At 45.4% G+C, this 143136-nt stretch overlaps 3 protein-coding genes and 1 long non-coding RNA gene across 10 annotated transcripts; 2 read left to right on the top strand and 2 right to left on the bottom strand.

Moving 5' to 3' along the window:
* Positions 1–31239: 31239 nt before the first annotated feature.
* SH3YL1 (SH3 and SYLF domain containing 1) lies at positions 31240–72683 on the bottom strand. Of its 3 annotated transcripts, XM_045447901.1 has the most exons (11): positions 72596–72683; positions 71896–72193; positions 58622–58732; positions 55406–55519; positions 53632–53696; positions 48700–48812; positions 47661–47789; positions 45433–45601; positions 44695–44773; positions 38519–38575; positions 31240–32097 (listed from the first exon to the last, which is right to left on the bottom strand). In XM_045447901.1, the coding sequence occupies exons 2-11, from the start codon at positions 72077–72079 to the stop codon at positions 31907–31909; spliced, it is 1212 nt and encodes a 403-aa protein (XP_045303857.1). In that variant the 5' UTR covers positions 72080–72193; positions 72596–72683; the 3' UTR covers positions 31240–31906. The 3 variants fall into 3 exon arrangements, with proteins under 3 accessions (XP_045303857.1, XP_045303856.1, XP_045303858.1); XM_045447900.1 differs by lacking the exon at positions 72596–72683 and having other exon boundaries at positions 71896–72354; XM_045447902.1 differs by lacking the exons at positions 71896–72193; positions 72596–72683 and adding an exon at positions 71386–71522.
* A 334-nt stretch (positions 72684–73017) lies between these two features.
* Positions 73018–88520, top strand: ACP1 (acid phosphatase 1). 3 transcript variants are annotated; one of them, XM_045447907.1, is made up of 6 exons: positions 73018–73159; positions 77304–77377; positions 77626–77739; positions 83627–83688; positions 85708–85813; positions 85989–86934. In XM_045447907.1, exons 1-6 carry the CDS (start codon positions 73117–73119, stop codon positions 86064–86066), a joined length of 477 nt encoding a protein of 158 aa, XP_045303863.1. In that variant the 5' UTR covers positions 73018–73116; the 3' UTR covers positions 86067–86934. The 3 variants fall into 3 exon arrangements, with proteins under 3 accessions (XP_045303863.1, XP_045303862.1, XP_045303864.1); XM_045447906.1 differs by lacking the exon at positions 77626–77739 and adding an exon at positions 77465–77578 and having other exon boundaries at positions 73021–73159; positions 85989–88520; XM_045447908.1 differs by lacking the exons at positions 85708–85813; positions 85989–86934 and having other exon boundaries at positions 73046–73159; positions 77465–77739; positions 83627–83673.
* On the bottom strand, positions 88283–97480 carry ALKAL2 (ALK and LTK ligand 2). 3 transcript variants are annotated; one of them, XM_045447904.1, is made up of 5 exons: positions 96293–97467; positions 94902–94955; positions 94740–94820; positions 91933–91998; positions 88283–88908 (listed from the first exon to the last, which is right to left on the bottom strand). In XM_045447904.1, exons 1-4 carry the CDS (start codon positions 96843–96845, stop codon positions 91934–91936), a joined length of 753 nt encoding a protein of 250 aa, XP_045303860.1. In that variant the 5' UTR covers positions 96846–97467; the 3' UTR covers positions 88283–88908; position 91933. The 3 variants fall into 3 exon arrangements, with proteins under 3 accessions (XP_045303860.1, XP_045303861.1, XP_045303859.1); XM_045447905.1 differs by lacking the exon at positions 94740–94820 and having other exon boundaries at positions 96293–97480; XM_045447903.1 differs by lacking the exons at positions 88283–88908; positions 91933–91998 and adding an exon at positions 92012–92353 and having other exon boundaries at positions 96293–97478.
* Positions 97481–115650: 18170 nt separating this feature from the next.
* On the top strand, positions 115651–120142 carry LOC123581706. The gene is made up of 2 exons (XR_006703953.1): positions 115651–115772; positions 117977–120142. It is a non-coding gene; the product is annotated as an uncharacterized LOC123581706 (long non-coding RNA).
* Positions 120143–143136: the final 22994 nt, after the last annotated feature.

The following is a 143136-nucleotide window of genomic DNA, read 5'->3' as shown; positions in this document are numbered from 1 at the left end:
AACTATACCTCAATCATCGTTTTTAATTAAAAAAAATTTCAAGAGGGTATCTGGGTGGCTCAGTCAGTTAAATGTCCGACTCTTGATCTAGGCTGAGGTTTTGATCTCAGGGTCATGGGTTCAAGCCCCACGCTGGGCTCTACACTGGGCATAAGGCCTACTTAAAAAATTTTAAAGAAATTACATTAAAAAAACAAGTGAGCTTTTATTTTTGATTAGATAAGAATATGTTACAGCATATGGAATTCTGTAGCCAACATACCAAAGATAACAAGATTTTGAAAACATTGCACTATTTTCTAGTCTACAGTAATAATAGCGACTAAGAAAAAAATCTCACTTGCATGAATAAGAAAAATTGTACAAGACAAAAGCATTAGTGTTATTTTATGAATAAATTATTAGCTTTCTGCCAGAAAATCAAAAAGTCTCTGAGAAACACATGGACATTGGCTGTTTCAACTACTTTGTTTATCGGAGTCATTTTTATGAACAAAAATACACCCACCTTTATATCCGCCCCTACCTAATTCTATCAGCAGCATTCCTCTGTGATTTTTTTGAAAGCCTATCTTACTGGAAATACATATGTGTCTGCTGACGTTGAACACATTTGTATGACTTTGTTAAATGGTTGGTTAATACTTATCAGAAGCTTTAAAATATAACCTCTGACTTAGAATTTCGGCATTTTCTCTGGCCGAGTGGGGTGCTACAAGAAAATCATAAACCCACAGTTGTACGTGACCTTGATGCACTGAACAGCAAAGCCTGTAAATAATCTGTATGTGTAACTATGAGAAATGATTTCAAAGTGGGAAAAAAGGGGGAACTACTAAGAATCTAAAAAAGCAACGTATAAAATACTGATGCACAATGTAATCTCAATCCCTTGTTATTTCCTATAAAGCCTTGGAAGAAACACTGTTTTTTTGTTAATACCGTTGCATACTTCCAAGTCTACCTATGAAAGCAACAGAGTCATGTGCTCATGCTACACGCTGCACAACACGTATGTGCTATAGAATGAATACGCGATGATAATACCGAGGTATCTTGGAGGCCAAATGAGAATGGCTCGTCCGGTATTTGCTTTAATAATTAAGGCACGTAAGAAGACGTGGCATTTGTGTTAAAAAGTTTTTTGGTAAACAATAGACTTAATTTGTTAAAGTGGGCACCAGGGAAAAATTTTAAAAAGCGTTTGTGTTTTCAGTTTTGGAGAATATTTGTGTGTGCCAAAACTCAAGAGCAATTACATACAGAGTTTATTTTTTCTAAGAATATTTATAGGTAGTCTAGAGAGAGATTTTATTTTTATAATCTTAGAATACAGTACACATGTCAAATGTAATGGAAATAATACTAAACCGGCTGTTTTACGAACAAATTGTATCTCCCCGTTGGCTCCAAACCATTTGCTGATAAGATTTTTTGGGTAAAAACAAAGCTTAAATTCCTCCACAGTATCAGAATTTTCCTTCCGAGCCATTTGTACCCAAAGTGTAGCCAACGGACAACCTTCAAAAGCATCCCTGGTGCTGCCTTGCTTCTGACTTTCTCGCACGAGGCCTCCCCTCCGAGTGGGGGTCGCTGGCCTCAGAAAGTCTCTATCGTGCTAGGCGACGTCCAGAGGAGCGATCGCAGTGACACCGCCCCTATCACAGGGCCACTGGCTCCTCGTGTGACTGGGTCAGTGACTCCCAGCCAGGGTGCGCTGCCCTCACTCCTGAGCCGGTGCCAGGGTCTGCAGACACGCTTTTCACGACGCGGCCTCCAGCGGGCAGAGGACAGACGTGCTGCAGGGCACAGCTTGCACGACGGAGAATTACTCAGTTCAAAATGCCAGCAGTGCTGAGGCTGAGAAACACCGAATTAAATGAAACCGCAAGATGAGGTTCCTCTCTCTCTTTTTACACGCGTGTGTACTCGTGAATACCAGATGACAGACTCTAGGCATATGCATCTAAGGTAAATGGGTTTTAATGGTCTTCAAAAATACTTTGCTTCAGCAGCAACAACAACAAGACAAATAACCTGGTTAAATATGAGCACAGGACTCGAATAGACATTTCTCCAAAGAAGATACACAGTGGCCAATAACTACAGGAAAGTGTGCTCAACATCACGAATCATTAGAGAAACGCAACTAAAACCCACATCGAGAGGTCATTTCCCACTCTTTAGGGTAATGACGATCAGAAGAATAGAAAAGAACAAATGGTGGCAAAGATGTGGAGAAATCAGAACCATTTACACCGCTGGTGGGATTGTAAATTACCCTGGCCACTGTGGAAAACAGTATGCAGGTTCCTCAGGTCATTAAAAATAGAAACACCACACGACCCAGCATCCCACTTCCAGGTTTATACCCAAAAGAACGCAAAGCAGGAGCCCCAAGACACTGCACTCCCATGCGGCCGAAGTCACAATAGCCAAGAGGCGGAAGCAAGTTCAAGGTCCACTGACAGAGGAATAGATAAAGAAGACGCAGTCTGAACATACAACGGACTATTGTTCAGCTTAAAAACGAAGAAGGAAGTTCTGACACATGGTACAACGTTGATAAACTTCAGGGATGGTCTGCGAAGTAAAATAAGCCCGTCACAAAAGGACAAATGCTGGTGATCCCATTCAGATGAGGAGTGTCAGGGAGTCAAACGTCACACAAACCCAGAGCAGAAAGGTGATTGCCCAGGGCCGGCGAGGAGAGGGCAGCTTAGTGTTTGGTGGACGCTGGGTTTCAGTTTTGTAAGACGAAACTCTAGGATGTGTTGCAGAACAGGGGAGGTGTACTTAGCATCCTCAACGGCGCACTTTTAAAAGTTTGAGGTGGTAAATTTCACATCGTGTGGTTCAATCACAATTAAAAATAAAATGTAAAGCTTTTAAAGAGTGCATGTGCTTACTTCACCATGGGGCATAATCTCCCAGACCAGCAGAACCTTCGCAATGGCAGGTCGAAGGCCAGCAGTGGGACCAAGGGTCCTCTGACATCCTCCCCACGACCTGGAGATTTGCTGTCATTGCCTGTATGGCCAGGTGGCAGCCAGTTTCTCTCCTCTATTCGCACCTGCTTCTATCTCCCTCCCCTCAAAACCCCATCCCTAACCGTCTGTAACTACCAGAACCAAGCTCCTTGAGCCGGTACAGAGAGCACCCAGCCCTGTGAGCCTCTCTGGAAGCAGGGCCACAGGCTGGAAGGACCAGCTCCCTTATCCAGAGAATTAAGTTGGAGAGAACGTAACTGTTGCAGTCATTGGTAGGGAATAAACAAAGGAAACGCGGCACCGCTTTCTCAGCAAGAGAACTGAGAAGGAAAGCAGAGGTATTTATTGAGTATCAATTATATACCTACGTTTTTTGGGTACTTCATACAAAAGTACACAGGTACTTCACACACCTGTGAAGAAACCTGGTGTTCAAAACCATCAAGAGTCTTTCCCGAGGCCTCCTTGCTGCCTCGCTGCTTCTTGGCCAGCCTCTCTGAATCCTGTGACTGGGCTTTTCCCACACCAAGGGCCTCAGGCTATTTGAACACTGTTAGCAATGTTTCCATTCTAACCAAATTGTTACAGATCTGGTATTCAGACCAGGGAGGGTGTCCTGGTGGTAACATTCTCCCACACACCATCATTACCATCAGATGTAAGTATGACACAGTGTGTCCATCCAGGAACCCCGCCCCGAGTTGTTTCCAAATTGGGCCCAATGTGAACAAAGCTGAGATAAGTATTTCTGTGCTCGCAGGCATACCCTACCTAGTATCAGATGACAGTCTTCCATCTTCCCAGGGAGATATCTAGGGGTCAACTGTTGGTCATTAGGTTGGTACGTTTCACTTTGAGAAATGGGGGTACAACTTCCTGAACTGGCTGCACTGTTCTCGCCAGCCCAGCGGTGCAGGAGAGTGGACAGCTCTGGTGTTCGCTGTGGACACCCGGTGGTCTTTCTGGAGAGAGAGCCCCCCCCAGGGGGGGGAGGGTTGGCGGGGTGCATGTCCTCAACTGCTAGGACCCCGGGGTCTTCATACTGTAGTCTGGCTCTCATGTAGCGACCTTCACTTCCTTGACCATATCACAAGCAGATCTCTCTGCCCCTCACCCCCCAGACTGTGTTCCATGGCAACACATCGACACACCAGCGTTTTCTGCCTCTGCAAAACGTTTAAAGCCTTCACCATACCTCCCAAGGCCTGGAGGCTCACACCTTCCTGGCTGCCTCCAGAAGCCCCTTTCAGGACACCGTCCTCCACCCAGAGCTCAGAGTGACTATAAATAGGCCACAGAGGCTCAGCTCTGCTACTCGGAATTATAAACAGTGCTCCCAGGGACATTATTTCCCTTCAGAAAACATCTGACTCCTAAAATTTTCTAGCTTTGGGGGAGGCAAAGAAAGAGAAGACTATTTTAGAAAGTATTTTTAACCTTCCAATTTTACACAGTCTTGGCCCTTCTGTGGCCCGTATAGACATTTTCCCATAACTAATAACATACCATGAGCCCGAGGAGAAGGTTGGTTTGAAAAAATCCCCAAGACTTAAAATGTATTTTCACTTACTAGCTCATAACCTATGTGTAACGAATAACAGAATCAGTAGAAATTAGTTCTTCGCTGGGACCCTGTGGGTATTTTGATTGGCTCTGGGTGCACAGCAGGAACAAAAGACAGGGCAGCATAGACAGTGACTCTCTCTCTGTCGGTTCAGAGACTGAAGATGGACAGAAGAGCAGCTCCTCGAGGGTCAGGAGCCTGGCACTCGTGTCCCAATGGATTCACGACGATCGGTTTTCAAAGGGAGAAGCCCGTGCAGTGTAGACACAGACACACACATGCCTGTGTAGATATTCACGGGACAGCACGGCTGTGACACCCTGCTGATTACGTGCACCTTTAACCAACTAGAGACAACATCTAATGCCGAAACGACAATGTAAAAAAGAACCAAACTCAAAATTCCTCTTTTGGCCGACCTTCTCTCTGCCCCAAACATTTGGTTGTATCTCCATGCCCGATCCGGTCCTTGTTCATATGTATAGATCATGTTTGCCTCACCTTAATCGTTACTTAGAGAAAATACTCTGACAGGGCAAGCCCTCACTCGATACTCCGTATAGGTGGTATGATGTGTTCCCACAATGTTAGCGCTTTGTTGGGATGATTGCTCAACGTTGCAAAGAGTGACTTTGCGCAATTCTCTTCACTCACTGCCATCACTGGACGCAGGTCGTAGTATGAGAATTCATACTGAAATGAGTACCTTTTATTACATTTCACTCTCCCTCTGGATTATTTCTCGGGGTTCACATCCCTATATTTAGCCAGGGGATATCGAGATGGTTATTAGCTTTTAGAAACTAATGCCCATTTGGGGCTTGAGGACTGGAACCACCCTCGTGCTGGGTGAGACAAACGTGGGGCTTCTCTGTCTCTCTCAGCAGCCCTTCTCTAACCCCTTCCCTCCTCTGCCCTGCGCTTGGGAGGCTGGCTTGTCTCCAGCCCCACAGCAGGCCTGGCACCTCACCCACACTTGCTCTTTGCACACCTCTAAGGTTCTCTGAGCAGAAGCTGGCCCCTGCAGGGGGGCTGCAGGGGGGCTTAGCAAATAGCCACGCACCAAACTTCACCTCCTAACTGGATCAGGTCACGTGACTACGCTGCACACCTCAGAGCGCCACATTTAACACCTAGACGCTTCCTGTTGGCTCAGGACTGGCGCTCCCGGCTGCGGGGACCCCAGCCTCACTGCCCTGCCAGGCCCCTCACCCTGGGGGCCTCCCCCGCCGCCCACCGGGGACTCAGTCTCAGACCGCCACTGGCAGCTGCGTCCACTTCCCTAAAACTGCCGTCCCGTCTCCACAGCGACCGACCGCTGCCCTTTTTTCTCAGCCCCCACATCTCACCAGACATGGTGCTGACTCTTTTTTGAGAGAACAGAAGTCAGGTAGCGAGGACAGCCCCCGCCTCGCGCGCTCCACACCTGCGCATCTTGCCTCCCGGGGCAGCAGCCGGACTGTCCAGACGAGCCGCCCCCCAGGACCCCCATCCCTCGATTATGCCCCCCGCCTGGCAGTCTCGACCCCTGCAGAAAGGCCTCCCGCTTCCGTGCCCACTGCTTTTGACTTCCCTTCGTCACCTTCAGAGCTGGCTCTTCCCTGCTTCCCCTGTGGGATCCCGCATCCTGCCCTCAACTCACCCTTGGGACAGCAGTTGGCAAGACTCTCAACGACTTCCACGCCAGTGACCTCCCCTCTGTCTTCGCTTTATTTGACACCCCGGTGGCAGCTGGTCACACCGCTGGTGCTCTCATTTTGACTATTTTTCTCTCCTAGATTTCGTTTCACCAAATCTTCCTGGCTTTTCCCTCCTCGGCTGACCACTCACACAGCGGTCCTGTGCTCAGTCCCGCACAGAGCCCTTCCCCAGGACCTGCCTCTCTCTCTTCTTCTGGACTTCACTTCGGGTCAGCGCAAGTGTCTTCCTGGCCTTTGGTTTGCAGACCCAGCTCTCCCCTCGAGATCCCCTTGCTAATGGGCACCCGGCCCTTCCCAGAGAGGGCTGCTCTCCAAGTCCCATATTTAAGCAAATGCGCCCCTTCTTCCTGCTGCTTGGGTCCTTACCCCTCCCTCACCCTTGCCTTCAGGGATCCGTCCACTGGGAGTTGGGGTTTCCACTGCAGCCTCTGCCCCGTCGCCCTTCCACGACCGCCACTCCCCAACCATTCTGCCAAGAATCGTGTAAAGTCCTGAAGCTCTGGACCTTGGCCTAAGTGACACTAAACCCAGGCCATATTTACAGCCTTTTGTCCCAAAGAGGACATGTGTTTGCTGTGCTTGGTCCCAGGCTTGCCCTTTAGAATGGGGCTTGGGGGCCACAGAGGCGAGTGAACTAAAACCACAGGGTGAAGCATCGTGGGATTTCTTCTCTTTCAGCCTGCTTCCCTCCACCAGAGACAGGTGTGCACTTCAGCAAGGCTGGTCTCCTTTCCAAGTGCTACAGTCGTCACCTTTCGAGGGCCTGAATTGACAAAAACTATCTCCACCTCCTGCCTCTATAATGAAATCCATACTTCTGGGCACCAAGATTTAGCACTCCCGTTTAGCCAGTTGAGACTTACCTGTTCTTGCAGATCAGACTTCCAAGGCTCACTGTATTTCCATATGCTAAGCCATAAAAAAAAATTAATGTTTATTTATTTTTGAGAGAGACAGAGGAACAGAGAGAGAGGGAGACACAGAATCGGAAGCAGGCTCTAGGTTCCGAGCTGTCAGCACAGAAGCCTGATGCGGGGCTCAAACTCACGAACCACGAGATCATGACCTGTGCCAAAGTCGGACGCTCAACCGACTGAGCCCCCAGGCGCCCTGATCATCCACACATTTTCAAATGATTTGTTGGCTTTATTTGTTTCCAGCGTCTTTGTGAGTTCTGTGCGGGAGGGTCCCTGGTCCACATACCTGCTGCCTTATAGACAGTGAGCCTCCATCACACATTCATTCCTCATTGTGGTTAAGGAATTTGTGTGATTGTCAACCAATTTAATCAAACAGAATGTCACAAATGTACAAAACAAAAGTAAAACAAACCCCAACGCAGGTAAGGACGGGCTTTGAGAAGCTTACTTCACAAAGAGGAGACTTTACAGCAAGAGGGAAGGTCCTCTGGACCGGAGACTTTGAACATCTCAGGTCAGGCACAGGAGGGCTCCTCCGCCCTGAGGAGGAAGGAACAGGCTGGGAAGAGCTGGGCGGGCCACGGACCATCGGGGCGGAGGGGGGGGTGGGCAGGAGGTCAGAGGGTATTGTGTCTCGAGGTCACCATTCCCCAGGGAAGTGGTCCCGGCGTTGTTCCTCTTCCCACACTCAAAGGAGGGCGGAAGGTCAGGGCCTGGGGGAAGGGAGAATCTCAGGCAAAGTCTGGCTCAACAAGCACTGGCTCTGCAGGTCAGCGGAGAGAAAGCAGTTCAGCCTAACGTTCATGGGACAAAGAACCAGGACCTGGGGGATGTGCATTTGTCCTTGTCGTGGGTGAACAAGGGCTGAGTCTCCCGTGAGAATGTGGGGAAGGAGTCCGACCAGGCAGCTCTTCCTTGGGATACGAGGCAGGTGCCTTATCTTTGCTCTTTTCCGGGAGCTTGGGCTGCAGCAAAGGCAACATGGTCAGCAGCAGAGAAATAACTTGTCCAGGGTAGATTTCTTTCTGGGCCCAAAGTCTGACTTTTGTGGACTTTTCTGTGCTACGGTTTTGTTGGTTCTTATTTCAAACCCCTTGTCACCAACCACAGTAGAATTGGCCCATGACCCGTCTGTAACCCACCTGGCAGGTGTGTGACCTCTGCATAGTCAGCTGTGCTCACTGAGGAGGTGGGTGGAGAGGGCATCTTCTTCAGTGGCTGCTTCTCGGGGTCTAAACTGAAAATGTATTTCATTTAGCAGAACACAGGCACCTTAGTGACACCATCATAATCTCCTAGGAAGCAGAAGTTAGGGATTTTAATCACTTTGTTTCTAGAATTATGTGGTTTGTGCCTGCAGACATATATCATGAACTCAATCTTTTCCAACTAAACTTGTAAAAGTCCTGTATTTAAGAAACCCTTCAAATATTGTTGAAAACGAAGGACCTGGTCCATGGGGCACCACCTAAGGGCTGCAGCCGCAGGTCTGGCCTGGGCAGTGGGCGTTGCTAGTTTCAGAAGAGGGTCCAGGCAAGAGTTCCTTTTTCAGTCCATCATACAAAACCAGGGAGAGGCAAACAACTCCCGTGACATTTGCTGTTACTTCTACGGGGTGAAAGACAACTGCTTTTAAAGACTTAAAATAAAAGGTTGTCTGTTAACACGTGCTCCAGGAAAGTTATTCTCTAGGTGTGTGGACCGATGTGCGGACTAAGTTAACTTTGTTGTAGGACTTACATAACACTAACCCGTCCACACTGCAATGCTCTGACCTTGTTTCTAAGGGGTCACCAGTACAATTTCATGAGAAGGTCTCTTTTTCAGGATTTACAGTATAATTATAATCTCCTTGGAGGTGCTAGGAGAGAAATTGCAGCTAGTTTGGCAAAGGTAAGCCAGAACAAAGCAAGAAGAAGCGATACCATGGTTAAGTTTATATTTACTCTTTGGGAAAAAATTAATTTGTACTTGAATTCTTATACTAGGTCTTAGCGTTACTAAGAAAATAAGACGTGATATAAAATGTTAGACCAAAAAAAGTCTCGTTGCACAACCTCAGCACCCTAACATACGAAATATTTCCACCTCCACGTTCCTTCCAGTGTCTGAAGATACACACAGCTTCCTCAGCCTTGGCCGCAGTGCACATGGGGTGTGGGTCCTCGACTTCACTTGAACAGTGTATCACAGGCACCCTTCCGTGCTGTTATTTTGCTGCTATAATCAAAATTCTAATGGCTGAGGAATATCTCAGTTTCTCAATACTGAAAAGTAAAATGTTAGTATGGCTGTGAACAAAATAACACTATCAGAATGGAAGAAATACAACCCTGAACTTTAGGTTTTGCAAAAGTTAAATGTTATTACATGTACAGCCAACATAGCTGTATTTTTCTAAGTTCACATGCTTTAAAATTCATTAACGGGGCTCCTGGTGGCTCAGTCGATTGAGTGTCCGACTTCGGCTCAGGTCATGATCTCGCGGTCCGTGAGTTCGAGCCCCGTGTCGGGCTCTGTGCTGACAGCTCAGAGCCTGGAGCCTGTTTCGGATTCTGTGTCTCCCTCTCTCTCTGCCCCTCCCCCACTTGTGCTCTGTCTCTCTGTCTCTCAAAAATAACCAAACATTAGGAAAAAATTTAAAAAATAAATAAAAAATAAAATTCATTAACTACATTAGAATAAAATCAGTTTGTCTCATTGCTTTGCTGCATCCTTAATTTCATGTCTGCAGCATAAACTCCCTGTTGCCTGGGTCCTACCAGGTTAGTACGTTAAACCGGAGATGTTAAACTCACTCCCCCCACCATTCTCAGGGTCCCCTGCATTCCTACCGTTTAAAGCTTATTTTAAACTTTATCCTTTCCCACATTCTTTGCTTTTTTTTCGATTACATGCATGTAATTAGGAAAATAAGTTCAGATGGAGGCTGTGTTTGCATGGACGGTACCTTGCAGGGCAGCTGAGGTCTGGAGAGGAAGGGATTCTTTCTCTGCATGTGCTTATTCTGGGAATAAAGCAAGATCATTTTAGAATAGTCAGGGAAATAAAAACCCAAAACACCAAGTAAAATTGAGCCTTGCCAGCCTGTTGGTTGTCTTTGAGGGGCTCAGAGATGCTCCATATGTTAATGTCTTTTTCAGCCTTAATTAAGTTGGTTGTTGACTTTTTTGCAAGGATGTGAGCAAGCTACCCAGTTGGTTCAGTTCAGTTGAGCAGGTTGCTGACCTGACGTGTGCACTGAGGAGAGAGTGGAGAATGGGCATAGCCTTGACACCAGGAGCCCAGTCCTGGGAGAGAGACAGACATAAGGAAGGCCGCCATCTGGCAGGTTTGCGCTTTGACTGTGGGAAACGCCTGGCCTCCAGGGGTCCAGGGCAGCAAGGAGAGGGTCTTTCATGGAAGCTAAGACCTAAGTGATTAAAAAAAGATGAGTTTCACTTTTATTTCATGGTACGGCATCACCAAGAGGTAGTTCCACCAAATATTGCCCCTAGCGCATTCTTGTCTATTTTTCTAGGCTTTGGTAAATTACAGGAAAGCAAGCAACTTCTGTTTTGCACCAGAGATACGGCTTCCAGTCATTTCCTCAGTAACCCTCACACCAACACACACTGGCAGGAATGCTCGTCTCTTCTATTCTCTGCCTCGAATGCTGTCTGGAATACAGTAGATGTTCAATAAGCACATGTCGACTGAACGATGGATGATCGAATCTGCATTTCACATAGCAGATTCCTGTATTAAATTCTCGGAGGAAGGGATCTTAAAACATAACGTAGGTATAAAATCTTCACATGGAACTACAAAACTTACCCAACACCCAGTTACTAACTGGCATTCACTCCTGCTCATCAGCTGGTACGTTGAGCTTAGAGAACAGCGCGACACAGCTTCCGTCCCCGCAGGGAGCGACTGCTGTCTGGTGGGAGACGCGAGGCGGAAGCCGGCACAGCAAATACAGGGCGCATTAGAGGTTAGCTAAGTTAGAGTGAGGTCCTCCAAGGACTGAGCTCACGGCCTGTCCTCATTAAACGTGCGACGGGAGCTGCAGTTAGAATGCTGGGTGCACGGTTTCCTGAAATAACAACTCTGTGTGACGTTCCAGGGGGTCCCCCTCCCATGTTCCGGGACGCTGGAAGGCAGAAAAGCTGAAGAAAACACTCCGTGTCCACTGGTGACTGGAGTCGAACAACCTGCTGTGTTGAAGCATGTTGGGCAAAGGTGATCACCGGCGCAAGCTGGACATTTTCTGTGACAAGGCAATAGCAATAATACTTCAGCAAAGCTTTTGAGCATTTCCTGTGTGCCCAGCACTCAGTGGGATTTTTTTATGTTCATTATCTCGTCTTGTACCTACTTTGCGGATGAGAAACCGGATTCAAAGGTGGCCAGTCGTCTAGATGAATCTTGGAGCTGGTAGGTGGCGGGGCCGGCATGCAACCCAGCACTCACGCTCCAGATGTGGGATTTGTCTGATGACAGTATGTCATATTGACTTACAATGTACGTGCATAGACTCCAGTCACTTGAAACGCAGGCCCGGGAAGGGATCTGGTAACCCGGCCCCTGGCGGGATATGGCTGATAATCTCTGCTGAGAAGAGCAGGTCCCGGGTGTCCCGGCTGACCCTTCTCTGCGGCCCCGCGTGGCTCTGGACAGCACAGCGGCCTGTCCTGCAGCTCTGGCTGTGCCCTGGCTGGTGGCTTGAGGTCAGGCGGTGTGTGAACACGGCTTCCTCACCAGCAGGAGTTGCACAACAGCACTGCACTCGTTCAGCTGTAAGCGCTAAGGAAGGGAACGGTTTTAAAAGTGCCTGGTAGGCCACGAAGCCCAAAACACGCGTCATACTTTTGATTTATGTGAAAGTGTAGACATTTTTACATGTGAAGGTAAAACATTGCATTTTTAGCTAATATAATCACAGGAGTTTTAAACTTTCGTTCGTTGTTTCACTTGGGTTATTTAATCCACTTTCTTCATGACACAAGTCCATTGACTTACTCTGTGACCAACAGGAAGTTTTGAGGCCTCCGACGAAGAGATCAGCCTATCAGCACGTACACTGGCCCCACAGAACTTACATGAGCGTGGGCCTTGACCAGCGAGGAATGCCAGCTTCTCATACGTGACTTCTCGTATGTGACTCCAGATGAAGTCTGGAGATTCGGACCGGCAGGATCCCCTGAGCAAGGAACAGTGCGTTCCCAGCATGGCTTGGACCAGGTCAAGAAAAGAAAGAAATCACTCAAGACCGACTTCCTTTTCCTTCAAACTTATGTCAAAGTCTAGGTAGATTTCCCAGAAATATTGTCTAATATTTGATGAGCCAACAGCCTAAGGGCTGCATATAACCTTCAGGTGGCCCTTGCGAAACCCAGAGAGAAGGGCCCCTTGCCTCCAGCAAAGTCTGCTGTCTCCACCTTCCATCCTTGGCTTGACGTGCCCGCAGAATGTATATCTGAAGAGAGGCAGCTTTGTTTTCACTGTTATGATAATAAAAACACAATTATGAAATAATGTAAATGTGCATATAAAACATAAAGAAAAGCCAAACACAACAGCGACCCAGCCAAGTACAGCATTTAGCCATGACCCCTAAGAATGACAGAGACTCAGGCCTGAAAGGCATATTCAAGCAGCTCTTAAACATGCAAACCTTTAAAAAAAAAACTGTAGGAAAAAAATTCTAATGCAATTTTGTGTTTTTTACTCTGAAATAGTTTTAGGCTTCTAGGAAATTTACAAAAACAATACATAGATATCCCGTATATCCACATTCCTCTCATGTTAGTATGTTATGTGACCATAGTACACTTATCTAAACTAGTAACTGAATTACAGACTTTAGATGGATTTCATATTTTTCTGTGGTTGTCATCACTGTTCCAAGATCCAGGTGTGGGTCCCACATGGCCTCTAGTTGCCGCCCCGCCCTGGTCTCTCCCTGTTAACCGTCCCTCGGTGTCTCCACGTCTTTCCTGGGAAGAGGGTGCCTATGGACACTGTCCCTCAATATCGTATCACTGAGGGTGTTAGCCCTGACCGCTTGCTAATGTACCATGTGCTGGGTTTCTCTACACTAAGGTTATATTTTCCCCCTTGTGATCAGGTATGTGGACTGACTAACCCATGGTGCACACATTCCTGCATTTAACTCTCCCTATGCATATTTAAAAGCCATGAATTCATATTGATGCCTCTGATTTGAATCCAAGACTTGGGTTTACTCTTGTCGTACCCTGGCCTGTACTTGTGACTTCTTTTTCTAAGGATGAGAATCATGACTCTCATATTCGCAGTGTATTTTCCTGCTTGTTCAACCTCCGTACGCACATAAAGTCGTTTCTTAATAGCTATCCAACACCATTAAACAGGAAATTTACCGACTAGAATGTAGTACTTGTGTTATATTCTATTTTTAAAATTTCTTTGTTACCTTTGCCCTCTCCGGCCAACTCCTTCTCCTCCCAACCCTTCGGCTCACATACACCATTCGCTCGTAAGACAGTGTGGCTTTCTGCTCATTTTACGTCACGTTCATGTTCTTTGGTACTGTTTAAAGTGAGGTTTTATTTGCGTGGTGGCTTTCCAAAGACCTCTGGGGAATGTGGTGCAAACCGCTCTGGAGAAGTGAGTGTTGGCACCTCTGCCGTCCCTCCGGGTCTCGTGTGATGCGGAGGCAGTTCCGAAAATACTCTGAGCAGAGACTAGACTCAGGCACAGAGTCTAACTCCAGACTGTCCCGAGTTGGACACGTCCCCCCTTTCCCTGGTTGCACCCCAGAAATACCTAAGTCACCACAGACATTTTAATCCGTGTGGTCTGTCTCTTTGGTCATGTACACACCCTCGTTCCCAGCTCCTGCAGAGACAGAAGGGACGGGCTTGCACAAGAGGAGAGAGGTGCACTTTGTGGGGGTGGATACACAGACTTTCGGCTCTGCAGGAATGCGTGGGGCTTATCAAGTCCCGTGTCAGTCCAAAGACCTCCCTTTGGCGGGTGGGGCTTGTCTGTTGTTCCCACCATTGATTGTCCGAGCCTCGGGCAGCTGGGGTGCAACCTTCTCAGACTGTTTTCAGTGTGGCTCTGGACTCCAGGTTCTTCTGTGGGCTCCAGTGGTGCAGGTTGGGGGGGCGGGGGCAGCAGGGGCTCGGGCTGGGGGGGAGGGGTGGCAGGGGCATCACTACATGCAAACCCAGAAATCCTCTGCTTTTACCAAGTTTCAGTGGTTTTCCTTGAATAAATTCTCCTCAGCTTGTCTTCTGCTTTTGGTTAATTTTCAGAGTTCAGAAATGATCGCTTGGGATCATCCTGTCAAGCGTCTTCATTGCTTTTTGGAGAGAAAATGATGCTGAGCGTCTTACTCTGCCCTTTTGCTAATCCCCACCCAACACAAAACCGTTTTCTTTCCTTTGCCTAAAATAGATATTTCACTGACGACTGACTGTGACCTGAGGGTTTGGAAATTCCTAAACCACCATGTTTGCTTTTTTAAACTATCCCTTTGCTGCGGCAATTTATTCAGTCTGGGGAGCGGGCTGTGGGGAGGGGAGAAAATTCTGGCTTATTTTTCCCCTGGTTGAATTAAATCATAATAGGTTTGGCCTTGTCCTCTAGTTTGGAAAGACATTCGAAGACTGAAATGTCACTTTAAATATTTGCGATCCCTGCCAAATTTGCTTAATCTAAGAATATGATAATCAAGACATTTATAGTGAAACCCAACATGCTAATGAAAATTTTGAGTAGACATAGGCCTAGGAAGGCCAATTGTTATTCTAATTTTCCGTAGTATTTATATTACAGGGTAGCATTGCACTTCTCAGATTGTGTTTATTTTATAAGCCTCCCAAATTTAACTTAAGTGAAATTAAATCAACCACGTCTTACTGACTGTGTGTAGCATTGTTTTGTGGCCTAGAGAAGATCCGTCAAACACTGAGCCTGACTTCCAGATTGATCTATGCAATCTATACAATCCATTTTTTGTGGAATCTCTGTAACTCTCTGTGGCACTAACAGCATCTTTCTCCTGTAATGCTAGCTTTAAGAATCACATGAATCACAAATATTTGCCATATTTTCTTAAAAGTGGGTGTCTAGATCTCCTAAGTACTATTTCTCAAACATCAATCATTTCAGAGGAGAATTTAATTTTTTTGGTTTTGATGTTAAGTCATTCTCCAAATACCAACTCATGTGTTTGAAAAATGACAATTATTTTACCTCTTCTCGTTATTAAATTCTCATTAGTTTATAATCAAAATCAAGAAAGTATTTTAAAACAATACTCCTATCTCCAAAAGCCTTCTAGAGCAATGGATTGTTCTCTTGCTGTATTCCTCTATTTCACACAGTCCAGAAAGAGGGCAGGAAAGACCTACTTTTCACTCACTACTGCCACCTGGTTCGAGAAAATATTTATGAAGTCCAAATTTGAAATATTTTATGTGACTTTCTATAAAGCGGATAACGTAGTCCTCTGCTCTTACCATAATTGGCAAACTCTTACGTTTACTCTCATTTTAAATATCCAGCCTACTTCCAGTGGCAAGGACATCTCTGTGTATCCAAAAGTTAGTGGATTTTTATAATTGTGAAACAGTATCTGTGATGAAAACTACTCACATCCAGAATTTGTCATTCACATCATGATACAGATCTCAGGGTGTGCATGGAAATGAAACTTAAATAATACAGTTTTTTATTTGGTTTTATTCCTACTACCCAAAATTTAGTACTGAAGTTTTGAAATATTTATATTCGTAAGCGCTCACGTCTATATTTTGTAGAGTCTGCACAACGTAGATTTTTACAAAAAGACTACCTTTTGCCTTATCCTCACTAATACAATTTATGAAACAATGCGCTTGACACAACATTTGTATATTTGTTCTATTTCAAATGAAAATACTGCCACCTTAACATTTGCACATGTCAGTCCAGACTTCCATATTGAAGGTAACTGAATAAGTGAGGATTCCCCCTCTCCCCGGGAGATCACTGAAAAGCCACAAGGGCAATGCATTTTTAAAACCTGATGAAAACTCCATTTTCAACAAACAAGGGGGCAGGCGTAATCTTCAGTCTCCATATGAATCCTAGGGAATGCCAGACAGAACTGAGGTCAGACACAGCACTGCGGGGAGAAGCCACAGTGAAGAGAGAGAACTTGGAGGCAGGTGTGGAGGAACCACCAGACCCACTTTTTGATGGCGAGGAGTGAAAGTTAGACAGGGGCCACTGGGGAGGCTTGCTGAGCACCGAACCCTTTACCAGCTCATTTCACATGGCAGAAATGATGGGTGTGCACAAGGGGTCAGAGACCAACCACATATGCAGAAAGCAGTGTCTTTCTGTGACAGAAGAAAAGAGTGAGTCTCTGCAGAGTACAAACCACGTAAGGAACAGCTCCTTTCACCTCACAGGAAACTCTCGAGAATACTGGCCTATGACATCCCACTCATTCAGTGATTAGGAACATAGAAGAAAATGGAAAACCATAACAAAGAAGGGAGGAAGGAAGGAAGGAAGGAAGGAAGGAAGGAAGGAAGGAAAGAAGGAGAGGAGGAAGGAAGGAAGGAAGGAAAGAAGGAAGGAAAGAAGGAAGGAAGGAAGGAGAAAGGAAGGAAGGAAGGAAGGAAGGAGGAAGGAAGGAAGGAAGGAAGGAAGGAAGGAGAGAAGGAAGGAAGGAGGAAGGAGGAAGGAAGGAAGGAAAGAAGGAGAGGAGGAAGGAAGGAAGGAAGGAAAGAAGGAAGGAAGGAGAAAGGAAGGAAGGAAGGAAGGAAGGAGGAAGGAAGGAAGGAAGGAAGGAAGGAAGGAGAGAAGGAAGGAAGGAGGGAAGGAAGGAAGGAAGGAGAAAGGAAGGAAGGAAGGAAGGAAGGAAGGAACAAAGGAAGGAAGCAGAGAAGGAAGGAAGGAAGAGAGGAAGGAAGGAAGGAAAGAAGGAAGGAGGGAGGGAGGGAGGAAGGAAGGAGGAAGGAAGAGAGGAAGGAGGAAGGAAGAGAGGAAGGAGGAAGGAAGAGAGGAAGGAGGAAGGAAGAGAGGAGGAAGGAAGGAGGAAGGAAGGGGGAACGGAGGGAGGAAACTGCAAAACTAAGTAGTATCCGAAATTGTTTCTGATAGGTTGGTATTGCAACTAAACATTTTATCAATCCCAAAAATCAAGGAAATAATTGCTATAGTAAAAGATGGTCATGAAGCAGAAAAGTGAAATCTTAAGTAAGAGATGGTGAGATACCAGAGAAGATGAAGCACGAATGGGTACAGAAATCAGAAAATAAGTAGAGGAAAAATAAGTTCACCTCCAAAATGGTAACAAACCCAGAGGCAGCATCACGGTGAGGCACCTCAGGAAACTTAAAGATGAAAACAAATGAAAAACATTTTAAAAGACTCCATTTCCAACAGTAAGTCACGCTCCAAACTCTTGGTGACCTCGTCAACCAGAAAATAGAGGAGAAGCAGGAGTGCTGTGGAGGCAATGGTGACGGGGCACAAAGGAGGAGTACAGGGTGAGGGATCCTCCTGGGTGGGCCACACAGGCCACCCGGGCCCAAGTCGGACTCCAGTGTGAGCGGTGAACAGCGAGCAAAACACGGGAGACACAGCCAGGCCTGTGGGGCAGGAGGCTTGCAGGAGACCCTGAATTACTCAGAACTCCGTGAAGTTCTGCATTCCCTGTAAGGATAAATGGGAAATTAGGTCTGTACACAGAAGAGAAAGGGCACTTTGGTCACACGGACAGGCGTGGGGTGTAGGCTTGTGGTACCTGTGTGGTCCAAACTCCTCAATGGGGCCGATCAGCGGGAAGTACTTCTGGGCCATGAAAGCCCCCAGGCCATTAGCAGAAACAAATTCTCTCTGGAGGTCTGCCACTTGAAGCCAAGACATAAATACAATTGCCAGGAATTTGATCCATTTCCTATTGAAAAACAAAACAAAACAAAACACACAAAAGCAGCACAGACACAAGGCATTACAAATAAGAAACAGCAAGGAATTGAACAAAGCAAAGACCCAGACTTGCAAGGACTTCGGGCATAGGAGTCATCAGACGTTAAGATATACAATAATCACGGTCACACAAATAAAGCAGAAGCAAGGATGAGATAAGAAAGAAAGGAAGCACATTTGGAAACCAAGCCAGTAAAACTTCAATAAATAAAAAGTGTGAGAGTTAAAATTTAAAACTTGATGGTGCATGAAGCAGCAGAGTGGCCACAACTGAAGATGAATCGGAAACAGAAGGATATGACTGAATAAATTACTCCAAGTACAGTCCGATGAGACCAAGGACGGAAAAATGAAGGAGTGTGAGAAGTATGGTCAAGCAAGGAGGTGGCATTTACTGCGAGCTCGAGGGGAAGAGACAGGGAGACAGGGAATGCACACAGGGGGTTTGCTCAGAGGATCTTCAGAGCTGTTGGAAAGGCAGCCCTTGGGTCTAGGGAGCCCAGTGAGTTCCTACTGTAACACAAGGAAAAGAATCAACACAGAAAACAAACAAGCAAACAAAAAAGCCACAAGAATTTTGCTCCTTCCGTTCTCGCTATGCACAAAAATGTTCGCAAGTGGATCATCGACCTAGATGTAAAATCCAAAACTATAAAATGCTGCAAGAAAGCATCAGAGAAACTCTCTGAGGCTGAGGTTAGGCAAAGACTTCTCAGATTCACAAAAGAAAAATCGATGGAGTGGACATATCATAAAAATTAAAACATCTGCTCTCTGAAATACACTGTGAAGAGAACGAAAGCGTAAGCCACAGACTGAGAGAAAATAATTGAAAATGTTATACCTGATTTTATCCAAAACATAGAAAGATGTTGCAGAACTCGATAACAATAGGCAAGCCAAAATAAAAAAGGGGGAAATTGAGTTGGAAAATTCACTGAAGCAGATAAATGACGGCAGACAAACACATGCAAGATGGTCGACTTGATGGGTCACTAGGGAAACAATGGGAGCGGAAGCAACGAGGTTGAAAGTACGTGGCACCAAACTGCAAGCCTCTGGGTGGTGGGAACTGTGACCCGCGTGGTGCGGGGGCCTCACCAGCTGCCCTGTGGCCACCTCTGTCCCTGGCCGCCGACTCAAGACAGATAATGGACGTGCCCGCGCAAAGCACCTGTACAAAAATGTCTATGGCACCGTCTGTTTGGTTCTGTTACAGCCCAAAACTGGGAAAGCATGTCCATGGCAAAAGGGTAAGAGTTTCGGGGCAACCACACAGCAGGGTACACGCAGCGCTCGCAGTGAAACAGCAGGAGCTACTGGTGGGTGAATCTGGAAAGAAATTATGCTGACTCTAGAGGCCAGACCCAACAGAGCTCATACTAAGGAGTCTGTTTATTAAAATTATAGAAAATGTGAAAGTTTTCCGTGGTGACAGAGAGCAGATGAGCGGTTGCCGGGGAAGAGGGTCAGAAAGGGCAGAGGAGAGACGACAAAACCCAGGAGAAAACTTGGGAGAAACTTGCGTCTATGTGAACAGTGTGTCCAGGGGCCAGACGCCCTCCACGGGCTATGCCTCGCGGCCTCACCGCTGCTCCACAGCCCTTGTCAGAAGCTGATACACGGTGGTTGTAGTTTTACATTTGTTTATTGTACGTATGTTTTATATTTGTTTATTTTATATTTGTTTTTATTTATTTATGTTATAGTTTCCATTTTAAACATTATTTAAATATTTGTATGTTCATTTATTGTGTATCTTTCCTGGGAAGAGTGAAGCTCCGTGAAGAAATTTCTTTGTCCACTTTGTATCCCCAGGGACCCAAAACAGTGCTTGACACGTGGTGGTTACTAAGTGCATGTGTGTTGATGATGGAGGGATGAATGCGTGAATGCCCCGTGACAGGAAGCTCTGTGCGTGCAGCCAGAGAGAATGCTCCAGGGTTTCTGATGCCATCAGTGACATGCCCGCCCTCTCTGGATTTCCTACCCCCACTTCTTGCCATTCAAGAAAAAGAAATTCTGATACATTGAATCCAATATTCCCATGTCTTCTGTTATTTGCTGTTACTTGCAGTGGTAAAATTATTTTTGTTTATTTTTGATTTTTTAGTGTTTATTTTTGAGAGAGAGAGAGAGAGAGTGCGCGCGCATTGAGCAGGGGAGGGGCAGAGAGAGGGAGACAGAGAATTCGAGGCAGGCTCCAGGCTCTGAGCTGTCAGCACAGAGCCCGACTCAGGGCTGGAATCCATGAACCTCGAGATCAGGACATGAGCCGAAGTCGGACACTCAACCGACTGAGCCACCAGGCGTCCCGCAAAATTATTTAAGCACGCATTTTCACCACTTTAGAAGGCGTTTCTTTGCAAGAGTGTGCTGGGTGTGCAACGACACGAGCGTCACAGGGCAGGCCTGTGCGGTCAGAAAGAGCACGGAGGCAAAGAAAATCTGCCAAAGCAGGACTGAGGCAGGAGAAAACTCTGGAAAAGGAGGCAGGAGGTGGGTTCTGAAGGCGGACAGCGCCTTTCCCCCAAAACCCGGTGTGGGGCGTGGCCTCTGAGGCTTGACTGAGCTGCGCGTCCTGTCTGCGCCTCACACGGCGTAGACCCCCAGACCGCCGGGGCAGAAGGACAGTGCTTGAACCTCCTTCCTCAGGGACGCGAGTTCGGAACCTCCTTCCTCACCGACGCGAGTTCAGAACCTTCTTTCTCACGGACCCATGTTCGGAACCCGCCCCTGCCCACCCTGCAGCAGCTCTTCCCAACCGCATATTTGGAGCCTTTTCCAAGACGCTGGGCCCTTGGTCCTGAGACAGGACCGAGGAGAGCCCCCCACCCTCCACCCCCCACCCTGCACCGCCTGCACAGCTGGCCTCCTGCTCCTGCCGGGGACGGGCCGTGGGTGCTCCCTGAGCCTGGGAAGCAGCTCTGCTGGGACGGGGCTCAGCGGCAGGTGCCGGACAGGTGCCGCCCCGCACAGGTAGGGGTGCGGGGAGAGGGGCTGCTGGCTCTGGAGGGGACAAGTGCCGCCCTCAGGGACAGCCAGGCCTGGGCCCTCCGTCCTCCACGCCAGGGGTCGGGGCCTGGCCGAGGGGAGGGATCGGGACTGGGCCTGGGGCCTGGGGCCTGGGGCCTGCTCTGGGGGCTAGGACCCAGGCGCCCGCAGCTTTTCCAAGGGGCGTCCGTCTGGGTGGTCAGGGAGGCCGGAAGGGCGGCCGGTGGCTGCGTCCTTACCAACCCGAGACCTCACAGACCCGGCCCCGCAGGTCACACACTGGGGACACCCTGCCGCCCCTGCAGCTCCGGGGCTGGTGAGGTCGCGTCCCCATCACCGTGCCCGCTCGTAGGGACCGGAGGCCCGGCCCCACACGTGGTCGTGGGCGGCTGGTCAGATTTCTGTCTTTAAATAACTCCTCTGTTAATACAAGACCGACTTCCAGCCGACACAGGGCAACAAACGGTCCAGGTCAAAGCCCTCAGCGGTTCTTTTTCTGTCACACGTGCTTTCTTCAAGGAAAGTGGAATCGTACTGTCACTGCCTTGTACTCTGATTTTTAAAATTCAGTATTGTGATGTTTTCCAAATTGTCGTTTATTCTCTCTCCCTCATTTTCACAGGTGAGGACTGCTCGGCTGCTCCTGCTGGTGGGCACCTGCCCACCTGGGTGGCCCTGACGCACAGCCGACGCCTGGCAGGGGCGGGGCTCAGGCTGGGGGCCTGATTCTGCCGTGTTTGTTCGCAGGCACCTGCCCCCTCAGGGCCCCTCCTCAGCAAACCCACCCATCCGCCAGCACACCGGCCCCCTCACCCTGCTAAGGGCTTTGGAGCCTGCGCTTGGAACCTTTCTCCTCGCCTGAGAAACGCCTTCACCCCACTGAGCCATCCCCTCTGGTCCAGAAACACCCTTGTCCTCTGACCTCTCCCTCTTGGTCTCCACTCCCTGTCCTGTAAGCTCTCCTCCAGGGCGTGTCAAGTGCTCTCCTGGCCTATTGTCTTGTCGGTGCTCACAACCTACACAGCAGTTATCCCCCAAATCTACCCCTAGCCCCCAGTTTCCCCCACCTCATTGGAGTCTCCTGTCCTCGCATCCCAGATGTAAAGAGGAGGGGTGGGGGGGTGTCCTGGCTCTGCCCGTGTCCCTCACCAGGCCTTCCCATCTGGAAGGGTCAGGCAGCAGCCAGGGCCAAGCCCAGAGGACATCCCACCTCCTCCCTCCATTCGGCCCACAGACCGTGGGGCCGGATCTCCTCCTCCGAGCCCCTGGGAAACCAGCTCTCTCCTCCTTCTACCTTGCCAGCCCCTCGGCCACACATCTGCCCTCTTGCACTTTTTTTTCCACGTAATAGCCAAAATGCTCTATTTGAACATTACATTGGGTCATTTTACACCTTGATTAAAATCCTCCCAGGCTTTCCTCTGATGAGAAGGCAGGAGGGTGGGACCAGCCCACGCCCTGTGGTCAGCGCTCTTTCTGTAACACGCTCCCATCCTGAGCCGCCCTGTGTGACGGTCACACGGGGCAGTCTGCTCCCCGTCCTCGTCCTGCTCGGGGGCTTGGTGTCCGCTGGTGGCTTCAGCTCAGGAGACCTTTCGTGTGCACCTCTCCAGCGCCAACCTCTCTTCCCTCTCTGTTTCTCACTTGAGTATCTTCACCTCACAGAGACCTCTTGACCCCCTGAATAGCACTCTTGCCCCATCCCAGAACTCAGTTTTTTCTTTGTAGCATCTATTACTATCTAAAATTGTTGTAGTTGTCCATCTTTTATCTCCTAGGAACTATGCTTCTGTCCGCTAGGATAACTCCATTCACTCCAGTATCCCCAGGACTCCAGCTATCAAGTTACAGAAGTGCTCAGAAAAGTTTTTCCGCAAACAAAGCGAGTCCTCCTTGGGATTTGTTTCCATTTGGCTTGTTGATGAGGGAAACTGCCAAAGAGCGGAGAAAACCCGACCACCCTGTTCACCATGAGAGCCCTCTCCTCTTGCGGCCGTAACCAACCAGAGTCTCCGGGCGGGTGCAGCTGCGGACACAGGTCCGGGGAGGAGCCTGCAGGAGAGAGCCCGGGAGGACTCAGGCTTGCAGAATTGTATCCTGAGGAGGTGTGACCAGAGAGGAAACAGCCCTGCCTGCATCTGTGGAAGCTGAGCCACCTCCTGCATACATATGGCAACACACAGAGTAAAATTGCTTCTTCCCTGTTTGATATACCTTCTCTGAACGATCAGTACAAGTGAATAGTTGAAAAAGTTGGTTAAGCCAGTGCGTTGGGAATTCTTCTGGTGGCAAAGAAATAGACTAATAATTGCTAATATTCTTTGAACTAATATCCATGAGCTCTTAACTTGCTGGGCACTAAGTGTTTTATGTGATCATCAATGATGAGGAAACTGAGTAAAATCTTCAAAATCACACAGTCTTGGAGCCTGGGTCCAGAACTTGCTTTTTCTTTCTTTTTTTTGGGGGGGGGGGGAGGGAGCATGAGCACAGGAGAGAAGGGCAGAGGGAGAGAGACAGAAAAAGAGAGAAAATCTTAAGCAGGCTCTGCACTGGGTGGGGAGCCCAACACGGGCTTGATCCCACAACCGACTGAGCCACCCAGGTGCTCCTAAAGCTTACAGTCGTAGCTACCAGTCCCTCTCTTGTTCTAGAAGAATCTCCACAGGACAGGCACCCACTGTATCACTTAGGAAGAAGACTGGACCACCCATCGTCACAGAAATGGCCAAAATCGCCACTCTGTTTGCTGAGTGCATTTCTCCCCAACCCCCGTGTAGTGATCAGTTGGCTAATAGATGGTTTCACTGGGAACCTCCAGTTGAAAATTCTTTATGTGTGTGACTAAAAACCAGACACTCATCACCATTTTCATCTTCTCTGTGCTCGTGGGAAATAGTCTTTCAAAGTGTTTCCCACACTTTTTCCCTACCTCGGACCCAACATTACATTGGTTGTAAAGTTGTACAGGTTGGACCTTCGAAGTGGTGACCCAGGGAGACGCCATGTGCGTGGGTTTGGATGGACAGAGGCCCAGGAGGAAGGAGCAGCACTTCCAATGCTTTCCTGCTCCCGCTCTTGTGGGGAGGGGTCCAGACTGTTCATGTTTGTCAGCTCTTTTAGCCCTCCCCAAGCCTGGCGAGGTGGCTATGATAACAATTTCCTGAGACTCACAAGTTCCGTGATCCAACCCCACGTGGAACTGGACATTCTTCCAAAATATATGCTTTTGTCTGTGTGCCCTTTAGGAGCTCTTGCTCATGAAAAAGATGAGAAAGATCCTGGCTCTCTCCCGGAAGCGATTATAGGCATCTCCGGGAGGCACCGGAGAACGTCAGTCTGTAACTTGTGCTTTTCCTGAACAGTTTAACATACATGACATAAATATGGTGATGCTTGATCTTGAGCACATGGGCTAATACTGCCCTATAAAAATGGAAATGATGTTTTTCTTCAACTATTAAAATTTTATTTATAAGTAGTTTAAATAATAAGATCGAATGGCTTGATTTCATTTTATTTTTTTAACTAACACTTTATTTTTAAGCAGTTTTAGGCTTACAGAAAAATTTAAGCTAATAGTTTCCAAATCCCCCTTCATCTCTCCCACCAGCTTTTCTTACTTTTTAAAAAAAAATTTTTAATGTTTATTTTTGAGAGAGAGAGACACAGAGCATGAGAAGAGGAGGGGCAGAGAGAGAGGGAGACACAGAGTTGTCAGCACAGAGCCTGACGCAGGGTTCGATCCCACGAACTGTGAGATCATGATCTGAGCTGAAGTCAGATGCTTAACCGACTGAGCCACGCAGGCGCCCCCCAACTTTCCCTGCTTTTAAAACCTTGCATCAGTGTGGTACATTTGTTACTATCTCATTTTATTTTAAGGAATGGGCTGGATTTTCTTTGTAGCCTGTAAAATTTGTTTATTTTTCTTTTTTTTGGGGGGGGGCAGGAAATGAGTTGTTATATCCAAGTAGGAGATACTGCAGACTGCATTACATTTTTATCATTACATTAGGGCAAATCTGATTGCAGGGGAGGTTCTGGAAGGTACGAGTTGCTTTTATTAAGGCACTACCTTCTGTTGGTAAGTGCAAGGTTTTTTTTTTTTTCTGTTTTTTTTTTTTTAAGTTTATTTATTTATTTTGAGAGAGAGAGCAAGCAGGGTAGGGTCAGAGTGAGAGGGGAAAGAGAGAATCCCAAGCAGCCTCTGCACTGTCAGGACAGAGGCTGATGTGGGGCTCAAACTCACGAACTAGGAGAGCGTCAAGAGTCAGATGCTGAACCAATTGAGGCACCCAAGGGCTGCAAGTGCGAGACTTTTCATTATACGTGAGGATTATTTCACTTTTAAAAATCCGTGTATTGCCTTTGCATGGAGAACAGTGTGCACCCATAATAGCTGAGTGACATGTCCAGTGTTCCAGGGAAGAATAGGAAATTAATACTCATTGAATACACACAAAGTGCCAGTCACTTGACCTCTTTGCTCATGAGCAACGCCATTCAATCCTGCAACACAGGTATTTTCAGGAGAGGCAGAATGAATTTCCAAACTGTCATAGTGAGTAATTTGCCAAACCCTATATGTGGTGGGCTAACTCCCCAGAGTCCACTATCTGCCCACAGAACCATGTCAAAGGAAGTGAGGGACCTGAACCAAGGCCAATATTCACACTTCAAACTCTTGGGAAGGGTAGCCATCTAGTAAATTCCATGACAGTCAGATATGAAACGTGCCCGGCTTTAGGCAGAGTGATCTGACCTTTGGGTGGAAAACACACCACTGACTGGAGCTCTCGTGCAGAGCAGAGGGTAGAACATCTGGTTCCTCATTTGACCCTGCCTGCTGTCTCTCTCCCACCCGATCGCTTGAGTCCGTCACTTTGTTGGAGATGTTTTCAGGAAATCCTATGGCCTCATTTTAACTTTCCTAGAAGCAGTAAGGCAAACCACATTTAAACAAAATTAAGTCGGTTCTACAAAAAGAATTGGCCTGTTGATACTGGAAACTTTTAGGAGGTTGTTGCCAAGATGTATTACAATCTTTGTAAATGTCTGCAGTTCTGACGGACAGCATGCAGTGCTGACTCTCAAATGTCCTAACCAGCTGAATGGGAACTTAGATTGTTTTAGTGATCAAATAAGTAGGAAATTGGGAATGCTGAAATGTAAGAGTGAGCATGTGGGAAACGTATGTTTTGTACCACAGATGGCAAAGGAAAATTCGCAAGGTGCTTAGTGTCTCTAGGTTGTTGTGGGTTGTCTTCGAAGTTTTTTTTAGTAGGTTCCACACCCTGTGTGGGGCTCAAACTCACAACCCTGAGATCAAGACCTGAGCTGAGATCAAGAGTCGGTTGCTTACCCGACTGAGCTACCCAGGCACCCCAAGTATTTTTAATAGTAATGGAAGCCCTTGGTATAGTTTCCAAATTGTGGGTAAAATCTAAAAAATGCTCAGGAGAATCTTGGATGAGAAAAATGTGTATCTTTTTACAAAAGCTGACCTTTAGTGAAGTCTAAAATGTAAAACATGTTCAGAGTTGGAGGATTTTGATTTAATTCTATTGAATGTAGACTATAGAAGCAGAAGAATGTGTTTTAGCTTCTAGGTCTTTGTAAGACCATGGAAACCTTGGCACGCTCCCATTCTCTCTGCTTTCTCTCTGTTTTCTACTCAGTGAGAAACAGAAGCTCATTCAACAACAGAGTGCTGTGCTGGGCCCTGGAAGCAGACAGCTAGACAAGACTCGGTCTCCCCGTCAGGGCTCTTTGCAGGAGCAGTGCAGGTGCTGTAACTAAGGTAGGTAGGTGACAAATTTAAATATCCACAGTAATGATCTTATAAAATTAACAAGAGATTTGCAAGTTACATGTGAGAGCACTTTGAAACATCCCTAAAATAACCACATTAGCCTGGAACGAATGGAGAGGCATCCTTTACCCTCACTTTGGGCAACTGAGCATCATAAGGGTACCAATTTTCCCCGTGTCGATGTGAGAATTTAACACAATGCCACTACAACAACATGTCCAGTCTTTTTTTTCTGAAGACAGTCAAATTGACCGTAAAGCTTGCACGTGGAAATAAACAATGAACAACAAAAACCAACTGTGAAAACCTGCAAAGAAAGCGGTGAGAAGTATCGCCAGCCGTGTCACATTTAAACCCTCGAATCTTGTCACCCAGTTGGTGTGCTGCAGGACATGAACACACAGACAGGTCTCGCCTGTGCTTTTGACGAATATTTGTTTCTGACCTTCAGAAGAGTGATTCTCTTTTTGCTGTGTCAAAATTACTATTAATTCTACTCTTGTCTTCTTGGTTTATTTTTCGATTCCAAGTTTTCCATTTAGTTTTCTCCTGTAGTGTCAAAGTGCTGAAATTCTGCACCTTATCTTTTTCTGTTGTTGTTGTAGTTTCAAGTTTTTATTTAAACTCTAGTTAGTTAACATATAGTGTAATATTGGGGCACCTAGGTGGCTCAGTCGGTTAAGACATATGAGGGCTGCAAATTGTAAGGAACTTTCATTTTACTTACATTTCTTTTGCCTTTGTTCTCCCCATCAAAGAATACAGTAATCAAACTGAGAAATTCAATAGAGGAGTTTCATAGCAGACTAGATAAAGCAGAAGTAAGAATCAGCAAATTCAAGAGCAGGGCGACAGAATTTCCAATCGGAAGAAGAAAAAGAAAAAGAATGAAAAAGAGTGAAGACAGATTAAGGATCTATGGGACACCATCAACTAGGCCAATGGATGAATTAGAGGGTTCCAGGAAGAAGAGAGAAGAAAAGGGACAGAATGCTTATTCAAACAATGGCGGCTGAAAACTTCCCTCACCCGAAGAAAGAAACACCTACACAGAGTTCCGAAGGCGACGCATCTAGAGTCCCACACTGAGACACTTTCTGATTAAATTGCCAGAAATTAAATGCAAGGACAGAATCTTAAAAGTAGTAAGAGAAAAGCAAACTGTTAGCTAGAAGGAAAACCCCTGATTATCAGTGAATTTTTTACCGGAAATGTTGTAGGCCAGAAGGGCATTTTCAGAGTGATATATTCAAGGTGCTGACAGGAAAAAAAAATCTGCTAACCTAGAATATAGTATCTGGCAAAGTTGTCCTTCGGAACTGAAGGAGAGAGAAAGAGCTTTCCAGAAAGACAAAAGCTGAAGGAATTAATCACCATTTAAACAGCCTAATAGGAAATATTAAAGGGAGTTCTTCATGGGGCGCCTGGGTGGCTCAGTCGGTTGAGCGGCCGACTTTGGGGTCATGATCTCGCGGTCCGTGAGTTCCAGCCCTGCGTCGGGCTCTGTGCTGACAGCTCAGAGCCTGGAGCCTGTTTCAGATTCTGTGTTTCCCTCTCTCTGACCCTCCCCTGTTCATGCTCTGTCTCTCCCTGTCTCAAAAATAAATAAAAGGTTAAAAAAAAATTTTTTTAAGGGAGCTCTTCAACGTGAAATGAAAGGGCACTAATTAATAACAGGAAAACATATGAAAGAATACAACTCACTGGTAAAGGTAAATATATAAATTCAGAATATTCTAATATTGTAATAGTGGTGGGGAAAGTCACAGAACTCTAGTACAAGCATTAAAGGACAAAAGTATTAATAACTATAAATACAATAATTTTTCATGGATACGCGATGTAAAAAGATGTAAATTGTGACATCAAAAACAAAATGCGGGGGGGGGGGGTTGTAAAAAAGCTTCTATATGCATTCAGAGTTCATTTGTTATCAGCTTGCAATGGGTGGTTGTGACGCTAAGAAGTTGTGTGTAAGCCTTGAGGTAAACCACAAGCAGAACCTATAGTAAATGCACAAAGACAAAGAGAAAGGACCCAAACATACTACCCATGAAGAAAACCATCATCTTTCTTTTTATAAGTTTATTTATTTATTTTGAGAGACAGAGACAGCGCCAGTGGGGTAGGTGCAGAGAGAGGGAGAGAGAGAATCCCAAGAAGGCTCCACACTATCAGTGGTAGAGCCCAATATGGGGCTTGAACTCAAGAAACGTAAGATCATGACCTGAGCTGAAACCAAGAGTCAGACACTCAACCGACTGAGCCACCCAGGAGCCCCAAAGAAAACCATCATCTTAAAGCAGAGGGCAAAAGAAGAGAAAGAAACAGAAGAACTACAAAACAGCCCCAAAATGATGAACAAAATGGTAATAGTACATCCATAACATTAAAACATTATTTCAAATGTGAATAGACTAAATTCATCAATCAAAAGACATAAGTGACTGAACAGACTTTAAAAAACGCACATGAGTGGGGTGCCTGGGTGGCTCAGTCGGTTGAACGTCCGACTTTAGCTCAGGTCATGATGTCACTGCCTGTGAATTCGAGCCCCATGTTGGACTCTGTGCTGACAACTCGGAGCCTGGAGCTTGCTTCAGATTCTGTGTCTCCCTCTCTCTCTGCCCCTCCCCTGTTCATACTCTATCTCTCTCTGTCTCTCAAAAATGAATAAATGTAGGGGCGCCTGGGTGGCTCAGTCGGTTAAGTGGCCAACTCCAGCTCAGGTCATGATCTCGCAGTCTGTGGGTTCAAGCCCTGAGTGCGGCTCTGTGCTGACAGCTCAGAGCCTGGAACCTGCTTCAGATTCTGTGTCTCCCTCTCTCTCTCTGCCCCTCCCCTGCTCAAGCTTTGCCTCTCTCACTCTCTCAAAAATTATCAAACAAAAATTTTTTTAAAAGGGTTTTATATAAAGCAGACATTGACAGACTTAAAGGGAGAAACAGACAGCAATACAGTCCGGATGGGTGGTGGTGGTGGAGACTTCAATCCCCCACTTCCAACAGCGGGTGGATTATCTAGACAGAAAACCGGGGAGGAAACCCTGGACCCAGGCTACACGTCAGACCGGGTGGACCCACAGACACATGCAGAACATTCCATCCTATGGCAGCAGGATACACACTGTGCTCACGTGTGCATGCAGCATTCTGCAGGACAGATCACACGTCAGGCCACGAAGCAAATCTTAATAAGTTTCAAAAGACTGAAATTATATCAAGCAACCTTTTCTGAATACAGTCACAAGAAATCACAAGAAAAAAAAACTTGGAAAATTCAAAACTATGTGGGGATTCGACAATATGCACACATGTAAGCAGCAACAGCTATCATCATACTCAACAGTGAAAATCCGAACGCTTTTCCTCTAGGATGAGGAACAGACAAGGATCCTCACTCTTGCCACTTCTGTTCTTGTTCACTTCTGTTCTGTTCCTAGTATAGGAAGTCCTAGAAGTGTAATTAGGAAAGAAAAAGAAACAAAGGGACATGAAGGGGAGTGAGAAATACAGGCTTCCAGTTAGGGAATGAATAAAAAGGCAGCCACATTAGAAAGGGCAAACCCAATTGTCACTGTTTACAGATGACATGTTATTACATATAGAAAACCTTAAGTGTCTATTGAGGGCTGAATGGATAAAGAAAATGTGAGACACACATATAGAACAAAATCCTGGAATTTGCGAAAATATGCATGGACCTTGAGGGCACTATACTAAGTGAAATAAATCAGTCAGAAAAAGACAAATACCGCATGATCTCACTTGTATGGAAATCTAAAAAAGCCAAACTCATAGAAACAGAGAGTAGAGAGGTGGCTACCAGGGGCTGGGAGATGGGGAAAATTAGGAGATATTGGTAAAGCATACAAACTCCCAGCTATGGGAGGAATGAGTTCCAGGGATCTAACGTACAGCATGTCGACCATGCTTGACAATACAGTATTATATTCATAAATAATCGGGATTTACTAAGAGAGTACAACTTCAGTGTTCTCACCAAACCAAACAAAGAAGGAACAAAACAACAACAAAAAAACTTGTGAAATGACGGCTGTGCCAATTAACTCATTGGTAACCCTTCCCTAGTGTATATGTATGTGTACGTATCATCACATTGTAGCCTTTAAATATTTTATAATTGTGTTTGTTGAGTATATATTAGTAAAGCCAAAAAGAAAACAAGTTAGGCAGCCAATCACACTGGTGGGTTTTATTTAAGCTTCAGGCAAACGTCAGGGCCTCTAACTTTACACAGAGATAGTAAAGAAACCAAAATCAAGTCATTAACTTACCATTTAAAAAACATTTATTTAGGAACAACTGGGCCATGTCAACATAAGTTGATTCTTCTTCCAGAAATGCACAAACATAACCTCACACAACGAAGAAAAGTTAACGTCATCTTTGTGGAATGCAGAATGGCTGAACTTCTTTGCAATAGGAGGTTTCTGCTTTCAATACACATTTATGCAATTTGTGAAGAGATAAAGATCATTTTTCAGGATTCATATATCTAGTTCATATCTACAACTAGAAGGATTACTTAATACCCTCGTTAAGCTAATTTCTTCTTCTCTGGTCACTCTGCAAATAGAAATAACATGAACTGGTATTCATGCTCCGACCTTTAAGATTCTCAAATTATAATGGCAATTACCATATACATAGCCGCTCATATGTTTATTGATGTTTGATAATTAACACAAAAGGGCTGTGACCTTGATGAATGGATGATATTAACTATGAAATAGTGTATTATAAAATTAGTACAAAGTATTTAAAGATATGTAAGTTAACCACTTATTGATAGAAAAAATCTTTTATATACTGGATAAAAGTTTATGGAATAAAGAGAAGTATTTTTAAAGTATATATTAAACATTGCTTAACTGGATAGTAAATCCTATCAGTGTGGAAATAAATGTTTTGTAATTCTCAAAGAAGAAAACAATATAAACTTTAATTCATGGTAACATAGTTGGCTGGAAAAATGCCAGTTTGACCTCGAAGCTTCCCTTCCCACCAATCAAAATGAGAATCTGTTTTTGATATAACCGTGATTCTGTCTCCAGCTTGAAAATTCAAATCCCCTGGCTGTTGTCCTTCAAAAGAATATAGTGCTGTCACTTCTATGGGTTGATTCAAATTGCCTAAAACAAACAAACAAAATTATTTAAATTATTCACATTTTTAATGGGAAACCCTGAGAAGAGCGTGTATCTAAGATATAAGTTAACTTTTTTTTAGGACTTGATGTTCTGGCAGAATTCACAGCATGTGGTCTGTATGATTTCCTTCTTTGAAAAGAGCAAATGTTTGGTAATAACATTTCCTAAATCCACACAATCAAACTGTATGTTATTATATAGTTAACTATGTATTTAGCAAATATCTGTGGTTATAATTGCTTGCATTTTGAATAACCTGTAAGGTAACACTACAAGCCGACTGTGGAATAACACGGGTTCGAACTGCACAGGTGCACAGACATGTGGATTTTTTGACAAACAGCATAGCCCTGTAAATGTATTTTCCTTGCTTTCTTAATAACATTCTCTTTTATCTAGCTTAGTTTATTATAAGAATACAACATAAGATACTTATAACATACAAAATATGTGTTAATCTACTACTTATGCTTTTGGTAAGGCTTCTGGCCGATGATAGGCTATTCATAGTTAAGTTTTGGGGAAGTCAAAAGTTTTATGTGGATTTTCAACTATATGGGCTTTGGTGCGCCTAACCCCCGACCCTCCATTTTTCAAAGGTCAACTGTATTTACATTTTTCCCCTTTTATTTATTTATTTTTTTATTTGGGCGGGGGGGGGGGGCTGCTGCAGACAGGGACAGAGGGAGAGGGAGAGGAAGAAAGAGAGAGAGAATCTCAAGCAGGGTTCAATCCCACAACCCTGGGATCATGACCTGAGGCAAAATCAAGAGTCAGATACTCAAGCAAAAGAGCCACCCAGATGCCCCACATTTCCCCCCCTTTTAACAGAGCAACCATTATGGCTTCCTTGAACTGTAGCTGTTAGACATCTATGCTCATGATTTGACTGGAAAACTATACTCCAGGACAGAGCTAGAGAGTATAATACTAAGCGAAATAAGTCAGAGAAAGACAAATACCATATGATCTCACTCATATGTGGAATTTAAGAAACAAAACAAATGTTCAACGAAAGAAAAAAGAGAGAGAGAGAGGGAGGGAGAACCAAGAAATAGACTCTTAACTCTACAGAACAAACTGACAGTCACCAGAGCAGATGTGGGTAGAGGGATGGGGGAAAAAAGGGGTCGAGATTAGACTTATCATGATGAAAATAAAACAAAATAAAATGTTAAAAAGAAAAATCATGCTGTGTAGCCTTGGTTTTGAGGGTTCCAGCTGACATGCAAATTTTGCTGATTCAGCACATTTCCCCATAGGCTTCACAGCTGTTTTCATTTCTGTGCTTACTATATCCTTTTTCTCAAAACAGAGATAAACTCAAACTAGCACAGCAAGAAGTGTGTCTGCACACGCACAAGAGCTTCGACACAATGTGTAGAATCTTTTGTATTAGGAAAAAATACCTTGAGAATTGAGGAGTTAATATGAGGAAAAGACATTAAATATTAGAAACTGTAGAGCATCATAAGAAATAAAAAGAAACATACTTTCTGGGTAGTCGTCTCCTTGGAATTTTTATATTTCTATTTCATGTATTTTGTGCACTTATTAGGCAATGAGATGCTTGTTAAGTGCATCTTAGTGCGGATACACTGAAAACATAAATAACCGAATTCTACAAACCAGTTCCTTATTTCAACCTATACTATTACAATAAAAAATAAACCCAATTTGGCCTGTCAGTAAGAAATAAAAGTAATCAGCACTTTAATGAAGCCACATTGGCTGAAACACTGAATTTGTAGCTCACGCAAGATGGGGCCACACTTCTTCCTGTAAAGCATGTGGCATGTGGTTCTTCGAGTTCTCCAGAGAAATAACCCTAATAACAACTAATATAATTACATTACAGATATTACTGGCATTAGTTCTGTCTATAATACAGACATGTTCTGCATATTTGTAGGTTCTTACTGTATTAACTTTTCGTCTGTCCACTTTAAGGAAGAAGTTAAAAGTATGTCACAGAAGAGTAAAATGGTGATATTTTACCTGCATATTCCTAAAGCCAGTGCGTGTGGCAGCCAACACACATTGGTCATTGCCGCCTACGTGACAAGTGACAAGTGACCGAGAGGCTGCATGGACGTGGGACACACAGCAAGTCCTCGTGTCAGGCCTCTGCGTCATTAGATCAGTGGAATGTAGGTTAACGTTGGAGAAAAAAATCATTCTGAAAATCAGTTTCTTATCAATAATTGTGTTTATCACCTCCATACATAAGGCTCAACCTCTATTAAGCAAACAATGAACGAAAACCCTCAAGTAATTCCTCCTTTCTCCTTGTCAGACACATCTGATAATACAAAGAAGCAAGCAAAAAGAGTGCTAGTAAACATCAGGAATGTTCTGGAAGTCATAGCCATCTTAGCAGCCATACAGGTGTGTGTTTGTAGCACTAGGTACAAAAAGTAGAAATGCATTAAAAGAGGATCATAGTGGTAACAGGCAACAGCCCTGAGTATATAATACGAGCGGCCTCCTGTTCACAGAGTCGGGCACTGTAACAGCACAAGACATGTGCCCCTCTAGGCCTCATCTCCAGCGAGGCAGCCACTTTGCAGAACATTAAACTGAGGTGGAAGGTGTTAGGCAATTTGTCCAGGGAGCTGTGATCTGAATCCCAGAAGTCTGTCCCCAGCTACTCATAAGCACCATTGACATCATACCCCAAGGTACTCAGCAGCCACAAAAGTATTAAATTGTTTTCAACAGACCGAACTTGGATTTATCAGGGCATTTTACTTTTGTTAGGCAAATTTTCAGGCAGAATTGGCATATTTTTCTGCATCACTGAGTTATCGGGACTCTCCAAATGATAAGAATGTTGGATGATGGTCCTGGGTAATCACTGATAACAGAACTGATTTTTACCAGTCTTAGGAAAATACTTCACGATGAATACTTAGAGGAAGAAAGATATTATGGACTAAATGAAAGAGAGGACGGCGGACTTAGTTCAGCCCCTGCCCTCTCACTCAGGTGTTGTCCACTTTCCTCTGGACTGCAGTTTCCAAAGGAACTAAAGACAAAGTGGTGGTGGAACAGGTGTAGAAGGGCAAGGCAGGTGGTTCTGAGATGCAGCGGAGAACAAGGCAGTGCTGTGGGGTTTGAGGAGGTTGGTACGTTGAGATTGCTGGCACATCTAGAGAAGAATGTGCCCCGGATAGGCAGACACGGTGTGCCCTAGGAGAGTCGGCAGTTCAAGCAGTTGCTGGGAAATTCCTCCACCTGCAAACAGAGGCTGGGCCAAGATGGCGGGTGGGGGGGGGGGGGCAGGTGCTCCCTGGAGGTGACTGTCCACAGGCCATTCAATGCTGTAACCTGTTAGTTTTTTCTTCAATCAACATGACTTAAAGTTCTTCTTTACTGATATATTAGGGATAATTTCCACGAGGAAAATTTTAATGCCCACAAAATAATTTATTTTAAAAATAGGCGGGCCTTTTCTCTGAAAGGAGGTATGTCCTTCCAGGAAGGGAGAGCCCTCTGGGGACCTTGGAAACAGACCCCACCAATTGCTAAAATGTCTGGAATTCACGGATGCATTTTCTTCTGAGTTATATGACTTCAAGTTTTATATTCCCGTGTTTAAAAAATATGGAGGCTTTTTGAAACAATTAGTCATTTTCATCATAATTCAAGTTTAATTCAAATACAGCTTATTTTTCTCTCCCCAATCAGGACTACGCTTAACAGGAAACAGATTACAATCAGCTTGAGTGATTGGCAGCTGCCCTGAGTCTCCTAATTAGCAAGACTGGGTCTACAGGACTTCACTAGTTACTCCCAGTGGCTTTCTGATGGGAGTCTGCATAATGTAACCCATATGCAGCCAATAAATACATCTGGCCCCAGACATAATTCAGGAGAGGAATCTCAGCCTTTGGAAGGTCCATTTCAAGGCAGGCAGAAGTAGGAGAACACATCTTTGGTTTTGTGACACATTTAATGTAGTGAGGAATGGCATGGCTGATTTAACTCTCACACCCACATTGCCTCAGGCCAGGTGTGGGGTCTGTCACTTTGGGGACCATGGTCTCTGGAGAAGAGTCAGAGTCAGTGGTGAGTGAGGCAGATAAGGCCACTAGGTGAGGTCACCGGACATGCAGTTCTCAAAAGGTAATGTCTGGGCATTTGTGGTTGTCACGACTCGGGGCGGGGGGGTGCTACTGGCATCCAGAGACTTAGTTCCGGGGCGCTCCTGGCCATCCACGCAGCACAGGGTGGCCCCTGCAATGGGTGTGCCCAGATTGTCATTGCAAACTACTGGGCGGATAGGAGGCAGGCAATGGATACTGACGTCGAAGGACACAGCCTGTTGCAGAGACTGTGGGCCTTCCCGGTTGTCTCTGTGACAGGCCCAAGCAGCACGTAGCCGGAGCCTCCAAAGGGTGCGACACAGAAGTACGTGCAGCTTGGAAACTACTGCTATGCCCAGCAGCCCATGCAGAACTACAGCTTGTCGGTGGGCATGGGTCAGGCTAAGAGGGGGCCTGGGTGTCCTGGTGAATGGGCTTGAACCTCAGCTCAGGCCTGTGCTTTGTGACTTTTCTCTCCAGGAATGCTCTGCCAGGATGTGAGAAGGTCCTTGGCAAGAGTTTAACTGGTTTCACAGCTGCTTCTTAAACACACAATAATGTGAAGTAAGTTTTATTTTAAAAATAGACTTTAAGCCTTCCCTTTTTTTTCTTCAAAATCTTTTATTTGGAGAAAGGACAAAATAAATTAATACTAACCTAGTGCCCACTGTTTGTACACCTTAACTCAAATATAAAAACAAAATCCCACCAACCAACCAACCAACCACGGGCCGGTAATGTTATCCTTGGATCACACAGCTAGTGATGAAAGTATTGAATTCAAGTCTGAGTCTCCTTCCAGAGCCCACTCAGGGTTTTGTTTCTTATAACTTGACACTTCCCTCCGTGCCTTTTGGGGGGTATTTCTAACATTCTCTAGGCACCTGGGCTATGGGCGTGAGCTCTAGAGATCCCTAGGAAAGGGCTGCAGTCCCCACTGTCACCTTACTAAGCACCCCTTGCTAAGTCTACAGCGTCTGTCATCCCTTGTCTCTCAGCGTCCCTGCTGGGCCCCCCTCCTCAAGCAACTCAGCTTGTCTGTTGACCTCAAATGTAAGAACCCCTTTAATTGCAGGATACCTAAGTATGGGTCTAATTCTAACAGTCTTTAAAAATAAAAGACCACAATATAAAGTCTTAGATGTTTATGCTACTTGGGCATAAACATTTATATGTTGACCCCTTTTGCTTCCGAAGGATGTGTCCAAAGGTCACATTTAACACTCTCGGTAATCTCTACCATGGCTGTAAATCACATTTTCAAGAACAAAATACATTTTTTAAAACCTGTCAGGGTTTTTTCACTATGCCTGAGACCACAGCACAGCACTCTCCCAAAGTCAAGCCCAGGCCATCAGACTGGCTCTGAACACAGGCCTCTGCATCCACTCCCTGAAGGGAATTACCTGGGAGAGGATGGCCAGAACTGGCCTCCAAACAACTGAAACCAGGCTGGAAGAAAGAGGAAAGTCAGAAAATCTAATCTAGCAGGAAAAGGTTGACTTCTGTTCAAGGAACTCTGCTTAAGAGACATTTTTGAAATATCTTTATAATTTTTTGTTAAATGGGTACTTAGTTACCTTGCCAATCTGTTTCCACCACACAGATAATGCCCAAGTAGTTTGCTTACCCAGGAGTCTATGGTTCTGTGATTCCAGTGTTACAAGATGATGTGAAAAATAGGCTACTTTACAGCTGGTTAACCTCTGCCTTCACTGTGTGTCCCGTTCACATTTCTAAATAATTGCTTACTTCTTTCAAAGAACATTTTCTAAAGATTAAAGTAAGACAGGTTGAGGGACTATTTTTATCACAGCAAATCCTAATGAGTTTTATGAAGTAGCTCCCAATAATGGCAAAATATCTGAACACGAAAAATTTTAAAAATCCTTAAAAATAGAAAAATACTCATGGGGCTAAAACCCAGAGCAAATGTGATGATGACGAAGCTGTAATTCACAATGAGCAAACTTTGTCTTTCTTTCCTGACAAGGTCTTACAAGATCCTGTAGTTCAGCCTCCGACAAGCCCGTGGGCCCTGGAGCCAGCTCCCCCCTGAGCCAGGTGCGTCATACCAGGTGACTGTCCCTCCTGGGTTCCCCACCACGCTGCTAATCTCAGATGACAAGCAAGTAAGCGAGCAAAGCCACAGCATTTTTTAAATGAGGTACTTTTCAGAATAACGTGCATATTCTATAAGTCAAAGAAGTGATGTACGCCTTCCTAGAGATTTTTACAACCTGCCAGATTAATTAGAAATTTTGTGATTATAAGATCAATATGAGTAATTTTTAACATGTAGATATTTTATTTACCAACTCTCTCCTGATAGCTGGAAAGTTCAGGGTACAGCTTATATTTGTTTCCATTACCTGCAAAAAAAAAAAAAATTAGAAAACTTATTCACATATATTAAAAAAGATAAATAACATAAAATATTAGCATATATAAAATAGCCAAGAATGCCTAATCTTGCCCTTGCAAAGCAAATACTTTAGTATATGTGCTGCTGACGCGAGCACAACAGAGCAAATACTTTAAATTGCTCAGTGATAGAACTCTCATTATTTTATCACCCTTTAAATCAAGAGGAGCCTGAATAAACCCAGGAAATACACTGAGCATAGGCAGAGAGTAAATACGTGATATGCACATGATCAGAAGCACTACAACTCACGACCTTGGACATATATGTTCATGGAAAATGCACACACATCTGTTTTCCAGAGCAATCATAAAATACCTGAATTCAAAAAAGTTTGTAATCCCCAAACCAGTGTTTTTAAACATTCTTGTTTGCTTGACTCCTCAAATAATTTTTAAGCAGCACGTATTCACTTGCATATTTTTAAATTAACACCTAAAATTGCTCAATATAAGCCTAAAAGTTCTAAAGGGCATGCTTTGTAGCATATTTCAATATCAATTATTTAAATTAAATAATTACATCTCTCCTTTTTGGGATAACAGAATATAAATATCACAGTAAAAATACACATCATTAATTCTGTATCTGTACTCACCATTGTGAGTTTAAAAAACAAAGTTTTTAAAAAATTTGATTTGAGACAGAGAGAGAGCAAGCATGAGTGGGGGAGGGGCAGAGAGAGAGGGAGAGAGAGAGTCCTAAGCAGGCTGTGTACTGTCAGCACAGAGCCCAACGTGGGGCTCGATCTCACAAAGCATGAGATCATGACCTGAGCCAAAATTAAGAATTCGGTGAAAAAAGCACCAAGTTTTTGCAGATATCAGAAATTATGTAATGCTCATTTTAACCTTTTAGTCATATTTCCATTCCCTTTGTCCCACAGATTTTAACTTTTTTTTTTTTTACATTTATTTCCTATTGAGAGGCAAGAGAGAGACAGAGCAGGAGCATGGGAGGGGCAGAGAGAGAGGGAGACACAGAATCGGAAGCAGGCTCCATGCTGTCAGCACAGAGCCTGACGCGGGGCTCGAACTCAAACTGTGAGACCATGACCTGAGCTGAAGTCGGAGGCTTAACCGACTGAGACACCCAGGCGCCCTGTCCCAAAGATTTTATACTAATATATTAATATTATATTTTATGGAACAGTTTCTACAACAAAAATTTGTACAGAAATTTATTTTTTAATTTTATTTGAAGTAAGCACAAGACTGTTAAATAATTTCTTACAGATTGAGTTATTATTGTAATCATTACTGGTACACGATTGACCAAAATCTTAAATATATTATAAATTTGTTAACTTACTAAACAGGAAAGTAAATTTTTATTTGAAACACAGCTCGATAGATGGATGAGACTTTAGCTCATTAAGCAGGATGACTATTTCTTATTTCTAGAATGACAGAGGTTCAACATCAAGTTGTATTTTAATATTCCTTTTTTTTTTTTTTTTTTTTTTTTAAATTTTTTTTTCAACATTTATTTATTTTTGGGACAGAGAGAGACAGAGCATGAACGGTGGGAGGGGCAGAGAGAGAGGGAGACACAGAATCAGAAACAGGCTCCAGGCTCCGAGCCATCAGCCCAGAGCCCGACGCGGGGCTCGAACTCACGGACCGCGAGATCGTGACCTGGCTGAAGTCGGACGCTTAACCGACTGCGCCACCCAGGCGCCCCTTAATATTCCTTTTTAAATGTATAGGTGCTATGAAGGCTGGTTCTTATAAAAACTAGAGAGGGCTAGAAGGATACATTTTACAGCAATGTAACAGAATTATTTGATGTTCCTTCTGAGAGAGAGGTCAAAAAATCACATGGTTATCTGTAATTAAAACATAATAATAAAATATTTATAAGACAATAAGATACTTTTATAACTTTCTGTTTTGGTGATAGATAGCTACGTGATTCTTAAAATAAGCAATATATAGTGATAATACTAATGACTGTTGTTACCTAAGCTAACACGACAATCCCATCGTCCCTGTTCAGTTTTGTGGGAAGCAGAGAAACGAAGAACCTCTGTCCAAACGACTAGACTTGCTATTCCTCAGTCACTCACTAACTACGTCAGTATCTGTATTTCAGATGACATCACCATTCCTACATTTTGGAGACAATGTGGCACGGTGTGATTTGGATGACTTGGGGGTTACTTTTCTTACTCGGGTGTGGAACAAAAACCCTCAGGAAGGCCAGGGGAGGATGGCCGGTACGTCCCGTTGTGAGTGGAAATGGCTTTCAGAAGGAGCATGTCTCGAGCGGGACAGTGTATCTCTCACACTGTTGCTCTCATACCCTAGGCAGTGTCGGGTACCCTGAGGATACAAGTACGACACGTAGGCTGCGGCCTAAGAAGCTTATGACATAAGAATATAGAAATAAACATTGGCAGCACGGGGAAGAGGGTATAAATATTCCAAAAGAATCTAATTTTAAAAACTGACTAGAAATAAGAGATTTTGGGTAGTGATCAGATATAGGACAAAATACATGCAAATTAGGACTTTCTCAACATAAAAATAAGCCCTCCAAAATAGAAATGGGAAAGTACATTCCATTCACCCAGCAAACCAAAATTATAAAGTACTTAGGAATAAATTTAACAAGAAAGCCACAGACACTATGAAATCTTAGGAATGACAGAAAAATGCCTCAGCAAATGGAAAGCATAAAATGGAAAGATTATCATAAACATGCCAAATTAGTTAATTTATATGTTATTGTGATTAATATCCCAAGTCATAGAATTACTCTAAGTTCATAGCATTATTTTTTGGAATGGCACATTGCATACTGCAGACCCCCTTATCCACAGTTTTCCTGTTTCACAATTGCCTGTGGTTAACCACAGCCCAGAAGTGGCTCATCCTCCTTCTGATTTACTGTCAGAAGGTCAGAAGAAGCCTAATGCCACCTCACAACTGTGTCAATCACCTCACTGCGTCTCATGTGGGCATCTCATCACCTCCCATCATCACAAGAAGGGGGAGAAAAGTACAAGATATTTTAAGAGACAGAGAAACCACATTCATAGGACTTTTACTATAGTACGTCATTGTAATTTTTCTATTTTATTATTGCTAATCTCTTACTGTGCCTAATTTATAAGGTAAACTTGATCACAGGTATGTATGTATAGGAAAAAAAACATAGTTTATATGAGGTTCAGTACTATCCATGGTTGCAGGCATCCACGGGGATCATGGAACTTAGCCCTCACGGATAAGGGGGGACTAACTCTGCATGAAAAACAAGACCAACAGACAAATGATTCATGTAGAAAAAAAAAACCGTAGCCCGAATGACAAAGTCCTCAATGTACAAAGTGCTTCTACAAATGGAAAAGGCAACAAATACTCCAATAGAAAAAAATCGACCAATGAAATGAAGAAAGTTTTCAGAAAAGATTAAAGACAAAACTCCAGCAATTATATCAAGAAACCTTCAAGTCACTAACTGACAGGGGCAACACAATCCAAATAAAAAGGAGATATAACCAACCCTAACACATGCAAATACTCTAACACTAACAGTGGTGAGGAACATACATGATGCAGAGAGCTACAAGGGGGAGAGTGCTTATGGTGGGCAGTATATGTATATGTAGTGGGCACTGTATATAGCGGGGAGAGTGCATGCTGGGAAGTGTATACAGTGGGGAATGTGCATGCTGGGAAGTGTATACAGTGGGGAGTGTGCATGCTGGGAAGTGTATACAGTGGGCAATGGCTGATGAGACTCTGTAGTAGTAAAAACTTAAAAAACAATCTACCTAATCTGTTGAAATGTAAAAAATATGTCCTTTGACTTACTATATCCATTCCAGGTAATTATCTCCAAAAATAAAGAAAGAAATAAATGAAAGTACCAATATGTAGACACACAAATTTACAAAGATGTAAATTGTGGAGATGGTTGGCATGGGAAAAAAACTGAAATAATGTTAATACCTATCAGTAGGAGAGCAGCTGAATAAATATGTTTTTTGCCCCATGGAATATTAAAAGGCCATTAAAAAGAATTAATTGGAGCTGCACCAGTTGATTCAGATGTTTCCATGAGGTGTTTTTCAGCAAAATAAATAAAACCCACAAGCAAGATAGAGTAAAACATGTATAATATGGCAGCATTTTTACGAGACAAAATATTCTTTCCATGTGTATATATGTTCTTATACATGTGCCTGTGAGTAGGACTACCAAAGAAAGATATATGTGGAGAGAAATACAGATGTCTACACCGCATGTTGTCAACATAGATTTCCTGAAATGAGTATGGGAGAGTGCACCATGTGAGTTAGGAGGTGAAATGAAGGAAAGGCAGCAACTCATAAAAGAAAAAGAAAATAATGCGTCAAAAACCATCTATTATGCATTTATATAAAATTATATATGTGAAGATATGTAATTAAGAATTAAGATTCTGTTTTTTAATAAAAAGCTTATTTTTTATAGGTCAGATTTAATTTTATTAAAAAAAATTTATTTGTTTTTGAGTGAGAGACAGCATGAGCGGGGGAGGGGCAGAGAGAAGGAGAGAGAATCTCAAGCAGGCTCCACGCTGTCAGTGCAGAGCCTGATGCAGGGCTTGAAGTCACCAATTGTGAGATCATGACCTGAGCCACAACCAAGAGTCAGATGTTTAACTGACTGAGCCACCCAGGTAGGTGCCCTGAGATTTAATTTTTTTAATGTTTAGTTATTTATTTTTGAGAGAGAGACAGAGAGAGAGCAAGAGAGAACAGGAGAGGGGCAGAGACAGAGGAGACAGACAGAATCCCAAGCAGGCTCCACGCTGTCAGTGCAGAGCCTGATGCAGGGCTTGCACCCAAGAACTGCAAGATCGTGACCTGGGCAGAAATCAAGTCAGAGGCTTAACTGACGGAGCCACCTAGGTGCCCTCATAAGATTTTTACACATGCATCTTACAGACATGTATTTTCCTAGTGAGGAAACTTCAGCAACATCATGTATTTTAAGACATAACTACAGAGGTCAAATTTTATGTAATCACTCAGCTTTAAAATAAAAATAGATTCCAGTGCCCACATCTTGTTACTCACTGGAAATATGAGTGTACGCAAATTAATCACCTGAACATGAATCAGAAATAGACCATCCCTATTGAAAGAAGAATACGGCATCCCAGGAGACAAAGGAACAGCCAGGTCACACAGTAAGAGTGGGTAATAAAGGACAGGTGTGGTTCCTGAGTGTCTTCCAGGGAGGGGACATGTAGGCAAGCTAAGGGCACAGCCAGGAGCCAGCATGAGGGCGGAGACTGCGTGTGGGTCCGCAGGTGAAGGGGCGGTGGATACAGAGCCTGAAGGAGGGGCCATCCTCCTGCCCTCTAGAGCCTTTGGCACTTCTACTCCTCCTCCCAGACCTTATCACATGCTTCCTTCTGGTGATGGCCGTTACTTCTCCCCATGGGACACCTCCTGTACTAGACTGAAAGTTCTTCAAGGACAGGACGTAAGGTAGATTCATCTTTGTACTCGCAAAAGCCACTGCACAGTGCTCGTGAATCATAGTGGGTCACTACATGAAACATCACCTCCTTTACCATATTGCTAGGTACTATTACCCTCTGTGCCCATAGAGCAGAATTCCAAGAGTGACTGTCATACAAACGATGAATGGAAAGAGGGATGGAGGCCAGAGCCTGGTGCTTTAAACATTTAGTCTAGTTTAAAACCAGCCTTATGAAATCCTGAGCTCCTAAGAATATATGGCTTAGATCAATATTCAGAATATAAATCTATGAGTATACAAGAAAAATGGCTTATTTTGTTCCTATTTCAAATCAGCAGGATAGCAGTCTTTGGAAGAAATGACAAAATAAATGAGAAAATTTTTAAAGATAAATCTTTGTAAATTAGAGAAAGCCTCTTCTGAACGAGAAGAAGCTTTCACAAGTTACAGTCATGAGAATACCTTTGTATTTAGAGGAGTCTGAGCATTTGTTTTTCTCTTCAACACATTTTAGTTCTATTTGATACTAAAGTTTAACAATTGTTAATTATAATTATATTTGAATTACGACAAAAATATTTACTTTGGGAGCCAGAGTTCAGCGGGACTTGTGCAGATGACTGCTGTGGTCTTGACAATGGTTTCGGAGGTAATTCTTTAGCCTGGGAGGGACAAAAAAATGCACATAATTTTAAAATACTTTATTACCATGGAGCATGTGAGGCTTTTTTCTTCTGGAGAATGTATGTGGCCTATTTTACCCCATGCACTTATTAACGAAGCACCCTACGTGAGCACAGGTAGTGTGCTTCGGGCCACACTCGGTTGAAACGGACACCACATGCAGGGGTTGACAGTGGGTGCCCTTCTGTACCTCGCCTCATCCAGGCACCGCTGACAACCTACGCGGGCACAGCCACCTGGTGACTGGCTCGGCAGCCCCTGGGAGGCCGTGACAACGTAGGCTTGCTGTGGCGGCTTTCGTGCCCTGTGATGGGGATCAAGCGACTCCGAAGGGTGTCGTGGAACTTGGTGCACACGATCGATGCTCGGAGGCCTGAGACCTGTGTGTCAGCAGCTACCGTTAGCACGGCTACTGGTACAAAGTCCTCTCCTCAGAGATGCAAGTATGGAAAACAACCTATGTTTCTCCTCGAGGTTTGTACAGACGACACATCAGAGGTGTATGACATTTTCACAAGGACTTTACGCAAATGAGAGTATAAGGGAAGAGGAGTCGGTTATCAGGAACCTGATATCAAGGGCAGAATATGCTATTTCCTGCGACTGCTAAGAGACACACAAAAAAACCACGCATTACAGCAGGCTTCCTCTGTTGCTTTGCTGCTTTTCTTGCGTTGATTCGCTGTCCTTCATTTTCATACTTTTCAGTAAAGGAATCAAGAATCTCATAGAGATCTCCCGCTTGAGCAGGCCGTGGCGTGTCTCCAAATAAAATGTCATAAGCTCGGATGTCTTGACAATAAAACCTAATAAGGAATATCAAATTAAGAACATTTATAGACATAGAGCTTTCCTAGAGCTAAAAGTAGGACACATACCTGTGTGTAGGGATATACTCACATCTAATACTTCATATATACTATTTTTCCAACACTAACTACAAGCTATAACCCGTTAAGCCCCTAAGTTCACTCCCCCAAGATCATCTGTAGAGCCAATCACCATAAATAGTCTGATACACACACTCTTTCTCCAATAATATAAAAATCAAATCACATATACAAACACATCTATATAAACACATGTATGCAAATCCATCTACGCTTATGCAAATATACCTACAAGCATATACATTTTTACAGGCTTTTATTTTTTAAGTTTCTTACAAAAATGGGGCCAACAAATACGGCTTTGTAATTTCTTTAAAACTGTTTATTTGCATCAAAACTATATAAAGATTTGCCTTACATGTTTGGAAGCCCTGCAATTAATTAAGAAGTATGTTTGTTTAGTTTATCCAGATTCACGTGAACTTTAGTGAGAAAGTCTTCTGAAGACCTGAAATCAGAAGTTTCTAAAAGAATGCTTCAAAAACGAGAAGTAGAAACATCTCTCTTGACTTTATAAGACACAGAGCTCTGCAAATCTTTATTTTTCCCCACTCCTCCTATTTTCCAGTTTCTGTGGCTTACACTGAATATTGTCACATGTGCTCATTAACTCTTTAAAAATTTGTTTTAATGTTTATTTCTTGAGAGACAGAGAGAGACAGAGTGCAAGTGGGGAAGGGACAGAGAGAGAGAGGGGGAGACACAGAATCCAAAGCAGACTCCAGGCTCTGAGCTGTCAGCGCGGAGCTCAAACCCACGGACCACGAGATCATGACCTGAGCCAAAGTTGGCTGTTCCGCTGAGCCAGCCAGGTGCCCCAGTGTGCTAACAAACTCTTGAGTGAGCAGTAAATTTTGTGCAGATTTTCCCTGGAAAGCAGGCAGATGAGGTTGGGGGGCAGGGGTTCCTCTGCTGTAACCAGACAGCACTGTCGGCTCCTGCCAAGCTCCCAGCTAGTGGGATCTCTGCCTGCCACGTTCTGAAGGAAGTTTCTCTTGTCAGTCAACCTTTTATCTTCCTCTGAGAAGCGGACATGTTTTAGTGGCGATGTAGAGAAGCAGTTTGGGGAAAACTTAGCCAGATGCCAGTTTAAAGTACAAGTACTTCTCCACCTGTCAAAATACTTCTAAATCCGTTTTTTAAAAATCAAAATTGATCTCCATTTTATGGAAAAACAACAAAGGCAGAGAGTTATAATAGACAGCCTCTCATAATGAGGAATATTTTGATTGACCTACAAGTTGTAACTTAGGTACTTTTACAGATGTTTGAAAAATATACTGAATATGATACAGCCAACTAATACAATATTATGCAGCCATTAACTTACACTTATGATTCTTGCAATGCTGGATGGAAAAAAGGAGTTGCAATTCTATCTATTATGATTACAATCATATGTGGCAAAACAAGGGAAGTTATGCTTAGGAAAACATTGTCGGGCAATAAAGCAAACTGAGCAGGGTTAATCTCAAAGGGGTAGAATGGGATTTTTTTCCTTCCTTATAATTTAGTGGGTGTGTTTTCTAGATTTTGTCTAAGTACATATTGCTTTATATTGAATCTTTAAATGAAGAAATAGTTAGAGTCAAATGTTGCATATTCTTAAAATATGTTCTTTTTTTTTTTTTTTTAATTTTTTTCAACGTTTATTTATTTTTGGGACAGAGAGAGACAGAGCATGAACGGGGGAGGGGCAGAGAGAGAGGGAGACACAGAATCGGAAACAGGCTCCAGGCTCTGAGCCATCAGCCCAGAGCCTGATGCGGGGCTCGAACTCCCGGACCGGGAGATCGTGACCTGGCTGAAGTCGGACGCTTAACCGACTGCGCCACCCAGGCGCCCCTTAAAATATGTTCTTAAAAAAAGAATATACGAAATTACTCTGTAAACTCCAAAGAACTATGTGAATCCATGACGTACTATTTTTCCCACCACACTTTCCTCAAACTAAAATTATTTGGCTTGCACTTACTTTCGATTAGTTTCCTTCCTTTCAATCAAACAACTGCCTTCTAGAGATACGCCAGCAAAGAGTCCTCTAGATTTGCAGTACGTGAAGACAGCAGCGGAGCTCCGTAGGGCAACATTTCCTTCCAAATTCCTGTCAAATACAAGGCTTTGCAGGAGAGAACCAGACTGGCAAGAGGATCGGTCCTAAAGACGACTATCTGAACAGCACTGCACTTCTCCCTCCAAAGAGGGACATCGTTCTAATCTCAGGCCACTTGTTTTCATTCATTACTTCCTATTGGCCTGAGCTAGATGTGTTTAGAGTGGTCTAGAGCAAGGACAGGGCAGGGGAAGGACTTGTTATTTAAAACCATTACAAAATGATGTGATAATACAGAGGACCGCCTTGTACCCAATTCATGGAAAGCTGATAATTACCGACCTTGTCTTCCTTTCTTAACACAGCAACGTACATTTCAAGAGTCCTAAAGACTGTGGGTTCTTTTTACACTGACTATTTTCATGGAATTTAGACACGTTTTCAGAGGATTATACTGTGTTAGCTTTTGTAAACAGTCTGAGCTTTCAGAATTTCTAAATTGCTCAGTTGACCCCAGAATAGTTGTTTGTTAACCGAGAGGGAAAATGCAGCATATATACTGGAAACATCACGCCAGTGAGACACTTTCATTTTAAGTTTTCACTAGTTTGAAGACAAGTTTTGTTTTCTTTCTTGATCAATACTGTCTTTTATCAGTTAATTCAATTTGACCTGGCTCCTTCAAAGCTGAAAGGTACATTTTATGTTCAATTCCAGTAGATACGATGGCCTTCATTTCTGAAATATTTAGTTTCCTTTTGTGTGTTCTAGTTTTAAATTTTCTCATTTTATCACACTGCCTATGTTTTCTATTTCTTCTAAAGAGCCTCAAACCCTCTGGGACATATGTAAATCATGAATCGGTTTCATTTCAATTCAAAGTTCCTCCTAATGCAAAACTGTGTAGTTTTTAAGCCATTACTCTCCAACAGCTGTTCAGAAACTATGTCGTAGTACTCACCTTCCCAGGGGCCCAACTGCCACAGTAAAATTCCCTCCAAGTGTCAGGTTACCGCCTTTTGCAAAAGCTTCTACTGCTCTGTCATAATTCAAAATTATTACCAAATCTGATACCTGAAAATAAAAAAAGCCCATTCATTTAAGAATAATTGTCTAAATATCATTTAAAATACATGTTGATTAGAACTCAAATATACACCATATCATGCAGCGAGAATTTCAATGTAGACAATGAAAGAATATGAAGGAAGGGTCATTGTTGTTTTGAGCTGAGGATTCACACAAGGGACATTTGCACAGGTCAGTGTGGCAGACACCCCCGACCATGTGCTGTGGGGCTCCATACAAACCTCCCCGGTCCACCCGACAAGCTGGTAATGCGGGTGACGACAAAGGTCTAGTAAGGTTAAGAGGACTGTCACAGTGATAGCCAGAACACATCAAACATAGGTAGATCAGAAAGATCGAAAGTACTCTTTTAAACTAAACACATCAAGAAAGCCAAGCAAAGACCACACAGCTAACAGTGAGGGCAGAAGGTCAAGGGTTCTCAATGACGTTTGCACCCTAAAATCCCTGGCAAGGCCACGTGCCTACCACCAGTAAACTGCACGTCCACTTTCTTTTTGGCCTCAGAATTCGAAATGCCAGAAGGAAACTAGCGAACCATTAGTTAGTGCCTCCTACTAAGTTAGTTCTCTAAGGGCAAAAATTAGAACGTGAGACGGCTCAAGACATGCCAACAAGGACGGCATTTGGTTTTCAAGTTTGCTGGAGCTGTATGCAAGCCCCATGAGAGCCCAGAAATACCGAGAGCCCTCAGGGGACACAGCCCTTGGGGGACACAGCCTTCCAGGGACAAAGCCTCTGGGAGAACAGCCCCCTGGGGGACACAGCCCTCTGGGGACACAGCCCTCTGGGGACACAGCCCTGGGGGGGACACAGCCCTCCAGGAACATAGCTCGGGGGGGGGGGACACAGCCCTCAGGGGACACAGCTCTCTGGGGACACAGCCCTCAGGGGACAAAGCCCTCTGGGACACAGCCCTCAGCCTCAACATTCAAACCGAGTGTTGACATTCTGCATGCCAAGACACCTTCCACCCCTTACACCACTGGGGCCTTCTCTGCACATTGACTTTAGTGGGCTCAGAAGTTGAGCCTAGCCTCTAACAGTAATTTTTCCTTAGCTTACACCTGGACACCCTCCTCATTATTAAAGTAAAAGAGCTCATCCAAACTCTCTCTGGAAAAGCTAAATCATTTCTCTCAAATCACACTATTGGGTGAAAGCAAGACTGATCAGAGTTGGCCCATGGTGAACTCTGGCCTTTGCTATAACAAACAGTTGAGTGATCCATATATGGGTGTTTTCAGAGCTTTGGGCTTTGTTACGACTGTCCTGAAAAGAAAATGCTAATAGTCTTTAAACCAAGTCTTTGCATTATCTTTCCTTAGACCATTGACTTTCAGATCGTTTTTGTTTTTAATGAATTGTGTGTGAATTATAAAACATTGGAAATTCTCTGTAGTTTACATAATTGAATCAGTACTATAATCTTAGTGTTAACTAATGTCTGAGCTAAGGAAGGCCGCCAGATCCTGTCAGAAGATGACCTAGTCCCTAACTTCATATACCTTCAGAACCTTAACCTGGTCTGGATTCCAAAACAGAGCATAAATCTAAAGTTCCTGCAGATCACATTCATATTTCACATGTCCTAAAGATGTTATCACCTACAGGAGGCAGCATGGTGGGCTGAGAGATCACAGAGTGTCCTGGATGCAAGAGATCTGCTTTGGCTCCCCCTGCTGTGGTTGGTGCTGTTGGCTCCCTCAGCCCTGCACCAGAGGCACACCACCTGCTGCCCGCGGACGGAGAGAGTGGTGGTGCCCAGACGCCACCCCGCTTGCCTCGAGGCTTAACAAGGCTGTTATGTGATTTGCCTTCTCCTGTTGTCAGACCAGGTTGAGTTTACCTGGGACCATCCCTTGCTCCAACTCTACTCTTTCTCTGTCCTGCTTGCTTAGTCTCTTACGGTTGCAGCCCTGAGAAATCACATGTACCCTAAGCCCTGTCTCAGGCTCTATATCTAGTGAACCCAACCAAGGACAACCATACCCTAGCTGTGTGATCTTAGGCAAGATGCTTAATGTCTCCGTATATTGAATATACTCACGTGTGCCCTGCCTACCTGGCCTAAAATCCATGGGAAATTATGTAGACGGAAGTCACAGTCAGGAACAGACAGGGTGCTACAAGTGACGAGACCCAGGGCTGACTTCCCACCTGATTATCCATGGAACCAAGAACACATAGTCCTTCTACCTATGGACAGAGGCTTGAACACCAGGACCGCTAAGGAACGCGGCACCCAATGCCACAAACAGCCTGCTGAGTGGTTTCAGGGCCAGAACCCTCCATTGGAATGGCCCGTCCGTCACTGTCTGGCTACCTCCTACTGGGGAACTCACATCACCCAGTTCTTTCATGTGCGAAATGACAGCGGTGATCACCGTTCTCCATGGCTATGGGATGGAACTGATTCTATAAGAATATATGCAAAAGTTTTACAAAAATGTTAACTGCTATTGTTCGTCCGTTCTAAAACAGAATGGCAGATAATTACATTATTCAACAAATATTTACTAGCGTAAATTGATTATGTGAGTGCTCTCTGTGTCCTTGAAAGCTTAAGATAAAGAAATTGAGACTCACTCTGGGTTTCTACTTTGTGCTCGATACTTGGCCAGTCTGAGGACTAGGCATGAAGAGAGAACATCTATGCCCTCAAGGTACTCACAATCTACATTAAGGTCCAGATAAGAAAACCAACAGGCTAACACCTGTGTGGAACATTCTGTCAAGTTGGGAACCTACTGCTGGAAAGAAGAATGCCGGAAGAGGAACCTGAATCAGCCCTAGGTGGTTGGGGACTAATTTCTCTCCAAACTGAGGGTGTCTATCTGGCTCGCCATTGGCCACAGGTCTGCTGCCCTTTTACTGGAAGCCAGGGCCGCTGCTGACAAGAACGGTCCTGCTTCACAAGAGCTGCTGTATCAAGGGAGCCTCTGCTTCCTCGCTCACTTGAAGTGGGCCGGAGAGCTCTGTGAGAGCAGCAGCAGAAAACTCGTGCTCATGATAAAGTCTGAGAACGCTCTGTGGAGAAGCACAAGACTTCTTGCCAACGTTGAAAAGGAACTGACTGCTTGCGCATTATGATTACCCTCTGGGACATATCTGTGGGCCTCAGGGAGGCAAAGTCAGGTTGTGTTTCAAAAGTATAAAGCCAGTCTTTCTAACCCCTAGGCAATTCCTCTAATCTCTACTTGAAATAGGCATTTTAAAAAGCTAATGATTTTCCTCCATGTGTGCTAGTTAAATGAAAGTCCAGGGTTAATTTCTTCTATATGCCATGAGGGTAAGATCAAAAGTTTCTATAAATCACAAGCACAAGTAAGTATTGCAAAGGTAAAGAGGACATTCACAATAAAAATTATAATAGTTTACGCCACTCTAAATGCACTCACTTAATAAGCCAGGAGGGAAGGCTGCTGTTGCCTCTATCTTGCAAGTGAAAAATCGCAGATCCCGGGAGAAGAGGGCCACTCAGAGCACAGGGCTGCAGGTGCTCCCGGGTCTGGTACGGTCTCTGCTCTTACAGCCCAACCGCTACCCCACACTGCCTTTGGAAGATAATCGAGTATATCTCTATAAAATGTTGACTTTGAATCTTTCTGTTTCACGTGCTAATGATAGGATTACGCGTTACTACACTTATTTTCAAGGCTGTTAACATGCCCAAACCCGGATATTCCAAGGAGCCATCACGGGGAGTCTCATTTTCACATTTTCAGTTTTTCATATGCTAAACTTCCTGCAGTCCCCTTACTTCATCTCCCATCGGCTTGGAAACAAATGCTGTTTGAGGCCCAGAGCACCACCCAGCTTCCAGTGGAGGGAGAGGGGTGACGAGGTGGGGGGGGCAAGGGGGGCACGCACACCACCAGCTGAGCATCATCCATGCAGAGAGCACCGCCTGTCGGCAAGGAGGTGCAGGCAGGGATGAAAATGTACTGCCCACACAGGGCGATGCTTTGTATGGCTTTGGTCTGGTCGAATATCCAACAAAAAGGCAGTTACGATAGGGAAAGCTAAAATACATATCTCTTTTTATAATACAGATTAATGGAACAGGGAGTAAAGAAGGTCACATAAAGGTGAAATAAGAGTGGTGGAAAGGCCCGTGTCTAACGAGACCAAGGGAATTTAAAACTGTGGCCACAGAGAAAATGCATAAAAAGATGCCTTAGGACAAAACTGACCAGAACTTGGGAAGAAAGTGATTTGAGAATATTAGGAGATTCGATTTGCCCATGACTTAGCAATACCGCAATGGATGAAAGATTAGCATCTTGCAGAAGGTAATCTCTAAGTAACAGACCTCTGCAAACAGGTGTGCTCAGGGCCTGCCTGAGAGGCCATGGTCATCAGGAACCAAGTCACAACATGAAACCATGCAAAGGCAGTCTTTACTCCAAGCATCTGAAGCAATCTGAAGATATAACACAACTGGATTTTGCCACCCGTGAAGATACACTGTATTAAGCCAGGTAAGCCCAGGATCTAAGCGCTGGCTTGTTCGACAACCCGCTGCAGAGGTTAGCAGCTTTGCAATGAGCAAGTCACAAGTGGCCAAGTACAGTTCATCCGCTTTGAGACATTCCTGCTCCCCAGACATACTAAAGATGGACCCAGCAAAATGCCACTCTCGATGAAAGATACCGGTAAACATTAGAATGTTATCAGTGGGGATTCATCCAGAAAGGGAAGTACATGGAATAAAATATATTCCATCGATGGTGAAATGAGAACAGTAGATACTCTCTCAAGCTTCACGTAGTAAGTCGCAGTTGTGTTTTCACACACTTACCTCAATTCCTATTTCAAACCCTCCACCAAGCCCAGCTATGCCGATGGCTGACGGTGCAGACCACTCTAACAAACACAAAGAAGCAAACGTTACTCTAACATTAAAACTGCTTGGCACACACATATGGGAAGGAAAATGCTAAAATGTGAACAAATAGCATTTCTTTTAAAATAATGAGACTTTGGTATTTCCCCCTGTGTTTTAAAATGTTCTTTAATAAGCCTATATAATTTTAAGTTAAAAATATTTGAAAGGTATTAGATATTGAGTCCCACAGACTCACAAATTCATGCCCCCTGATCTTTCTCTACAAACGTGCATAACACCAAACTACTGAATCCTCACCTACGAAACATATCTAATTTTAACTATCAACATTTGCATAACGTTTTACAAAATAATTGAGCTGTAATTCTAGTTTTTAGTTAGAGTTCTATCATAGATATAACAGAGCGAAAGGATTCAAAAAAGTTTATTATAATCACTTCTAAGGGTGACACAATAATACACCGTTTCTATTGTAAATCTCTGAGGGCAAAAACTGGTCTTTTTTTTGCGTAGTAGCACAAGAAATAGGCTATCTGTTCACGATTATTAAGATTTTAACAAGATAAATTTCCTTACATTTTAAAACTTAGTACAATAATTCCATTTGAATTAGGGAGAAAATTAATCTGATGGGGGGAGGGTGGGAGAGTCGAGATAAAGTCCTTTCTGCAGATGCTTATTAGTTTCCTAACCTAATTTGTGTTCTAGGTAACAGGATATTGCTTGAATATATTTAGAACTAATCTACCCAGGCTTAGGGGAGTTTGTATTACAGAAATTAGCGTCATATAACCCCAAAGTTGTTTTCCATTTCCTATGTTAGGAGCTGTCGCTGTTTGAAGACTGCCCATCTGGCCAGGATCTGGGGAATTTGCTGCTTCTCTTTTGTTTTTGTTTTGTTTTTTAATGTTATTTATTTTTGAGAGAGAGGGAGAGAGAGCATGAGAAGGGGAGGGGCATAGAGAGGGAGACACAGAATCGGAAGCAGGCTCCAGGCTCTGAGCTGACAGCACAGAGCCTGACATGGGGCTCGAACTCAAGAGCTGTGAGATCATGACCTGAGCTGAAGTCAGACACTCAGCTGACTGAGCCACCCAGGTGCCCCAGGGAATCTGCTATTTCATTTGGGCAGCTTTTAAATTACGTTCTGTGAGGGGCGCCTGGGTGGCTCAGTCGGTTAAGCGTCCGACTTCGGCTCAGGTCATGATCTCGTGGTTCGTGAGTTCAAGCCCCGCGTCGGGCTCTGTGCTGACAGCTCAGAGCCTGGAGCCTGTTTCAGATTCTGTGTCTCCCTCTCTCTCTCTCTGACCCTCCCCCGTTCATTCTCTGTCTCAAAAATAAACGTTAAAAAAAAATTTAAATTACCCTCTGTGGACTCAAAAGTGAGAAATCCAGGGGAAATAAGAACAGCAGAAAAGCCCAGGAGAAAAGTCCTCCCGAGACTCTGAGACCCCAGAGGTTGACAGATCTCCACCTTCACAGAGAGCTACCTGTCACCACTGTGGGAACATCTCACAGACTTTGAGCCCACAGAAGGGAAGTGCCTTTGAATGTGCTTCTACTTGGGCTGGTTGCACTGCTGGGAAGTCTGCCCGTGAAAACGTGGGTAGTGCTTGAGAAGAGAACTTGGTGGTTTCTGATTCTTAGCCAAGGGCTGAACAAAGAAGGATGAAGAACCCTACCACGCTCCTGCGAGTTGTGTTCAAAGCGAAAACAGTCAACTTACTTCCATCGGGAAGACGCGCCAGCACGACCCCACTGCCTCCTCTAGCAGTTACTAGAAATCCAGCCTTTATCACAGACAATATCGCAAGGCCCTTGGCTTTAGCAATTACATGGGCTGCAAAATTAAAGATAACAAGCAGGTGAGCATTTTTAATGGACTTTCCTGGATAGCTGTTCAGGGGTTGAGCAGATTCAGTACACACAGCAGTCTCCTTGGCAGGACCCAGGGCTCTCAGTATGAGCCTTAGTGGGACACGTGCGCTGCAAAAAACTCAGTTACGCAGCACGTGCACCTGGGCCTCCCTGCCCCACCTCCTTCCTTGTATGTTTCCAATGCTACACCTAACGTCACAAGCGCTCAAACATCCTGCAACCGCTGTGATAAATGAGATATACAGATGAGATTTTTCAGTGACATCTACCAGCAGGACAAATAATTTGGAGATTTCAATTAATTGAGAACATAACTCATAATATAAAGATCCACACTGTACTAAGTACTAAGGAGAAACTTGCTGCAAGCTGTGGAACTTTGATCTGAAACCCATACAGTTAGTTCGCCTTTTACTAATATGAAAATCTGGATTCAAACACAGAAAAACCAAGTGATTTTGCCACTTTAAAAGACTTTTAACTTTGTAAAATGATCTATTTGAGTATTCGAGTAACACATAACTACTAGTGTACTGAGAATACAACTCAATTTAGAAACCACTGGTTTCTTCACATTTCAGGGAGGTTCATCACATAAAACGAGTTATTAATATATGTGCCTAGTAAACACTGTGCCTCCCTTTTCTGTGGATTTATTCACAAAACAGCATATCCTCCAAATAACAAGGGGAGCCTCAACATTTGAAATTACCCTTGGACCCCAACGTCCCTTTTTTTTTTTTTTTTTAACAGAGCAATATTGGTTTCAGGAGGAGAATTTAGTTATTCATCAGTTACATACAACACCCAGTGCTCATCCCAGGCATCCAGTGCCTCCTTTTTGTATTTCAAAACGTTAAAAGTTGGGGCGCCTGGGTGGCGCAGTCGGTTGAGCGTCCGACTTCAGCCAGGTCACGATCTCGCGGTCCGGGAGTTCGAGCCCCGCGTCAGGCTCTGGGCTGATGGCTCAGAGCCTGGAGCCTGTTTCCGATTCTGTGTCTCCCTCTCTCTCTGCCCCTCCCCGTTCATCCTCTGTCTCTCTCTGTCCCAAAAATAAACGTTGAAAAAAAAAAAAAAAAATTTAAAAAAAAAAAAAAAAAAAAAAAAAAAAAAAAAACGTTAAAAGTATATTGCAATGCGGTTGAAAGCTGTATTGTATATCACATAGGTTTATTTTTACAACCCCACTTTGGTAGAACATCTTCGTCCACACCTCGACTCCACTCTCAATGTGTGTATGGTCAGGATTGCCTCTATTTAGATAGAGCAAAAGCAGATGAACATATTTTAAGTATCAGGTTTGTTTTTATAGATTTTCTACCCAAATTCAGGAACACTAAAATACCAGTAATGCCTAACTGATTTGCCAAGTAGCTTTTCATGGATGGCAGAGATGCACTGAGTACAGATTCACCTTCTAAATGTCCTTGTACGGATCTCAGGCCCCTCACACCCGAGTGTGACCTCGTACCGCTAAGGTCTACAGTCTAGATGTTTTGTTTTAAATTGTTTTTTGTAGATTTTATCCTCCACTATATAATAGATCACCCTAGTGTTAATTTAAACATAATGCCCCCCCCCCATCCTAGGGAAGGCTCTAGGAAAGGAGAGGCTTGGCTCTCTGGCAGCCCCTGGGGCCCTCTCCTCCCCACCACACACAGCCTGCACACCTGGGAGTCAGCTCTTACCCAGGCTGCCACGTAAACTGGTTTTCACTTTCCCAGCTACACTCACTGAAAGGGAGTCAGGTGGTCTTTGCAGGCAGAAGAAAGTCATGATGGAATTTTACTGCACAGAATCCATGAGAGGTAATCCATACTCAGATGTTTCTGTGTTAGGAAATCCAGTTTTTCCATAAATCGGGCTAGCGGGCCACATACGCAGATGCTGATATATATCAAGAAATGTCTTCTATCTCCCGCTTCAGAATACTGCTACTGAAAATTCAGTTTTTCTGATTGAATTTTCTTCAAGTCCTAAAGTAGTCCTTCTCAAACCTGTGTGTACATATAGATCACTGGAGATCTTGTAAAAAATGCAGATTCTGACTCACTAGGTCTAAGTGGGGCCTTGAGGTCCTGCGGTTCTAACGCGCCCCCAGGTGATTCCCAGCGGCACTTTGAGTAACCAGGCTCCAAGAAGCACTGTTTTCCTATGATGGAAGTGGTGGCTGGGCCAAAATAACAATAATAATAATAATAATAATAATAATAATAATAATAATAATAATAATATTGTTATTATTATTATAACAAATTTAAAAGTTTTTAATATTTAAAGTTCTGCTAAATAACTTTAAACATCTGACTTAAGAAGTTAGAGTAGTTAAAAAAATCAAGTAGTCTTTGTCATGCTGGATCAGAGTCCTGGTGGTTAAGAGGGAAATTAGTCTGCAGCACTGCCCAAGGTAGTCGGCATGTGAACCTTCTTTGCCTCGTGGCAAAGACGAGTAGTCCACGAAACACCCTGTAGAGATAAGTGCTAGTGGCAATGGACAGGTAGTGGCTCCCAAAAGGTCATCTCTAGACTCAGGTCTTATGTGGTCAGCCTCGCATTAGAATCACATGGGAAGCATTGTTAAAAATGCGCATTCCTGCCACACTGCTCCCAGGGTCTGATTCAGCAGGTTTGCAGGAACTTTAAGCACTGTATTTTAATGAGCCAAGGAATATGATATGTAGCTGTGTTGGGAATTATTGATTAATGTCTTGTTAAACCACTATAAAGTGTAAATATCTTATCTAGAAAGAGAAAAACCAAAATTAAAATTTATTTATGAGATTAGCTAGTGAGTTTGCAAGATAAACTTACAAGGCCTCAGAAACTGAGGACAAGAACAGGTGAGTTGGGGGAAAACCAAAGTGGACACCATGAAGGGGAGGCAGGAGAGGCCGCCTCCACAAAGGCAGAAGGCAAAGGGAGGTGTGGGGGTCCCCCAGAGGAGGGAAACACTACTCTGTGGGCTTGCTGCTCTTAGGGGGTCCACTGCCTGGGGTCAGGAAGTGCACCAAGTAACTTAAACAACAAAACAACTTTAGAAATGAATGGTATATATTTTATTTACCAGGAATGATCTTATCAGGTCCATTTCTGGAAGTTATTTCTGTGAATTCTCTTAGAATTTTAGCCGCCTTTTTTGCTTCCGATTTCAGATTGGAAGGTATGGGATTATTCACTGAAAGATTAAAAAAAGATTTTAATGAAAAAATCTAATACATACAAGTTAGAAAATTATTTTTTTTTTTTTCAACGTTTATTTATTTTTGGGACAGAGAGAGACAGAGCATGAACGGGGGAGGGGCAGAGAGAGAGGGAGACACAGAATCGGAAACAGGCTCCAGGCTCTGAGCCATCAGCCCAGAGCCCGACGCGGGGCTCGAACTCACGGACCGCGAGATCGTGACCTGGCTGAAGTCAGACGCTTAACCGACTGCGCCACCCAGGCGCCCCTAGAAAATTATTATAATTTCATTTTTTCTCATGCACAATTGAGCATTAATAAATTGTATCCTTCCAGACAAATAAAATGAATTGGAAATCCTGAAATTATTGTCTCATCTCTATTTTCCTGATAAATTAAATTCATTCTGAGATTGGGAAACCCTAAACTCTCAAAATCCCAGAAATTATAAAATCATGGGATTCTAAAGGATCTTAAACAAAATACGGTCCAATCTCTCAATTATACACCTTCTCTGTGTAATTCTTAATTTACCCCAATGCTAATTTAAAAATATTAAAATTTAAAGAATTAACAAAAGATGTAATTTATAACTGCACATAATAAAAAATATATAATTTATTGCAACTGTCCAAAATAAAAAATATGAACTTTACTGTATCTGGATACTTTTGTCAAAAATGTTGAACTGTCTGTATAGATTGTCCTTATTAGTAAAATCCTAAGAGACTCAGGAACTGAGTGGTTACTCCAATGTGTTTGTACAGCATTCTACCTGTCAGGCTTTCCTGGGTGTTCATAAACTCATGCAAGCAAGCATGTACTTGTTCCAACAAGTGTGCAGATAATCCTCCCAGACCTGAAGTATGTGGGGATAGACCATCTCTTTATCACAGGGAAAGGAATCAGAAGAGCCAAAGAAGCCAAGAGGCTTCAATGTAAAGTCTGCTATTCAGGCCATCGGATGAAATTTTCATTTCAGAGATTGTTTTCAGCTCTGAAAGTTCCATTTGGTTGTTTTTATTCTTTCCATTTCTGTTCTCATGATGTTTATGTTGTTCTTTAAATACTTGAGCATATTTTAAAAGGTGCTTTTTTTATCCTTATCTGATAATTGCATCATCTCTGGCCTTTCCAGATCTGTTTTTGACAGATTTTTCTCTTGCTATGGGTTAGATTTTCCTGTTTTCTATTTCTGGTAAAATTTGATGGTTGCTAGATATTGTGAATATCACCACATTGAATGTCTGGATTTTGTTGTCTTCCTTAAACAGAGTTGATGCCCTTAGCAGCAGGCCATGCAGGGACTGACCTGCATGTCAATCTTTCCAAGGCCTGCTTCTGTGTTTTGCTTTGGTGTGTGTACAGTTGTTTCGATGTGAGCCTTCCGAGTGTGGTGTGATTCTTTGGGCTCGCTCCCCAGTGTGCTCAGGGCTTAATGAGCAGACGGTGGGAACTGCTATCCCACAACCCTCACTGAACTGAAAACAGTTCACCTCACAGCTTCCTGGTAGCTGTTCTTGGCGCCATCTTGAAAGTTTTACGCGTAAACGTAGGGTTTGGGACTCGCCAAGGGTTCATGGGTCCTCCAGCAGATCTCTCGGGCCCACTCCCCTCCGTGAGGCTGCCTTGCCAGTTCAGACGCATGGCTTCCCCAAACTCCGTTGTCTCCTCCGTTCAGCAAGAGAACAGAAAGTGCAGGAAAAGGGGCAATCGCGGGGTTCCCCTCCTCTCTGGGATCTTGGGCACAGTCACCCATCACCCAATATGTGAAAGCAGACACTCGGTGTGTTTGCCTAATTTCTGGGGTTTACAGTCAGTGGCAGTGCCAGCACCACTCTCTCTGGCATGAAGCTCTCAGTGTACTTTAATTTGTTCTTTTGAGGTGAGTGATGTTACACATCTTTCCATTTCCATCAAGTCTTCTCCATAGTGTCCTGTTGGGGGGTATTTCTCTGTTTCTTATTCATTTATAAAGTAAAGGAATTAACCTTTTTCTGGAACATGAGTTACAAATATTGATTCGCTGTTTGGCACTGTCTTTGGAATTTTCTTATGTTTTTCTACTTTTTGTCTTAATGAAATCAAATTCATCTTCTAAGTTTTACAAGTATCTTTAATTAAATGAAACGCTCGATTTCATATGGAAAAAATAAGCAAGAAAGTATAGGGAAAGTATTTAAAAGAAGAATAATGAGGGGACGAGCTCTGCCAAAGGCACAACATATCATAAAGCATTGGGGCGCCTGGGTGGCTCAGTCGGTTGGGCGTCCGACTTTGGCTCAGGTCATGATCTCACAGTTCGTGAGTTCAATCCCCACATCAGGCTCTGTGCGGACAGCTCAGAGCCTGGAACCTACTTCGGATTCTGTGTCTCCCTCTCTCTCTCTGTCCCTCCCCCACTCGCACTCTGCCTCTCTCTCTCAAAAATAAACAAACGTTAAAAATAAATTAAAAATAAAATAAAATAAAGTGTCAATAATTTACTTGATAGTAGATGCAAATATAGGCAGAAAAACCAATTTTACAAAATAGAAAATTCAGAAATTGACCGAAATATATAAAATACCTTGATGTATAATAAAGATAACATCTTAAATCAATGTAGAAAAGCTGTGTTACACAATAAATAGTGATCTTTTGCTGGGGGGGGGGGAGGGGGGAAGCAATGAAAATTCATCCACAGCTTCATGCTACATGGGGATAAACTCCAAATTCATCAACAGTTTGAAATGCCAGAAATCAAACCATAACAGAACCAGAAATTATGGGAGAATTACTTTTCAAATTCATAGTACAAAAGGCCCAACCAAGTATGACAAAAAACTTCTATATTTTTATATGATCAGAAATTATGGCATAAACACATTGTAAACATAATGGAAAAAGTATATATATGCAAATGTTGGGGGAAAAGCCACCCCTGCTGTTAATATCCCCCAATACTACTGTCTGCATTTCAGTGTATGCTTCAATTGATTCCTGTTGCCAAATATGTAGATTATTTCCATTTTTAGCTTTTAGAGATACCACTGTTGGATGACAGTTATCTTAGGGTAGAGTCTTAGGGGTTGGGAATCGATGAATAAAAACAACCCATAATTTGTTAGCTTATATTACTTTATAAATTGCCTCTGAAAAATACCACCCAGGTTTAGATCACTGGGTATTACCATAAAAAAACGTCCACTGTCATGGGGGACACTGGTAAAGGCAAAGGCCATACACCAGAAAAACAGGGTGACAAATTTCATTTGAATTTATCTGAATGCCAGTGAATTTTTCTTTGTTTACATGTCCTGTTTTGCACATTTTCTGTTCATATTCTTTGCCTGTTTTTCTGGCATCATATTCTTTATAATTGTGCTCACGCCGCAAATCTGTATCTCTGCTTGCTTTTTAAAACAATTATTATTTTTCAGCATTTGTTTTTATTTATATGGGAACATGTCTCTGGGCTTTCTACTGTTATCATCTTTTTAACTATTATTGTGACTAAAGGCTTTAATTTAAAAAAAAGAACTATACAGGCACAGCTTATATTTTATACTAAATATTTGACCCATCTCAAAGTTATATTGGTATAGAATATGAAGAACCTAATATTTTTTAATTATTCATTTATTGATTTTATTTTTTAAGTGTTTTTTTTAATTTATTTTGAGACAGAGAGGGTGCAGAGAGAAAGGGAGAGAGAATCCCAAGCAGGCTTCATGCTGCCAGTGCAGAGACCAATGCAGGGCTCAATCTCACAAACCACAAGAGCATGACCTAAGCCACAGTCAGATGCTTAACCAACTGAGCCACCCAGGCACCCCAACATTTGGCCCTTTAAAGTACATGTTATGGAGGTGGTTCTATAAGCCATGACTTCATGCGACACAATAATGACATACGATTGTTTTTTGATATTTATTCCACAGTGATCAAGAAAATACATATATGGTAAAGGGCATTTCCAACTTTCCAAATTTCCAGTACAGTATTGATGCAATTGATAGCTTTTAAAAGCCATGATTGGTGAGCATATACTGAGATAGGAGTGACTTCATTTCCATTTTGGTTGCTAAGGAGAAGGTACGTGAGTCAGCAAACAGGAGTATAACTACGAAATTGACTAATACAACTTCCTCTGTTCATAAGGTACATGCATTGACTGTAATTTGCATTATAACTAGACGAAGTATTTGAGCTCCTAATTTCTGCTGGTATCTAAGATGAGGCCTCACAACCTTACTCTTCATGGGTTGAATGAATTGCATACAGAGGGTTTGGCTTTATTGGTTTTGTGTTTGGACAGCTAGTTGCCCACACACGTGTGCTTCCTGTGTTACAGGGAGCACTGTCCCCGAGAGGCAGGTGCCCAGAGAAGGTGACGTGTGTCACTTCTATCCCACGACAGCTGAGACGTATTGCTTTCTCCACCCTCTCTTTCCCATCACTGGCTGGCTGAAGAGGACTTTGATGGCACAGCCACAGGGGGAAGGATGGGTCCCCTGGGTCCCCTGGGTCACCAGCTGGGTCACCGCCTGGGGAAAGCTGTCCGCCACCTGGAACATCCACACTAGACTATTACGTGCTGGAGAAGTGGCTCTTACTGTGTTAGGTAATTGAGATATGGAGGCTTTTTATTGCAGCTAATATTACCCAATTATTACATTTTAAAAATTAATTCTAAATTTTGAAGAAGAAAGATGGGGGAGAAGTATTTGTAATTTTCATTTTCTAACTTAGGACTAGATTTGACTTGTTTTATATACGTATATTCTAATCACTTGGGTAGTTCGGAGAGGTGGAAACATGAATAAAAATGCTATCAAATACCATACTATATGTTAACATTCTTACTTCTTTGATTAAATAGTATTTATAATACACTATTTGCAAGTCCTTCTAAAAAAAGCAAAGCAGTGTTTTGCTTTTTCATGAAATGTTAAAACCTTTAAAAAGATGCGTCTTCTCGGGGCACCTGAGTGGCTCAGTCGCTTAGGGCGTCCAACTCTTGACCAGCTCAGGTCATGCTCTCATGGTCCTGAGATCAACCCCCCAAGCTGGGCTTAGGATCTCTCTCTCACCCCCTATCCCCCACTCGAGAGCATGCACGTTCTTTCTCAAACAAAAAAGATCTATCTTCTCTATGCCAACAACACCCATCAGTGTACATCTTGGAACAATTCAAGGTGCTAGGGTCCTATCCTGTGCTTCCGTCACTTGCCTAGCTCTGCTGTCTTTCACAGCTATAACACCCCCGCCCTGCTCACCTAGAGCAGGTGCAGAGCCTGGGTCCAAGCAGGAGGTGGAATGCGCAGAGCTAGTTGAGAGGGAGGTCGGCTGTGAGAATTCTCCATTCTGGATGGCACCCTAGGCTGAGACAGCCCTCACTAAGGACCAGTTTGGAAGAGGTGCGCACCTCTTTGGAGAGGATGTGGTGCCTGCAGGTGGCAGAGGGGCCATGTTCCCCCAGGCTGGGCCTGTTCGGGGGCTGCTGGGCCACCCTCTGGGGTACAAGCAGTCAGCAGCTGGTGGCACGGGCCAGCCGTGGGAGTCTGGCTGCCAGAAAGAGCTGAGGAGATCTGGTTTCTGAGTGGAGGGCCAAGGGGGGAGTATCTGGCCAGGCCCAGGCTTCCTGGTCCTAGAGGGGTCCTCTCCTGGGCCTGTGGGAGGGCGGGTAGGATCCACCCGGGTCCTCTTGGCACATGGCTGACGCCTGCCTGTCCCTCCTGTCACATTCCTCCTACACCCTGTACTGAGGAAGCTCATTACTGTGCCCGCTTTAAAGGCGTAATACTTTAAGGAGCTCTGTTAAGGATCCCAGAGCCCACACTGAAGGACACCCTGGGAGGTAAGGGGCAGTAAATTGATGAGGGACCCCGCAGGGGTTGGCAACCCATGGCCCTGGGCCAAGTCCAGCCACCACCTGTTCACCTATGGCCCAGGAGTTAAGAACAGTGTTTACATTTTTAATATTGTGTGTGTGTGTGTGTGTGTGTGTGTGTTTGTGTGTGTGTGTGTGTGTGTGTGTGTGTGTGAGAGAGAGAGAGAGAGAGAGAGAGAGAGAGAGAGCACTCACGCATGTGTGAGCACAAGTTGGGTAAGGACGGAGAGAGCGGGAGAGAGAATCTTGAGCAGGTTCAAGGCCCAGTAAGGGGCCAGACACAGGGCTCCACCTCTCAACTGTGAGATCATGACCTGAGCTGAAATCAGGAGTCGGACATTTAACCGACCGAGCCACCCAGGCACTGCCAGTGTTTACATTTTTAAAGGCTGAAAAAATTAAAACACAATAATAATATTATGTGTGAAAACACATTTTCAAAGATGTTACAGGTAAAATTACATCATAGTCAGCATAACAGTTGAACATTTGTGATTTATTTTCATGATAAGTAACACTAACTTCGAATCTCAAGTAGCAAAATGTTCTCCCATAAAGAGAATCACATTTGTCTCATCACAAGATTTGTATTACAAAAAAAAAAAAAAAAAAAAAAAAAAAAACTTCTCAATTATTCTATTTCAGTTTTCATCAATTAAAAAATTGTGGTAGTTTGTTTTCTCTCTTATATGAGTGTCTACATATGTCCTCAATTTTGTTTCTTGGCCCACAAAGCCTAATAACATGTGCTATGTGGCCCCTTAAGGAAAAACAGTGCCAACCTCTGACCTCTTGAAATACAACTCATTCTTCAAGACCAAGTTTAAAACGCTGCTTCTAAGTGAAACCATTCTGCATACCCCTTCGAATGACTAACCCGTCACCAGGCTGATCTTGTGGGCATGCCATTTGAGCAGGGTTACAGTGCTTCTCTGGATCAGCAGGGTAGCCTCCTATCTCCTGCTGTCCTGGAGGGACTGTCCCTTCCTGAGGCGGCAGGCAGAGCCTCTCCACTGTGGCTCACACAAACCAGTCCACGAGCTGAAGAGCACAGGAACACACCTGCCCCCACATCTGGTTCAGTGGCCTCACAAGGACCCAGCAGCCACCAAGGCTGTTAGCGCTGCCTTGATCCCCTGACGCCAAGACCCTCTTGTCCCCCTGGCCCCATCCTTTTCCATTTACACTCAGATCTCAGGTCCTGTAACTGTAAGCACCACTTATCTCTGACAATCGCCAGGTTTTATCTACTCTTTAACCTTCCCCTAAATTCCAGACTCACAATATCAATTACTTTCTCCATCTTGGCATGAAGTGTCAAGTAAGCAGTTCAAATTATACAAAGCTGCCTGTGATGCCCTCCCTTCTCCTCACCTTCTCCCTGAGCCTTCTCTCCAGGCAGGCTTTATCCCTCCGGGAGCTCACACTCAAAACCTGGCCTAACTGTGACTTCTCTGTCACTCTCACAGCCACACCAATCCGTTGGCACACGCTATCAGAATATAAACCTTCAACATATGCTCAAGATCTGATTATATCTCACTCCTCCCTACCAGCAGCCTGGCCCAAAGAATATAAATTCTTGTGTCTATTCAAAGTCTCCTGGTTGCTTTCTCTGTTCCTAGTCTTGAGCCCCTATGGTAATTTCTGCAAAAAAAATGTTCCGTCTAAGTAATAGCTAAGATAGCAGTCCCCCACTGCTTACACCGCTCAAAGTTTTCCCATCATATTTAGCCTGCACCATGGCCTATATCACTGCTTTGTCTGTTAACCATATATATCTGTCTGCATCCATATCTATTCTATTTATCTGTCAATAAATTATATCTATCTGTCTGTATCTACCATCTGTTTGTCTGTCTGTCTGCCTACCTACCTACACACCCACCTATCTATCTGATCTTTCCTGTACATATCCTTCACTACAATGTGAGCCCCATGGGGTAAGCACATTGACTATTTTATTTTTTTTTATTTTTTTTTTTTTAATTTTTTTTTCCACGTTTTTATTTATTTTTGGGACAGAGAGAGACAGAGCATGAACGGGGGAGGGGCAGAGAGAGAGGGAGACACAGAATCGGAAACAGGCTCCAGGCTCTGAGCCCTCAGCCCAGAGCCTGACGCGGGGCTCGAACTCACGGACCGCGAGATCGTGACCTGGCTGAAGTCGGACGCTTAACCGACTGCGCCACCCAGGCGCCCCTTGACTATTTTATTTTATTAACTGTAATATCTCCAGCACATGCCACAATGACATATAGTTAAGTGCCCAATAAATATGTGTTAAATGATAAAGTATTTGTGTGGCTTTTGGGAACTGAAGGTCAAATCCCTGTGAGGACTAGACACAGTTCACTTGCATACAAAATACAATGGGTTTAGAGGAAAATGTGCTAAGTAATAGCAAAATTTCCCTGCCTCTCAACCTCTGTAGCATTTCCCAGACCTTATGAGAGAGGGGGCCAGAGGGAAGCAAGGGACAGGTTGATGGTGTAGCACCCTAAAGCAGTCCTCTCCAGGTCCGTCCTCTCCAGGTCCTCTAAAGAACGGGGGGATGAGAAAAGAGAAGGAAACCCAAGGAGGGCTGACGCCACGAGACCAGTGGGCAGAGTGCCCCAGCTCTGTGCATGCGCAGGGCCGATGTGGCTCCCGCACCAAGGTCCTGCTGACCCAGAAGGCGTGGGCGGGCAGTTCTGCTCCCAGGAGGAAACTGGGCAATGCCCCAGCAGACTGGACTGTCAGAGCCTTTCGAATGCAGCAAGGGCCAGCGTAGCAGCATCTTCAGGATTAGTAGTAACTGAACACCAAAAGCTAAATGAGTGGGCAGTGGTAGCCCAGACCTGGGGCCTCTCTAAAACGTGACTGCCACCAGAGAGAACGAAGACAGCCACGCCTGCTAGAAAATGAAGGCTCGTGATACATGTTCCCATTTCGGCCCTCGAGTTTGTGATTCGAGGCTTACGCCCACCCAACTGGTTTTCTTCCCACTTCATGTTCTCACCTTTTCATTTTTCCACCACTAAACTACAATCCTTCCAGGGCAGAAGCAGCATATGTCACTGACCTCTGCACCCTACAGTGCCTTGTTCATGTGTCTCGATTCTCCATACAACTTACTGAAATCCATCGGTAACCTGTGGCAGAAATGTGTTCCTTCTGCTGCTGAACATCTGTGTCTCTGATTTCAGAACCGTCACGGTTTGTCTGTTTCACTGATCCTGCACTGAGCAGGTGACCCAAGTCTGAAAGTCAGAACAAACCTCCTGCCACATCAGAGCTTCACACCAAAGCTGATCTGCTATCTGCATCTCACCAAGTGCTCGTGCGCAGCTGCAGAACTCCGCTCTCCCAGGCGCTTCCACGTGGACCTGCTACAACATTGTATCCCCACAAGGGGGGAGCCTGAGAGCAAAGCCGCACAGAAGGGCACTTGACCAGAGTTGCACATAGAATCTGGGCTCTGCTGGCCCTGCTGGAGCCTAGGACTGGGCAACAGCTAAGGCCACAGCAGCTCTGGACTGTTCAGTCACATGGACCAGTATGTTTTCCTTTTCTGCTAACGCCAATTTGGATCAGATTTTCTGACACGTGCAACTAAAACATAGGAAATAGTACATAAATCTTACCCCCAGAAGACTTTCTGCTGTGAACCCTATCAAGCAAGCAGAATTAAACCAGTCAAATAAGCAAATTCCACAGTTGAGAGCTGCTATTGCAAACATCCTGCTGTGAGCAAAGGTCGCAGCCTTTTTTGTAAACACGGGAAGGGGGCTATCAGACTTGGGAATTCAGATGCAGTGTGGTCTGTGAGCCCTCGTAGCCGTGAACCAGGGGTTGACAGGCCTGGTCTTGGTCAGGATGCCTTCGTGTTCGGCTGAACTATGGAAGACAATGGCTAATTTGCTTTAATAGCACAGATCCTATTAAATTGCTGATAAAATCATATTGCTTAGTCATAGTTAAATATAGTGAATTTCTCTGTCAGAGCCAACAAATAATAATAACAACTTAGGTATAAATCTTAGTGTCTGTCCTCAGCATCAACTCATGGCTCACCCACTTTTCCTCTGCTGTGCCATAAGGTATAGAGAGAGCATGGTCTGGTCAGAATGTTGGCCTTATTATGCCACTAAAGGTATAACGATACAGGTCATTCGTTGCTAAAGAAGCCTTTCGACTGGACATGCACGGAAGTCTTGTCTCCTGAATCCCAAGCCAAAGCAAACTCTCCATGAATATTTGAGTTTCCTCCTAAGAGTGACTGGCTGCCACACCTCAAGCTAAGAAATTTAGGTTAAAATGTTCTTGAAAAAGTGATTAAGGGGCACCTGGGTGGCTTGTTGGTTAAACGTCTGACTCTTGATTTCAGCTCAGGTGACGACCTCACAGTTCATGGGTTCAAGCCCCGAGTCGGGCTCCACACTGACCGCACAGTGTCTGCTTGGGATCTTCTCTCTCCCTCTCCCTGTCTCTGTCTCTGTTTCTCTCTCTGCCCCTCCTGTGCACATGCTCTTTCTAAATAAATAAGCTTTAAAAAAAAGTGATTAAAATATTTGAAAATGTCTATACTAAGATAATTTTTTTTTTTAATTAAGAGTTTCTAAGATACTGGGGAGAAAATGTTTACTTTGGAAACTTCAAAAGCTTGAAACAAGCTTAAGCTGTGGAAATAATTTCCATATTGATCATGGGCCATAAACTAGGGGCTGGATCCCTGCAAAACAGAATCCTGAGACCCCTGCTTAGAGTAACTTATAAACTGACCACTTTCAAGCATTTCCACCCCCGCCCTGGACTCAGGACCAGGGTTTCCCAACTTTCCTTCATATCAGCCAGCGTCCACTAAAATATTTTCCCCAGTGGACTCTGGACTATGAGAGAGGTACCTATAGGAAAAGTTTACAAGTTTAGAAATGGTTTTCCAAATGTCCATTAATTAGATATTAACCAAATTATTAAGCCTTATAACTAACATGAAATAAAGGTTAATTCACTGAATTGATAAAACCGCAACCAAAATCAAAGTAAGTAGAAAGCTGCAAAGGAAATATATAGAATAAATTGATTAAATCTTTGCCAAAAAAAAAAAAAAAAAAAACCTTCACGCAACCAAGTAATTTTTTAAAGGGCTTTGACATAATGACCTGAGCTTGGAAGCTTTGTTAGAACACTGTGGTCTTGAAAGCCACCGCCAGACAACTAAGGCCGGTCATTGTTTCTTCAACTGATTCTTATCTTTCTGTGGCCTTGGTTTAACTTCTTCCTTTGACTCAAGGGACAAAACTTGTCAGTTCCAGAAATCAAAACCGGTCTCTCTGCTCACATCAGCAGGCTTGCAGTCCAAACTTTAAACCAAATTGAGCATTTGAACCCCGAACATTAGTGTACCCTAAGCTTCCTTTCTCCTCCCCTAACCACAGGCTGCAGATGGGAGACAAAGGGTAGGGAGCGGTGAGCACTTAACCTTCAGCTTTAGGAAACCCTTGATGTACACTCACTTTTATCTTTTCTCAAACTAAAAATGATCCTCATCCAGAGCAGGACTACACATGCCACTCTGGTCTGATCATTTGGTGAAAAAAAAATGGACTCTTCCCAAAATAGAAAATTCAGCGTGCTTAGGTTTTAAGTTGCATACGACGATGTCAAACAAGGCAATATGCAGAAGGACTTCTGTGACCAGCAGTCATTCCAGCAACACAGCCAGCCCTATTTCCCTTGGACCCATACCAGCTTTCCTTTTGAAGCCCCGCATCCTATTTCCAAAGAGTGAGAGCTCTCCTGAGAGTAAATGCTTCCTAAGTGGAATAAAAGCATCACATCACTCTTGATGAGGAAAGATTATTATTTTTTAATCTTACAAAAGATGAGGTTAGTATTTTCTCATTTTACAGAAACTTTTGTTTAATTAGAATGTCGGTAGGGGCGCCTGGGTGGCTAGGTCAGCTAAGCCTCCAGCTCTTGGTTTCTGCTCAAGTCATGATCTCATGGTTCATGAGTTTGAGCCCAGCATCAGGCGGTTCGGGTCCTGCTTGGGATTCTCTCTCTCTCCCTCTCTCTCTCTGTCCCTCCTCCACTGGTGCACATACACACACGCTCTCTATCTCTCAAAATAAATAAACTTAAAAAAATAAATAGGACGTTAGTAAACCAAACAACCAATTCTCCTTAATTTAAACAAGATCAACAGGATGGAAGCTATAACTTATTTGATTATTCTAACCTTCAACATAGTAATTTGCGGACACCTCAGAAGTAAGGCACTTCACAGGTGTTCCAAGAGCAGGCCCACACAAGGAAGGAACGGGCACCCGGAGACCTGTGATTTCTCCATTGTGCATGTAATGCATATCTTCTAACTTATTATTAACTAGGCATCTCCCACATCTCAATAAAAACATTCCTGAGAACAAGAATGCAGGACGCGCATGTTCTGTAAGCAGAACAAAACCTGAAAACCTTCTCTCCTACCAGTAGAACTGTCTGGGCCCATCAGATTACTCCCTGGGGGCAAGGGGCCCAGGTCTGTGTCATTCTTTCCAACTCAGCCCTTCTGGCAGCAGTGACAACACTGAAACATTTGTTGAAGTGAAACAGGTATGTTTCAGGCCAGCAGGTACATGTCATTTCCCTGTGGTCACCTACCCGACCAGTGCACTGTCACACTTGTTTAAATAGGAAAGCCCACCGCGGCAGGGAGCCCCGCAGACGTCCGGTGCCCCCAGAGCTAGGGAGCTATCCACCGCCTCTCTGCGGTAAGAGATCCCCTTACCACAGGAGGTGCCCCAAACGGCTTGGCTTGGCTGATCGCAGGGAGGGCCAAGTGGTCGCATGCAGGGCCCGGAACCTCACAGGGGACCCAGGGCGCCCTGCTGACTTCCTGCCCCCGCCAGTCAAGCTCACCTCACACCCACAGCACCGCAGGGCTCTGGAGAGTCGCTTATTGAAACAAATTGGGACGAAAACGAGTAATAAGTCCTTTTCAAACATTAATTACAAATGACACAAAATGAATTGCAGTAGCCAAAATTAAAACTTAGCAAGAGCTTTTCTGTGTACGGAAACACCTGTGGACGAGTCTACAGAATTGGTTAATTTTTGACAGTTTGCGGAATGACCTGTTGATAACACGCAACAGCAAAATCCCGGGACGCCCTCCTTTCTCCCGCCCTCTTCCCCAACCTTTGACCCTCTGCAGCCAAACTTTCTAAAGGGGAGAGGTGGGGGGGGGGGGCCCCGACTCTAGGTGCGGCTCGGCGGCGTCACCCACACCTGTACTCACTTGTGACCCCAGAGCCTGGTCCTCCGGCGCCCCTCGAGCGGCCGACACCTCCCCAGGAAGAGGAAGAGCGCCCTTGGCTCGGCCCCGCCTCCCGGGGCGGGGACCGCCTGGCCAGGTGCACACCTGACACAGGTAAGGGGCAGGTGAACACTCCACTTTTGCCAGGACGAAGCACCCGCCACATACACCCCCGACGAAAGCACGGCGCGGTCACGGGATTTCTGACTTCACCGCGTCCCTCCCAGGGCGGCTTCTAAGGCGTCCAGTCTTTTACAGTTGGGTCCCCCAGCCCAGGGCCCTGTCGCCAGGCAGACGGTTGTGTGTGACCTGAGCACTGGGGGGTCAGGGCGAGGCAGGTGTCTCGGGGGCCCGGGGAGTGCTCCGTGGTCCCGAGCGGACTCCGCTCAACCCCTGATCGCGGCCCTTGCGTTCGGGCCGCGCGGCCCAGGTCGGGGGGGGGGGGGGGGCCCAAGTCTGGGAGTGGGCAGGTCTGGGGGCAGGCCCAGGTCTGGGGGACCCAGGTCTGAGGGGAGGCCCAGGTCTGGGGGGGGCAGGTCTGGGGCGGTGGAGCCGGGTCTGGGGGGCGGCCCAGGTCTTGGGGGAAGCCCAGGTCTGGGGGGGGGCCAGGTCTTGGGGGTCCAGGTCTGGGGCGGTGGAACCAGGTCTGGGGAGGGAGCCCAGGTCTGGGGGGGTCGTTCACCTGAAGCCAAGGAGGGAGAGGCCTGACCCGCCCCGCGGGGACCCTTACACTCCGCAGACCCTCGGGCACCCGCTCAGGACCCCTCTAGCATTGGTCAGTCGTCCGCCCACCCTCACCATGCGCTCCGGGCGCCCTCCCCCACCCTGAGATGATCCGTGCGCAGAACCCGGGACCTCAATCAGCCCCCATTGGGACCCTCCCCCTTCCAGGTGACTCACGGCCCCGCCCCCCCCCACTCCGCCCCTCCGCTCGACGCCCGTCCTCCTCCCTGAGGCCCCTCCTCCGCCTCCTGACCTCCCCCCCGGGCCCCGCCCCCACGCCGCCCCCTCACCGCGGAACCTCTTCCGTCCTCCAGTGACGCTCCGCCCTCCGCCCCCGTACTGCGCAGGCGCACGGCCCGGACCCTTGCCCAGGGAGGCAGGACTGCGCAGGCGCGGAGGGCGGGACGCTCGAGGTGCGCCTGCGTTGCGCGGGAGAAGTCGCTACGCGCTCAGTGGGCGCCTGGGTGTGAGCGCGGGAAGATGGCCGAGCCGGTGTCCAAGTCTGTGCTGTTCGTGTGTCTGGGTGAGCCGACGTGATCTAGCCCCATTCTGGCTTTCCCGAAGGGTCGGGGTGGGTCTCGTGCCGTTTGGGGTTCGTCGCTGGGCCAGGGACGGCGATCGGGAGGAGGGCGGGGAGGGTGGGATGGAGCGCCCCGGGGCTGTTTCTCCGCGCCGCGCACCTGCTGGGCCCGCTCTCCTAGCCGGGTCCCCTCCCGTGCCCAGCCCACTCTCCAAGCGAGGTCCTTTCTCTGCCATGACCCCTCTCACCTGCCCGGCCCACTCTGCAAGCCTGGGTCAGGGATGGCCTCATCTATAAGGTGACATTTGGGCAAAGACTTGGAAGAGGTGAGAGCACAAGCCTTGGATCTTTGGAAAAGTGTCCTGGGCCCAGGAGAAAGTGGGTGGACAGTTTTGCGGCGAGAGTGCTGGTCCCGTTCATATTGGCAGGGAAACACTGGCCTGGAGATCCAGGAGCCTTTCAGCCAGACCTTCCTCTGTACCTGAAGGCTCTTGAAGGTGATTTGAATGCCACCGTGAATACAGAACTAGAACCATTCTGGATGCGTAGGAAAGCGAATTCCTTACATAAAATGAGTGCTCGGGGGCAGGAGTCTGTGAACCCCTTATGTGAAGAGCCAGAAAGTAAATATTTGGTACTTTTCACAAGCAGACCTAGACAATACATAAGCAATAACATTTGGCTGTGTTCCAGTATAACTTTATGGACACTGCAGTTTGAATTCCATGTAATTTTCTCATGTCACAAGGTATTATTCTACTTTTGAGTTTTTTTAACTGTTTAAAAAGGTAAAAATTATTCTTGGCTCCGGGAGCCATACATAATAAAGGTGATGAGCAATGAATCCTAGTTTTTAGATGCTGTTTTAGGGCCTACACAGGACAGATCTGGTGAGGCCTGTGAGGACGTGGGCTTACTCCGAAGGACACAGGCCACTGGAGGATTAAGCCATTGAGCAGAGGGACACTTAGAAAGAAGTGTTCAGCTGCTGTGTTGAGATTACACTGGAGAGGGGTGAGACCAGGGGTGCAGAGGGGCATGTGCTGGACCACAGAGGGCCTCACTGGTGGGGGCGGGGGAGGGGTCAAGTTCTGGGCAGACTTGAGGGCCTGATGAAGGCCTTTTCCCATGATGGCCTGTACTTAGAGCAATAAGAATGGTATGTTTTTGAAATGTAAAAAATGTATTCCTTCAAAGCATTTAATTGTAAGGCTCTTTTCACACTGAAGGGTAGAGAGAACTGTCAGATGTTTTCATTGGTAAGGCTAATGGCAAGAAAGAACTGCAGTGCTTAGTTTGGAAAGATGATTGAACGTTCCGTGTTTTGTGCGGTAGAGATGGTGCCTTACTGTCGAAGGCACTGGTGTTCGTGCCACAGCCAGTGTGGTTGGAAATGATAACATTAGTGGTGCCAGATTACCTCTTTCAAACAATTAGTTGACATTTATTGATACTTCATTTGTGCTGTAAGCTGTGGGGGGGTGTGGCTCAAGGTAAGAGACACAGCCCCTACCCTTGGAGAATTTCATTTTTTTCTTTTGTGAGTCTCAGTCCTTGAAATAAAGGTGTGCAGTACAAGTATGAATTATCTGCCTAATTTGGGAAAAAAAAAAAAAAAAACCAACAAAACTTGAGACTTCACAGATCTTTTTTCCAAAGAAATCTGAAGATGACATTTTAAGTTTTTAGAACTTTTCCATAGATGAAACCTGCATTACTGTGTTTTACTCATGAGCTCTGTTTTTAAATAATTGGTGATATCAACTTTTGAAATAAAGAGAGCAAGTTACAGGGAAGCAGGATTCTGCTGATTTTATAAGTAGTATGACTCCTAATTTTTGTAGTAGTAATTTTTTCCCATCTATACTTATTCATACCTTGCTGTAAATAGAACTCTCTGGGAAAAAAAAAGTAATTTTGGGTGAATATGCCTTAACTTTAAGGCAGTAAATAACCCTAGGTTTTGTCTTGTGGGGAAACTAAGCTGTTTAATAATTATTTGTAAAGGGGTGAGACTAGTCTTCATTATGTCTTTAGATGTGAGATTGTAAGCATCTATTCTAGAGTTTCAAAATAACAAGGGTTGTCTTAAATTGAGTCAAGTGGTTGCTCTTTAGAAGAATTCCCAGGGTACATGGGGACAAGTAAAACAATTACACATCTATCAGAGCCTTACAATAATTAACATAGTGGGGATGATACTTGTTTTAAAAACTCTACAAAATTCAGAACGTGTAAAGGAAAACTTCACAGTACAAACTAGCTTACAGAGGACATTGGGGATCAATTCCTGTCTTCCCCTTCATGGTTGAGTGGTTGACAGATTTTTTTCACTGCTGTGGAAACCACAATCTTTATGGGGAAAAATATTATAAGTACATTATTAGATTGAAGACTAATGTGGAAACTGAAGAAGATTGTAGTAAAGTCAGTGTCGGTTTCACGTAATGGGGAATTAGTTGGGCCTCACAACACTTTACAAGATCCAATTCCACATGCTTAACACAAACCCCAAGATTCTAATATGCGTCAAGTGGTGTGTGTTTTGTTTACCCAGTTCCTGTCTAGTCCTCGTGTCTTCGTGCTGGCCTCTGTGGGCTGAGTGTCTGGCAGTTGTCTGCCTGACTGTGAGAAGAGCCTTTGTCCTCAGGCCCTGCACAGCGCTGGGCTCCTGTGTGGGACACGTGCAGAGTATGTTTGTTGGACATTCCTTCCCACTGGACCTGCTGGGCCCACCTCCCGGGCACAGTTAAGGTCCTTGTAAGCAGGCCTTCCAGCACACATTCACTGCTCTCTTATTCATACAACCCTTAACTTAAGTGCCCAGAAAGGTCCTTCTCCTCCCTTCCAATCTTCCTTTTTTTTTTTTTTCCTGGTAAAAAATTTCTTACTATCTTGTTTATGCTTTTAGAATCTTTAATTTCCTGTGCTTCTGTGGTATACCGCTTGTCTGTCCACATTTGTTTTCTTGTTTTTGCTCTAGCTAACTCTGAGTTTTCTGTAACACATTACTTGGCACATGTAGAAGTATTTTGAGAGTAGATTTTATGTCTTTTATCTTTTCCCCCAGTGTAGTAAGGAATCAGGCCCTCCCTGGCCTTTGTCCCGGGTCCTGGGTGCTGACGTACAACCTCTTGGAATTCCCTACGGTAACAGTGTTTTGTTACTCCAGGAGGTCCCTGTGCAGTTTATACTGAGAGGGGAAGTCTGGTTGGGGGTGTGAGCACTTGTGGGGGGCGGCCAGAGAATGAGTTCAGCTTCAGGCCCATGGTTTCATCAGTCACGACTACTTAATGACACTCAGTGAGCCCTTGGCACTGGAGCTCTGGTGAGCTAAGCCCCAGTGCCCTGGGTATTGTCCCACACAGATGACGAGAAAGTGACACGTGCCCGAGGACCAGAAAGCTTCACATGTGAAACTCCTCCAGAATCTGCCCTCTGCTTTCTAACTCTGGCTGGTTCTGCCTTGAATCTTTTTGTTATAAACCTATAATCCCAAGTCTAGCATTTTCCTGAGTTTTTCGTGTTCTTCTAGAGAATTATTGCACTAGTGGGGACCCTGAGTCTGTAGCTGGCTGCTCTGAAGCGAGGGTGGCCCTGGGGGTCCCTGAGCTTGCAGCCGATGTCGGAAGTTCCGAGCAGACTTGCTGGCCTGGAGGGCAGCGGCCTTGCTTCAGCCGGCCGGCTCCATGGCACTGGGGCAGGCCCTGCAACAGACCGCGCAGTGAAATCTTGTGCTGAACTACCGTTATGGCTGAATCCATTTGTTTGTGTATCTTAGGAAACAGGATCCCTCCTTATGTGCGATATACTTGGATATCCGTATCTTTAATGCTACTGTATTTCATTTTAAAGTAGGCTCCTTGCAACCCACTTCATTGGTTTCACGACTCACTTCTGGGCTACTGATAGCAACCTGGAAAACGATGATTTGGGCGGCAATTGTTTTTCTGACATCTTGGCTATTTGTACTTTGAGCACGTGGACAGATGGAGAGTGACCGGCTGTTCCCCAGAGGTCCTGCCATTCAGCGGTCTCTCCTGGGGGCGGTGCCGTTGCTGGGTGTCGGGGTGAAGTGCTTGCGGGGATCCAGCATCTGCCCTTGCATCAGACCTGATGCCCGCTTTCTGCGCTCCCTCTTTTCAAGGTAACATCTGCCGATCACCCATTGCAGAAGCAGTTTTCAGAAAGCTTGTAACTGAGCAAAATCTTTCAGATAACGTAAGTACCATTCTCTGTCTTAAAGAGGCCAACCCGAATGCCTTTGGGGCAGAAAATTGTGAAAAAAACTCTTTTTTTCTCCTGCAGTGGAGGATAGACAGTGCAGCGACATCCACATATGAAATAGGGAACCCTCCTGACTATCGAGGGCAGAACTGCATGAGGAAGCATGGTATTCCCATGACTCACGTTGCCCGGCAGGTACCGTATCGGAACTTGAAAGTGCACATGTGTGTTCTGTGTTGCAGTGGGTCATTGACAGCGGCGCTGTTTCTGACTGGAACGTGGGCCGGTCACCAGATCCAAGAGCTGTGAGCTGCCTCAGAAATCATGGCATTAGCACAGCCCATAAAGCACGACAGGTAGCAGAGCTCTCATTTAATTTCTATTACTGGTGTCCCGTGACTTGTGAAGTTGTGAGAGGCTTAACCACACTGGCGTGTGAATGAGCAGTTATTTGAGGCCCGTTTAAGTAGCCAGTGTGTCCTTCTTGTTTCGCTGCTGACTCCACAGTTCTGAAAGATGTGCGTGATCTTGGAATTTACTTAGTGAAATACACGTATCATCACGCAATTGATACTGGAGAGAGCCCTCCCTAAGGGCCGGAGTTAGAATCTCCTTTTTATTTTCTGAGATCTTCCTGGTGACTAGTCTGGTTACATTCCAAGTTTGTTGCTAGAATAAAGTACTAGAACATATACAACAATGTATTTTCTACTGTGAAGTGTCTTAGAAATGTGGGGTGGTACTGATCCCAGCCGTTGGACTCCTGGGTTCAGAGTCTGGAGTGCTGGGCAGTAAACCCTTCTGTGTCCGCTCAGACGGTGTGGAAGCCAGTAAAGGCTGTGGTACATTCGAAATACGGCCAGTGTGACAGAGGAAGTGGAGTTTACGTGTTAACTTATTTGAGTAGCCCCCTGGAACTGGTAAGCGGCTAGCTGAGCTGCACAGTTCTGGACTCCTGCATAACCACAGGGGAGACTGTGAGGGTCCCATGCCACAGCATCAGTGAGCCGTCAGGGCTCAGGGCAGGCTCGTGGTGCTCCCTCGCTAGCAGGCTGCTGCAGGTGTGTGCTCCGGAACCTTCCACAACCACAAGGACTAGTTGCTAAAGAGATCTGCTTCATTTCTGGTACAAAATGCTTCATACATTGTTACGTGGAGAAGCTACTTTATCACTATGATTATTTTATGGAGAATTAATTGGATTTTTAAAACATCTGGCTAAATCTTCTAACTTCTTTTTGTATCCAGCCTAACAAAATGTACAGGCTGTGTACACAGCCTTTAAAATGAGAAGCCACTAAATGTTTTGAAAATCACTTGTCAAACATACGTATTTAGAAGTATGGCTGGCAGTGCGAGAGCCATAATTTAGTCTTTGCGTTTGGAGGAGAACCTTGTATAAGACAGGACAAAGACTCTTTAATCATTGTTATACTAAATCATGTCTTTACTTAAAGCTTTTCAAATTGCTTTGCCATACAGCATTGTATTTTTAATTTTGATCATCTCAATTTTTGTCCTCTCCATTACCTTGTTAGGGAAGGGAGTCTTTGGTAAACCCATTTTGCAGATAAAGAAACTGAGTTCTGGAGAGAAAATACTTATCCAAGGTCACCCAGCTTCAGAGTGGTAGAACAGGAATTTGATCTTTGGCTTATTTGTTTGTTTTAATAAAAACATACAGAGGTGTGAGCCAGAAAATTCGCAAAAGTGCCGTAGAAACACTTCTGGTGCATTAGTGATGTCTCAGAAGCCAGGGGTATGCACGTTATTTTGGCTTAGATAAGTTTACTCTGGAATCTGTGAACTGCTCATTTCTGGCTGTTAGCTGATTGTGTGTTTAACAGTTTACTATTTAAGTTATTAACTTCCTTAAGGGCCTGACGTTTTCTTAAATGGAATTTTCATTGGACAGGAAACATTTTTTTTTAATGTTTTTCATTTTTTGAGACAGAGAGAGAGCATGAGCAGGGGAGGGGCAGAGAGAGCAAGGGAGACACAGAATCTGAAGCAGGCTCCCAGCCATCAGCACAGAGCCCTACCTGGGGCTCGAACTCGTCAACTGCGAGATCGTGACCTGAGCCGAAGTCGGATGCTCAACCGACTGAACCACCCAGGCGCCCCAGGAAAACATTTTTTGTATCACATGTCCTTCTAATCTCCAGGGTTGACAGAACCTGCTGATTTCAAAGTCCTTCATAATTATGGGCCGTCACACTTTCATGTTTTCTGTTTTTAAGACTGGATTATTTTTTGTGGACGAGTATATAATTTGGGGTACAAATGAAGAATTTAAGTACACATGTCTTAAAAAACAAAGCTAGAAACTTTAAATTTTGAAAGGAGAATTGTAATTGCTGGTTTTAGGAATAATATTCACACATCATCTGTTGTTTGTTTGTTTGTTTGTTTTGCTTTTTTATTTTTCCCTGGTGCTTTTAAGAAAATTTTCTCAAGGATGATTTTTTTTTTTTTTTTTTTTTCCTGGTTGGTAACACCGGTAAGATTTGCTTTGCAAATTAGCATCCCCTCAGGTCTTTGTTACCTTTTAGCTCTTGTGATTGTTTACAGGCTTTCTTTTAGCGGTTGTCACTATCTGTGTGAGAACTATTCTGTCATATTGCTTCAAATTTTAGTTTTCCCAATATTTTCCACCTGGGTTTAATAAATGTATTAGGGTGCTTCGTTTGTCTTTGAGTGTGTGAACGCACATCTGGTTAGTCTGTGGGGACGTTTGGTTTGTTAGACGTGTTTCTCAGCAGAGCCCTGACCGTGCGTGGCCGTCCGTGGTCCTCGGGGCCTGGGCCGCTCCCCCCACTGCAGAGGTCACCGCTCAGATTCTTGCCACCTTTTATGTCTGTGGCCGTGGGACCTGTAGCGTGCGCTCTTTCTGTGGGCCTTCCTCTCTGGGAGGTTCTCCGGTCGTCCCCTGCTCTCGCTTCGGGGCCGTTGACAGTCGCGCCGCAGTCGTGTCCGTCCCACCGCGGATGGGCGCTCGCGGCGTTTCTAGGTCGGCGATGCCACGGTGAGCGCCTACAGGGTTCTGCTGGGGAAGGCCTGGGTGGGGGGCACACCCAGCAGCACACACGTCCCGGTTGTGTAGCCTCCTGAGACGGGCCAGGCGATGTTCCTTCCTTCTCTGCTCTCCTAAGTTGGTCAAATATTGATAGTATTTCTGCTTTAATGGTTTGGCTGGATTCATCGAATCAGTTGTCTCTGTTTTTTGAAATTGCTCTATTTTCCTCTGCTGTCTTTAGGTTTTTCCTTATGGATTCTTTGTTTCCAGCACTTTTACTATGGTAAGCCGAAGTATGCTTCCTGAATTTGCCTCGTGGTGGTTTCTGTTAGTTTTGGAAAATTCTTGTTACTTTCTTTTTACATTTTCTTCTCGGCTTTCTCTTCAGAGATTCAGCTTACGTGTATTTTGAACATAAGTTTCTTACGTCATCTTCTCTGTTTTCTACCCTTCTCATAGGCTGGTCGTGGCTCTGTGAGGCCTGGGCTGTGATGGACTGTCGGTCCCCCTGTGAGGCTGGGCTCTGAGGGACTGGTCCCCTCCTCTGTGGAACCTTCCAGGAGTGTACCGAGGGCCCCTCTTTGGCAGCTGCCACCTCCCTGAGTAGCTGCAGCCTCCCCCTGGGGCTTCTTAGCTTTTTGCCGTGAGTCGTTTAAGAATGCGGCAAATGGTTTGAGAAGAAAGCGTCTGAGCGTCAGGTTCGCTGCTCTCTGGGGTCTTTGTCTCGTCAGCCCTTCTGTCCAGTTTTTCTCTGCTCCCTGGTCCTTGGAGCTTCTCTTTTCCAGCAGTGGCCCTTTGCCCAGGCTTCTCCGCATCTAGAGTATGTTCTCCACCTTGGCGGTACTGACAGCTGTGGTCTGGGATGTTCAGCAGCGTCCTTGGTCTCTGCCCACTAGATACTGGAGCACCCCTTTCCTCTCCATCATAACAATCATTGCCATCTGCCCCCCTCTTTGAGAATCCCTGCCCTCAAATTCTCAAAGTGTCCATGAGGTCAAAATGGTACATGCGTAGGGGCGCCTGGGTGGCTCAGGCGCTTAAGTGTCTGTCTCTTGATTTCTGTTCCGGTCACCATCTCACGGTTTGTGAGTTCAAGCCCCATATCGGGCTCCACATTGACAGTGTGGAGCCTGCTTCAGATTCTCTGTCCCCCTCTCTCTCTTCCCCTCCCCTACTCGTGCTGTCTCTGTCTCTCTCAAAATAAATAAGTAAACTTAAAAAAAAATGGACATGCTAAGGAGTCCCTTCAAGGTGTCAGACTGACCAGTAGACTTGAACAAAGTAATAAAAATTTACTGATATGTTTCCATGTTCTATATTGCAAGTAACCTTTAAGAAACTACCACCACTGAGTTTTAGTATCACAGAGCATCCACAGTTATCTATAGTGGCCGTGAAAATATTCCCTTTATGTTGTGTGAGGCTGGGTTCACTGTGCACTCGCACTCAGCATGTTGCACATCAGGTAACAGACACGCAGAGGAGAACCTGTCTGTCCTCCAGGAAGCAGACATTACAGAGATTTGCAGAAATACAGAATAGGCCACTCTTCACCATTTTCATTTTTTAATAGTGGTATTAAATATTTAATATTCAGTGGTAAATATTGCCACGCATAACCCATGGCGGGGACTCCTTTTGGGGTTCTGGCCTCTCAAAACCTCGTCACAGGAGCATACAAATGGCTTTTTTTTTTTTAATTTTTTTTTTTAACGTTTATTTATTTTTGAGACAGAGAGAGAGCATAAACAGGGGAGGGCAGAGAGAGAGGGAGACACAGAACCTGAAACAGGCTCCAGGCTCTGAGCTGTCAGCACAAAGCCCGACGCGGGGCTCGAACTCACGGACCGTGAGATCATGACCTGAGCCGAAGTCGGACGCTTAACTGATCAAGCCACCCAGGCGCCCCCAAATGGCTTTTTATAAGATATTAATTATAGGTATTCTTATTCTTTCTCAAGTATTTTAATATCTAAACATGTATGCATTTTATAGGTAGATGTCAGTTCTAAGACTGTCTTATCTACACTTGCAATAATTCTAAAATTAAAAGTAATGTTAATATTTGATCCTAAATTAAATTTCTCATAAAACCGTTTTGTGAAAATAGCGTGTAGTATTTGTTCTAATAGAACTTGAAATAACATAGTACCTTGGGAATGTTAACAACTTGTAATCCTCAGCACTTGAGTAGCACACTGTATCAGAAACTAATCAAGTGCATACTAACAGCCAAAACTTACATTTTTAACAGAATAAGGAGCATATTTATTATTCGTTCACTACACTGGCTGTTAAATAGCATCATTGCTCTGTTTAACCAGGGTTTTGCTATCTTATCTTTGAGTTTCCTGGTACTCCTGTATTTTAGAGGATTTTTTTTAGAGAGGAAGATTATTATTGAGAAATTACATTCTTAGAAATTATTTTCACCTTCATTTTGTGACCTGTTTATGTTCCTTTCTTTCTTATTGCATCATTATTTATAATAGTTAAAAATCTTAAAATAATTTTCCCATTTACATCGTAGTGGGCTTCCGTTGATAGAGTGTGATGTTGGAAAACTTGTAAGTTTTCAGGTTAGAATCAGTAAAAGTACCGAGTGGCATCCTCTCTTGTGTCTTGCTCAGATCGTGGGTTCTCACGGGAGAGCCGAGTCCTACATACAGTTACTCACAGATTTCCTTCTTAGGGACTCTTCTCTGAACACGTTACTTAACGTATATCTTCCTCCCTCCCCCAGAACTCTCTGCCTGGCCTGGCCTGGCCTGGCCTGGCCTGGTTTCTATCTCCTCTGGCGTGTTACCTGCCCTGCACAGGGCCCCACAGGGACAGCCATCCATCTCTGTAGTTTGGTGTTTGTCACTGGGGCCTAGGATATTGCGTTCCTGCACAAGGAAAAATAGAGTAAAACACTGAGGGGGGTTGGACGTAGGACATTTTAATATGTGAAGTGAATTAGACTTTGTCACTAAGAAATCACAGATGAAGTATAAACTTTGTTTACATATTATACTATGTTACTATTATTCCAAGGAACTTAATAGTATAAAATTTCTTTGCGATACAATATTACAAAATAGGTTAACTCTAACTTTAAAGTACCCTAAATTATTTAACTTAATTGGGTACCAAATTCAAACACAGCAAAATTTTTTTGTACTGCTGTGGGTCCTCTAGACTTGATTGTTATAAACACTGTTTTTTGACTTCTTATTTAATTTTAGGTTACCAAGGAAGACTTTGCCACGTTTGATTATATACTTTGTATGGATGAAAGCAATCTAAGGTAATCTCATGTTTTAAGGGTATTTTTATTCAACTGTCGATTTAATAATAGGTCAGATAATTTGTCTAAAGTGACTTTTTTTAGTAAAGTTTTCATAGAAGTGATGGTCACGATATATACAGTTACCTGTTTACAATAGTAAGAGACCAGAAGGTAACTGAGAATTGTCTCCCCTAGGAGGGTTTACCAAGAGACACGCCCTCAGATAAGGGACAGCCTGGTCCTCGTCAGGCATTGCTGGTTTTGCCAGAGGGTGGGGTAAAGCTGTCACCGCTGTAGTGATTCCTGGGCCACGGGTGTTTCACTGTGTTTCTCCTCTTAACCTCCCCATACCTGCTGTCCCCCATCCTGCAGCAAGGAAGACTGAGGAAACTCAGCAACAAGGAAACTTTTCACTCTGTTTAAATTGTTGATCGCCTTAACTGATTGAAAAGCAGAAGCAGACAGGCTGGGGTATTAGGTAACAGTGGCCAACTGATGTGGTGCGTCGTGGGCCCTGCACAGCGTCGTTCCGCGTCGAATCGGAGAGGCACCGAGAGGGTGGGTCCCGGGTTCACAGCTGGCGCAGGCCGAGCTGGGGGGGTTTGAACTCAGCTTCCCTCAGCAGAGCCTGTTGTGGGTCTCACGTGAGCCGCAGTCCCCACGGTGCCCCCCAGGGGACATGCATGCATTTGGGCAGCAAGGAATTCGGTGTTTCTTGAGATGTGTGCGCCTGGCACAGTGCCAGGTGCTGGGGAACGCTGAGGAGAAAACGTTCCTGCCACCTGCCCCCGGGGCCGCAGGGTCTAGTGTGGGCTGCGTGTGCTAACACAGAATTACACCTAACAGACAACATGATACAATGTGGTCGTGCCCAAAATAAGTGAATACAATGCACATTAGAAATTTGAAGCCACTGCAGGTTAGATGAGCCAAGAGAGTATGAAGAACTCCCAGTTGTAAGCCCAGGGCACTGCGTCCCTCGTCACACAGCCAGCTTTACTGACCTCGTGTTCATACGCTGAGAACCAAGACCGCAGCCGCCTGCTGCCGTCAGCACTCGCCAGCACACGGAAGGGCCGGGACGTGGCCTCAGTGTGGCCTCGGGGACCTGCTGCCTTAAGTCCGTGCGAATTCACAGGTATTCCACGTGTGGCGGACAGATAGGATTCACAGCCTTACTGTTGTCTCCGTGAATCAGGAGCATCACTGAGATACACGGTTTCTATTTTTGTTTTCCGGCGAGTCGTTCTCATTTTTCTCACTTGACACAGTACTGACCGTATCAGCGGTGTCCGGCCGAAACTTCCTGCGGCCTGTCTCCTGGCACAGTCCCGGGGGTCGGTGGGCACCCAGTGCAGGGGCGGAGCTGGCGGAGCCCACGCTTCAGGCCAGCTCGCTCGCTTGCTGTAGGGGTCTGCCTCCCCCTCGCTGGCACGGGGTCTGACTCATCCTAGGTGCTCAGTGGGGGTTGCTGACTAAACGGAGGAACGATCGAGATGCAGCCTGGAAAGTCGCCGCTGTTCTTGCCGCGGTGGGAGCGGAGGAGGCGGTGGCAGGAGAGCTGTGTCTGCAGCTTGGGCAGAGGCTGGAGGGGTAAACGCAGGAGCAGGGGCTAGACAGGGAGACCCGGTGCGTGTGTCGGGACACCTGAGGTGGGATCTGCGGCCCTTGGGCACTTGGTTCACGTGGCTCTTGGAGGCCCGTTCTGCCATCCTTGTTTAGTCTCTGAAGTAGGAGCTTTTTGATTTAATCGTTCCAACGTGTGTTTCACAGGGCATATGTGGTTATGGCCCGGCTCGCAGCGCATATCGCGCGTCAAGTGTTCGTGAGAATGTGCTGCTATTGCGAACCTCTCGCCGGAGTCAGAAACCCTGGCATATGGAGGGTCACCCGGGTCGACCGAGGGTTTGGTTTCCTTTCTAAATCAGGTCACTCTTGCTGGGGTTTGATACGGATGTTTCATAAAACCCTAGCAGATGTCCCTGTTTAACTTGAAACCATAGATCAGAAAACTAAGTTCATGTTTCAATTTTACAGAGACTTGAATAGAAAGAGTAATCAAATTAAAAACTGCAAAGCTAAAATTGAACTCCTCGGGAGCTATGATCCACAGAAACAGCTTATTATTGAAGACCCCTATTATGTAAGTACACCTCTCCTTCCCTTGTGACGCTGCTGTGTGGCGGTGGCACAGAGACGAGCCCCTGTGCACGCCCTGCCCTCCCGTGCCCTGCCCTGCCGTGTGCCGCACCAGGTGAGGCTCTCCTAAGGGCGTTTTGTCATGCGGCCTTCACTTCTTCCTCCCCCTGTGCTTCCAGGGGAACGAGTCCGACTTTGAGACCGTCTACCAGCAGTGTGTGAGGTGCTGCAGAGCTTTCCTGGAGAAGGCCTGCTGATGTCGCACCCGGGCCCCCGGCCCCCGGCGAGCCCCACGGGAGCCACAGTGAGGCCGCAGCTGCTTCTTCGGTTGGCCCTGTTTCTTAAATGCTTGTAGATGGAATTCAGTTACCGTATTTGGCAAATAAATAGAAATGTTTCATCCAGTTTGTGGGGTACACAAAGCGTTCCTGACGAGTTGAACTCCCACTTTGCCCCGGCTACAAAAATCGTGGGACACGACCCCCGGAGCCCAGAGACCTCCAGCATCCCCTTCAGGCCGTGTGGGCACACGAGCTCTGCCTCTTCCTCCCTGAGTTTGCGGACCACCGACGGGGACGATGCCCTCCGCTGTCTCGTGACCCCTTCTCGCCAGGGGCCCCATCCAGCCCAGCGGGCCATCCGTGGGAGCTCACCCCAGCTCCCAGTGCACACCGTTGACGTAGAAAGTGGGAAAGAGAGTTAGGTGTCCATCTTTAGAACATTCAGTGCTTGCTAGTTTTTGTCTGTCTGTCTGTCTGTCTGTCCGGTTTATTTCACAGGGAAGTCAGCCTCTTTCCATTTGAACCATTTTGCCTCTGGAAATTTAATTCCATCCAGAAGGAAAGACACTGTGTGCTGGTTTTGCTTTTAAATGCTATGTGACCCAAATGTCAAATGTAGATGAGCTCAGGTGGGGAAAAAATTATTAAAAAGTTGGGAAAAGTTCTTTTATGTTGGAATGCTTAAACATGGATACATTAAGTATTCTTTCTTTGTTGTTTGATTTATAGACAAATACAGGTAACTTCTGTGCACTTTGAGGTAACTAATCTAAAATTCATATGGATTTGTGGCAGAAAAGATTGTTTTCAAAATAAACTGGGGAGATTATAAAAATACAACTAAGATAGAAGTCTGTCTGCTTTTTTATTGATAAGTGAAGAATTAGAAAACAGTGCTTTTCTTGTCCCTTTCAGATGGTCTGTGATGCTATCTATGCGTGTTTATCTTCAGTGTTAGGAAGTAAAATGACAAAAATAAGTATATTGCTTCCACTTTTGATAAAGTGTTTGTGAAAGAAATAGGAGGCCCCTGCAGCCATAAATGTCCTTGCCTGACCCCACCACCTGTGGAGTGAGACCGTCTGCTCCTTGGAGCCCTCCTGGGTGGCATGGCTAGATGGGTGACAGCTTGCTCTACAGCCGGCCTCTACCCTGATTCGTAGCTGGTGGTCCGGAGTCCTGGGAGAAACACCACTCACCGATCGGTCTTCACCCAAAGTCTGAGTGGATCACTGCTCAGCAGTAGAACGAGTGTAGAGGAACAGCTGCCCCATCAGGGTGCCCTGAGGGGCCAGGGGCGGAGCGGGGGGGGGGGGGGGGGGGGCATTTAGATCTGGAGTCTCCTCCCACCTGGAGGATGTGCAGGCCGCCTCTCCCACCACCCTGGCAGGACGTGTGTCCGCCTCCCTGTGGAGTCACCCGAAGAGAGTCCTACCTGAAAACTTTTCCTCAGACAAGTAGGAACCTCTCAAGGTTAAATGTATTGAGAAATTGGTGATGATACCCTAAAAAGTAAAGAATTGAGATGGAAAGATCAAGTAATTCACCACCATTAGAAAATAGGAATAAGAAAGAGCACTTCAGAGTTACACTCTGCCCTCATCAGTCAGTAGTTGCTGAATCATCTCAAAGTAATTTCATACTCTGTGCCTTCGTGATCATGAATGAATCCCTATAAGTTTGTTTCTTTACCGCTTGAATACGTATCTTAAATATGAACCTCAGACACATCCCACAGCTCATGTCTACTTTGTCCTTACGGCTGTATCCAGGCGAGAAGTCATGTGAACAGAGAAACTCCTGCTGATTTCAGTTGTGTTAAATTGGATGCGATCATTTGTTCAAAATAGATCACCTGTAAAAATCTAGAGCCACTTGGAAGTCTTACCTCTTAGTGTTTTCATGATTACCATGTCACGCGGGAAATGCATTCTTATTTAAATATTTATTCAATACTCATCACCATATCAGGCTCTATCGTAAGACGTGCCACAGTTCCATAGTAGCATCTCCTTAAAAAAAAGTCAATTTAATTGTCCCTTCCAAGAATCCATAGCCTTCCCACTTCATGTATTCATGGCTTTTGTATTCCATGACATTCTTGCCAGTGTTGCAATCTCTTCATAGGTCTGTAAATCGTGAATTCCCACCAGTGAACTCATCAGAGGTAAAGAGTCACTTTTAAGACTTCATTATAATAAACACTGTTTATTACTGGTTTCAGCATTTACAGTATTTACATATTGCACAATATCTGGATGCTATCTTACACTTATTGCACAAAGGACAAATGAAATGAGCCCGGGTGTGTTCACGGATTTACACTCCACTGTCTCCAAAACGTGACACGTTTTTTTTGTGGGTTTTCATGCAATTCCAAATAATACTCTGGGAATTTAATTGTAAAAGTAATAAAAATATTAAATCATACCATATGCTGTATGAAAATATAGTTTCGGATTCTGTTTATGTTTCTAAAGAAATATTCTTTGAGATTTCACCTAATTAGGAAAAGGAAATCGCTTTCTCTGTCACTTTGTAGCCCTGCTCATCAAACGTGGATCCTTCCTTCTTTTTCTCCAAAATCACAAGTGGCCAGTATTAACGTCAGGTACGCTGATTTGCTGAATACCTATCTGCCAACAGTGTCGACATACACAACTCAAGCTAAAGGAATTATGGAAGAGTCTGTCTGCAAAAATAAATCTCTTGTTCACAAGGGGATGTGTTCGTGAAGGTAGTAGGTTCTGTCCCCTGTTGGTTCCCAAGGCACTTCTCATGGTTCGTGGGCTGCCGTCCCTCTGCCCTCTGCTCACGGCTGAAAAACATAGGGTTTCATATATAACCATCCACATTTAGCGCTTCTAGAAGACCTAGATGTTGAATTATGTAACATAATGTGTTTATAAACACGAGGGATCAAGGGCTGCACGTATGTATGTTTCGCTGTTCCAAAAAGCATAGTCCGTTTGCTGTGGAAAATTACCGGGTCCTCCAGTTGTTACATGCTCACTGTGCTAAGGGGTGAAAACCTCCCTAAATATGACCAAACGCTTGTTAAAGTCTGAAGACAGTCCTTACTCCTGATGTGTGTGTGTTGTCAAGTCCTCGGTGACTGGGGCCACCACACCGATTGACAGTTGGTGGCAGTCCTGAGACACGGTCGATTGGCCTTCACACTTCCATCTTCGTGAGCATTTGCAAAACCGATAACCAAGAATAAACTCTTTATTCTAGCACTCCATGCAGTATACCCGAACCACTGGTGTATCAGTCGTTAATTTAAAAAATAATGGTAAGCTTCAGGGTTACTGAAAGTAGGCTGCATTTTGTAGACTGAACTAGCTCCTTGTTGCTCAAAACTACATTTCTTTGGAAACACTCCAGAGCTCAGGGTTCTAGCTTCCCTGAGCTGCAGCACCAGGTGATGAAGTGTGTGTGGGAGGGTCTCGAGTGGGTCTCTGTGAGGCAGAGTGGCTGGGAGCCTGTGGTTTCCCTTTGGCTGGAGGGGATCAGTTAGTTAATGAGCCTCAGAAAGAAGGAGGCAAGGGGGTTTGTGCTCAGCTCACAAACGTGAAGAGCCCCTGTGCTCGGACCCCGTACACACTGGCTGCTTCCAGGCTCAGCCTCCGAGAAGACAAGGCTTCGGTCTGGAGCCGGACCAGGAACCCTGTTCTGCAGCCGTGTCTGTCCCGTGCAGCTGCCAGGGCAGCAGAAGACAGGTGTTTGAGCCCCGCTTCCTCCACACCAGAGCAGCTGTGTTGACCAGGAGTGTATGTCCTGCGAGTGCCCTCCTGTGTCTCACTGATGTCCTCACCCAACCCGCAGGGCCCTGCCTGTCTACGTTGTTGTGACCAACGTTGTTCTTGCAGGTTAAAACTTCTGGAGTTAGCAGAAATTAATCTTTAAAAAATATTAGGAAGTTATTATAGTTAGCAGAAATGTCTGTGTTTTTCCAACTTTACCCATTTCTTGACCAAAATGAACACAGTTACAGCCGTGACAAGTGCGACAGTGGGCGCAGTGGCCTTTGGGCCTCACACCTGTGGGCACACACCATCCTCGTCTCCCTTGTCCCACCATCCAGCTGGACCCTGACTCGGTGGGTCAGGGTGGGGAAGTGCACCAACTATCAGCACCTTTCCTGAGACCACATCTCCTCCCCCCAGGACTCCCTCCCTTTTCGGTGTTGCCACGAGTATCCAAAGCCCTGACGTGCCCATCCCGGGACGGATGCACGGGTCGAACCACGCTCGGTTCTAGTTCCACACCCACGTCATTCCTTACGTCGCGACAGTCATTCTTGCTCTAGTAAGGACACCCTGCTGCCCCTCCAGGAGCAACCCACTGTGGCGGGGGCACAGTTAATGGGTGTAGAGACCGGGAGCATGTTCCTGATTAGATGGCCACAGGGCATTTTGTCTCCCTGCCCCTAAGTGAATGGAAGTTGTTTTCCGAGGACGTGCCTGGCTCATCTCTGCAAACACTGGTGGTCTCACTATGAAGCAAGGCCTAATACGAACAACATCCTCTTCCCGAGCATATCGCCTGCAGAGACAGGAGAGTCCATCCACTGCTTTCAAAAAGAAGCCTTTTCTGTGTGCCTTGTGGGCAGTGGAAGAAACCAGATAGGACTCAGATGGAAGTGAAGGTGAGGTCAAGTTAGGGCACGACATTTCTCAGCTCTGGCATTCAAAACCACGCTTCTCCTTCTCCCCAAGTGCAGAGTGCCACACAAGTGTCAGTGAACCGGCACAAAACGTGGCCTCGTAATCCCCCGCTCAACCCCACGCTCCACCCAACCCCCATGTTGCTCCTCTCGTTACCGTGGGCGTTTGGCGGGGACCACGTGGTGCTGGGGACGGGGCTGACTGCGCCTGCCTGGCCAGTCCCGGCTCCCAGGTTTGGCTCAGCCACTCCACACTGTCTGGACGTTAACTTATCACCACCGGCTTTTCCACAGCGAGCGTCAGGACTTCTCTCCCCTCACACGAGACAAATGAGGGTAACCCTGGACAAACACAGTATCCTACCCCCTTTTTATTAATGCTTCTGGACAGCAGATAAATTGTCTGGGAACAGCCATGTGAGGACCAGAAGCATGTCTGGTGCGGGTAGACTTGGCTTCCGAAATGCCCAGCACCCACAAGACACACGGTGAATGTAAGATTCTGCAACTGAAACCCACGGTATCTGCATCAGGAAAATAAGCCCTTTCAGCCATCTGTGTGGCCGACCGCTGGTGTTACAGGTCGCACACCAGCCCTCGAGAGGCCAAGGTAAAAAATTTAGTTCATAAGCTCTTGATGTGCATTTATATTTTTACCGTTGGAGCCTATGAAAGAAACATATGAAGAGAATAGTTATTCTTGGCTATTCCTTATAAGCTAACTGGCATGATGATAGACTCCAACTCAAACATTTGCCAGATAATGTCTATAAAAGTTGCATGGATATGGTTAGTCATACACTCATTTATGAGTGTAAGTGAATGAGCGAAAGCCGAAAAGTGAACAGGCGTGATTTTAGATGTGCCTCCTGTTTTATGCACTAACGTGCTGAAACTAGTCCACTAATGGGTTTTGTTTCCAGTTAAGCACTCTGCCAACGGAGCCCTCACGGGAAAAATTCACAACAGCTGCCTGGGGTACCGTGTGCAGGTGGCGGGGGTACCTTACACTGATGGCCGTTATTTGGAGATATTCTGAGTGTCACTGGACTCAAAGTAAGGCTACTTAGGCCAAAGGGGGGGGGGGTGTTTCTAAACACCCATGAATTTCTCACATCGCAAACCAGACTCCGGTCCTTGGTGTGTGTGCCAGTGAGTCTGTGGTCGGCTTACCTTATCCCTCCAAGCACACGGGACTGACAGCCAGCCGGGTAAGAAGCCTGGCACATCTTTTATAGTCTGTAGTGAAAATAAATCACAGACCCTTGTCAGTTACGTCAACAACCCTTAGAGCATTTTTTTTTAACAAGAATATCAGCTGCTAAAGCCATTTCTTTAAATATTTTGAATTCCCTGGAAGTGATACGGAGACTGTCATGTGAAATCATGGGCTCTAAGTCATTGATTTCATCTTTTATGGTATTTCAGGGGCTTTAGCATCACAGGGCAGGAGATGAATGGAACGGGAAGCCATGTGGGAGGCCAGATGCAGAGTCTTCTGCCCATTTTCTTCCCGCGGTGGCTCCCAAGCTCCTCAAAATGGCTTTGGTTTTGTGCAGCTTCCTTCCAGGGCATGTGCAGGCTGGGTCCCCACCTGGGTTCATCATACACAAAACCCTCTTACTTAAAGACAGTGGGTCAAAACTCAAGTAACAGAGCAGAAAGACCTGGGCTGGATAACAGAAGGAAGCAGTGAGCTAATTTCTGAGTACAGGCTGATTTTCCATAATATCTCACTTAATTTCCTATTAAATTATTCCATAGGTGCTACCTCAGAAGGACCAAGTGAGGTTTAGTGACCATGGCCGTAAAGGGCTTTCCTCAGCTTGAAGTTCTGTGGAAAAGCTACAGCAGTTTATAAATTACTTCTCAAGAGTCTCAAAATCCTACTTAGAAATGGAGGAATTCATACTCTTAACTGAAATTCTGATAAACAAGTAAATTGACAACAATAAATTTACACAACGTGTTGGACAAGCGGTTAACCTACCCCTAAAAATATGGCTCGTAAATATTTAGAGGACATGATAGTTTGTGCTCAAAGGGGGAAAAAAAGAAAGGTCTAACAGCTGGAGGCTGGGGCCTCTGGGTCCCTGGCATTTTTTTCCTCTTCCCTCGCACACCAAGTCATCTCCGGTGCAGTATTCCCAAATACAGCACACGTGCACGCAGTGTTGTGTGCGCTCGACGTAGGCTCCCGTTTGCAGCACATCTAGAGGCCATGAGGGTGACCACCACCCCCGCCTCCCACCAACCCACATGTTCTCCAACCCTAAAATAATCTGGGGGTCCTATGAGGGTGCAGTCTGGAGAAACTTCATGCTCTGCTCTTCCAAAGCGCCCCCGCCCCCTTGGGACCACACTTTGAGTAAGAAGGCTCTGGTTCCTTTCAGTCCTGACCTCCCAGGGTTCGTTTCTCCAGCTCTGTGTGGGCAGAGAGAGGTGCAAGGCACATGGCACAAGCAGCTGCTCGCCCAGTGCACGCGTCTGTGGGCTTCGCGCCTCCCGCCCCCGCCTCCCAGAGGAGCTGTGATGAACCCTGACGGCCACCTCGCAGAACGGATGAGTTGCTCTGAGCCAAAGGAGGCAGTGGGTGTGGACACACGCTGTGTCCTCAGGCCAAGCAGTGGCGTCTCTGTGTCAGGGCGCAAGCAACCGAAGCAGGTCGTCTGCTTGTGCGTCCGTAAATGAAAGAAAGATCAGGAGTGACCGCCCCAGAGGCCATCTGCAAATTTAGAACCTGTGACCCTGTGATTTTAAGATGGGATTTAATAGAAAAATATACACACATTTAAACAATAAAAACGAGAAGGTTTTCTGGTCCCCGGAATACTTAACTACTCTCAAGCGGAAGGTGATGCCGTTTCAGAGGAAGGAACTGGGAAAAGAACACGTGCCAGCTGCAAATGGCCTGGACGACGGGTGGGCGGAGACAGAGCCGGAAAGTAAGTCAGAGCTGCGTGCCCACGTGCTGCTTGCCTCGGCTGAGCCCGTGAGGCCCCGGGCGCCACCCGCCGCCTCAACAGGGAGCCTCCCGCATCAGGTGATGCTCCTGGTCTTACTGGCCGCGTCACGCGTGCCTAGACGGGCACCTCCACGCTGGCAGCTCTGTTGTTGGGGCAAACACTGCTGCCTAAGCAGAAAAAAACTTCCACTGCCTGTAAAGTGGCTTAAGTGTTTACATTTTGTCTTTTGAAGGCAGGGCGGGAAAGTCTGGTCGGACAGTCTCCGAAAGCAGCCAGTAAGACACCTGGTGTCTGCACGCTTCCCTCCCGGGAGCCTTACATGAAATCAAGGTGCAGTCCCTGCAAACGAAGATGTCACTAGCTCCTAAGTCACTTGTCATCACTCTATGTTTTGTGAGGAGCACTAGCAGCCACTTTGGGAGAAATAGAATACATTTTGTTACAGACGAATGATCAGAAAGCTATGGCTGAGCACTAGATTGGGGCGCGAACTCTGCATTTGTGGGTTAGCGACAGGCCAGCCAGAAGAGCAGAAGTTTGAAACAGCGATGAAGTCCTTCCTTAGACAATGAGGTTATAATCCCTAACGGAAACAAGGAAGTCTCTGGTCAGGGTAGGGGGCCGCACACACATTCTTTATGCCCCAGGGCACAGAACTACACTCTAGTCATCTGAGCAACTCGTTCTTAGCGCTCGTTTGTCATACTGAGTAGACACAAACACAGACATCATGCCAGAATTCATATACAAAACAAGAATGTGAATGGAAGAGCTCAGCCGGTTCCAAGAGGTGATTAATTCCAGCGAATGTAAATAATTTTCCATTTGGCACTAGCTGCTACAGAACGCAGTTACCTTCTTCTATGGTCTGCTCGCCCTAACTCCACAGTTGGTAGGGGGAAATACATTCACACACAGGAGATTTAGAAGGAGGGGACTGTATAGACAGAAGGACATGAGAATCGTATCTACATGTGCTGGTTTTCCCAAAGCCGTCCGGATGCTGTCACTTACATGCAGGGACGGTGCAGTCTCTGGTGTTGTGGTACAGTCTGTGAAAGTGTTTGCTGCACTTTGGACTGAAATAAAGAGGACCTGGAACATGGAAGGAGAAGCATGTCATGAGGCTCGCAGGGCGCCAGGGATGGGGCACAGGGGAGAGGTGAGGACACTTACCTGTGAGATGTTTTAGGAACTTGTCCTTCATTCTCAGATCTCGAGGGACGATTTCTGTTTGAAGGGAAAGGAGGTAATTATTGCATCGCTTGAGAGAAGCATTTTTGTCACGTGATCTAAGCGAAAGTTGAGGAAAGTTGCTGGAAAGTGCAGGTTACCCTGCACTAGAGAAAGCCGATCGGAGCCCCCTTGATTGCTGTGTGAAGACTTGTAATCAGGGACATGTTTTTCTCCAGATAAACTAGTAACTGTTCACAAAGCTTCAATATTATTTGTCTGGTCTCTGCCCTGATGGAAAAGACAGTGACCGCAAAGTTACAGGGTGAAGAAATGTGTGTGGGTGGCGGTTAGTTTCCCGCAGCAAATCGCTTTAGACATTCTCATTTTGGAGAGCTTGGGAATCAAATCCCACGAGCTCTCAAAGTTCTAAAACGAAAACCCAGTCCTTCAAACAGCAACCAAAAACAATGTCATGAAACTTCTCTTTTTCTAGCTATCTATTTAGGAAAAGGACTAAATGCTTTCAAAACCACCTGTTGCCAAGGCCGGTGTACATGCGTGGAAATAGCCATTTACTCGGTTTATAAGATAAAAGATAAAGTTCCGGGGGAAAGACAGCTGTCAGTTTTCACTGGGGGAACAGGCGGTGCCCCATTGACACTCCTTCTGATTCCAGGCTTGGTTTCTGCTGTTTCACTCGTCCGCTCTGGGTGGTAACTTCTGCTAGGAGGGCGTGCGGTTGCACTTTGTCTTCTCACAGATACTCCCGGTCGGGGGAACGCTCCCTGCGGACCCTGCCCACTTGGTCTGAACGTCAGCCTCTATCAAACTGACCTTATCACACTTGACCTAATTGTGTCATGAAAGCATTAAAACCTCGCAAGCTCTCTTTGGAAATTTCCCACGGGGCAGGCACTCTGGGGAGGCTGTGCCTCTGGCGGGGGTGCGGGGGGGCCGCTCTGCAGCACTTCTGCCTCCGTTGAAAGCGCTCTGCTGAAAGTATTTCCATTTCCGAAGTGACACATGACAGTTCTGTGCCAAGCTCGACCCGGGCAACAGGTCCCGCGCCTGGAGCGGAGCGGAGCAGGGCTGTCGGTCACCCAAGTCCCGTTTGCTTCTCTTTATGAAAACACATTGTCTGGTTGTTTTCCCCCAAACAACAGAAATGGGTTTCTCCTGTTAAAATACACGTTTTCTCCAGGACCGTATTTCCCAGCAAACACGACTCAGTGTCTCCGGAGACGCGGCGGACCCGCACACGTGCGGAAGGTCCCCACCCCCACCCGGGGCTCCCGGGACCCCCCCCCCAGACCCCGCCCCGGATCCCCCCGGGCCCCGCCCCGGACCCCCGGGCCCTCGGGGCCCCGCGCACACCCCGGGAGCGCACTCACCCACTCGCTGCTCCTCGGGGTCCAGCGCGGAGTCCGAGGCCTCCCTGCGGCCCGCGAGCTGCAGCCTCTTGGCCTCGCCCGCCTGGCCCTTCCGGAGCTCCTGCAGGATCTCCGCGATGAGCCGCAGCAGGGTCTGTCCGTCGGCCGCCTCCCGGGGCGCAGCGACCCCGGGCCCCGCCGCCCCCAGCACCAGCAGCAGCCCCAGGAGCAGGGGGCGTCCCGGCCCGCGCATCGTGCGCTCGCTCGGCCGCAGGGAGATCGGCGCGCTGCAGGGGCAGGGCTTGGGGGGCGGGGGCGGGAAAGAAAGTCGGCGGGGGTTTGGGGGGGGGCAGGCGGAGCCCGAGGCCGCGGCCCCCCCGGGACCCCGAGCGGATGGGAGCCCGCGGCGGCGGCTGGGACGCAGTGTCCCCGGGACCCGCGGAGGCCCCGGCGCTGAGATGCCGGGAGCTGAGACTCGGGGCGCCGCCCCCGCCCCCCGCCCCGGGTCCTGCCCCCGCCCTCCCAACTTTCGGGAGAAATGGCATCTCCGCTTGCACTTGGCTGCGGGAGACATCGGCGCAACTTTCTTAACCTCTGAGACCGTGGGGAGACCGGGGCGGGGGGAGACCCCGGAGGGCTCGGCCCGCAGGGAGCGAGGGGGACCCCGGGAGGGCTCGGCCCACGAGGAGACGAAGGGACCCCGGGAAGGCCCGGCCCGCGGGGAGCGAGGGGGACCTCGGGAGGGTTCGGCCCACGGGAGACGGGGGTACCTCAGGAGGGCCTGGCCCGAGGGGATCGAGGGGGACCCCGGGAGGGTTCGGCCCACGGGAGACGGGGGGACCCCGGGAAGGCCCGGCCCGCGGGGAGCGAGGGGTCCCCGGGAGGGCCCGGCCCACGGGAGACGGGAGGACCCCGGGAGGACCCCGGCCCGCGGAGAGTGAGGGGTGATCCTGGGAGGACTCGGCCCGTGGACTGGGGTCCTCCCGCCGGGGCAACGCCGCGCCCTCCGGCGAGTGGGGGCCGCGCCCGAGTTCCCAGCGGCGCCTTTGTGTGGCGTCGCCCCCTCCTCCCGGCCGGACGTCCCCGAACCCCGACGAGGAGTCCCCGACAGGGACCCCCGCTCCAGCCGCCCGCAGGGTCGGGTTCGGGAAACCCCCGGCCCACACCTGCCGGCGCCGCCCGGGAGTCCACCTGCGCGTCGGAGCACGGCCGGATTACCTGTCCCCGCGTCTGTCCCCGCGACTGTCCCGGCGTCTGTCCCCGCGCCTGTCCCCGCGTCTGTCCCCGCGTGTGTCCCCGCGCCCCGCTACTCCATGCCCCGCGCAGACCTGGCAGGCGGAGCGCACAGACGCGCGGGGCGCAGACGCGGTGGCTCGGCCGCCCCGGGCGCTGGACCCGCCGCCTCTTATCCCCGCGCCGACGTCAGGCGGGTCCCCGAGGGCTCCGCGCGGGTCTTTAATTAGAAGCCGCTCGAGTGTTCGAACCCCCGTGCGGATCTTCGTCAGATACCCCCCTCCCGCCCGCCCCCCCTCCTCCCTGCCGCCCCCTCCTGTCTCCCCCCGCCGTCCGGGCCCCCCCCCCCAGGCCCCTCTCCTCCCCTCTCCCTCCACCCGGCACTCTCTCCCCGCCTCTCCCCTCTCCCCCGCCCCTCCCTCGCCCCTCCCCCGCCCCTCGGCCCCCCTCCCTCCCCAGTCTGTTCCCCTCCGTTCCTGTCACTTGTCACAGGATGAGAAGAAACGCCTTTACCAGGAACTCGGCTCTGTTTTTGTCTAAATGTGGATCTTGGGCTTAAAACACGAGCTGCCTGATCGCCTCACATTTAATAAGTCGATTAGCGTCTGCCCTCTTTGGGGGCTCCGCTCTCGGGACCCCGCAGGCCTGCGCCGTCCCAGGCGGGGCAGCCCCGGGGGCAAGGAACCTCGGGGTGCACCTGGCGGGACGCGCGGGGCCCCCTCCCCGCCTCGCACCTGCCGGGACCCTCCCTCGGGGGACCGCGCCGCGCGCCCCCTCCCTCGCGCACGCCCGCAGGAGGCCCCGGGGCACCGCCCCCCCCCCCCAGGCCAGGTCCTTCCGAAAGTTCGGGTTCTTTGGGGACAGGCAGGCGCTTTGGGGAGGCTTCAACAATGTAATATTTTTCTTGTAAAATGTATTATCAATCAATTGCGCGCTTTCCCATTTTATTGGCGCTTTCTGGGCAAGAGCTGGACGCCCTCCAAGTCGGCGATGCGACCGGGAAGGTGTTCTCTGCACGAACCCGAAGGCAGGGCGCTCAGGGACTAAGGGCCCCCACCACCCGCGGGGCCGCGCCCTGGGACGCTGCGCACAGATGCCGCGGGGGAGAGGGAGGGGGGGGGCGGAGGGGCACGGGGGGCGGACCCCTGGCCGGCCTGGGGGGTCGCGGGGGCGGGCCCCCCAGAACTCTGCCCGCGTCCGGGTCTCCCGGCACGTCTCTCTGTCTCTCTGTGTCCATGTCTCTCTGTGTCTCTGCTCTCTCTGGCTCTCTGTCTGTCTCTGTCTCTGTGTCACTATCTCCCTGTCTCTGTCTGTCTCCGTGTGTCTCTGTCTCTATCTCTCCGTCTGTCTCTGTCTCTGTCTCCCTTCACTAGTTCTGTTTCCTCCGGAACACAAGTGAGCCCCGGGTAAATAGAATAGACGCAGAAGATACTAAAATGTGATCATCTAAACCCCACCCCCCACCCGCATCTCTTGGGGGGATGTGTTTATATTCTCTCTTTAAAAGGAAATAGGGTGTTGTTTTTTTGGCAAGCACTATGACTAAAATGTGAACGTTTCTTTTAAGATATACGAGAGAGAGAGAGAGAGAGAGAACTCATACCAAACAGTTCTTAGGCAGATAAAATGGGATTTTGTTTCCTTGTTGCCTTTCCCTTGGAGTGGGGGTGACTCTCTTGCAGGAGCGCCGCCTAGTGACAAAAATTCCCTCTGTGGGCACTCAGCACTGGCCCGGGGTGCAGGAGCCCAGACCCGCCTAACAGCAGGAGCGCGTGAAGCCTCTGTTGTAAAATATTTTGGTGTAAAACTGCTTTTGGAAAAAAAAAAAAAAAAATGCTATGGTAAAAAAAACCAAGAAATTAGCTCAGTCACATATTATTTTAAATTTATACAGCGTCTTTCCTTTTAAATACTATTTTACAAAATCAGGTGAAATCGATGAAGAGAATTAAAAGGTACAAGTTCCTGTTATAAAATAAATAAGTTCTGGGGATGAAAGGGTACAGCACAGGAAATGCTGCCAATCATATTGTAATAATTTTATATTGTGATGGTGGCTACACTTATCAAGGTGAACATTTTCTAATGTATGTCATTGTTAAATCACTGTGCTGTGCACCTGAAACTAATATTATATGTCGACTACACTTCTAGAAATAAAAAATACTTTTAAAATTAATTTTTAAAATTAAGATTTTTCTAAATAATTCCTGTTAGGATTATTTCCCCCTCCCCAACCGACCATCCAACCAAGGAGGCCTTGCTAGCAATTAATATTATCCTTTTTTCTTTGTGGTTTGCAATGGGACAAATGGATTTCCTGAATGACTCAATTCTACTGCCCAACTGTATGCACCAACACTTCAGCCCATCTCAGTACATACTTACGTGCATAAACCACAGCAGGAGGACTGGTGCCTGGTTGGTGTTTAGTTTCATGAGATCTGGCAATTAAGAATCAGACAATCATGTTTTCATTCATTCATTTTTGCAAAGCTCTGAAATGACTCCAGGAACCACTGATTTTGTATAAATCACTTCTACAGACTTTCTCAACTTAATAAAAAAGTGCACTGATTTGTAAGGTCTACTGAACTGTTCGATTTATGGTATTGTCAGTAAGAACTCCTTGGAGTTCACTCACCAGAATTATGGGTATTATAGCCATTATTAACACATTCTGATTGGCTAAATTAATTGTGCTGTTTAAGGCAAAATACATGTAAACTGATTTACACGAAAATGCTAAGCTGTGAGGTTCCTGGGTGGCTCAGTTGGTTGAGCTCAGGTTATGATCTCCTGGTTCCTGAGTTTGAGCCCCACTTCGGCTCTCTGAGGTCAGCACAGAACCTGCTTCAGATCCTCTGTACCCCACCTCTGCCCCTCCCTCACTTGTGCACATCCACTTTCTCTCTCAACAATAAAATAAAAACATCAAAATTACAAAAAAAAAAAAAAGAAGAAGAAAATATGAAGTTGTATTTGAAAAATGGCTTAGTCTCTCTGCTTCTTTCCTGTAAAATGAAGTGGTTGGACTGGATGGTCTCTGAAGTCTGAAGCTGTAAAATTCTATGATTGTTACCAAAAATAGTCTGAAAACAAAAAATTCAGTGTTCCTACAAAGAGTTAAAGACAATTCACTGAAATATTCACTATGAGTTTTATCATTTGCTTCTGTGCAAGAGTAGGTGATATATTCATATTAAATAATTTAATTCCCTACTTCAGCAGGTGAACAACTTTCCATCACGCAGGAGCCAAAAGACAAGACAGCAACGCTGTATTTTAAGCATCATTGGCAAAGTAACTCTTGCTACATTTGATTTAGTTTTGTTTCCTTTTTGACAAAAGTATGTTGGATCGTAGAAAGAAAACTAACAAGAGAGGGAAGAGTTGTGTTTAACCTACTTTTATTGTAGATCTATGTTGTGAGAGGGGCAAGTTACATTTTCAGTTTATAAACAGTAAAAAGCTCCAATGTTTCAACACAATGACTTTTCTCTCTTCCTGAAAAGGCATAAAATTTATTTGAGATGACTGTTAACTGCCTTCAAAACTGATAAAATAGATATATATTAACCACATGTTTTTAAATGAACTATTACATGAATTGAACTATTATGTTGATCATTTAACAATCTAACTAAGATCTTATTAGATAGAAAAACAGGGGCGCCTGGGTGGCGCAGTCGGTTAAGCGTCTGACTTCAGCCAGGTCACGATCTCGCGGTCCGTGAGTTCGAGCCCCGCGTCAGGCTCTGGGCTGATGGCTCAGAGCCTGGAGCCTGTTTCCGATTCTGTGTCTCCCTCTCTCTCTGCCCCTCCCCCGTTCATGCTCTGTCTCTCTCTGTCCCAAAAATAAATAATAAAAAACGTTGAAAAAAAAATAATAAAAAAAGGAAAACAATTATCTTTAATAAAGGCTAACTTTATGTGCTATAAAGAAATGTAACTTAATGCTTAACTGTCATGTGTTCTATTATTGCTGCTATAGAATACATTATTAGTGTGCTAGGAATGTGCTAGAAAGCATATGAAGCATTTCAGAAGACAAGATCTCTAACAGGACCTATCCTTCTGGTGCAAGTGTAACCAGTGTCATCTCTAGTCAGTTATGGTGTGTGCGTGCTCTCTAGCAATTTATTCTGGATGAATGGAATTCAGCCCTTTACTAAATTCTTTCCCTCGTACCTAGAGGAAGCACACCCCCCCCCTTTTCATTTTCCGATGCACGTTTTTGCGTCTGCAAAGCCACACTGCAGTGCAAGTCCACAAGAGATGAGCCAAAGGTCTTGTATGAAGGCTTGGGGTGCTCTATAACTTGACTGGCTTCCTCTTGCTCAGTTTTCTTGTCCCATGGCCAAGAGGAAGAGACTATTAGCGGGGAGGCTTTAAGGGAGCACGGCCTTGACTGTTCCTGGAGCTGGTTTCGTCACGAAACCCAGCTAGAGAAGAGGTGTTAAAGCTTAGTGACACTTACCTGCCATTTGAGGCTCCAATATCACACCTTCTGGTGGCAACAACAGGAGTACATTTAAATGTCCACACCCTACACCAGCATGGGAAAACAGAGCATCCTATTTGGTAACAGCCCTTCTCAAATTCATGACCACATGGCCTCTGGGAATATACGACCAAAATGGAGTCCTATATGCCGAGGAACACACCAATGTACCCACATTCCATATATTTTTTCTCTGTGCATCTAATATCCTGATCAAAAGTGACATATGTAATGACTGGTGTCATGTAGGCACTCTCAAAGTGCCATAAAAGTGCTGTATTCCAAAGATATTCTCAAAGCAAGTCATAGTTGTTTGGGGGTGAAAAAACTACTCTATCAACCAATTCATACATTTTACTGGCTTCATGAAATAAAACTTAATTTCCCTTAAGTTAGTGGTGGGGAGGGGTCTATTTGTGCTGTCGCTCAGGCTCTGCCCTTTCTAAGAGCCTGGAGGTCCCCCATGGGTCCTCTGCAGCTGGCATGGGGGGGAAGGTTATTTAAATTAAATTAAATTAAATTAAATTAAATTAAATTAAATTAAAATTATTTAAGGCCTGGAGGCCAAGGCTGGGGATGGTCCGTGTCACCCAGACCTGTGCTCCCCTGGTCAGCATCCAGCCAAGTGCCCCTCAGCAAGCACGTTCTATCACAACAGGTAGGTTGGAATCGGTGTGAGTAAGAAAAATATGCTTTTCCACAGACCTGGCGATCAGAGCAGTGAGATCTCAGAGCACTGGTAAGGGTTCACACCAGTGAGTGTGGATTCTCACCAGTGTGAGGGCTCCCACCAGTGAAAGGGGTTATACCAGTGTGAGGGCTCAGAACAGCATGTGGGGGCTCACACCAGTGGGGGGGGGGGCTACTGCTGGAATGTGAGGCAGAACACAACCTGTTTCTGGGTGAAGTGATATATGTTTGGCTGGTTAGGGATGTGAACTCGTAAGAACCTCTGACGATCATGGAAACATTGGACTCTTTTTGCCACTGTCGCCGTGCGATCCAGTAGGCAAAGTGGATTCAGGACACTCAGCAGCCCTCAGACACAGGTGAAGCTCTGTTTCTGACAGAACTTCGAGTTTCAACGGACGTCAAACAGAAGCAGCTGTATTCTCTGCCAAGCAGGGTGCTGAGAACCCTCGATTCGCTCACACATTCAGCTGCCGCTGGTTTGCATTCCTAGATGTGCAGGCTGTAGAGGGAGAATCTGTGTCTTCTAAGACTCCATGTCATCGGGGTACAAACGTGTGGGTGCTGCTGCCTCTCGGTGAGCCCAGGGTGGAGGGCAGTGCGGATGGGAAGGGGACCGGCAGGCATACGTGGCACATTTCCAACACCCGGGTGTCAGACAGGAGTGAAGACAGAGAGGTCTTCCTAAGTCCTTGGAACTTCTGCCGTCACGTGGATCCGAAATCTTGGTACCTGGTGTGCTGTGGCCCCACTCAGCTCGCGTTCGGGTGTTCAGAAAAGACCCTGTTCTCCTCTGTATGAACAAACGACCTCAGTCAGATGGTAGTTACAGTACCTGTGATGGATCCTTTTCGAAGGCTTTAAGATCCAAAGGGTCGAAAGGCCAACAGGTTTCCCCCCCCATCCTTAGTGGACGCCTGGTTCATGAGTTGGGCGTGATGCGCTTTCACTGGCGTCCTGACTTTCTTGTTAAGTTTTACTGAGAAGCCGAATGCTGTGATAATGACTCTTGCTGCTATGTATGCAACACGATGTATTATACTGTTGTCATTTCGCACGTAACTGTTAGTACCTGTTTATCAAAGCGCCCATTAAACAGAGTAGGGTAAGAAGGGCCTATTCTAATAGTGTTCTAGCAAAAATTTAAACACTATCTTGTACAACAGGATTTTGGCAGATGGCAATGGGTGATTATTTTCTCCCCACAGAGTGGGAACATTTGAGTTTGACAAGAGATCCCATCTTTAAAAAGGGCACTTTATTTTCGGGTCTTTAAATTGCTTTGACTTTGCTAAGATCAAAACCTTGCACATTTTAATAATTGCTATTGTATCTCATTTATATTATAAAATAAAAGCTGAATGTATATATAGCAGAAAGTAAATGTAATTGTCATTATTTAGAATCTTTGATATCTGACTTTCTTCGGATGGGGCCCTCACTAAATGTTATCAAATGTTATCAATAACCATAATGTTCCTGAAGATATAACCGATCCAATGAAGGTCTAGGTTGACACAGCCACTCCTGGGCTCGATTGCTGTCATTTTAAAGGCATTTCTAGTTGGAGTGTTAGCAGTACACAGTTTCAAGGGATCTCTTTTGCTAAAACTAGCATACAGATGCTGAAGTAGTGGGCAGGCCTTAGACCTCATGACTGCTGTTACCGCTGTTTCATTGTCAGCACACTGAAATCAGACTGATGGAATACAGTGGGTACAAAATAAGCCAATCCCAAAGCCTTGCCTGGGTCCCGCTGTTTTCTAGGATAATCTGCATGTACAAGAAGTAAAAGAGCTCTTTACAGTTTTGACTTTTATTTGAACCTTTACGTTAGCAGCTTTGTCAAAGAACAGTCCCACATGTAGGTTTTGGTGATTATAATTCCCTCCATCTTTTAAAATGCATTTAATTTTGAGACACTGATATATGCTATGGTAATATCTACTCTGCAAAAGGCAAAAACATTTAGATGAAAAGTGAAAAATGGAGTCAATCACTCAGATGCTTCCAAATGTTTGGCATCTGCAGAAATTCCATCTGAATGTCTGGTTCAATTTTTTATAAAGTGTTTTTGTGGGGCTGACCCTGAGAATATGCTTGTAATTGCTAATGTATATTCCTGAGAATATGGGTGAAATTTAAGTTGACTTGAATCTTAACTATGCTGAGGATGTTTGTCATTTAAAGAATCTGTGGCTAATTTTTAAAGCAAATAAACACTTCATAAGGAAAATCACTGTTCATTTTTTTTGGTAAATTTAAATTTATGTCACTGTAGAAATGGATTTTTAAAACACTTGTGGATGCTTTAGAATTATTTTGATAACGTCTTGACATTTCAATAGTAGTTATTTAAAAGCTAGTTTTTAAGCTATAATAAGCTGTATAAGAACATTGTGATATTTGCAGATGAACAAGGATGTTGTGTTCACTGCTGTGGAATTCTGCATTTTCGAGCCTCCTCACCACAAGCAGACTCTAGCTAGACTTGACTAGGACAGTGAGGGTAAGGGGTTTGGGAAAAATATGTAAAAGTCTACTGTACCTCCTTTCTGTTGCTCGAGAAAGATGCACCCGTACCATCATCATCATCACCATCATTTTCTGTAACATCCTCTCTGGAGGAGGGACCCCGTCCACATCATGCACACATTGTCTATGTATACGCTGCCCTTTGCAGAAACTGTTGACTTGTATCAGTCAGATCAAATCAACGAGTCTCAAAGAGACCTAAGCCAACACACACATACCCTGATTCAGTTTACGTTCCGCATGTGACTTAGAGGCTGTTCAGTTCTTGAGACCCCTCTCCTGCGGCTGCTGCTGACGCCAGTCGGGACCTTGCTTCCTCGCACTCCTGGACCAGCTTGGCATCCTCTGGGAAACCTCCCAACCCCACCCACCTAGAGAGTCTGAGTCTGTGTTTTAGTAACATCTCATTCACATGAAAGGTTAGAAGCACCAATTTACCTTGTTTTCAGGACATTAGACCATGTTAAATATTGTCTGTCGATTTCTAGGTGTGCAAAAGATCCTCACCAACTCTCCTCCCTTCTGTTCAAGGCAAACGTAGTGTTTCTTTGTCTTTTCTCCTCCGTTGGTGCCACCGGAAATTCCACAACACGTGCGCCTTGATCTTACATTCGGTACAGATCACACCCGACCTTCCACCCTGTCCCTCTCCTCCCCTCTTCAGCGTCCAGGCCTCCACTTTTTACTTTCAAAGTTGGCAACTCATACGTTCTGATCAAACCGCCAATGAGTCTATCGTGTCTGGCTCGAGCTGACCCAAAAGTTGACAGTGAACGATTTAGCAATGATTTTTGTAGTAAGTTATAGAAAACTCAAAAGCAGCGTGAAAGTGCACATGTGAAACACATATACACACATGCATACACTTCCACACCTATGTTTACATACGATTACAGACACACCCACTTCCACACCCACAGATGTTAGGTTAGCAGCTTCTGGCCTTAGTCAGTGGCTCAAGGGTGTCATTCCCTTGGGCATTTCATCATGGCCACAAGCTGGCTGCCTCAGACTGACGGTGTTTTCTTGTTTTCTCCCCGTTCTCAGGTAGAGAATCATCTCAAGCGAGATCTGATATGGGGTACTGGTGAGTGTCTGTAGCATGTGGCCAGCCCCCTCTGTAGACTGGGAGCTCACTGTGTGCTTTCGCACTTCCTGCCCCTGCCCCCAGTGCGTATTGGATACGTTTCCAGGGCAGTTTTGCCCTTTAAGCTAAAAGGTTAGTGGCTTGGTGGAGCCCCACGGTCTTCAGGAGGACTTTGAACTGAAAGCAACATGCAGGTGAGAATTTGGTAAAGGTTTTAGAGAGCAATGCTCATGAGGGCCAGTTGGTCAGTCAATAGGGGGCAGTATGCTGGAGATGGCTATTTACTTACTCTCTTATTTACCATTAGAATAGGAGGGGAGGGGTACCTGGGTGGCTCAGACTTTGGCTCAGGTCATGATCTCAGGGTTCATGGGTTCGAGCCCTGCATCAGCTCTGTGCTGACAGCTCGGAGCCTGGAGCCTGCTTCGGATTCTGTGTCTCCCTCTCTCTCTGCCCCTCCTCCCACACGTGCACATGCTCTTTCTTTCTCTCAAAAACAAACAGATAAACATTTTTTTAAAAGTATTAAAAAAAAGAATAAGGAGGGGACAGTTTGATGACATGATTATTTACCAAGTTATGGACAGGCTATAGGGAAATCACAGGGTGATTGCGGTACCCAGGGCCTTCTCCCACCCCTACACCCCAAAGGCTGAGGGTGACAACAATGAGAAGGGTATGAACTTAGGTGAGAGGCAAATCAGCCCGAGGGGACTTCAAGGGGAGGGAGCAGGGGGACAGTAACCTACCCGAATTTTCCTCCTCCTCCGTCTGATGTCCTACTGGGCTTCCCGATGGCTGGACGGCACCAGAGGCTGGAAGGAAGGGACCATAAGGTGAATTATGTTCGATCCACTGGAGCAGACATGGGGAAAGTATGCAGAGCCTATCAGAAGGCCAAAGAGAAGCTGTTTTCTACCCGCAGGACACATCTCCTGTGCATCTTCAGTAAATGACACTGAGATGTGAGGGAGGTGGTGCCTTGTGGATCAGCCACACACATGGGTTCTTATGCTCCAAGCAAAGCCATGTTGACGCCGTTAAGGCAAAAGTGAAACCTGGAATGTGTGAAGCAGAAAAGTAGCAGGACCTTGGTGGTGGTGTGGGCTTGCCGTCTGAGTGGTGGCACAGCCGTGGCCAGCCTGTGTACGCAAAAATACTTCCCCACCTCTCCACTGGCCTTCCTGGTCCCTTCATTCAAACTTGGCCTTACCAGAGATTACTTTAATGCATCAGTGAACCAACCTGCCAGCCAATCAATTGGGGTGATTGGGGGCTGCTACTGTGGATGTGAATCTAGGTTATTCCGCCCACAGATCACAGCTTACTCTTGTCTTTTTACGTCTTTCATCAAGAACTGAGGCACCTCCATTTTACAGAAACCGGGGTTTTTGTGCTTGACGTGTCTTTGTGTGAAAACCTCCATTTATCACTCGTGGTTTTGAGTTAACTGATCATCATAGGGCACTGCATGCAGCTGGTGCCCGTGTCTCGAGGGCCCCAAGGAACCACATGATTTCCAGGGAAGTCTGCATCTTCTGGTATTAGGGCCCCAATCCCCCTCGCTTAAGTTAGAACAACTCTGCTTTCATTTTCAAATTGGGCTTCTGCTTGATTTTACGTTTAGCAAAAAAATGTAGAAGTTTCACTGCTTAATAAAAGTTGAAAATTACTGACCTCTTCTCATGCTGTCCCCTTTGCAGGGTTTCTTTAGACAGGTTAAGTCTCTTAAGATCACACAGCTTATCAAGTAGCAGAATCAAGCCAAGATTCAGGCTTTTGATGTGTCGTCCAGAGCCTCCTCCACTAGGCTCCACAGTTTCTTATGCTAATTTTTAAAGATAACCACATCAATAGACTTATTTTATAAAAAAACAAAAACAAAAACAAAAACAAGAGTTGGGTATCTGAGTGGTTAACAGCATTCCTGGGGAACAACTGGGTAAAGACAGAGGAGGGGCTGTGCCGTCCACAGGACCACTAAGGCAAAGGTCAAAGCTGAAGCCACCCCGGTTGAGCCACTGCTGGGGCCTGAGCAGGGCCGTCCGAGACCCAGCGTCTGGGAAGTGAAGGAGGCTGGTCAGGAGCAAGGTCACCCAAGGCCTCAGGGCCTACTGGTGTCACTGACGCTCAGTGAAGTGAATGAATCTTTGGGCTGAGGTTGCCTGGGAAATCTCAGTGCCCATTGGTGGCCAACAAAATTCATCTGTCTTACACGTATTGACCATTTTATTTTAGTTTATTTCTTAATGTAACTGGCGAAAAATGCATTGGTCCTGTGTGGCCCAGTCTTACCCAGACAGAGTGATACGTGATCAGGTGAGAGTCTGTCCAGTGAACTGTCAAGATAAATTCACTCGCCAAGTGTACCAACCGCAACGTTACCTGTTTTTATGCGGGTACACTGATCCTTAGATTCCCTCCGTTGCTATGGTAACCACTCTGTTAATTTATCCTCCCTTTAAATGGAGCTTTAATTAGCATTCAGTTTCAGTCTTTCTGCCGGCCAGGAGGCTTCAGTCTGGGCTTTTATCACCAGGCATTCCTCTGTTTAGCATTTTTCCTCCTGATTCTTTTTTTTTTTTCAAGATAAACATTTATTTTACAGTATGAATGGCTAACATCCACTAATATCCGTCTAAAAGTACAATATGATATAGTATCTGTTTTTGCTCTTCACTGTGAAAAAAACACAGTTTGTGTTTATATAGAATAAATCAGGAGCCCCTCCCTGTTCCACTTGGCCTCCGAAATAGTTTGGAGAGCCCCCGATTGTTTTGACACACTTCATATAAACTGAGAGGCAGACACAGCTCTCTTGCTCTCTGTCCCTGGCTCTCTCTGCTGCTGTCTCTAGTATAGATTCTTGAATCTTTATACATTTTTAAATAAAACACAGCTCCTTTATTTTGCCTAAGGGTTTCTCCTGAAAATTTCTTGCTTATCCAGAGATCGGTATATTTCCTTGGCAGGCGGTCACTCAGAGTCTGGTTGAAATCCATGTTGAATGAGATTGGCCATTTAATTGAAGAATATGTCTCCGATGTACAAGATTTTCCTCTACTAGAGGCTAAAACATCTCTTTAAATAATTCCATAACAGTTTCAAAATAATAAAATGAAACGTGCATTAAATTAATTACTTTATACTAATAGTTGATTTGATATAATTCCATGGGTTTGGCGAAGTGAATTGATTCCTTTGAAAAACACGATGATGTTCAAGGGTCTAGTAGGCTTTGCTTCACATCTCAATTTATTTCAGACAGTCAATAGTTACAGGAAGCAGTTTGGTCTCAACAGAAACGTCAGCCTTCTTCCCCCAAATGATGAGAGAAGAGAATGTTTTCCTTAAAGTGGATTAGAACCTGCCAGTGTTAGTCTTAAGACTTGACCTGCTAGGTACACATCAGCAGTATCCATATCAGTTCAACTATGGAAACCTTGAGCCTGTGATGTAACATCTCTGTCTAGAGAACGGGTTGCATTACTGTATCTGAGTACCACGTATTTAAACTAGATCTCTGCCTTCCTGCGTCCACAGCACCGTGTGGCCACACTGACCGGGGTAGTCTCTGTGCCATGGCTTGTGTACTTTTTATGTGTGTGTGTATTCCTTTTTAAAATTTATTTAAATTCTAGTTAGTTAACATATAGTGTAGTATTGGTTTCGGGAGTAGAATGTAGTGATCCATCACTTACATATAACACCCAGCGCTCATCCCAGCAAGTGCCCTCCTAATGCCCATCACCCATCCAGCCCATCCCCCAGCCTCCTCCCCTCCAGCAGCCCTCAGTTTGTTTTCTGTATTTAAGCGTCTCTTATGGGGGCGCCTGAGTGGCTTGATCGGTCAAGCATCCAACTTCAGCTCAGGTCACGATCTTGCGGTTTGTGAGTTTGAGCCCTGCAACGGGCTCTGTGCTGACAGCTCAGGACCCGGAGCCTGCCTTGGGTTCTGTGTCTCCCTCTCTTTCTCTGTCTCTGCTCGTCCCCTGCTTGTGCTCTCTCTCTCTCAGAAAAGAATAAACATTAAAAAAATAAATTAAAAAAAGAGCCTCTTATGGACTACCTCTCTGTTTTTATCATATAGTATTTTTCTTGAGAGAGAGAGAAATCAGGGAAGGGGCAGAGAGAGAGGGAGAGAGAGAATCGCAAGCAGGCTCCACACTCAGCACAGGGCCTGATGAGGGGCTCGATCTCATGACCATGAGATCATGACCTGAGTTGAAATCAACAGTCAGAGGCATAACCAACCAGAGGCCACCAGTCACCCCATGATACTTTTAATCCAATGCTCATAGTTATTAAAGACCTAATATTATTGCAAACATGAAAGTAAATATGCCTCTAAAAAGATATTTTAATTTTTTTTAAGTAGGCTTCACGCCCAGCACCAAGCCCAACCCAGGGCTTGAACTCACGACCCTGATATCAAGCCCTGAGCTGAGATCAAGAGTCAGATGCTTACCAACTGAGCCACCCAGACATCCCCTCTAAAAACATATTTTTAAAAATTCTTGACATTTTTATTAAAGTTCTAACCACCCCAAAGTGTTCAGCTTTAAATTCTTTTTAATGTTTACTTATTTTTGAGAGAGAGAGAGCGCGCACGAGCACGAGCAGGGGAGGGGCAGAGAGAGAGGGAGACACAGATTTCGAAGCAGGCTCCAGGCTCTGAGCTGTCACCCCAGAGCCCCACAGGGGCTCGAACCCACAGACCGCGAGATCATGACCTGAGCCCAAGTTGGATGCTTAACTGACTGAGCCACCCAGGCGCCCCCAAAGTGTTCAGCTTTGTTTCCTTCAGTCCCACTGAGGGGACGGCCAGTCTTGCTGGGAAACAGATACCTCTTGCCATACCTTAGCAATAAATAGTTACTATAAGTTACTGGGATGATTTTTTTCCCTTAGATTTCCCAGTACACATGTAATATTATGGCCAGTGGCCGGCTGTTTGATGATACATTCTGGCTGTGAATATGGATGGAATCTACCGGAGAACCAGGTGCCTTGTAAGAAAGCAGCGATCGCGATAACCATTTTGAACACGTGTCAATAGCGTGAAGTGCCTCATGATCTCTGCAAAGTGAGGAAAACGTCACTGCGGTGATTTTAGATCCTGTGGCAGACATTCACTGCTTGCGGTTGTGAGGCGTCTTACAACCCTCCCTCTGTCTCCTGTGTGTCAGTGAGACCCCACACGACCCGCCGGGGGTGGCACCAGGCCCAGCCTCCCGGATGCCAAGTGGCTGCAGGCAGTGCAACCTTTTCAAGGGCCTCAAGCGTCTGACCCTGGCTGTCTGGGAGATATTTCTACAATCTTACACCTTTTGAAGAGCTACTTTTCTGCTTCAACTAATTACATTCTATTCTCTTGTTTGTAAATAGGAACAAAGAATGGTATTTTTAAATGTGAAACAGTTAACCTGTATTTATTATCTTCTGCGCAAAACATTGGAGCTTATTTTGCAAAATGTGCCCTGTGAAACGTGAGCGTCAGATGGATTGGCAGAGGTTTAAAATGCAGATTTTCAGGCCTTCCCAGAACCACTGAGTCAGGGTCTGGGTGCAACCCAGAACTCTGTGTTTTTCAAATAAGTGTGCCAGTTGCTTCCCGTGTAAACTGAAAATGATATGAGAGGGGATAAGATAGCTTTCTTATCAACAGTGAATTCAATGATATGCACTCTTCCCTGCTGGACAGACAGAAGGATCTACATATCCGCATCTCTGTCTCTATCTATCTCAAGAGAACGAGAGAATATGAGAAGAGAGAATTATTTTTTTTAATTTTCTTTAATCTTTATTATTTTTGAGAGAGAGAGAGACAGAGAGACAGAGAGCAAGCAGGGGAGGAGCAGAGAGAGGAAGAGACACAGAATCCGAAGCAGGCTCCAGGCTCCGAGCTGTCAGCACAGAGCCCGACACGGGGCTCAAACTCACTCACTGCGAGGTCATGACCTGAGCTGAAGTCGGCCGCCCAACCCACTGAGCCACCCAGGCGCCCCGAGATAATTATTTTTATACCGATAATACAGTTTAGAGAAATGAACGGTGTGGCTTTGGTTTAAGACGGCCAGATGAACATGGGTATTTATCTTCTTTTCTTTTTGGTTTCCCCTGAAATGATAGTGGAGGAATACACTTAGGATAAACCTCCAACCGCAGAGAGCAGGCTGTTTGGTCAGACGCCCGGGAGACACAGGGGCGGGGCAGCAAGGGGTGTGCCTGGGGAGGGCTGGCCACATGGGTGCCCCGGGGCCCTAGCAAGACACCAGCTAGTCCCAAGCAGAGCAGCCCTGGGGGCGGAGGACACAGAAGCAGGAAGTTGGGTAGGAACAGACTGGAGGTCTGAGCGGACAGACCTCCCTCCAACCTGTCCTTCTTCGTGTGAGGAAAGGCCCGGCCAATCTCGCTGCGTGTTGGGAAGCAGGAACGGCACATGTGGGCGTCAGCTCCTGCCTGAAGGCCCCTCATCTCGGCACTAAAGTCCCTGCTTCCTCCGACGGCCCTGGACAGAGAGCCTCAGGCGAGCCGCCTCGTCCAGTGACCTGGGCCCCGTTAAGCCAGCCTGGCGCTGTGACTGATGCAGGAGGGTTACCTGGATCCGGAGAACGATTACAAGTGTAGCATTCCGGCCAGACAACGATGATGTACGTCCGGGCGTAACGAGCAAGGTGAATGGTGCAGTCGAAGTCTGAAGGCACCTGGAAGGACTGAGCCCCGCTGCGGGGCCTGCCGGCGGCTGACCCCCAATGCTGGGCCTGCCGAGGGCTGAGCCCCACTGCGGGGCCTGCCGGGGGCTGAGCCCCAATGCTGGGCCTGCCGGGGGCTGAGCCCCAATGCTGGGCCTGCCGGGGGCTGAGCCCCAATGCTGGGCCTGCCGGGGGCTGAGCCCCACTGCTGGGCCTGCCGGGGACTGAGCCCCGCTGTGGGGCCTGCCGGGGGCTGAGCCCCAATGCTGGGCCTGCCGGGGACTGAGCCCCACTGCTGGGCCTGCCGGGGACTGAGCCCCTCTGTGGGGCCTGCTGGGGCTGAGCCCCAATGCTGGGCCTGCCGGGGACTGAGCCCCGCTGTGGGGCCTGCCAGGGGCTGAGCCCCAATGCTGGGCCTGCCGGGGGCTGAGCCCCAATGCTGGGCCTGCCGGGGACTGAGCCCCGCTGTGGGGCCTGCCGGGGGCTGAGCCCCAATGCTGGGCCTGCCGGGGGCTGAGCCCCACTGCGGGGCCTGCAGGGGACTGAGCCCCACTGCTGGGCCTGCCGGGGACTGAGCCCCTCTGTGGGGCCTGCCGGGGGCTGAGCCCCAATGCTGGGCCTGCCGAGGGCTGAGCCCCGCTGTGGGGCCTGCCGGGGGCTGAGCCCCAATGCTGGGCCTGCCGGGGGCTGAGCCCCAATGCTGGGCCTGCCGGGGGCTGAGCCACTGCGGGGCCTGCAGGGGACTGAGCCCCACTGCTGGGCCTGCCAGGGACTGAGCCCCGCTGTGGGGCCTGCCGGGGGCTGAGCCCCAATGCGGGGCCTGCCGGGGGCTGAGCCCCACTGCTGGGCCTGCCGAGGACTGAACCCTGCTGCTGGGCCTGCCAGGGGCTGAGCCCCGCTGTGGGGCCTGTCGGGGGCTGAGCCCCAATGCTGGGCCTGCCGGGGGCTGAGCCCCACTGTGGGGCCTGCTGGGGGCTGAGCCCCAATGCTGGGCCTGCCGGGGGCTGAGCCCCACTGTGGGGCCTGCCGGGGGCTGAGCCCCAATGCTGGGCCTGCCGGGGGCTGAGCCCCGCTGTGGGGCCTGCCGGGGGCTGAGCCCCAATGCTGGGCCTGCCGGGGACTGAGCCCCGCTGTGGGGCCTGCCGGGGGCTGAGCCCCGCTGCTGGGCCTGCCGGGGGCTGAGCCCCGCTGTGGGGCCTGCCGGGGGCTGAGCCCCAATGCTGGGCCTGCCGGGGGCTGAGCCCCGCTGTGGGGCCTGCCGGGGGCTGAGCCCCAATGCTGGGCCTGCTGGGGACTGAGCCCCGCTGTGGGGCCTGCCGGGGGCTGAGCCCCGCTGCTGGGCCTGCCGGGGGCTGAGCCCCAATGCCAGTTCCCCAGCCATGAACACTCACAGGTGTGTGCTACACACAAATGGCTGTGCTGAGCTAGAGACAGATGCTCCTTCATTCAGCACTTATGTGGTGCCGTGTTCTGGGGACTGGCGTGCTAATGAGAAGGAACGATGATAAACAGGTAAATACAAAATGTGTCAGACGGTGAAAGGCCGTGAGCACAGAAACGGAGGGGTGTGTGCAATTTGACATGGGGTCACAGGGTCTCCGTCACAGCTCGAGTCACGTGTGTGATGATTTTCTGTGCTTGCAGACATGAAGATCCGGTCCTGGAGCCTTAATGACATCTTCTTGCTGCCTTAAGGAGCCAGTAGCAGGACTGAAACTTCCTTCTGTGAGTCTTAACAAGAGATGTATCACTTGGGAGTGACGCGGTGAGTTTGTCCAGGAAGATGTCCCAGGGACTGGAGGGTGACACAGTCCACGCTCCGGCTATGTCGCCCCCGGGGTCTGAAAGTGAGCTGGCGAGTGCTCGTAGGGGGTCAGCGCACGGGCGCCACAGGGCTCCCGCGTCCTCACTGCCAGCTCTGCCCCTTTTCTGACCCGGGGACAACACAGATCTTTTGTGCTCGTAGAACATCTGGAATTTAATTCACATGGAGAAGACACACATTTAGGCCACATTCAGTTTAGGGGCTTGTTGGACAGTCAGCTGGGGAGCCTCAGCTCCTCGTGGAGAATTTGACTGAAAGTAGTGTTTAGTGCAGTTCAAAACTGCCTGATGCCCCTCCACTTAAATGAGTCCAGAGAAAACAGAAAAAGCACAAAGTACAGCTGAGGCCCAGGGTCAGGAGGAGAAAGACAATGTGTTTTTGTTCCTCTGGGCAGGGCTGTGGGTGAGCCCCTCCCTCGTCTGTGACCAGGTCCCGGTGACCCCTCCCTCGTCTGTGACCAGGTCCCGGTGACCCCTCCCTCGTCTGTGACCAGGTCCCGGTGACCCCTCCCTCGTCTGTGACCAGGTCCCGGTGACCCCTCCCTCGTCTGTGACCAGGTCCCGGTGACCCCTCCCTCCTCTGTGACCAGGTCCCGGTGACCCCTCCCTCCTCTGTGACCAGGTCCCGGTGACCCCTCCCTCGTCTGTGACCAGGTCCCGGTGACCCCTCCCTCCTCTGTGACCAGGTCCCGGTGACCCCTCCCTCCTCTGTGACCAGGTCCCGGTGACCCCTCCCTCGTCTGTGACCAGGTCCCGGTGACCCCTCCCTCCTCTGTGACCAGGTCCCGGTGACCCCCTCCCTCCTCTGTGACCAGGTCTGGGTGAGCCAGCCCTCAGGCGGGGGCTGCAGCCAGGCTGGAACCTGCTTCTCCCTCACAACCTCTTCTCGCCCTGAAGGGTGTCCAGAGGCGGGTTCGCTGCGTGGCCAGGGAAGTACGTACTCCCAGCTTTCCCGCGAGTGTCCGTCCCTCACACTGAAAAACACTAGTCTGTCTGCAGCCTGGCAGCCCACCCGGGGGGCGGGGGGGGGGGGTCCCCCTCTCCTCTTCCCGCCACCCGGCCCCTTCCTTCCCCCGCAGGGGCCTCTCTGACGCCGAGCCTGCTGCTTCCCCAGGATGGCTACCTGAATCTCGCACAGATGTCACTTTGGTTTCCATTTACAGCTTTTATTCCTAAGTGCATTTGTTTAGCATTTACTTGAGTTTTCCCCTTGTGCTTTATGAAAAGGATGTTTTTGAATTTAGGGGAGGAGAAAGAAGGACAAATAACTATTTTTCACACATAAAAGTGAGGTCATCCAATGCGAATCTCATTGTCAGTTTCTGCCCCAAGTAGCTCATGCGGACACAGTCAACGCATGGCAGAAAATGGCCCCTTCCTGCTGTTCAATTTAGTGAGCAGGTACAAGGTATGCTTCCCTAGGCCAGTAATCTCCGAAGAGCAGAGTGACCCTTTGGGGTGTGCAGGGAGCAGGTCCAAAACATCAGAGCACCTCTTTGTTCGTATTTCCGGGCCCTCAGGTTTCACCCCAGCTGCGCACGTGTGTTACAAAGGACGCCGTGTTCAGTTCAGCTTGCACACGCAAGTGCCCACAGCTTGGGGTTGCCTGGTGAAGACCTCTGATGAGGCATGCACTCGGAAAAGCCTTCCAGTTACTCTTTCTAGACTGTGCACGTCAAGAGCAAGAATGTGTCTGTTTTGTTTTCTGTAGGCTCCGTGTTTGGCTGGATACTGGAGCGTAAGAGACACGCCATAACTATTTCTGAATGATTGGATCAATGTCTGCACCGACGTAGACATTTTTAGACTTTTAATTCTTTTCAAATCAAAACCACTTGCATAGGTGATATTGAAAGTGCTACCCCAATATAAGAAGCTATTTAAATAGCATCATAATGGTTATCACAGAAAGGTTATCCAACTGGCCTAATTAATCAAATTAGCAGTTAGTATGCCAAGAGGAGGGTTCTCTCTGTTTGGGACTACCAGAAAGTGCTTACTCAAAAGATACTATATGCCCCGATTTTTGTATTTGTCACTGTACCCTGCACCGATACTGAATGAATACTGAGGGTCTAAATGATGGCTTATGCTTTGCATATTATCTAATAGACTTCAAACGGGCTTCTGACTCCTCACTGACACAGTGGGAGTGGTCGGTGTTGAAGGAGTACGTCCCTTCACCAGCCACCCTCATCTGAGAGCGTAGTAGGAAACTTAGATCCAGATTGGCGGAGGAAACTGGATGTCCCTAAACCACCCGCCTCTGGTCTGAAACACCGAAAAGCGCAGTGAGCAATGAGTGTGTGGAGCTGTGCACATCATGTCAGTGGGAAGGAGCCTGGGTGTGAAAGGGGACGAGGTCCACGTCTTCCGAGCTGGCCCGTCTCAGGTTCGGGTCACAGCCCCTGCAGAGGTCGTCACACTCAAGCCCGGTGTGGGTCCCTGGGCCACTAATTAGCTTCTGACCCTGCTGAGCAGCTAACCCTCTTGGGCCTCTACTGTGGAATAAGAAAGTGAAATTAGAAGTCCTCTTAGGACCCATTCATCTCCATGCAAATTCAGCTGTGTCGTCGGATGACTCATCACTCACTCAAGTAAATGGCATTTTTCACTTTTTAACTAAATAACCTTCTGTTCTAGTCAGACCTGTCAACCCACACACGACGGGAGGCTTTAGTGTAACTGACTTGCATACTGGGACTGACAAAACCAGAGTGGTGACCGTCAGCCCCGAGGTGGCCCATCCGTGGGAAGCTCCTGCTGCCAGAAGGCCCTGGAGGGCCCTGTGGGCGTGAGATCTGGACTCTTGCCTGTCCCATGGGGCCACCAAGGCCTGCGTGTGCAAGCAAGAGGGTGGGAATGGCCTGGGCAGGGGGGCGGCGGGGGCTGCAGAAGAGAGCCCTCCTCTTGGGTGCAGGCGGCTTCTAGAAGCACCTCTGCGTGGCCTCCATCACGTGGTTCAGGTTAGGAACTGCTGTGAAATGTCTAGTGAGTCAGAGCCCACGGCAAATTGCACCAGACTGGTGCCTGACCCCATCCATGTCAGGGCAAGGGGACGCATCTCTGTCATTTTGACAAAACGTTTTCTCATCTTTGTAAAAAAGAAATTTCTTTTTGGCTTTTTATCCTCTAAGATTCAAGTTTCCTACTGCCTTGCAACTTATCCGCTTGTTTTGGAAGAGATAAACCCTCACGTTGGAATCTAAGTCATGGCTGCAATAGTGATAATCCGAGGAGAAAAAGACTAAGGAACCTAATTTTTATATTGTTTTCAGAAAAGGACAACAAACAGATGCCTGTGGAATCTGCTGTCCACCAGGAAGAGAGGCCTGTTTCAAGGAGCAGGTCTAACAAATGTGAGCCCTCTCCTGCCTCTCTGAGGAAGACCCACCCGGTGGCAGGTGGTGTTGGGCACAGGCTGCCGTGTAAATCAGAGAGGAGGCGTGTGGCCGATAGGAAGGGTCGGGTGGCCCTGCGCCTGGCACCCTCAGATGTCCTTGTTTAGCGAACGCTGATTAGACGAGCCGTGTGTCACGCGAGCCTCCTGCCCTCACCTGTGGAACGTGATCACGGGCACGACCCGGGGACGCGGCACAGCTAGAGCGGTTTCTCTCGCCGGCAACAAAATGCGAGGATACGGTCCTTAGCCACCAGATTCAAAATTCAAAAAGAAATTTGAGCTTTTCATCGAGAAAGATATCGTTAGCCTCCATTCATCTTGCTTGCTGGGTTTCTTTCCTCCTCTGGCACCAAATAAAGGCAAAATTGTACCATCAGTTCTGCCGGCAGGGCCACCGGCCACTTCCTTGGCATCTGGCCGAATTACTTACGCATCACTGCTGCTAGAATTTTTCATCTTCCCCACGGTGGCTTAGGAAGTGACAGAAAAAGCACTAGGATATAAACAGCCCGCACTGTGTTTGCAGGGAGGTTGGAGAAAGGCCAGCCTCGCCCTGGGCCCTGACACAGCATCGCTTGACTTGACCCAGCATAATGCAGGCTGTTCATGGACACATGCAATCAATACAGAACGTGCTGGTTATGAGAGCGTGATTAAAGTCTGGGGTTTTGCTTTAGGTCGGACTTGGGCTGCTCTCCAGGGGCACTGAGCATCTCACCAAAGGCAGGCGAGGCTGCTCACTCCGTCTTGCACAGAAATTCTCCATGTCTCAGTGAAGGAGAAATCTCCGAGTAAGACAGTGTTTAAATTTTTAATAAGTAGAATCCAGGTGGGAAATCCAACCCCCACTGCTCCGGCCTGGATGCTGCGCTGCGGGCGCTGCTGCTGCTGGATTCAAGGGTCCGTGAGCCAACCAGCTGGGAAGACGTGCAGCACGGCAGCGGGGCTGCTCTGGGGACGGAGGGCTGGCGCCGTGGGTGGGTGCTGGGGGTTCTTGCCACACCATGCAGTATCTTGTGAATTCCATGCCACGGACAGTTTAAAAAAGTTCGATTCATTTTTTTCTAATAAAAGAAAGAAAAAGGAGTTTATACGCCCTTGAGACTAGCATTCCCGAAGTTTTCTATAAACTTGGGTGACTCTCTTTTCCCGTTTGCAGAACACAGAAAAGAAAGAAACAGAAGCAGAAAATGATTGTCTCAGTTTCCTGTTTCTCTGCTCAGAAGTCATTTGTCCCGTGGGCCTGGGGGTAATACGTATCTGTTCCCAGGACAAGCAGGCATCTTTGGACTTCAGTCAGCAACCTGGACGACCACGCCCTCCCACCCTCCTTTGTTCATCCCGACTGTTTCTCCAGGTGGGGCTTCGCACTGGGATGCGTGCTCTGGCCATCAAGAGCCGTACGTAGCCTACCCGCGGGCCCTAAGTGGATACCATCTTGCTGTTGCTAGGTTCCAACTAAAGGATGCTGATCACTTGTTGTGGGAGACTCATAGGACGTAGATGAGACCCAGCCACCGGAGACAGTTGAACACGTGGCTCCTTCAAAGCCACGTCATTCTGTTGAAGTGTCAGTCAGAAGCCCCACACGTTGCTGAGAGAGGCCAGAGCAGGACCGAAAGCAGAGCAGGTCGTCTGGAAGACAAGCCCCTGAACCTCTTCCGCACACTATGGAGACACCACAGGGAGAGCCCTGAGGGCACACAGCAGCTCTGAGCCCCTGTAGATGCGATCCAGCCTCACTGCACTTGTGCTTGGCTGGTGCTGGGCACAGGACCCCCGGAGAAGCAGATGAATTCACCCCACGGGCACAGTGGCTGGAGCCCACAGCCCTGTGTGCACCCGGAGCCACCTGTCGCCGAAGCTTTAAGTGAGGAATATCACAAACTGTATAATGTACGCTTTCCGTAGACCATTTTCTTACATTTATATACAAATTTAAACTGAAAAAGTAAAAGATGTTTTATAGAAACTTCGTTTCAGTAATACGTGCAAATACTTGTATCATTTCCAAAGGAAATCGTGCTCTCGTTCACGTGCAGATGCCAGACCTTCTGTTTGGCTGCAGTACGATGTGGTCTGTCCGTGATCATACAGACACGTGTCACAGACTCCTAGGTTCGCTGCTAACAGACAACATGGGCAGGTCTCTTGTCCTCTGCATTTGTGGGTTGGAAACGTGTACCCACGTCCCAACCCCAGGTAGGTCGTGAGAAAAGGTTGGCTGAAATGTGTGGGGTCAGTCTCTCAATACTCATTTCTCAGGGGTTTATGTTCCCGGGGCCAAGACGGCCATGAGCATAACTGCACGTTCACCTAAGACAGAGGAGGGAGCGAGGCTGGGGCGGTGGGGTGCTGGCTTTCGGGTCAGCATCCCAGGGTGTCCTGGGCCATAGCCTGGCTGGGTGACCTTGAGCAAGGTTTAAGTTCCCAGTTTCCTCCTCTATAAAGTAGGAGCAACATCCCTAGCACATGGGGTCATTGTGAGTGGTAGCCCACGAATGAAAAATGACGAACACGGTCTCTGATGTAAGGATGGTTAATGCTAATTTATCCTCTTTTTCAACATAACTCATAGGGTGGTGTTTCCCAGGAAGGCTGAAAATTGTTTCAAAAAACAAAAAATTTATTAAGAATCGAAAATAGTACTATTTTTTACATATTAAGATAGATTTACTTTAGGGGCACCTGGGTGGCTGAGTCAGTTAAGCATCCGACTTTGGCTGAGGTCATGATCTCACGGTTTGTGGGTTCGAGCCCCACGTCAGGCTCTGTGCTGATAGCTCGGGGACTGGAGCCTGCTTCAGATTCCGTGTCTCCCCCTATCTCTGCCCCTCCCCTGGTCATGCTCTGCCTCTCAATAATAAATAAACGTTAATAAAATAGATTTATCTGGATCTAAAACAACAAGATTAGAACACATTCTGCCCCTTTAAGAAGGGGAAGTGCTTCTGTCACACCCGTGTCCCCTGCAGGAGAGGCCGGGCAACTGTGGGTGAGGCACCTGGCAGGTTTGCAGGGGAGAAGTAGCCCGTTTGAGAGTTGGCTGTTATCAGCACCATCTAAGAAGGCTGACAGGTCCAGACAGCACTGTGGCTGATCCAGAATACTCTGGGTCCTGACCCTCAGCGTGGGAAAGAAGAGGAGCTTAGCATGTGATGTTTGATTTTCAGATCCCGAGAAGCAAAGAAGAAAGAGTAACATGTTGCTACTTTGGGATATTGGGGAAAACCAATGAGAATCCCAGTGTGGAGGGAATTACTGTTAAGGTGTCTCTTTTGAAGGGGACTGGGAGCCCTAGGAAGCTGTGTCTCTAGCCGTGGGACATGAAGAGTGACGGCATTTGGCTCACGTCCCGTGGGCCAAGCCTGGGGAGTGCCAGCACCCATCGCTCGTACCTGCCCCTCACCAGGCACTTCCACTGGACCCCAGGGATGTGCTCAGAGGTCCTCGAATTGGATGCTTGTGGGTCTCCCTGTGCTTCATCGCTGGCCACCGTGGACCTTTGTTTTTTCAAATCACAGCACCAGGGGCCTCATAGGTTGGTTCCATGAGTTTCAGCCAGAATTCTCAGGTTCTAATGGTCAGCGCTTCATGGGAAGGACCTATGAGGCCGCTTCTCGATTGGGTGACAGTGACAGGGAAGCCATCTCATAGGTCTTTCAGTTATGAAGCTGCATGAGATGTTTGTCATGAAAGGGCGACCAGACCTCTGTCTTACCGTGGGGTGCCACACTCTGGCTCCTCCCACGCTCTTCCTGTGTCCAAGGCTGGGAGAAGCAATTACATTTCAGAAGAGAAGCCTTTAGAGCCCTAAGGGAACCATAAAACCTCCAGTCTAGTCATTTAGAACCAGTGGTTTTGGGGTCCCAGGGATACTCAGAGTTTTTGGCAGGGGTAGGAGTTCATGGCGGTCCTACTGTTGACACAGTGTGCCACTTCTAGTCTGGAACCAGGACTGCGATGCCAGTATGAAGAAGCCATCTAACTTGAGACATCTGTGGTGATTCGTGTGAAGGATGAAGTATTTTTGTTTCTATCCTCTGCACTTCCTGGAGTCCACATATTTGTCTAATATGCCAACTGTCATTCCCTAAATCTTAAAAAGAAATGGAGGAAGAAAAAGGTGTTCAGAAAAGGGTGAACCACATGAGTGAGGGAGTGGAAAATGGCATCGAGGAATGTGACAGTCCCGCTCAGAAGACAGTACGCCATTGGGAATCTCTTTTGCTTTAAATGAAGCTTTCGTTTTCTTTGTGCTGTTGGCTGTTGACTCACCATGAGTTCTCACACTCTTTATAAGCTTTGCAGGTCGGTCTTTTGCTCCTAGCACTAGACTCTAAAAATGGTGTTAACTGAGCCTACTTGTCTAAGGGAAATTGTGACTGCCTTCCATCCTTATGTGCGTGTCTCCAGACTTTCCAGAGTTACGTAAGTCATTAGCAACTTCAGAACAGACTCAATGAAGGTAAATATGAACAACAATCTCTGGTTACTAATTCTGGCTTAGGCCCTAGAGTTCGGTGGTTGTGCCCAACAGCTATCACGAATAGATGGATGGAGTGCAAGCTCTTCCCAGAGCCAAGCCACCTCTGTCTTGCAACATGCAACTCAATGTTTCCAGATGTTCTGAGTTTCACGGTTTGTGGATTCAGGGCCTAGAAGCCAGAAATCTTATTTTCCACACCCTTGGGATGCCTCCTGCTGAAACTGGAACTCAGAGTCTCTAATTGTGACAGGTCCAAGACAACAATTCTATGACTCAGGTGAGGAGTGATGATGGCATGTGTTCTCCATCTTGGCCATGTCTACCCTGATGTTCTTTTAGAAGGTCCTGTGAACACAGTGTTGAACTGTTAAGTTTTGAACTCTCATGACTCAAAAGAAAAACCATATCTGTTTATTTTTATTCAATTTTGCAAGTTTTATATAGAGTTCCCATAAATAAAACTTTGTGTTTTGAGAATGTGAGGGCATGAAAACAGATACAGTTTAGCCAAAAGCAGTACCTAATATTCTAGTCTCCTGGGTTGTTTATTAGGGACCCTGAATTTTACACTAGAAAATAATTTAGGGTTCCAAAAGGTTACTAAATTGACTTTTTATTTCTTTTTTATTTACACATGAAGTATTAAAAATATTTATGTGCAAAATCTTCTTGTTCCATGCAGTAATAAGTAAGGGCATGGGGCCTCCTACAGGTATTGGTAACATGACCACAGTTTGGTGCGCTCCGCACAGACAGTGGCAAAGTCGGGATTCATATTGTGACTCAGCTGTATGATGAAGCGAGCTTCGGGGCTACATCAATGATACATATTGATGATGGTGTGTCCACGAGATATATACAAAAACTTATTACATTTAAGATATTGGTGGATTGATGACCAACAATGTTTTTGACCAGTCTCACTCTTTCCCTGGCATACTTTTATTCTCTGCGAAAGCAACTTTAAAACACCCATATATAAATACACAGGTATTTATATATATTTTGATTTTTAGCACTATTAATTTTTCACAGGGACATTATAACCTCTACTTATATACTGATTCAATAATAACATTCAAAAATAAGCATAGGTGATATTTTTGTCTGCTTAGAGAAGGTACTATAACTGATGGATTATTGGAAATCTTTATTTTTGCAAGAAGGCAGAAAAGTCAACAATGGGTAAATATATGTCAAAATAGGCTCCTAATGATTAAAATGAAAGTTTAGGTGGGTGATTTGGGATGACATGAGAAAACATGTCATTGCTTGAAGGTGAGCAGAGATCTTAGAAGTTGAACACACTTAAATGAAATCATTCAGTGAATAAAATTTAGCAGAAGTTTTTTGTTTGTTTGTTTGTTTGTTTTGTTTTCTTTTGTTTTGTCAGAACTGGTCTTAACAGGTTTTCTATAGATATATAACATGAGAGAAGTGCCATTCAGAGAGACAGTTGGACTAAGGTGGAGATGGGACAATGAGAGGAAGGTGTAGTTAGAGCAACCAACGAAGTAAACAGTGGTCAGTGAGATAATATATCAGTTAGTATGGGCTGTGTAACAAAAATCCTCAAAACTTAGTAGTTAAAAAATAGCCATTTTGTTTAGTTCACAATTCTGTGGGTTAGCTGGTTGGTTCTTCTGATATGAGGTAGTCCAGCTGGTCTCTGATGGGCTGTCATTCATCTGTGGATGGATGACAGGTCTGCTGGGGACCAAGGGCTAGCTGATGATAAGCTGAAGTTCTCTGGCTTTTTTTTATGTAGTTTTTCATTTATCAGGATCGTTTAGCCTCATTAGCATGACAGATTTAGGGTTCTAAGATGTGAATCAAACCGTATCAGTAGTTATGTTAAATGTAAATGGGCCAAATATTCCAATTCAAATGCAAAGATTGTCTAAATAGACCGAACAGAAAATAAGACGTACTATATAGGCTGTTTGAGAGAGATTTTAAATATATTAAAAAAAGATGGAAAGTAAAATTATGGAAAAAGATATACCATGCAACGAGTATAGGAAAACTGATCTGGCCACCTTAGTACCAGACAATGTAGACTTAAATATAATGATTGTTACCAGAGATAAAGAGAAACATTTTACAATAATAAAATGGTCAGTTTTTCAGGAAGACATAAGAATCATTATGTAAATATATTTAAATATAGGTCCTCAAAATGTATGAAAAGAAAACTGACAGAATGAAAGGGAGAAATAGACAAAATCTAAAGTTACCATTGGTGATTTTTAACACTTCTTTCTTTCTTTTTTTTTTTTTTAATTTTTTATTGTGTATTTATTTTTGAGAAAGAGACAGACAGAGCATGAGCAGGACAGGGCAGAGAGAAGAGGAGACAGAATCTGAAACAGGCTCCAAGCTGTCAGCACAGAGCCTGACGTGGGGTTTAACTCATGAATTGTGAGATCATGACCTGAGCCAAAGTTGAACACTTATGAGCCACCCAGATGCCCCTACACTTCTTTCTTAGTAACTGATAGAACAACTAGAAAAAAGTACAGTGGGGATATGGAAAATTGAACAATGCTATCAACTAACACAACTCAATTTACTTTTAAAATTTTTTAATGTTTATTTATTTTTGAGAGAGACAGAGACAGAGTGTGAACAGGGGAGGGGCAGAGAGAGGGAGACACAGAATCCGAAACAGGCTTCAGGCTCTGAGCTATCAGCCCAGAGCCCAACGCAGGGCTCGAACTCACAAGCCATGAGATCATGACCTGAGCCGAAGTTGGACGCTTAACCGACTGAGCCACCCAGGCGCCCCTCAATTTACTTTTATAGAACATCCCACACAACAACTAGGAAGTAGTCGTACTGTTCAAGTGCAGCTGAAACATTCCCAATATAGACCATATGTGAGGTCATAAAATAAGTCTCAGTACCTTTTGAAAGCCTGAAACCTTACAGTTTCTGTTATCTGATCAAAAGAGAATCAAACGAAAAATCAACTACGAGAAAATTTAGAAAAGCCTGCAAATACTTAAAAATTAAACAACACACCTTAAATAACTCATTGGTGAGAGGTAAAACACTAAGAGAATTAGAAAACATTTTAACTTTATGAAAATAACTACAATAATAGCAGCATTTACAGGGGAATTTAATGATGCTTCTAATGATGATATTAGAAAAGGACAGTGATTTAAACTTTCCCTGCATTTCCACATAAGAAACTAGATAAAGAGAAGTAAACTAAAACCAAATAAATAGGATGAAAGAAATTAGTAAAGAACTGAAATAAGTAGAGAAGGACAAGCAATGAAGACAAAATACTGTAAGTTGGTTCTTTGTGAAGACTAGTAAATGGATAAATCTATAGTGAGACTAATCAAGAAAAAAATAACAGAAAATATCAACAATGGAAGAGAGAATATCACTGCAAGTTTTACATAATTTAGACAGTTTATGAGGGAGTGTGATAAACAAACTTATTCCAATAAAATTGGTAACTTAAGTGAAATGGACAGTCTTTGACAGACACCTTACCAAACTGACATAAAATAAATAGAAAATTTAAATAGCCGTATTTCTAAATTAAAATTTGAGCTTTTGTACTGAAGACTATTAAAAAACCTTACCAAAAAGGTAACTTTGAGCCAAATGGTGAATTCTAGAATGATGGAAGAAATAGTAGAAACTAACTTAAACTCCACAACAAGATATGAATAAATACTTTCATATTTTTTTCCACTGATTTTATTCACACAGCCCATACAGCCCTGATATCAAAACATGGTAAAGTAAAAGGATAATATAACATTGCCAAGTAGGATATATTCCAGAAATCCAAAGGTTGATTTAACACTTGAAAAATCCATCAATAGGATCTGGCCATCAACTGAGGAATGGATAAAGAAATTGCGGTTTATATACACAACGGAATACTACGTGGCAATGAGAAAGAATGAAATATGGCTTTCTGTAGCAACGTGGATGGAACTGGAGAGTGTTATGCTAAGTGAAATAAGTCATACAGAGAAAGACAGATGCCATATGTTTTCACTCTTATGTGGATCCTGAGAAACTTAACAGAAGACCATGGGGGAGGGGAAGGAAAAAAAAAAAGGTTAGAGAGGGAGGGAGCCAAAACATAAGAGACTCTTAAAAACTGAGAACAAACTGAGGGTTGATGGGGGGCGGGAGGGAGGGGAGGGTGGATGATGGGCACTGAGGAGGGCCCCTGTTGGGATGAGCACTGGGTGTTGTATGGAAACTGATTTGGCAATAAATTTCATATTAAAAAAATAAAAAATAAATAAAAGAAAATTAAAAAAAGAAAAACAAAAATCCATCAATATAAACCAATATATTAGCAAAATAAAAAAGAAATATTATATGATTTCAATAAATGCAGAAAAATATTTGACAAAATTAAACACTTATTTGTGGTAAAAATACAAATACAAACAACAAATAAATAAATACAAACAACAAAAAAATAAAAAGCAACTTCTTCACTCTGACAAAGAGCATCTATGAAAAACCTACAACTCACTTAATGGTAAAATATTGAAGGCTATTTCTCTAAAATCAGGAAGAAAAAGACAAGGATGTTCTTTCTGACCACTTAAATTTAACCTTGCATCAGAGCAACTAGCCAGCACAAAGAAAAGGAAATAAACAGGCATACAAATTGGAAAAGAGGAAATAAAATGGGCTCTATTTACACATGGCACAATTGTTTACGTAAAAAATTCTAAGGGATATACAAAATAACTACTAGAGATAATAAATGAATTTAGCAAGGCCATAAAATACAAAATAAACATAAAAATTAATTATATTTCTATATACTAGCATCAAGTAAGTGAAAAATGAAATGAAAATTTATACTAGAATTAAGAAATATAAAATATTCAGAAGCATATTTTATCAGAGTGGGAAAGAATTGTACAGTGAAATTAAAGATACTTAAGTAAATGGAGAGAAATACTATTATCATTAATTTAGAGACTCATTCTGTTAAGAGTTGAAATATCCACAAATTATTATTTAGATTCAACACACTCCAACTGAAATACCAACAGGCTGTTTTTATAAAAATTTACAAGTTAAGTCTAAAATTTATATGGAGATGCAAAGGACCTTGATTTGCCCAAATACTTTTGGTTAGGAAGAATAAAGAAAAGGAACCATCCTACCTAATTCCAAGACTTACTAAAAATCCACAGTAATAAAGACAGGGTGGTATAGACAACTGCATCAAGGCAACAGGTAGATAGCTCGGAAACAAGACACCAAGTAGATGATAAATTGCTTTCAACAAATTTCTAAAGAAACTAAATGGAGAAAGGGTGTTTTTTGAATGATGTTGGAACAACAGGAGAAAAAAATGGAAATAACCCACCACTTCTATCCCCACCTCTCAGTACACATATAGATAAATTATGATTCACATTCCAGATACAAGCCAAAACTATAAAGTTCTTAGAAGAGAGCATAGGAGAATATTCTGCAACCTTTCAGAAGGCAAAGATTTCTTAAAGAGAAAAAGAGAAACACTAACCCATAAAGAACAAGTTGGAAAATGAATCTGCATCAAAATTTGAAAATCTTTCTTTAAAATGTATTATTAAGAAAATACAAAGGTAAAGCATAGACTGGGAGAAGATATTCATAATACATATATCCAACAAAGGACTCATAAACAATATACGAACTGCTCACATGAATGAATAAAAAATAGATAACTAAATAAAAATGATTCAATGACTTAGGCAGATGTTCTACTAAAGAAGATATACATGTGTGCAATAGAAACATACAAAGGTGCCTAACAGTGTTAGATATCAGGGAATATAAATTAATATCTCAATGTGATACCACAATTTGCTGAAGTTAAAAATTTAAACACACCAAATGTGGAAGTGGTTGGGGAGCAACGTGAACTTTCATACGTTGCCAAGGGAGCGAGAAATGGCTCAATCACTTTGGAAAACTTTTGGCAGGTTCTTATACGGTAAAAATATACTTATACTATATGACTCAGTGGTACCACCGTAGTACTTACTGAAGACGTATGAAAAAAGTGTGTCCACAAAAAGACTTGCTCAAGAATGTCTATAGTAACTTCTCTCATAACCCCAAAGGTTGTAAGAAATCCAAATACCCACCAGTGGGAAAATAGATTGAAAACCTATGATGTAATCACACTATAGATACTGCTCAACGATGAAAAGGGATGAACCAGTGATTCCCACAGCAGCATAGATAAGTCCTAGAAACTGTGTTGGCTGGAGGACACATGCCCAGGACAGCCGAGTAGGAATGGGCAATCGTGTTGACAGAAGCCAGAACCATGGTTGCCTGGGTAGGTCGGTATCCATCTCTGGTAGGAATTATACAGCTTTCTGGGTGATGGAAATGTTTTTATATCTCGACGTGTGTGGCAGGCTGAATGGCAGCCTCCACAGATAGCCAAGTCCCAATCCCTGGGCCTGTGGATGTCATTTTATATGGAAGGCTTTGCAGATGTGATCCTTCTGGGTCGGTGTGCCCTACAAGAGGTGTGCAGAGGGAGGTGTGAAGACAGAAGGCAAGTGGATGAGGTCCTGTAAGAAGGGGAGAGAGGCAGTGGGAGGCAGGGCTGCGAGCTGCGGGCGCGGACAGCCTCCGGAACCTGGGAAAGGCAGGGAAGCAGACTCTGCCCCAGGGCTTTTGGAGGGAGCCAGTCCCTGTCAACACCTTGACTCTGGCCCAGTGAAGCCCATTTTGGACTTCTGGCTGCCAGTCTGTGAGAGGAGAAATGTGCACAGCAGAATCAGGAAGCAAACCCACTAGCACGGTGGCTTGGGCTGTATGCATTGATCAAAACACCAAAATCATGCTTAGCAAAACTGGGGGGACAAGACAATGGTCAGTGGTTGCCAGGGGTCGAGAGGCAGCAAGAGGGGTGAACAGGTGGAGCACGGAACATCCTCAGGGCAGTAAGGTACCCCGCGTGGTGCCATAGTGTCCGATCACAGCGCTCTGTATTTGTCCACACCCACAGAATGAACACCACCAAGTCTGAACCATGATGGAAGCTATAGACTCTGGGTGATGTCGATGTGTCGGTGTCGTTTCACCCTTGGTCACAAATGTACCGTCTGGTGGGGGTGCTGACCGTGAGAGAGGCTGTGATGGGGCCACGGGGTGATGAGAACTTGGGCCTCATTCCTGTTTTGCTGTAACCCACACTGTTCTAAAGCATAACGTCCTTTAAAAATGTACCCTTATGATCCGTGAATTTGACTGTATGAAAATTTTACCTCAACTTAAAAAACCCTCAACAACAGCAACAGAAAGAAAAAGAAATCTATTCCACACTTGGATACAAAAATAGACACACACATGAAATGGGAGTTCATATTTGATAGGCTCTTCTGGAAGAGATTCAGATATGATATTTTGTGGGATTCTTATTCTTTTAAGTAGGGAATCCTCACTAGAACCTGTCAAATCTCATTTCTTCTAAGTCAGTGCAGCAGAGTCAGTTTCCAGACTTCTCCACTCTGCTAGTTCTGATCCTGCTCTCCATTACCTGGGGAACCCCTGCCCCCAGGACCCTGGGGGGACATGTCTGTTCTGCCTCATCCCTTTTCCCACAGAGCCACCCCACCGCCCCTCCTTCAGTCCACTGTGATCCACATCCACAGCCTCTTTCTTCAGCTGCCTGAGAAGAAGCAGAGGGAGAATGAAAGCAGGCTCAAGGAAGGGAGACTGCACTCCTGGGGAAGAGACTTTTCCTCCAGAGAAAGGGACACTGGGAGAGGACTGGGCTACGTGCCCAGGACTGGGAAGTGCAAAGGGGACCAGATGCTCACAAGGAAAGTCCAGAGGAAGATGCCTCTTCCTGCTGTTAAATAGAGACTGAGCCATGTATCAGTGGTGAGGAAGCTTCAAGGAGCTGACTGGAGCAGCCCGAGTGCAGCCAGGGCCCCCCCGTGCAGGGGAGCACAGGGGTGTGCAGAGAAGGGCAGGGGCACACAGAGGAGGGCAGGGGCGCACAGAGGTACTCAGTGGTACCCAGAGAGAGGGCCAAGACGCACAGAGAGAAGGTGCCAGGGGACCTGCTGATGGGCAGGCAGTTCACAGGGTAAGAAAGGAAGAGGAGCGTACAGCCCCCCAAGCTCTGTTCGGTATGTTTCACACTGGCACACTCACTGCGAGTGGAAATAAAGGGGTTTCCTGTGGCCGACTCAATGTGGAGACAGGACACCAAGGGGTCACAGCAGGGCGAGACATCAGCCACAGGCAGAGGGTCCCAGGCTGGGTAGATGCTCGTGGGTGGGACCTGTCCTTGGAAACTGACCCTCAGGTGTGCCCTCCCTCTTCTCAGCCCACAGGCTTCTCTTCTTGTGGGGTGGCCCCTTTGGTTTTCATTCACAATTTGCCGTAAGTGTCCTCATCTACATCTCCACATTTAATAAAGAAAGGGTTTAAAATAGTCTCTGAACAGTGAAAACCAGAAAGGACTATAAAAGGTTAAAAATAACTTTGAACATGTTTAAAAATATAATTGCTTTGGATACACAATCTGTGGCTCTCAGCTGGCTCTGCTAAATGCCAGCACTTTTGTACTTCAGAGCTGACATCCCTCCATTGACTCTGAACAAAGGGCAAGCACGTTTGGTGCCCATCATGAGTCAAAATGATCACCCAACATCATAAAATGTTGCTGTCTGATCCACACTTGGAGTTCGCCTCCAGACTGTGATTCTTAAACCCCTGTATCTTTGTGTTCTTTGTATATGTTGAGTTTTACGTAAAATTAAGCAGTTTCTTATTTTGTTTCCCTGAAGCAGGCCAAGTTTCTCAATCTTCCTGTAGGGAGCATCTACATGCAGGTGCTGCCCGGGCTCTGTGGGGTGAGTGCCCAGGGCTTGGAAGGGCAGACAAAGTCCAGACACCCCCTTCCTGGAGGTGCCAACCTTCTCTGAGACGTTTGATGCCATATGCTTCCTCCTTCTTCCCACTACACCCGTTCTGTTTACAAGGTTAAACTTGTAATTTTTCCTTCTTTAGCAAGAGAGACTGACAGCTATATCACATTACATTGGGATGGAAGGATCTGGAGCCATTGATGCAGCTTTACCTGGACAGGTAAACTTGGGGGAAGTAGACGCCTACCTCTCAGGCGTCTTCACTCCTGAGGAGGACAGAAGTGGGCAGGTGCATAGCTAGCCCTAGAGATGCCCAGAGAGAAACAACATTCCTAGAACTCAGAGCCCTTATTAGCAACTGGAACAAAAATCCGAGCTTGACCTCTGAGTTGAGATTGGGATTGGGTTGAGTCCACTGTAGGGATGGTGAGTGGCATGGAATGGGGTGTTCTATGTTTAATATTCGTCTCTTAACTATGAAAGAACTCAGTGGTTACCAGGCATATTAGCAGGAAAGGCAGGAAACAAATAGACAATAAGCAAAAGATACATGTCTAAAGACTGTAAGCAGAAGAAAACAGAAAATAATCAATACCATCTTGAGGGAGATTGGAGATAGTATCAGAGCCACTCAATGAGAACAAGATGTCATTACACAGAAACATTCAGAGAACAACAATGAACCCTTAGATTTTACATATATATACATATATATATTTGTACATACGTATGTATATGTATATAACCAAAAGTTAACTCAGTAAAAGAGTTGGAAAGTATCATTGAGGAAATATTTGGAAGCTACAGATAAAAGGCAGAGATGGAAAAGACGACAGAAAAACTACAAAATTCAAATGAGTCCTGGAGGCTCATTGTATTACCAAATCAGAATTCCAGAATGAGCAGGCAGAGGAATTAGAGGGAAGAAAATAACTGAATTCGTTAAAAAAAAAAAACAACAACAACAGATTTCCAAAACTTAAAGATAGTGTGAAATAAAAAAACTCAGGGCCCAGCACAAGGTATGAAAATCCAGCCAAATGAAAGCACAACACTGGGAAACTTCAGAATGGTGGTGAAGCTGAAGTCTCTAAGACAAAACACAAAAGGCCAGCAATAGAACCATTTATAGTTCACAAAACAACACTGGAATTGAAAGGCAACTCAAGTTTTCATGAGAAATTATTTCCAGCTGAAGCTACCATACCAGTCAAACTATCAAAATGAAGGGCAGAATATAAGTATTTTCAGATATTATCAAATATGTTCAGACAAAGATACTTGCCATCTCATTGCCCTTCCTAAGAGGGGAGCAGGGATGCAGGAGAGAAGAAAAGGCATTCCCAGGATGATGTATGGTCCATCCCAGAAAAGCATTTGTGTGTCCAGTTTAGAGGATACCCAGCATGGATAGTTCTGTCTCCAAGAAGTAACTGGGAGAAAATTCGATGTGCCTGAAAGCCTTGAGGGAAGATTTAGTATTGTATTACTCTAGTAAACCAAATAAAAAACAAGGCAATTATTAACTCTAGAAACAACAAAATCTTTTTAAACAGTACCACAGTTTATTATGTCTTATGTCAAGTGAATCTGCTGTCACCAAAATGTGAATGCTAAATATTGATCTGGCCTGAACTGCAAGATACATCTTTGAGGAAGATGGGCAGGGCATGCTGATGTCTAGAGGGGGAAACAGGGTCAGTGCTGATGGTGCAGCAGTGGGAACGCGACAGAACTTGTCTAATCTGAAAGTTTCAAATTTACACATTCACGCATGTGATACAGAGATGTGAAATTAGTGTAGAACGGTGTGAGCGGAGAGGGAAAAAAATGGCTGCTCTGTGCCTGAATAACCTCGATAAAAATAACGAGTAAAACTAACAACTAGTAAAGATGAGATATAGATGCTCGTGATAGAGCTCCTAGAATATGTATGCCAGGGCTATTTCAACATGGACTTTCTGTTCTCGCTCTCAGGAACACTGGACAGTACTGCAGTACTATTCTTTGGGGCCATTTAAACAGCAAAATCACCAAAAAAAAAAAACAAAAAAATGCAAAGATTTGACATTATATGTGCTGTAAACAGTACACTGTCCCAAGACAGGAGCTGAAACAAAAAGGCAGAGGGCAGCCTTGACCTCAGTTGTGAACATGGGCCTCAAGCAGCTCAGGCTTCTTGCCTCTCTGTGCATATCTGCAAGTAGCCCTGAAGCAAGTGCTGAAGTATGGACTCCAGGTTACAAATAAATTCTGGTGAGTGGGTGAATTCATGAATGCTTTGAAATAAGTTTTAAAATCGGGACGTGTAAGTCCTCCTCCCTTGTTTCTCTTTTTCAAGATTTTTTTGGCTATTTTGGGGTTCCTTATAATTTCATATGAATTTCAGAATCACCTTTTCCATTTTTGCAAAATAAGGTCATTAGAATTTGGAAAGGAACTGCTCAAATCTATGGATCACTTTTGCAAGTATTGACATATTCATAATATTGAGTCTTGTAATCCATGAACATGGGATGTCTTTCCATTTTTGAAGGCTTGATTTTTTTTCAGCAATGTTTTGTAGTTTCAGTGTTCAAGTATTTTATTTCCTTGATTTAATTTCTTTCCACATATTTTATTCTTTTGGATACTATTGTAAATGATATTACTTTCTTAATTTTCTTTCAGATCATTTAATGCTGATGTATAAAAACACAATTGATTTTTGTTGTTGTTGATCTTGCACCCTGCAACTTTGCTGGATTTTTTTGTTTGCTCTAATAGTTTATTTCTAATGTGGATTCTACAGGATTTTCTATATGTAAATCATGTCATCAGCAAACAGAGATAGTTTTACTTCTTTCTTTCCAATTTGAATGCCTTTTATTCTTTTTCTTGACCAACTGCTCTGGTTAGGACTACATGGCATAGCAGTGTGAAAGGGGGCATCCTTGTTTGTTCCTGATTTTAGAGAGAAAGTTTTGGTCTTTCACTAACAAGTATGATGCTAACTGTGTGTTTTTCAATTGCCCTTTATTATGTTAAAGATGTTCTGTTCTATTCCTAGTGTGCTGAGAATTTTGTAATGAGGAAAAGGTAATGAATTTCATCAAATGCTTTCTCTGTGTCTATTGAGACGATTATGTTGGTGTGCGTTGTTTTCTTCATTATATCAATATGGTGTATGACATTGATTTTCTTATATTGAACTATCCTTGCGTTGCTGGCATAAATCCTACTTTGTATAACCCTCCTGTGATGTATAATCCTTTTAATGGCCTGTTGGGTTCAGCATACTAAAAGGCAATGCTAGTTTAAAAGTATTCACATATTGTTATGTAACTTAGCTTGAACTTTATTTGATGAGTCCAGGTCAAGACCCACAGCTGGAGTTACCTTAATTGTTGGCTAAAACTTTTGGTTACACCTTTGTTAGTTGGATATTTCAGAGAAGTAGAAATTAATCATATTTCGGTTAGCATACAAAAAGTAGATTTCAGGGTGACGGATGGCTTAGTTGGTTAAATATCCTATTCTTGATTTCAGCTCAGGTCATTATCTCACAGTTCATGGGACCAAGCCCCATGTTGGGCTCAGTGCTGGCAGTGTGGAGCCTGCTTGAGACTCTCTTTCTCCTCTCTCTCTGCCCCTCCCTCACTGCCTTTCTCTCTCTCTCTCTCTCTCTCTCTAACTCTATATCAAAATAAATAAATAAACTTTTTTAAAAAGTAGATTTCTGTTTGTAGGAGGTTTTTTTCTGTTCCATAATAGATCATTAACTATGCCTGATCAGCTAGTGTATGATCCTGCAATGGAATCAAAGCAAATTTATCCACATTTAATTTATTTTATTGCTAACTTTTCATATTTTATTATTTATTTATTTTACTTTTATTTAAATTTTATTTAAATGTTAGTTCACATACTGTGCAATATTGGTTTCAGTAGAATTCAGTGATTCATTATTTACATACAACATCCAGTGCTCATCACAACTAGTGCCCTCCTTAGTGCCCATCAGCCCTCAAGCCCATTTCCCACCCACCTCTCTCCATCAGTTCACAGGTTGTTCTCTATCATCAGATTCTCTTGTGGTTTGTTTGTTTCCCTCTCTTATTTCCCCCCTTCCCATATGCTCATCTGTTTTGTTTCTTAAATTCCACATATGAGTGGAAATCATAGGGTATTTCTTTTTATCTAATTAACTTACTTGACTTAGCATAATATATTCTAGCTCCAACCAAGTCATTGCAAATGGCAAGATTTCATTCTTTTTGATGGCTGAGTAATATTCATATGTATATATATCTTACATACGATAGCACATCTTCTTTATCCATTCATCAGTTGATGGACATTTGCACTCTCTCCATAGTTTGGCTATTGTTGATAATGCTGCTATAAACATTGGGATACATGTACTGCTTTGAGTCTGTATATTTCTATCCTTTGGGTAAATACCTAATAGTGCAATTGTGGATTGTAAGGTAGTTCTATTTTTAGTTTCTTGAGAAACCTCCATCCTGTTCTTCAGAATGGTTGCACCAGTTTGCATTCCCACCAACAGTGAAAGAGGATTCCCTTTTCTCTACATCCTCACCAACACCTGTTGTTTCTTGTGTTGTTAATTTTAGCCATTCTGAAAGGTGTGAGGTGGTATCTCATCATGGTTTTGATTTGTATTTCCCTGATGATGAATGATGTTGAGCATCTTTTCTTGTGTCTCTTAGCCATCTGGATGTCTTCTTTGGAAAGGTATCTATTCATGTCTTCTGCCCATTTCTTAACTGAGTTATTTGGTTTTGGGGGGTGTTGAGTATAATAACTTCTTTATAGATTTTGGATACTATCACATTTATCCAAATTTAAAAAATAAGAATAGGGGCACCTGGGTCACTCATTCTGTTGAGCGTCCAACTTTGGCTCAGCTCATGATCTCTCAGTTTGTGAGTTCGAGCTCCCCATCAGGCTCTGTGCTGACAGCTCAGAACCAGGAGCTTGCTTTGGATTCTGTGTCTCCTTCTCTCTCTTCCCCTCCCCTGTTCATGCTCTTTCTTTCTCCCTCTCAAAAGTAAATGAACATTTAAAAAATTAAAAAAAAGAAGAGTAAAACATTTGTCATTGTTATCTAACGTCATATTTAGAACATAGGGATGTATGAAATCTGATTTCATACAACCTTAGTATCTCTTTTTTTTCTTTTTACCAATAGTGACTTGCAATCAAATCAAATTTATAATCAATTTATAATCAACTTTGACATGTTTTTCTTTATTTATTTTCAAATAAATATTTCCAAAGGATTATTATGTTTTTATTTGGTATGTATCAAATGCATAACTCATTGACTCTTCACTGACGTGCATTTTCTCTGTAATATTGCCTCAAGCTATTGAGTTATTTTCTCTTTGGTGTTAATTTTTAATTTTTATTTCATTCCAGAAGTAATAATTTCCTAAAGTTACACCTTTGTCAATAATATATAGGGTTTTTACAAAAAAATGGTATAATTCTTGAAATAATTGTTATGTTTTTCCAAGATGTACTTTAAAAAATCATGATATATATTGTATGTAGTTATATCTATTTTTTGAAATTCATGTCTTTCTTCTCTCCTCATATGCTTTTGAAGATATTAGAAGGTAAAATTCTTACTTCACATTTAAAAACTGAGCTCTTCTATTAAAACATAAAAACCCAGCATGCCTGGGTGACTCAGTTGGTCGAACATCTGACTCTTGATTTTGGCTTGGGTCGTGATCCCAGGGTTGTAGATGCAGAACCCCAGGTCCTCTCTTCTCTCCCTCTGTCCCTCTCCCCTGCTCATGTGCTCTCTCTCTAAAAAAACAAACAAAATCCAAGGCTTTTATATTTCCTTTTATTTTAGATAACCATCAATAAAAATTGATTTATTATAGTATACAACTTTTGCTATTAGAATAATTTTAATACTGAAAATTAAATATATATTTATGTAAATTCTCCTTTTAGACATATTTTTTAGAAAACAGTAAAAGTAACCCATACCCAAGAGGGCACTTAGGATGGACTAGACACCTTCAAACAGTATGTACTCTCAGGAATTCTGTAGCTTTTCCCCAAGAGTGTCACAGCCACAAGAAGCATGTTTTGTCCGGGACACCCACTTTGGTCACCGGGATCCTGTGTGACACATGCTTGATCTTCAAAAACTACTCAGTGCCTGGGAGACCTCCCTCCTCTCTGTCAGGTTGCTTCTTAGAAAGGGTTCTTGACACTTCAAACCTCAAATGTCAGAAGTTGCACTGGCATCTGGAGGTGACTGGGTGTCAGACTCCCCACTCACCTTCTCTAAGGGTTCAGGCTCGATACCTTCATTACTCTGTCAGGTGTAAATTAGCAAAGTTGTGAAAACACACCACCCGTAAGTCTTTTGAAACAGACTTCAATTCCTTCATAAAAATATACTTTGCAAAATGGAATCTATATTTTTGGAAATAAGTATCCAGATTTCATTACTCATATCTCAGCAGGGAAGAATCTTTTTCCAAGTCTCGCTGAGGGAGAGAAATTACCTGATTAATCAGGAATATAATAATTCTTTAGGAAAAATAGATTTTGTTTGAACTCTAACAGGACAGCAGATGATGCAGCAGAGAAAGAACACAACAGAGGCCACTGGCTGAAGTTACCAGCTAGTTTTCATCACTCATCAGTTTCTAAAGAATTTAAATATATTAAAATACAAGAAACACAAATTATAGTACGTAATTTCATCTTTGGTGATTCAGAAACAATTCAGCATCCTGCTTCAAGGTTAGCATTATGAATATCTGTGGATATTCTGTACTTGAGAAATTTGTCATCAGCGCTGACTGCATGATATAGCCTTTCACCTAAAACCCCACTATCAGTGGGTTTACTTAAAATCTAATCCTTCAGTGGTCACAAGATGCCACCTTCCAGTTATAAAATAAGTAAATCATGGAGATGTACTAGACAGCAGAGTGACAGTTGATAAGACTATTTTAAAGTTGCTAAGAGAGCAGACCTTAAAAGTTCTCATCATGAGAAAAGATGTGTCACTGAGTGGTGATGGATGTTAGCTCGACTTGCTGTGGGGATCATTTTGCAATACACGCATTTATCAAATAATTAATTCGTACACCTGGAACTAATACAATGTTGTATGCCAATTATACCTAAAGACGTAAATAATTTTAGAGATCCTTATGTCTTTCTATTGCACTTGATGCTTTAATTCATGGTCCTTATTGGAAAAACACTCATCATGTGGAGAACATTTGTATACATCTTGAGTCTATTTTAGAGTTTTCCTTGTTAACAAATGACAGATTTTTCTATATGGGTCCTTCACATTTATGGCTGTGCATTCCTAGGTACTTTATGTTTTTTGTTGCAGTTACAAAAATAACCTTTTTCATTATATTTGTTGATACCAAAAATCTGTGATTTTTCACATTTGTTTATGTCTGATCACCTTATTTCATTACTAATTTCCAATAGGCTCTCTTGGATTTTGCAGGTAAATAGTCACATGATCTACAAGTAGCAGTAACCTGTCTCTTGTTTTTCCATGTTTGCCTCTTTCTTCTTGTCTTTTTCTTTTTTCTTCTTCTTTTTTCCTTCCTTTTTTTTTTTTTTTTTTTTTTTTGGTCTTATTTAATCAAGTAGAATGCCCAGAGCAATGAAATCAGAACAAGTGGTCAAAGTAGCAGACTCACAAAGACCAAGTTCAAACACAGTCCCACACTGCATGTTTGCGGGACTCTTACAAGTCACATCCCTGGAAAAGCGTCCACCTTGTTTCCATTAAATTGGGAAAATAAAGTCACCCTCACTGGTCAATGTGAGGATTAGGGTTATTCTTTGTCGTTACCTCAGCTCAGAGGCTAGAACATACTTTCCATTGTAGTTATTGTTTATACTAATTGTGATAATATTGGGCATCCTGGTTTATTCTTGATTTTAAGAATAAACACCCTTGCTTACTTATTTTTTAAGAATGATTTCTTGTATTAGTCTGAATTAAGGTTTTTGATGATGGTTTGTAATTGATTTGTTTTAAACACAATTTTTGTATAAATAGGAGATTTTTCCCCTATAAATAGATGATGGGTTTTATTATAAGGCAGTTTTATGATCTATAAATATAATGTTTTTCTTTGACCAATGGGTGTAATAAATTTTGATAATGCATATATTAGTATTAAACTATCCTTGCATTTTTGATATAAATACTACTTGGTCAAAATGTATCATTAAATTAAGATACCCAGTATTAAATTAGCAAATACATTATATATGGGGTTATATCTCTAAAATAGAAAATATTCTTCTTCCTAACTGTGTTTTTAGTATTGTGACTTTGCATTTTCTTTTACTTCTTGAATATTCTTATAAAATAATTATTTTATTGCTTATTTTAAAGAATTAACATTTGAATTGTATAACTTTGGTTAGTTTCCTGTTTTCTAATTCTTTGTCTTTGTTTCAGACAGCTATCCTTATTTTTTCCCATAATTTATTAAGTACATGCTTGCTTTATTTACACCTTTTCCACTTCCTTTTTTTTTTTAACATTTTATTTATTTTTGATAAACAGAGAAAGACAGAGCACAAGTTGGGGAGGAGCAGAAAGAGGCAGAGACACAGAATCCAGAGTAGGCTCCAGGCTCCCAGCTATCAGCACAGAACCCAACGCGGGGCTCCAACTCACAAACCGTGAGATCATGGCCTGAGCTGAAGTCGGACGCTTAACCGACTGGGCCACCCAGGCGCCCCACTTTATTTCCACTTCTTAAAGTTAATAATAAAACATTATTGACCAACATCTTAGATGCTATTTATTGCCTGTGTAATTATACTACTGTCTATTTTTATTAAAATCAGCCTATGTTCCTCTAAATGTCACATTTAGTTTGACAATATTCTATTCTTAAAATCTATGTTTAAAATTAGAAATCACTTTATGGTACATTGTATTGGTCTGCTGGGGCAGCTGTAACAAAATGCCCTAGACTTGGTGGTTTGCACACAGATGTGTGTTTCTCTATGTTCTGGAGGCTAGCCTTCTGAGGTCAAGGCGGGGGCAGGGCTAGCTTTGGGTGAGCTGAGTGGTCTTGGTGAGCGGACACTGCCTTGTTGCTGTGTCCTCATACGTCTTGCCTTGGCAAGTGCTTCCTTTGGCTCTTCCTGTTCCTGTAGAGACAGGAGCCCTCTGGGAGTAGGGCCATACCCTATGACCCCATTTAATCTTAATTAGCTCCTCCAAAGCATAAGAGACTCTTATGCTCTTATGCAGTTTGCTGAGAACAAACTGAGGGTTGATGGGGGGTGGGAGGGAGGGGAGGGTGGGTGATGGGTACTGAGGAAGGCACCTTTTGGGATGAGCACTGGGTGTTGTATGGAAACCATTTGACAATAAATTTCATATACTGAAAAAAAAAATCTTAATTAGCTCCTGAAAGGCCCTCTTTAAATCCAGTAATGTTGGAGGTTAGGGCTTCAACTTACAGACTTGAGGAATACACAGTTCCATCCATCACATACATCACTGTATTTCACATTCTATATCTTGTGATTGAAAAATATTTTTGATATGAGTCTGTTTTTGTGAACAGATTTCTTTGGATGCATGTATGTTTAATTGGCATCCATACTTACTGGTAGTCTTGTCATAATTTTTCCGTTCTTGAACTCTTCACTTTGATTCATGTCATGCTGGATTGGAATTACTCTCTGGAGAGATTTTTCAGGACAGGTCCATGAGTGGGATTGTTTTGAACTCATCTATTTCTATTTATTAGATCAAATACAGCTTGATGATGAAGACGTCATGTAGTCATATGTTCTCTTTCAGACATTGGTAGGCCCTATTCCATTATATCTTGACATTTAAGGTTTCAAAGTAATGAGGGAGCCTGTGGCAAACTGAGGGCAGAATACAGGCCAACCCCCCCCTCACCCCCCACCCCTACCCCCCCGGAATATCTGTGATATTCCTTAGACACTCCTGGCCACCCAAGAACAAAGAAAGGGGTTTAAGTGCTTGCCATGGCGATGTGGGAAACTAAGGCAAATGAAAAATTAAATTCCCTTACTGCCTACAGCCCACTGACAAGTCCTTGAAACCCGCAGAGTGACCTCCCTCTAGTAGCTCAGCTGCCTTGGGGATGACACTTTGTTAGGGCCAAAAGGAATCTTAGCTTGACATTACCCCAACCTCAAGGACCCTGTAAGTCTACTGTAACATAAAAATTCCTTTGGAAACTTCCTTTGTCTCAACTGCCCCAAGATATATGCTGGCAATTATACTCCAAGCTTATGGCCCCTGATACATCTGAAGGGTCTCACACCGGAGGTTTTACTAAACAGTAATAAATGGCATTTTCCTAACCTAGCCCCTCAAGGTCCTGGAAACCTTGTTTCTAAAATACCTTAGAGACTTACTCTATCCCTAATCCCTTCCCAACCTGAGGGTATATAATCAGTTACCTGTCACAACCCCAGTGCATCTCTTCCTGCCCATGGGTCCTGTCCCATGCTTTAATAAAATCACCCTTTTGCACCAAAGACCACTTCAAGAATTCTTTCTTGGCCATCAGCCCAGAACCCCACCATCACCCCAGAACCCCACCATCAGCCCAGAACCCCACCATCACTCCAGAACCCCCACCATCACCCCAGAACCCCGCCATCACCCCAGAATCCCCACCATCACCCCAGAACCCCATCATCACCCCAGAACCCCATCATCACCCCAGAACCCCCACCATCACCCCAGAACCCCACCATCACCCCAGAACCCCAACCATCACCCCAGAACCCCCACCATCACCCCAGAACCCCACCATCAGCCCAGAACCCCGCCATCAGCCCAGAACCCCAACCATCACCCCAGAACCCCCACCATCACCCCAGAACCCCACCATCACCCCAGAACCCACATCATCACCCCAGAGCCCCACCATCACCCCAGAACCCCCACCACCAGCCCAGAACCCCACCATCAAAGGGAAAATTATACTTTAGTTGCTGAGTGGGCAAATTCCCTCTCATCCTGTTACCAGTAAAATTTAGGTTCTTTCTTTATTCCTGTTGTCCACACACCTGTATCTGTTGTCACTCTCATTGGTAGTTTTTTGTCTGGAATGACTGCATATGCTGCTTTTCAGCGCAGAGAAGTTGTCTTATATAATTTGTTCCTACTGTGCTTCTATATTCCTGCAAGCTTTCTTTGTATCACTAGTGATCTTTATAAAGTTCCTCTCTTTTCTGGTCTCCAAAAATACCATTTCACTCCCATGATTTTCTTCTCAGTTTTCCCTTCACATCCCAGAGCGTGTTTATGAATGATTACTCAACTCTTGCTAGCAGTTTCCCGCATGCACTGTTACCAAGATTGTTCTGTGCCCCTTTACAAAGCTGTTCTGTGACAACTGTACCTCCCAGGGGTCAACTTCCTGTTGCCAACTCCTACCCTTGTGGCTTTAACAACCAATTTCCTGAAAATGCAAAGTTTTGCTTGAGACA

The sequence above is a fragment of the Leopardus geoffroyi genome, chromosome A3 (genome assembly GCF_018350155.1).
Source record: "Leopardus geoffroyi isolate Oge1 chromosome A3, O.geoffroyi_Oge1_pat1.0, whole genome shotgun sequence".
NCBI classification, from domain to species: Eukaryota; Metazoa; Chordata; class Mammalia; order Carnivora; family Felidae; genus Leopardus; species Leopardus geoffroyi.
Note: the sequence above shows the minus strand (reverse complement) of the source record. Positions and strands in the feature narration are given on the sequence as shown.

Excerpts from the sequence above, each read along its gene's own strand:
- ACP1 (XM_045447906.1), top strand. The coding sequence starts at position 73,117 with ATGGCCGAGCCGGTGTCCAAGTCTGTGCTGTTCGTGTGTCTGG. Across the intron at positions 83,689-85,707 it reads ATGGATGAAAGCAATCTAAG|AGACTTGAATAGAAAGAGTA; the intron begins GTAATCTCATGT and ends TCAATTTTACAG. Across the intron at positions 85,814-85,988 it reads TTATTGAAGACCCCTATTAT|GGGAACGAGTCCGACTTTGA; the intron begins GTAAGTACACCT and ends CTGTGCTTCCAG.
- ALKAL2 (XM_045447903.1), bottom strand. The coding sequence starts at position 96,845 with ATGTCTCCCGCAGCCAAGTGCAAGCGGAGATGCCATTTCTCCCGAAAG. Across the intron at positions 94,956-96,292 it reads CCCCGAGGAGCAGCGAGTGG|AAATCGTCCCTCGAGATCTG; the intron begins GTGAGTGCGCTC and ends CCCTTCAAACAG. Across the intron at positions 92,354-94,739 it reads AGACTGCACCGTCCCTGCAT|GTGGGGACCCAGCCTGCACA; the intron begins GTAAGTGACAGC and ends TGATGAACCCAG.
- SH3YL1 (XM_045447901.1), bottom strand. The coding sequence starts at position 72,079 with ATGTGGCGGGTGCTTCGTCCTGGCAAAAGTGGAGTGTTCACCTGCCCC. Across the intron at positions 58,733-71,895 it reads ACCAGGCTCTGGGGTCACAA|TGAATAATCCCATACCTTCC; the intron begins GTGAGTACAGGT and ends TTAATCTTTCAG. Across the intron at positions 32,098-38,518 it reads CAGCTATCAGGAGAGAGTTG|GCAATTTGAATCAACCCATA; the intron begins GTAAATAAAATA and ends TGTTTGTTTTAG.